Here is a 144,179-nt window from a genome sequence, read left to right as displayed (position 1 = left end):
ACGTATCATGATGGATATACCATATATCACACGTGTCATGATGGCTACACGACATACCACACGTATCATGATACCTATACCACATACCACTCGTATCATGATGGCTAAACGACATACCACACGTATCATGATGGCTATACCACATACCACACGTATCATGATACCTATACCACATACCACTCGTATCATGATGGCTAAACGACATACCACACGTATCATGATGGCTATACTATATATCACACGTATCATGATGGCTATACGACAAACCACACGTATCATGATGCCTATACCATATATCACACGTATCATGATGGCTACACGACATACCACACGTATCATGATAGATATACCATATATCACACGTATCATGATGGCTACACAACATACCACACGTATCATGATGGCTATACCACATACCACACGTATCATGATAGATATACCATATATCACACGTATCATGATGGCTACACAACATACCACACGTATCATGATGGCTATACCATATATCACACGTATCATGATGGATATACCATATCACACGTATCATGATGGCTATACAACATACCACATGTATCATGATAGATATACCATATATCACACGTATCATGATGGCTACACAACATACCACACGTATCATGATGGATATACCATATATCACACGTATCATGATGGCTATACGACAAACCACACGTATCATGATGCCTATACCATATATCACACGTATCATGATGGCTACACGACATACCACACGTATCATGATAGATATACCATATATCACACGTATCATGATGGCTACACAACATACCACACGTATCATGATGGCTATACCACATACCACACGTATCATGATAGATATACCATATATCACACGTATCATGATGGCTACACAACATACCACACGTATCATGATGGCTATACCATATATCACACGTATCATGATGGATATACCATATATCACACGTATCATGATGGCTACACGACATACCACACGTATCATGATGGCTATACTATATATCACACGTATCATGATGGCTATACGACAAACCACACGTATCATGATGCCTATACCATATATCACACGTATCATGGTGGCTACACGACATACCACACGTATCATGATAGATATACCATATATCACACGTATCATGATGGCTACACAACATACCACACGTATCATGATGGCTATACCACATACCACACGTATCATGATAGATATACCATATATCACACGTATCATGATGGCTACACAACATACCACACGTATCATGATGGATATACCATATATCACACGTATCATGATGGATATACCATATATCACACGTATCATGATGGATATACAACATACCACATGTATCATGATAGATATACCATATATCACACGTATCATGATGGCTACACAACATACCACACGTATCATGATGGATATACCATATATCACACGTATCATGATGGATATACCATATATCACACGTATCATGATGGCTACACGACATACCACACGTATCATGATAGATATACCATATATCACACGTATGATGATGGATATACCATATATCACACGTATCATGATGACTACACGACATACCACAGGTATCATGATGGATATACAACATACCACACGTATCATGATGGCTATACCACATACCACACGTATCATGATGGATATACCACATACCACACATATCATGATGGCTACACAACATACCACATGTATCATGATGGCTATACCACATACCACACGTATCATGATGGCTACACAACATACCACACGTATCATGATGGCTATACCACATACCACAGGTATCATGATGGATATACAACATACCACACGTATCATGATGGATATACCACATACCACACGTATCATGATGGCTATACCATATATCACACGTATCATGATGGCTACACAACATACCACACGTATCATGGTGGCTATACCACATACCACACGTATCATGATGGCTATACCACATACCACACGTATCATGATGGATATACCACATACCACACATATCATGATGGCTACACAACATACCACATGTATCATGATGGCTATACCACATACCACACGTATCATGATGGCTACACCACATACCACACGTATCATGATGGCTATACAACATACCACACGTATCATGATGGCTATACCACATACCACACGTATCATGATGGCTATACCACATACCACACGTATCATGATGGCTACACAACATACCACACGTATCATGATGGCTACACCACATACCACACGTATCATGATGGCTATACAACATACCACACGTATCATGATGGCTATACCACATACCACACGTATCATGATGGCTATACCACATACCACACGTATCATGATGGCTACACAACATACCACACGTATCATGATGGCTACACCACATACCACACGTATCATGATGGCTACACAACATACCACACGTATCATGATGGCTACACCACATACCACACGTATCATGATGGCTATACAACATACCACACGTATCATGATGGCTATACCACATACCACACGTATCATGATGGCTATACCACATACCACACGTATCATGATGGCTATACAACATACCACAGGTATCATGATGGCTACACCACATACCACACGTATCATGATGGCTACACAACATACCACACGTATCATGATGGCTACACCACATACCTCACGTATCATGATGACTACACGACATACCACAGGTATCATGATGGCTATACCACATACCACATGTATCATGATGGCTACACAACATACCACATGTATCATGATGACTACACAACGTACCAGGGGGCCCCGGACAAGGATATGTGGAAGTGTTTATATCATTAGCGCATATTTACTCATTTTCACTGTTTGTGTATATATATAGAATAAAGTGAAACGTTTCTGTATCGGGAATTATATTGGCTTTTGTTAATGTCACCATTATTAACACATTAAAGGAAAGTGTCTGATTATGGCTTGAATGTGATATACAATCATCCGAGAAAACTATCTTATTCTAAAAATGGCTCATAAGTAGACCAACGTGTGACAGTATCCATGACAACCAGACATACACGTTAAAAACCCAACGTATATATATATCACACGTGTGGTATATATATACCATACCACATATATATATATTTGCATGCTTCTGAAATAGTGAGGTATATCACATGTTCTATGTTTTATATCAATGTAGACAGTATAGTCATGTCTCGACATTATATTGCAAACTTTAAAGATCAGATATTTCTTTGTTTATCCAACTTGAAATGTTGATTATTTTCATTTATTATCATCACCACACAAACAAACATGCACATGCAATCATTTCCGTGTATGAATGGTGGGCGCGTGCGTGCGTGCGTGCGTGCGTGCGTGTGTTGTTTAACGACGCACTCAGCAATATTCCAGCTACATGGGGCGGCCTTTAAATAATCAAATTTGGACCAGGCAATGCAATGATTGATATCATGAGCACCGATCCACGCCACCGGGGTTCGAGGACACATCATCAACCTTGTCACCGAGCCTCAACACCGGTCCACTAAGTCGCCTCTTACGACCAGCATGTGTTACTGGGGACCTATTCTAATCTGTACCGTGAGTGAGTGAGTGAGTGAGTATGGTTTTTACGCCGCTAGTAACAATATTCCAGCAATATCACAGCGGGGTATCTAACATATCAAAAAATACATTTCAAACAGGTGTGCATACAAACTACTTCGTGATTCGGGGGACATTTCCACCTTTCTTGTGAGTGAGTAATGTTTCACGCCGCTTTACAAAATATTCCTGTAATATCACAGCGGAGGGACACACCATAGAGTGAGTAGTATGGTGTTACGCCGCTTTTAGCAATATTCCAGCAATATCACGGCGGGGGGACACCAGAACACACCATAGATTTCGGCATGACGCGCAAACGGGTGTATCTGCAATGATGTTGTAAACAGATGGCGCGTACAACGTCACCCTAACGGATAAATATTGTTCAGCATACAAATGTTTGGCTATGACTTGTGCATGTTTTGGAATGAATTAGGTTTTACGACGCTGCTTGAAACAGTATTTCAGTTAGCCTACTATCGCGACGCTCTCAACGAGGTTTTGTTTGTTGTTTTAAGCCGCACTCAGCAATATTCCAGCTAAATGACGGCGGTCTGTAAATAATCGAGTCTGGACCAGACAATCCAGTGGTTGATATCATGGGCATCGATCAAAGCAATTGGGCTCGATGACATGCATCAACCAAGTCAGCGAGCCTGACCACCCGATCCGGTCAGTCGCCTCTTACGCTCAACATGAGATGTCGGAGGTTACTCCGAAGAGCTGCTGGTCTTTGGTGAACCCCACACAGGTATATGGTACTAAAAAACCAGGGTAATTATCAGGGTAAATCCTGGATTTGAACCACAAACACATGATCCTAGCACGCCTAAAGGCCACAATTCTGTACAGCTTTGAAGTGCTTCCTTTTATTCTGAATGATTTCGGAATAAATGTTCACAGTGTATCGTTGCCTCAAAGATTTAAAAATATGAAAAAATGGAATGAATGATTACAATCAGTAAAAATGCTTCAATGTTAATGATGAAGCTCATCTTTTACGTTTAATTGCATCCCAAGTAATTGATCGGCGATTCGCAATTTTCCGATGTGTCACTTCACAAGATTTTATAACCACATGCCTCTTTCAAAGTTGAAACCAATTTTTAAAACAGTTGATGTTCAAATGAAAATGCCCCAACCTCACTGGACTTTCCAAATTTTCTAATGCCCGGATGATGTCGCAAAACCGCCCTGACACAGCGCCCCAAGGGGAGACAAGAAGAAGATTATAAACCGTTCAGGAAAACGACTCTGAAATTTACAGCATTTTTATACTGCTAGAAAGGTTAATCTCGCGTCCACCCCTAGGTTATATCCATTAAGAATGTAATTGCGTCTGTCGCAACTGTAATATAATCTTCTATCACTTAGCTTCAGCTTGGCTATTCAAGCTGGCCCCTTCTCAAGAGCATTCGCATACAAATCACACTGTTATTTGACGAAACACAATATTTTCCTGTTTTCTCTCATTCTAATAAAGGAACGGATCCTGGATAGAGAAATTTGAATTTCAAAACAGCAGACGCTTTAGCCAATTGAGGCGAGAATTTATTAATCAGCAGTGAAATACTGTAATCATCGGTCCGTGTCGCCCAATTCTTTGTCTGGGAATTTGAAAGTCTAAATGTCCGATTTGTGATCGATAGAATTCACCGGGATGCTCACGACTACAAACCAGTGATTAGATCCTGACTCTGAGAGCTGTGTGGCCCCAGGGGTCGCAATGGTGCCCAGCTATTGTCTCCCCTTGCAAGAATGAAACAAGCCACCGCCAGGGATTGTATGTGTAACGCTCCCGGCTAATTGTTCTCCCGTTTCTGTGAATAAATTATTGGCTTTTCCGGATATCGAACAATACCTATTCAGTCAATATCACGGCTCAATTCTAATTTTACAGTTCATACAATTGAATTTTGACCTGAGGTAATTGACGGAAGCAATTAATGGACTTGCAACGTATAATATAACTAAAGATACGTAATGATCCGGAAATATATTCAACTTTCTTTTTTTTTTAAAGAAAAAAAGTATCATGCTTTTACCTGATTAATCTCAAATATTTCTTTTCGTCAAATAAGGTCTTTCGATAGAATCGAACTTAAAAAACCAAACGTTCGTTGTCGAAGGAATTTGGTAATCGGCTGAAACAAAGAGTTACTTCCCTTTAACCGCCAATCTCCCTTTTTTTCTGTAAAATTCATTAGAACTACTGGTGTTAGGAATGCGGGAATTTTTTTAGTTTTCTCGAAGCTTCTTGGAGTTTTTTCACAGAGCCAATCCGATTAGAAACTTCAACTATCTCGTTTCGGGTAAAACCGATACTGTTGGGCGACAATGACAGCTTGGCCAGAATATAGTTCTGTTTTATATTTATCGAATTCGATTATTTGTTTAAAAGTGTTTAAGTTTGAACGAAATATTTCATAGGATCATTCGATAAAACACTTGTTTTCGGCAAAAAAGCTTTCTTAATGCCCCTTAAGCGAGTAAAAAGACATTCCCGTAGCTGAAGCATGTTGAACCTGACGTTTGAAAAAGCAATGAAAAAATCTGAAACTCAAACTGCCATTTGTGCGGTTATGCTAGCAGTTCACCTGAACTTTATTGCCTTAATTCAAACATTAAAACGTTGAAAAGATGAACGCAAACAAAAACAGTCCCCCATTCACAGATTGTCGGAATTCCAAAGTGCAACGCTTGGTCTTCAAAAACGCGACTCAATATTTTAACGATTTGGATCGTGGCACCCGTCTGTTAAATTGGATAAGACCGGAGTTGAGACAACATGGCCCTGCGACTCGGGCGCATTGATTCCGTATTGATCAAGAAAGCTTCAGCAGAGATGGGGCCGCGGTCCAACAAAGCGGTGATCACATCACTATTAATTACACGTTTCGAATTACTTGCCAACTATGATTCTTCCACGATCGATGGAAAGGCAATCTGATTTCACACCGACTCGGAACTGGTTTTGCTGGAGTCACATCTGCTGTACCGCAGCGCCCCCTTTCGGACAGATTCGTCCCTTTCTCGGGTCTTGTCGGGCGGAGTTATTCCCCCCTTGTCTCGTTTTCCCCTAGCGTTTAGTTAACGACCCCCTCTGAACGCGGTCGCTGACAAACGCCGCATGTTTTCTTAATTGGATGGAAGGGCTTTTCTTGTTCGTACTTTTCTAATCGATTACGCAAAGCTGCTTGACTGTCGGAGATTAACAACTGTTTGAATTTTACCGTCATGTTCATTACACAAAACGTGTTTTTGTTGGCTTCACCCTTTCGAGAATAAGAGCACTGGCGCGTAAGATATCATTATTTTTCAATATGTTATGGACTAGTTTGCAGTAAAATGACGTTAGAAGTTTTTGATTATTGATGTACACGTTGTTACAAATATTTATCTGTCATAGATATTGACATAGTTGATAAATTGCCAAGTAAGTGCATTGTATATATATATATATATATATATATATATATATATATATATATATATTGAGAGAGAGGGAGAGAGAGAGAGAGAACTGTGATTTGGTCAACAACAAATATGCTGTATATCAAGAATTAGCCCGAGATTATTCGTCTGAGGTCAGACAATAAATGTTAGAAGTTGTCAGACAATAATTGTTAGAATTTGTAACAAAACAATTGGTCTTATGAATGCATTATTAGTTAATTTAGCCCACTGGCATGTATAATGGCAAGATAGTACACTCCTACAGCCATGGCACTTCCTGGGCATCTTACTGTGGAGATGAACGCTTACTTTAATTTACCATCGTGGGGCCTTGAATCATGCTGGAACCGAATCGTAGTCATTCGAGTCTTTTCGGTACGTTGTCGTAACCTGAAAGTTGATGATCTTTCATTCATAAACTTCAGGGATTGCAAATGTTGCAGAATACAGATGCAAGGATTGTCACTAATACTAGGCATTGTGTCCACGCCCATCCTGTCCTGAAATCTGTTGACTAACTTCAAGTCAAGGAGGGGATACAGTTCAAAATCTTTCTTTTGCATACCGGTCAGTACACAAGATCTTCCTTCCATATATTCAAGCTTACGCTTGACAAATTCACCCTTACAGTACCTTCCTGCAAGTTGAAGACCCTTGGTACCAGATATTTTCAGCACTCTGCTGCGTTGTTATGGAACAATCCCCCCCCCCCACACACACACACACACACACCCACACCCCCACACCCAACCCATACACACACCTCAGATGCACCCCTTCATTAGCCGCCTTTATATCCCGACTAAAGACCCATCTATTTCAGCAATATTGACATCTATTGACTGTGTCTTTGTATGCGCTAAGAGCATGCCCACCAGGCGTGGAGTTACAGCACTTTACAAGTGGCCTCAATATTAATTGGGCCCTTGTAGACCCTTGTGCCTTTTGGTACCTCGTTAACCCCTCGCGATTACCTGTACTCCCTGGTAGTGTTTTGGTACTTTTAATTTCCCTGGGCCCTTTGGGTACAGTGAGAGCCCTTGTGGCATCTCGTAGTCTCCTCGACCCTTTGAGTACGGTGTGGTCCCTTGTACCCCTTCAAACTGCCGGGTTGATGGTGACAGAGTTGTGACCTTAAGTTTGCAGTGTTTCGGCAACAGTTTTCAGCCTTGTAACGTTTTCATAACGTTTGTAATATTTTGGTCAAATCTATTTTTAGGTGTATTTTGTTTGGACCGGCAGTTTAATATCTTTCAGTGCACCTGTGTTTTGGATGCGGTATTCCTTGATATTTTGGTACCTATGTTCTTTGTACGATTGTCATCCCTGGCACCTCCAGCAGAAAATGGGATCGGGTATTCGGAAAGACGAACTCACTCATGACCTGGTTGCCGTGTTGACGTGGCTCAATTCACCCCTGTCCGACAGTTTTAAATGATAATAAAAATGTGAAAATGTATTTAAGTTTCTCGTCTGAGAACACATAACGGAAAAAATACCAGAAAATGGATTTTAATCTGATCTTACAGTGTTTGGAAGATTGAATTAATTCTCTCCCATCCCTAGCAAGAGAGCGTTGCAGAGTGAGCACCATTCGAGCTACCACCTCAAGGTCATGCGTTTTCGTAGCCTCGTGGGCCAAATAAGGTAAATACAACAGGGTCTTAGCTTCCGGTGGCGGCATCATTTACCTCGGACTCACCGGAAGCTCTGTCTAAATGATCGACTGGTGTCCCTCAATATGAACTTGAAAACCCTTTCACCGTAACTAGCGGACTTAAAATTAACTCAGTAAGCAGGCAAATCCAACGACTTAGTCTATCAGCGTGTGGACCGACCCTCGGGATTGGCACATCAATACTGTTTTTAACGGAGCATTCAATGTTGATCAACAAAACACCTAAAAGAGTCAAGCCCAGGACAGACGGTTTTGGTCTCCAAGCTTCACGGAGCAATGTGATAGAGGAGTTCAGAGGAAATTGTTTACGCTTCTTGGGATGGCGGTCATTCGGTTCTAAGCATTTTTTTGTAATACTAGGTACGCTTTTAACATACTCCCGCAGGGTGTTTCACATTAGGACGGTTCATCGCATAATGATTTGCCAAAGCCATTATACAAACTGAAAATGTCATTAGAAGTTCTGACCCGTGAAAATAGATAGGTCTTCATCAACCCATGCTTGCCGTAAGGGGGGACTAACGGGATCGGGCGATCAGGCTCTCTGACTTGGTTGATGCATGTCATCGTATCCAAACTGCGTGGATCGACGCTCATGATGTCAATCACTAGATTGTCTGGTCCAGACTCGATTATTTACAGACCGGCGGCATATAGGTTGAATATTGCTGGGTGCGGCGTTAAACAACAAACAAACAAGCTCTGATTTCAGACACTCAGACTACACAGCGTGTACCGTACTGCGGCCACTGATCACAGTGTCACAGACATATTCATGGTTTGCGAAAGGATGGCTTCTGGTACACTCATCGCCCATTGTGTGTGCGTGGGCTGGGTTTAACGTCGGTTTGAAAATATTCCTGTTAAGTTCCGGTGTGTCAGTCTAGTGTTGGAGAAAACCCCGCCGTAGAGCAAATCGCTGACATCTATCACCACATGTATAGGTGTGGTTCTCTTCAGCAAGATGGTGGCCATAATAGCCTGGTTAAAGCGTCCGCTCGTCCAAAGGCCCGATTCGCTTCCCCGCATGGGTACAATGTGTAAAGCCCATTTCATTGCTAAAAGCGGGGTAAAACCATACTCACTCCCATTGATAAACCTTACACCATGGTCAGGGAAAATCAAGGATTAAAACAGCGATCAGCGGATCCTGCTCACCTGATACAGCTTAAGCACTTGTTGGACCTTTTGCATAACTGCATATAGGGCATTCATTTAAAGGGGTAAAATCATTATAACGGGGAATTCTGGCATTGGTATATATGAGATCCTCAGTATACCACGACTAAATTCATGCCAGTGTTCAGTGTGTACGTTCGTGATCCAGACACGAACAGCATTTAGTATTCACAAATGACGCAATATTAATGTTATCATTATTACCTGTGCTTACTAAGTTCACAACACCCCCCGCCAACATCCACGTAATAACCACGCAGTATAGAATGCTCATGGCTTCCCCTGATAATTGATCTTTCTCGGTGACATAAATAATGCACGTCCCTAGCATGTCGGTCTCACAACTGACAGCCGAAATGGAAATGAAATTGTGCTGTCTAGCCACTAGACAGTCATATTGCAATGCATGTATACATGATGATAGACTCGAAGGAAAACCCGGGGGACGTGTCGGTTTGGGCGATACTTATCTTGCATAATACCATGTGTTGTCGGGTCCCTTGATAATACTACACAACGGTGAAAGTGGACTGATCTAGGGTCCGTCTCCTGAAGTTGATTTAGAATAATTTGAAAAAGAATTTTCACACTGGTTATTATGTTTGTGACAGTGGGTTGCTATTGACCTGATTCCTGACTTACAACGACAACACTCAATAAACACTAAGCTACAGACCGGTTACGAACGTGACGAAATACAGTTAAAAATAGATGAATATGGCAATACATTTTGGGGATCAGTATGTAACCAGCGAAAAGCGACTTACTCTAACCAGTACGACTTACCGACCCTGTCTTTGGCCAGTATAGTTATGGAACCGATTGTGCATCTTTGGAATTTGCTATAAAGAAATATTAAAATAGTTTTACTGTACTGTTGAATACATAAAACGTATTGCATATAAAGCAGGGTTTCTGAATCTACGTGGGTTTAAAAAAACAAAAGAACGAAAACAATATTAATTTTAAATGTCAACACCGAAAACGTCCACCATCCAGGCCCTGAAAGTGATTAAATAAGTAAATTGCCCTGTCTTGAGTCCCTGGTATAAGCAATACTTGTCGTCAGAATCCACTAAGGGGCATCCGGCAGTCGGGCTGATTGTATATCACCGAGCTCCTATGACGTCGATTGTAGCTCATGCTTTCAATCACTGGTTTGACTTGTTTACAGGCCGCCGTGGTATATTTGGAATATTTCCGACTGTGACGTAAAATAACAGACTTAAAATAAAATAATCGTTTGGCAAAGCCAGTGACTGATATCATGTGCATCAATCCACGCAATTGGGATACGATGATATGCATCGACCAAGTCAGCGAGCCTGACCACCCGATCTCGTTAGTCTCCTCGTACGAGGGGCGGTCGGGTAGCCTAGTGGTTAAAGCGTTCGCTCGTCATGCCGAAATCCCGGGTTCGATTCCCGCCATGGGTACAATGTGTGAAGCCCATTTCTGGTGTCCCCCGCCGTGATATTGCTGTAATAGTGCTTAAAGCGGCGTAAAACCATACTCACTCACTCACTTTTCACTCCTCTTACGACAAGCATAGTTGTTTTATGGCAAGCATGGGTTGCAGAAGACCCGGATCTTCACGGGTTTGATGGTGATGTATTTGATACGACGTTCATTGTTGTTTCGGCGACTGTTTCCAGCCTGGTGACGTTTTGATAACGTGTGTAATTGTTTTGTCAACTCCAATCTTCAAGTGTATACTTTCTTTTGCCCGGCAGTTTACATGCTGTGTATAAATACATTAGTGAGGCGTTGTTACACCCTAAACATGATATCCTTGCCATGTCAGCTTTCAAAATTGGAAACAATTTTCGTGAATAGTCCACGAAGACCCGAGGTTGAATGTCCCAGGGCCTGCACCTATACATTACATATACCACTATCACTTCCAGTACTTACATAATTACAGGCTGTAACTTTAAAACATAAAAGGAAAAATACTTCGGTCTACCTTCCGGCTCTAAGCGAAATAACACCTTTACCCAGACACCAATAATGAAACACGACATCAAAAACATGCACAGGGTAATGGAGTAATCATATACATTGCATTGTGTTTGGCGATGATTGACATCCCACACACCTGATCGGCGCCGTGAGACCTCAAGTAATTATAACGCTATCTGGTCACGCCTGGGTGCTTCACTCCCTCCCCCGCGCGTTCTCGGCCCTCCCAGGAGACTAAATTCATCGGTTGCTGCTCTCCAGAGCTGTTTGGATTTCCCGCTAGGAAAAGCGGAATATCTTAATATGTCTGCTATAAGCGAAAATCGATGTAGAGATCTGATTTATGAAAATTACCTCTTGTTAGGTTGTGGATATGTCTAGGATGTCTTTGTGTCTAGTGCGAGGGGTCGTGGCTTGCGGAAGATCACTTGTCGTTAAGTGTCAATCGTGCACATTTTCTCCCAGACTATGTAAATAGACATGAAAACGGTTTCAGCGTGTCAAAATGGGCTTAGCAATTGCCGTTGGGTATAGCAATTACTTTCTCCAAAATGGCCGAGTTGTGGGAGACACGATTGGTCTTTTATTATGGCGGGTGAGGCGCGATCATTACGCCATTTTTCACAAAATTGACATGATCGCTTTGCACGGGCGATCAATGGCGACCTCATCCGTAGTCATGGTAACAACATCTTCCCGACACCACCGATGCTAATATTTGCGAAACTATCAAGAGGTCTAGTACTGGAGTCTTTCAATAGAGGTTAACTGAACCCTGGTCTGATTCGAATAGTTCACCGTTGTCTCGCAAAGTCTTTTACTATAGTCATCGATCGTCAGAGTTGGCCTGAGCTATCTCTCATCAGAAGAATAGACAGATCATCTGACTTGCCCCTCTGACTGCACGCACGTTCACAACGTGGCCGGTCGTCGCTGTGCTGCCAATCTTGCACTCTTCAAATCTATTATCTGTAACATCTGGGGCAGACTCGCACATCAAGAACACCACTCCACCTTCAAAATTGAATTCACACATTTAGAGATGTCTTTCATCATTCATCTGTGACAGGCTGTACCTAGAATGGACCGGCCAGGCCTGGAGTGCGGTCATCGGGGAGTCGGGTTAATAATCCCGTGGGTAGCGGCGACTGTAATTACGCGAAACACGCCATCGACAAATGACTCAGATCGCAGCCACCATTTGTCAAGTTATACTTCGTTTACAATAAGACTGTTTCATTATTTAACGCAACAGGCCGAGAGAGGATTTCCAATACAACACGTATTCATATCCCGATAGTGCGCTAATGCAGATAAGTTAAAGCCACACTGATTAAATTTGTAATTATTGCTTGTTTTTTTTAAACGAATAGTCTGCACTTAAAGTTTTACGTCACAACAGCAATTTTCAGTTTTTAAGCGACGAGAGCATTTTATATGTTATTAAAAAGCTGTCGATAAAGGGAAGTAAACTGCGGGAAATTACAGATTAAATATAACACGCAACCAGATCAATTCTAAAACATTTAACTGATCTTAACTGTGTGTTCTAATGAATTAACTCCGAGCTGTAGGACACCAGCGACCATCGCTATGCTTCTGATCTGGGGGATCATGCTACAGCAACGATAAGCAGGATACACACTGGGGATTTCACCATCGCTATTGAATCGCTAGTGGTTATAGGGAAATGTAGCCATACCTAAAAGTCTAGATTTACTCAGTTCTATTAAAACCAAGGTCGGTAATATTTATTGTGATAGGTCTCAGGTCCCCTGCTTCTGATGTGACCGAGTGTAAATTAGGTATCAAAACGGCATATGTGTACGTGGGAAATGAATGTACGTGTGTGCGTGCGTGCGTATGTGCATGTGTGTCTGTTTGTGTATGTGTGTGTGGTAGTAAATTAGAATAAGGAACATTAAATATCTAGTCTTTGAATGGATTTAGAAGTGATACACGCAACTGAGCGAGTTTATTGTTGTCAGCTAATTTATTATGAGGAAGGTAACGTTTCGGAGTATATACTTACTCTTTCATTAAGCTCGATGACTTGGTGATGCATGTCATCGTATCCCAATTACGTGGATCGAAGCTCATGATGTCAATCACTGGACTTTTTGGTCCAGTGAGTGGGTGAGTGAGTATGGTTTTACGCCGCTTTTAGCAATATTCCAGCAATATCACGGCGGGGGACACCAGAAATGGGCTTCACACATGTCGGGAATCGAACCCGGGTCTTCGGCGTGACGAGCGAACGCTTTAACCACTAGGCTACCCGACCGCCCGTTTGGTCCAGAATCGATCATTTACACTGAGACCGCCGCCATATATAGCTGGATTAACGCTGTTAGGCGTTGAACAACAAACAAACAAACAAACAAACAAACAAACATAAGGTTATCTTGGTTAGTGTTCGTTAATATTACGCTGATTTGCACAGAATATAACGTTTCGGTGTATATGCTTACTCCTTCATTCGTTGACTTGGTTGATGCATGTCATATCCCAATTGCGTGGGTTGATGCTTATGATATCAGTCATTGAATTGTCTGGTCCAGACTCGGTTATTTACAGACCGCCGTCATATAGCTGGAATATTGCTGAGTGTGGCGTTGAACAATAAACAAAACAAAACACACAATCCCATATACATGGTACTTTTGAAATGTTATATATTACTGTGTCTACGCATATACTTATGATTCATGGTGTATTAGCTAGAAACAATGATTAATCCCATGTGTACGGGTCTGTAATCAATACCCTTCTTGGATACATGGGCGTCGTTATAGTAATAACACAACCGGACTGATATAACCAAATGCAGGGGGCTCACCAGTCTTCTGTCCGTCTCGAGGACACCAAAGCAGACCTGCCTATACCAGTGGAGGGGCCAAGTGTCGAAAAGGGCCGAACTGTGCACTTTGAGTTAAAAGCATGAAACTTGTTACAATTAAGCTTTAACCATGGTGATTATGTTTGGTTATAAGGCCAAGCAAAATGGCCGCCAGTTTCAAGATGGCTGCCATTTCCAATATGGCCGCCATTTTATACCTGAAATTCAACCTGCTTCTTGGTAGTGTTCATGAAGAGTACTACTGAAGCTATCATTCTTATTATGATATTATTATTAGTATTATATGCATACGGGAGGGGAACCACTTCTCGCGGTGTATCATTCTAGCACCGACCCCGTGAAGAAACGCAACTGTGATTTTTTATGTATATTTTATATATCATACAACAGATGGTAATCGATTGTTCAAACTTGGCATATATCATTGTCATTGACCCAGATTCCATACGGCAAACTTGGGACAGTACATTTTCAAGTTGAAGGTCATCTGTTCTCAATATCTTGTACGGCCACCATTAGAGTCCAAAACTGACTGGCATCGTCGTCCCATGGAAGCAATCAGATCCCGAATTGTGGCCTGGGAAATGTTCACCCACTCTACATGCAGTGCTTGTGCCAACTGTCTGAGGTTCTGTGGTTGTTGCTAACGTGCTCGCAGTCGTTGATCTATCCCATAAAAGATCGATTGGTTAATAATCTGGAGACCTGGAAGGCCATGGCAGGACCTGGATGTTGTGATTCCGGAAAAATGCTGTTGTCAATCTTGTCGTGTGAGGTCAAGCGTTGCATTGTTGGAAACTGACGTTCGCTTGTTGCATAATGGGAAGGACGCCTGGCCGAAGAATCGCACTCGTGGAACGTTGTGCCGTTAACTTCCGCAGAACTTGCACCAAATCTGTTCTAACAGTGTTGAAGATGGCTTCCCACATCATCACACTACCACCACCAAATCTGTCCTCTTCCCGTATGCAGTTTAGTGCATAGCGTTCCCCGCGACGCCTGTAAACACGACGTCTCCCAGTCTCATTAAAATCAGATCTAACATGAATACCCCACTCAGACACAGTATACTGACTCCGAGCCGACCAGTCCTTGTTTTAGGCCCTTAATGCCGAGCGCCAGACAGGGTAACAACAAGTACCATCTTTTAACGTATTTTGGTATGACGCGGCCGGGGATCGAGCCCCGGACCTTCCCCTCTCCGGGCGGACGCTCTACCACTAGACCACGGAGGCGGTCCTGTGCGGGAGACGTCCAATCTCATTAAAATCAGATCTTAGTTCTCGCTACCGCTACCGCTTTCTCGTGCTTTACGGCACAAATTTCAAATTGTTGACTACGCTTCGAAACATATTTTGACAAATTTTCGATTACAAAATTGAAACCTGAACAAAATAACATTCTGGAATGGCTGGTGGATGGTCTAGATTGTATAGATTCAGTCGTTTAAGCCGTAACTATCGTTCAGAATACCCCATGCATAAGTTGTCGAGGTTGTATCCATGGTCTTGTGGTAGAGCGTCCGCCCGGAGAGCGTCATACCTAAAGACGTTAAAAGATGGTACTTGTTGTTACCCTGTCTGTCTCTCGGCATTAAGGGGCTAAAACAAGGACTGGTCGGCTCGGAGTCAGTATACTGTGTCTGAGTGGGGTATTCATGTTAAACTGCGGCGAGGTATCTCAGTGAGATGACACTATAAATTGGCATCTGTCCGTACTAGCACAAGCAGCCACGCACACACAGACACTCATGTGCATGCACGTCGCTATATAAGTGCAATAATCTTGGACGCGACGTTAAACCCAGTTCCCCCTCACCTCACCCATCCGCACAGCAAAGCATAAAACGTGACTGGTGACCAAACTTGTCTCCATCGCAGTTGTGGCCATACTCCGTTACCTTGACACCGTTGACATCGCTGGCGATTATGCAGGTCCGTCAAACTGACACCTCGAACTGATCGTATAGCGCGAATACCTTCAGCGAGGAAACGGTCCCTCACTGTCTGGGCTGATATCTTTCGCCTAGCCACAGTTGTGGAGGTGGCCGTGGTGGTTCTTTCACGTAAGTAGCCGCATGAATCTGTCCTGTGCTCTAGTAGTGACCCGTGATCAACCGGATCTTGGAAGATCACGTTTTGTTCCGTGTATCTAATTACGGTTCCACAGTCTTGTAATGATGCTTGGCTACGTGGAAAAACCTGCATGGCTACAGCTGAAGATGATTCTCCTGTTTGGAGTCGGCCGATAGCATTGTTGCGTTGGGCTTCCGTCAGTCGTGGCATGTTTTCGCTGTTCACTATTGTAAGATTGTGATGACATGCAAATGAAAACCCAACGTTTTAATAGCTCAGCAAGTGTTGTTGCACGTGCATGTCATGTTAATGTGTTTCGATTTTTCCACCTTTTACCAAATTTCTACAGTACTTTATTCTTTCCACACAAATCAATCCCAATCCATTCAGAAATGACCAATTCATTTTTTTGATTTAATAGATTGTATTAAATTCGTATGGATGTCGGCAACACGATATTTACGATTTTATTACCTTTGCGTTTCTTTCTTCGCAGAGTATATATGTCCCAGATGTCACAAGAACAAGGTGACGACACATATGTCCCTGATAAATCACCAGAACAAGATCTGTGCATGCAATCAAGGGATGGATTCTTAGGCGAGAATAATATAAGATTGGTAACATAACTCTCTTTGTCTCCCTCGATCAGTAAGCAAATACAAAATAATACATCGTAGTCTAGTGTCGAGTCTATTGTCCGCGTTAAAACTTGAGTAACACAGACATTACTTGGATCCTCTTTTGGTAATGGGAAGCGTAAAAGCTTTTATCCATTGATCTAATGTTGATTCACTACTTGGCATCCCTCTCAGGCAAATAAATCGCGAATCATTATCACTTAATTTGTAAATGGAGCCTAACCTATCAAGTCCCAGCAAATCATTCCGAGGTATATTGTAAACAGTTGTGTGTCGTGACCTGCTTTGTTTGGGTATTGACTCTTCCCACGTGCTGTTCGATAACACAAGATGAGCCGACCCGTGAGGCACGTGCATGCTATTTGACATACGACTAGTTTTGATTATTATGAGATAATTGCATAGCGCTCAGCCGTCGGCGGCAGATTTGAACCAATACCATACACTTAAGGACGCAATTTCTCCTCTCCGCTTTGCAGGCAAGCTTCCAAGAGCGTGTCAGACACCAAAGGGGAATCGACAATTAACTGGTCACGTGGCATCACCACGTTGCACGCGCTTGAGACAATATGAGATGTCAACTGTGACGTGAATAGCGCACGTGCAGTCACGTGTCAGTGATGGTAAGTCACGTGACCCTTACGTTCTCTCGCGTGATGCGTATTGTCTCATTTTGTGGCATAGACTAGAATTTATGCTTATTGAAAGACCGATCTGCGGAGGTCGTATGTCGGAACATGCTGTCGAGAATCTGGACAATAGCAAACAGTTAATTTAGCGTTGGTTCGTAGCCGTCCACGCTGTCGACCAGCACGCCACGTTGTTCGGGTGTGACGTCGTTGCCAGCTGTTCGGTGAGAGTGGCACTGCTGTGACCGATATATGCACGGAATGATGTTTATGACAGGTCGTGGATTCCGTGCGGGGACGTGACGTTGTCGCGAACTGGAGAGTGTACGGTGTTACCCCACTGACGGTTGCTGTGATAAGAGATGACGCGATAGCACTGTTCACTTGGGCGGTGTTAATCTCTCATCACTTGTCATTGTGCAGCACATGCTACATCCGTTACTGTTATCGTGTACGTACGTAGCTAATGAAACACCTGCTGGCAAATGAGTGAATATGGTTTTACGCCGCGTTTAGCAATATGTCATTTGACACAAATCAATCTCATTAAATCAGATCTTTTACTCAGATACTGAGACTCTCTCCGTGGACATCTAAGGACATCTCTATATCTGCGCCATCCAATCTGCGTCTAGGCTTCTAAATTCTTGCTACAAATGAGCGAAACATTCAGACTCGCATGTCCGATTTCGGCATTTTGAAAACGAAGTTAATCAGCTTCTTCCGAATGAAAACAATTAATTCGGCGCCATTATCTTGTAGTGGATATTATAATAACAGTGTCGTATCTGAGCGTCATACCGTCTACACCCGAAAGAGACTACCATCGAAAGAATATTTGTGTTCTGTGTGTTTTTGTTTGTGGCTGTTATCGACATTTCCGTATTGAAGTTACGAATCAATGAAACAATCGTTTTATAAAGCTGACATCTGATTGGCTAACGAACTTACGATTCCTGCATTTAGATTGGGCGGTCAAAGTTCGATCAGGGTTCAACACACGCGACCCCCTAATGAGGTTCGAAGGGATATATCTTATCCATTAAAAGATCTGATTTAAAAGAGCTTGCACCAAGAATAGAGATCGTTGTCTTATGCTTTTGCAACTGGAGTGGTGAGATAGTCCAGTAGTTAAAGCGTTGGCTCGTCACACCGAAAACCCTTGTTCGATTCCCAAGTTTGGTGCACCGTGTGAAAACCTTGTGTCTCCCTCCATGCGATGGCTAGAATATTGCTGATGACGGCGTTTAAAACCACATTCGCTTCTCCCACATGACGCGTGATGGTGTTACTGCAATAAGGCAGCATTTACACATTCATTTCCACCACCACAGCTGCTCCCGCACACAGTGCTTCTACTGTTGCTACGGCTACTTTATATTGGCACAAATTATGAAACGCTGCATGTCACCTGCGTCAAAATCGGGTTTCCACATATATTAAGGGTTCGCTGATGTGAAACTCATTCCCGGTGTCCCCGCCGTGATCTTGCTGCAATATTGCTGGCGGTGCCGTAATACAAGACTCCCAAATAACCTTGACACGCTGTAACAATAACACTCAACCAATTAAACAGTCCTGCCTATTCTGCTGCTGCTGCTGCTGCTACTACTACTACTTCTACTACTTCTACTACTACTACTACTACTACTACTACTACTACCACAACTCTTCCATCTTCAACTACCGCTCCCATCACCACTACCACTACTACTATTACCACTACGACTACAACGTATGTAGGGATTCAGGTTAGAATTGGTCCCCAGCAACCTTTGCCTCTCTTAAGGGACCTATTGTATCGGATGCTCACACTCACTCACTTGGTTAATTGCGTATCATCGTACCCCGACCGAGTGGGTCGTTGCTCACATTATCGATCACTGGATTGTCTGGTCCAGACTCGATTTTTACATGCCACCGTCATATAGGTGGATTATTGCTCAGTGCGGCATTAACCAACAAACAAACCAACAAACTACTACTACTACTGCTAGTATTCTTCCCAAGCAAAAAGGAAACGGCAGGAATAACGAAGGGGTTTATTTCAGTAGCGTTAAGTCATCTACTGGAACAATGCAATAATTATGTTGGTTGGTTGGTTGGTTTGTTGTTCAACGCCGCACTCAGCAATATTCCAGCTATATGACGGCGGTCTGTAAATAATCGAGTCTGGACCAGACAATCCCGTCATTAATTTCATGAGCATCGATCCACGCATTTGGGATCGATGACATGTATCAACCAAGTCAGCGAGCCTGACCACCCGATCCCGTTAGTCGCCTTTTACGGCAAGTATGGGTTGCTGAAGACCTATTCTACCCCGGAGTCTTCACGGGTCCAATAATTATGTAGCAGTTTAACCATCCCCAACATTACCTTACCCATTAATGTAGCAGCCCCATTTACGCTACACGTGGGTCCGGACGATGGTCAGTCACTGTGTCAATGAGCGCCATTAGCATAACATCACCAAGACATCCACGCCTGGTGATCTGATTGTTGGAAGTGTTTTCTGATGGTAATGAGGTCGTTGTGCAGACCGCGACTGTGTGACCGACACATCTCCAGCCAACATGCATGGCTCTGCATACCGCTGACTGCGTTGTCGCGCATACCCATCACATGTTGGTCCGTCTGTAATAACGTCGACCAACGACGTGGCTTGCGCCGCTGGAAACGTGCTTGTCGATAACGTTGGCGGAAAATTTATAATTATAACGTGCACATTTATTATGCGCCAAATCCATACCCTAAACTATACTCACAGCGCTACAAATTACCCTTGTCAACGATGTGCACTCGATTTTCATTCTCATCTCCCCGGGGAGTATACAACAAGTTGCCGGTAAGGCGCTTGGAGGTTAACAGCCATATTACCTTCTCATCCTACTCGGTGAACATGGGTATATTTCGTACAAAGTCATTAACCTAAGGAGAACTACATGTGCGGTAGTGTGGGGCAGGGCCAACGCCCTAGAAACGCGGTGATCCATCCATCAAATCTCAGCGACCAACGCTACTTAACTTAACCTGTTACATAACCTGTGACATCACAGGTCCACGTGCCAGCCCGTTTGGTTCGTCGATGAACACGAGCGCAATTATCACCTTACCTGTTAATAACAGGCTATGGATGGGTGGATTCCCCAAGTACCAGTTAGGCACAAATTTGCAGTTTGGCAACAATGACATCCGTCGCCACACTGAACATGCTAGCTAATAGAGATTAATGGCGAGTGAGTGAGTGAGTGAGTTGGGTTTAACGCCGCTTTTAACATTATTCCAGTTATATCACGGCGTGTCAGCTTAATGTGGGAGGAAAGCCCGAAGTGATGCAGGTCTTAGACGTTTACCACTTCGGTGAAACCCAGCACGGTGAGCACGGGTATGGTGCTGACAAACCTAGAAACATAATCGGAGTGAACCGGGATTCGAACCCACAATCATAGGTTGTTATGACACACGCTGTGGTTAGGACATGCAGTTACAATCAAATGGTCTCAAGTACCCAATGCTTGTCCTATGAGGATCGGTACGCTGATTGCGTCATCGAGTTTCTACGTTCATGCTGTCGACCATTGGCATGCCTGGTCCGTATTGGAATAATTACAGACCATGGTATTATTACTGGAAAACCGTTCACACACTCACTGTGTCCTCATATATGGCGCATATCATCTGCGCAACTGACGAAAGTGTTCCATGGGTGAGTGAGTGTGGTTTTACGCCGCTTTTAGCAATATCCCAGCAATATCACGGCGGGGAAACGAGAAATGGGCTTCAAATATTGAACCAATGAGGACTCGAACCCGGGTTTGGGCGTGACGAGTGAACGCTTTAACCACAAGGCTACCCAACCGCCCCCTCCATGATATTGAAGTGTATTCATGTTAATCAGTTTGGTTAAAAAACCGGTACGATGGATCTCTTTTTGTTTACCAGTAAAGCCAGTTTCGACATAAAGAAAGGGAGCTTACTCTTCGCTGTTTGATTTGGACTGCGCTTTCCCGTGTATAATGACGTAACATCAAATAAACCTCCTTCATTCATAAAAACAAAACAAAAAACCACATAAATTTGTCTAAAACACTGTCAAACAAGATCTTGATTAAATTATGCTCCTTGTATTGTTTTTTAATATACATGTATGTATTATGCTAATTCGGTCATTTTTCTCCATATTTAAAACTGAATAACAGAAGTAATTACAAGCGATTAACGTTAGAGTATTTCATAAACCTTTAACATTTTGACAGCTGTATAACTGGATGTCTTATAAAATAACTGGGAAGTGCGTGTAGATGTGGGTTCTGAGGCTGTAGCTAATGGTTGAGGAATATCAGTTCAGAGCAATTCAGGGGAGATTTGGTAGCCACGTGGATACGTCACGCCGAAGGCCTGGGTTCGATTCCCCCACATGTGTACCCCATTTCTAGTGCCCCCCGCCGTGATATTGCTGAATGCGGCCTAAAACCATACTTCTCACCCATAGCAAGTCAAACATGACAACGGAAGCACTGAATGTTTTGAGTTTCTTTATTTTGTTTTAATGTATTTGTTAACTAAAAAAACCAACACTCTCCATCATACCAGAATACATAAGGACAAACATTCACAATTCCAATTAAAATCGGTAAAAAAATTAAACGTGTCGGTTTCTGTAAATAACAAATTGTATCATCCATTTAACAACAGAAGATGATGACCGGCAACCTTTTGTTGGTGCAGCAATGCACCCTATAAACTAACAGCTATTTTCTTTTGTGGCTTCGCGATGGTGTTGACTTATAGACATGCCTCCAGGCAGCAGGCCTATTTGACTTCTGTTTACAGTTGACTTGAAGTCGAATAATAGTCGCGCTACTACCGCAATTCTCCCCAGACCAGTCTACAGTATAATAAAGGTTAGCCGAGATACATCGATCTTATACCACGGCAAGAGGGGAAATCGAATGGTGTAGACTACTAATTTGTAGATAGTTTGAAAAGGTTTGAGTTTACGCACTCTGAAGATCATTAATCGTTAAAAAACACACACCCATAAAACAAGCAGCACTTTGTCCCGAACACTAGATATCCTAATCCATTCTCATCACCTACAATTCAATGCACTCGAGTATCGATGTCGACACTTCTATCTACATTAAGCTTTACGTACCGGATCAAACGACCCCCCGTGGGCCAGACATGCGTCCAGCCTGATAGAATTTTGTTAACCCCCGGGGTGACGCTAACTAGATGAGGCTACACACGCCCCACCCCTTCCCCCGGGCTGCTCAAGACCAAATAAGTCTATAGTCACAACGGCAACGGTTACCCTCACCCAACGGCAACTGTGACGACGCGGACATCGGCGTTGCGAGGTGGTTCAATTGGCGTCTCCTGCCCCGTGACTAGTCCGCTAATCCCAACACGATGTCAAGAGTGCTCTGACATAAATGTCGAGTGCCGTAGACGTCACGTGACCACCACACTATTTCATCATTATCTTCTTAATTTCGCCCCTTCTTTCTTGAAGAGCAGTATTTGTGTGGATTCTAGAATGGTTCTCTTTGGGGCAAGAGCCTATTGAAGCCCTTCAGATCTCGGGCGCGGACACTTCTCGCGAGAAGTAGCCTTGGGGACTCGCTGGTTGATTGAAACGATGGCGCAAGAGCTCCGTTTATACGCTTTCGAACTCGTCGATTCAAATGACCCAAGACATCGGCGTTTTGCAGTAGGCCTTGGAGTGCTCTCTATCCGATAGGACAGTTGAAGTACTCTTTAAAAAGACAGCATGAGGACTTTCCCCTGCTCTTGTCTGGGCTTTAAAGGCATTTATACATCTGCATCTCTGGCCTGTCATGGCGGATGGAACTCTTCTAGTAAGGAGATCGATATACACCACGAGGGAGGCCCCGTTATATCCTCCCGAGTGTTGATGTTGTCATTTGATGGTTGTCAAGGATGGCGTGATTAAAGAAACCCTCATCAAAAGAAATCTTGCTTCCAATTTTCTGGTAACAAAGCCTGGAGGAGAAGCAAGTCATTTGTATTATTGCGCTGACACCGGAGTGCCTTAGGCTTGTGAGCGATCCTTTCACACGGGTAATAGGATCGCTCTGTTTTCTTTAACTATAATAACCAGGGATATCACTTGCTCTTATAAAATGTCATTAAATAGAAGACGCCAGTCTAAGTAACGTGTTTCTCTATTTTCTATCACATTCTTTTTTCAAGCATCCAAAACCAATTAGGACACGATATTTTCGTGGATTGGGTTTTCCGTCCTTTATATCAAATTAAACCTATTTGAGAGAAAAGGGTTAGAAAAATACCCTATTGCATTTACAGTTCGTTTCCACGATTATGTACGGTTAGCCTTCTGCACAGACAATAAACTAATAGTACCAGCATCTTTTCTGCTATTAACTGCAAATCTTGAACAGACGGTTCACCTCGCCCGCCTATGAGTTCAATTAGCCGCTGTGTTCCGATACAGACCGTGAACTCTGATTCTATTGGTTGGCTTCACAAAGTAACACTTTCAGCCATTCGTCTTCACTATGACAGAGAAGTCAGGGACACCGTATGCTAAACTGGTTCTGTATTGTCGTTCTGTCTACACCGACAACCTGTACGTGCTGATGAATGCGGCTAACTGATTGGTCAATCACATATAAACCACCAAAATGAACTACATGTATTTGGAAGCTAGTAAACGGAAGGAGTCTTAGACATAATGTAATGCAAAGTACACGATCTATTATACTTCGAGAGGTCTGACCTTCGTTGGCAATACCGTTAGTGCAGAGAGTCAACCGTTAGACGCGCATGTGCATGAAACTGGTGCATTGCCCTTTTCAGAACGTGTAACGCGATGAGCGTAACTGGTATCATGGGCACCAAATCTAAAAAGACAACTAAAGTACAACTATTACATGAATATTGTTTGTTTTACTTATTACCATAGAGCCATTATGAGTGAGTTAGTTGGATTTAGCGCAGCTTTTGTCATTGTTACTTGTACAATGTATATCACTGCATGTCAGCTTAATATTCCATTCATTATACGATGATATATCTAAGTCGAGGACTGCACGTGTGGTATTATAAGGGTAACGCTATTTTTCAGGGCTCTTTTATTTGCAGAAGCCCGAGGTCTTCTATTAACTGCCCGACGAAGGAGGTTTAATGATAATTCTATCCATTTTAGCTATAAAGTGTTATAGAGTCGACATGGTCAAATACCTATTTTGAATTATTCACGGATTTATTGAAGTGCATAAAGAGGTGAACTACTCAGTCAACGACATACCCGGGAAGATCCGGGTTAGAAAAGTGTATAGCCATCCATTTTAGCTATAATAACGGTAACGCTATTTTTCAGGGCATTGTCATTTGCAGAAGCCCTCGGTCTTTTCAACTGCCCTCCTTCGTCGGGCAGTTAATAGATGATAATGCCCTGAAAAATAGCGTTACCCTTATATTATAGCTAAAATGGATAGAATTATCATTAAACCGCCCGCATGTTATCAGAAATGAGCGGGTCACTGTAACTTGATAATGCCCTCATATTGCTTGACGACGGGCCATTATCACGCGTGTGGTTAGGTGACGTCATAGGATAGGGAAAGGTGTCGTCACGTTGAAAAGTGACGTCATCTGGTTTGTTCTATGACGTTTCCATATTTGTAAAAATAGGTCAGTGACACTCGTGTTGATTACAGTAAATGTTTCAAAACCGATATTGTTGTTTCTTTTTATTTGATAACAAAATTCCATCCATTTTAGCTATAATGATGGTAACGCTATTTTCAGGGCATTGTCATTTGCAGAAGCCCTCGGGCTTCTGCAAATGATAATGCCCTGAGAAATAGCGTTACCCTTATAATAGCGTCGACATGGTCAAATACCTATTTTGAATTATTCACGGATTTATTGAAGTGCATAAAGAGGTGAACTATCTCAGTCAACGACATACCCGGGAAGATCAGGGTTAGAATAGGTCGTAAGAGGCGACTAACGGGATCGGGTGGTCAGGTTCGCTGACTTGGTTTGATGCATATCATCGTATCCCAATTGCGTAGATCGATGCTCATGATGTCAATAACTGGATTGTCTGGTCAAAAAAATATACGAAGCCTAAACAACAAAACCAAGAATATCACATGTAATGTTGCGTGCATATATCGGTGAAAAAGTTAAGCATTAATCGGCGAAAAAGGTTAAGCATGGCTTACTATACTGAACATATAAACTAGTGGAAACGAACAAGGGAACGATGAAAAATATAGGGAAATAAGCTTTACTGTCCGTACATTTGAAATAGCGCGCATGCACATTCAACACATGTCAGAATCAAATGTTGAGATGTTTTTGTGTGCATTGTTTCCAACGCGTATTTGGTAGACAAGGATCGGAACCCATAACATCATTTTACTGTGTCAAAAACTAAGTGTTCCCTTATTAATTTCCGTCAGTATAAGTTCGGGATCATTAATATATGGGATATTTTTTATGAAACTGTGTACTTTGTCTTCACTACAAAAACTATATCCCCAAAAATATTTTTGATCGCTAACTTTTGTTGTTCAGTATATATATTTCCGTATCAAATAGCTTTTTTTGTAATCGTAACCTATATAATTTGCTGACGAATCAAAATTCTTTTTTGTTTATATTTTGACATATTCATATCGAAAAACCGACGAAACCGAAATATAATACCCAAAGCCATGTTTTGTAACTGTTCAATGTCATTACTTAGTTGACACTTTAGTAGATCAGGGACCCGTGAATATTCGGGTAGAGAATAGGTCTTTAGCAACCCATGCGTGTCGTAAGAGGTGTCGGGTTCGCCGACTTGGTTGATACATGTCATTGTATCCCAAATGCGTGGATCGATGCTCATGATGCCAATCACTGAACTGTCTGGTCCAGACTCGATTATTTACAGACCGCTGTCATATAACTGGAATATTGCAGTGTGCGGCGTTAAACAACAAACAAACAAACAAACAAACAAAGTTGATCAGTGGTTTCCTCTTCTTTGTACCAGATGCCGTAGCCCTGAGACCACCCGGAGAAACATACAGTGTCCCGGTACAGGTAGCGGTGGTATTGTAGACATTTATAAAAATATGATCAATTTCCAGAGCTGATATTACCAAAGGATACATCAATATTCGAGATCACGCAGACATGAAGAGGCGGCGTTTGAAATATAACTGTTTTGAAGGTGTATAGGTGAATGTCCATACGCATTCCTTGTATAATAGACCGCCTCCGTGGTCTAATGGTAGAACGTCCGCCCGGAGAGCGGAAGGTCCGGGGTTCGATCCCCAGCCGCGTCATACCAAAAGACGTTAAAAGATTGTACTTGTTATTACCCTGTCTGGCGCTCGGCATTAAGGGGCTAAAACAAGGACTGGTCGGCTCGGAGTCAGTATACTGTGTCTGAGTGGGGTATTCATGTTAAACTGCGGCATGGTATCTCAGTGAGCTAGCACTATAAATCGGCATCAGTCCGGACTAGTACAAGCAGCCACACACACACATACACGTGCATGCACGTCGCTATATAAGTGCAATAATCTTGGACGCGACGTTAAACCCCATTTCACCTCACAACCCCACCTTTTATAATAAACTAGGCGACTGTGTTTACGCAACAGTCATTTGGTAGCAGATGAGTCAGACAATCAACCGAACATACTTCCACCTTGTAACTTTCCCGCAGGTTGAATTTCTACACGTTTTCCCACAAGGTGGATCCTAAAGGCAACGTCGCTACAAAATGCACACAACTCAATACTGTGACGCAGCGTTAGAAATTGGCATTATTCCTGTGGTCCTTGCCAAACTGCCTAATAGGTAAGGTATCATAAGGACTCGTAGACATTTGCCTTTTTAAATGTTATCATTATAAGGACTAAAACTGTTAGTTTCAAAGCTTATGACGTCACAATGTGGGGGTGGACTACCAATATAGACCGTCTAACTTCAAGCAATAAATGAGATTATGGGTGACACAAATGCCATCAGTGAAGTCAATGTGTATGTATTTCAGGAGAAAGAAAGGTTGAATTTCACATGTTCACCGATATCGCAATGACATCATTTCGCATCCATATCACTCGTCTGTATGATGGATGTGTGTAGATTACATGTTGGAAATGTCATTCACTGTGAAATATACACTGGATTTCAGATGGAGGCCAGGCAATCTAACATTCATATTGATGGAAGGATTATGTTTCCATACAAATTATAGTCCATGTAAATGAACCTGCTGCTGGATTGTCTTACGTTATTTTAGCTTTGACTGTGGCCGACTGTCACATATTGGATAGTTTATGCGAGATGTATATATAACATGTTGTTAATATCATGGATGTACAAGGTGCATATGACAAGTGCATTAGACACGGTTGAGTATCGTAATTATATCCTGCTTTGTTGGAAATTCACATCAAAATGTTACACGTCGCATTTCACAATGTAGACAGTAGTCATTGTGATTAGAAATTATAAGTTTTTGAAACTTGTTGTGAGCGATTTTTATTCAGTAATTGTTGGTTTTGTCCAGTTTTTATATTAGTTACGTGGAGGTCGTCATTGTCCTGAAGTGTTATCGTATCTTGCCGAAACTGGCGATAGTTGTTGACTGGGCAACTGTGTCACGTGTCGATTTCCAAATTGAAACAATATGTAAATCCAGAAATCTGTACGTAAAAAAAATTAGTGTAAATCCAACAAACACCCAGAATGTGGTATTCAATCAACAAATTCAGTTTACAAACTACCGGCGGTACCATTTACAATGGCGGTACACAATAGAGTGGTAGTACAATATTCAATGGCAATATATAATGTGATGTCAGTAGTTAGTAACAAATACAAAAATATACAGAGGTGATAGCAAAACTCGGTAATAATAATATAATCACCCAGCTGCGACAGTGGTCTAGCTTCCGAGATGGGCCAGGCAGGTAATCATCGATGATGAGCGATCCTCACATGAAAGCTGGTTCCTAAGCGAGGGCATGTGTGACAGCTACGTAGACACGCTATTGTCCCCTTATATACAACCTACCCAGGCACTGGAAAGTTCATGACAATGCCCTCACAACATAAAACATTACAGAAATTGGGTAACACACTATCATCGTCCACGATATACCGGACTGGAAGTTTACACATCGCCTCTCAATAGAGTAACTTTCTGACAACTGATTCACTGTCCAAACACAGTGCAATGAGCATCTACCGAATCCAAACAGAAACAATGTAAAACAGTTACAATCATTGTTAAACAATTAAAAACACTGTCATTTAACACATGCCTACCTAAACGAGTAACGGCAAACGGCTGAGATCCCCTGGCAGCCATATATAAAAATACGTTTATACACTCTAAAACTAAACGTTCTACTTCTGAACACAAGACAGAACACACGGCACGTGAGTCTCTAACTAACCATTCCAACTATTAGGCACCGTGTGGTCGAACCTATCTCAAGCATGGGCAACATTCAAAGAACCTTAGCACCAAAAATGTTTAAACAACATTGTTTTGATAACCGTATATAAAAAAGGATATATTTAAGAACTCTTTGCTTAACTGTGAGAACACTTTTTGAGTTTCTTGCTTAACGCGACACGCAGGAGTCCATCTGTGTTACGATGGTCTGTACATAATCGAAACAGGACCAGTAAACCAGTGATATATATTATGAGCATGAACAACGATGCATGTAGCCGGGGTACGATGACACACAAATAACCGAGTCACCGAGTGCTGGGGATCTAATCTAACCAATCACACTTACACTGAACTTGTCACCATAAGAATTGTTCACTTCTCTGTAGGGGCGGCGGGGTAGCGTTCGCTCGTCACACCAAAGACCAGGGTTCGAGTCTCCACTTGGGTACAATGTGTTAAGCCCATTCCTGGTGTCCCCCGCCGTGATATTGCTGGAATTCAGCTAAAAGCGTAAAACCATACTCAATCAATGTGTCGTGTGTCTAAACTTTACCCAAGATCGTACCCCAAAAAATCAAAATCACTATATGTAAAGCATATATTAAGTTTCCTTTAACAAACAAATCAACATGTTATCATGGTAGGCAATACACATGTCATCAGATGTAAAAAGAAAGGGTGGGGGTGGGGAAGGGGGATGGGGAGGGGTCATCCCCAGAACACCTACTCGGGATCCGCCTCTGCATTGTCTAAAGCCGATCGAGTCAGAAGTGAAAATCGGCGATCTGGATAAATAACTGTAAAAATTGTTATCATAATCAAAATGACTTAAGATACCACAAACCAGTGTCTGACAAGGGCATAACTGTGACCTTTATACAAGTGTGAGCAGTTTACATGTCTTGGGGTCTTTTCCAAAATTTAAAACAGTTGGATTTGCTCCAACTATTTTATCTTGTTTCGCATTGTGTCTGTGTGGGACATCTGACTGCATTTCGTAACGTTATGACAGATAGACAAGAATAGCTTCCCTTTGACAAAGGTGAAGTACTCTAATGGGCGGACCCATTGCCCCGAAAGGCGATCACTGACATTGAAAAATATGTGAAAGCAGTTGTGATTATTTTGCCTACATGATAGTTATAGTTTCAGTTTCAACTAAACTGATTATCATAAGAATGTTTACTGACCAGTTTTCCAAAATGATAATAGTAAACACAAACCACATGTTGATGTAAATGTTGCATTACGAAAATATAATCATTTGGCAGGATATAAACTCTGATGAACACACTATTGACCAGCAAGTGTCGCCTTAACAGATCCCGCACAGCACTAGAGGTAAAATGGGCGATTTCACAGTATAAACCCAGGACAACATGTGAGGTAATATGATCATGACTGTCACAAAATGAATCCCAATGCGTCAGTAATGTGTATGACCCCAACGTGCAAACCCACAGACGTGCACACGACATTCGTCAGGCGTCCAATGACGTCATCTGGAATTGCCTTCCATTCCTCTCTCAGTGCTTGTACTATCTGATTTCTCACCTTTCATTGCAGGAATAGGACGGCGTAGGATGTTTTGGTCAAGATGATGCCAAAGATGTTCTATGGGCAATCTTATTAAAATCAGACCTCAGTTCTCGCTATCGCTAAACAAAGATCTGAGGACATCCCATTACGGGTCACGTCAGAACGACCTTTCTTCCGACCAATCAAAGCGTCGCTAACCAAATCGTGAAAGTGACAGTCGGAATGTGTTTTCTAATCATGCAACCTCGAAAACGTTAACACGGGGTATTCCGAACGACAGTTACGGCCCGTACGACTGATTCCGTCAAAATTATCGTCTATCTCTCGCTTACGTTGGGATAAACATTTGAACGGAGGAGGCGTTGCACAGTACGTGGGAAGCACTGCAATACAATCTCAACCATATATTAGACATTCTGGAATGTTCGTTTGTTCAGTTTTCAAAATCTTAATCGAGAACGGTGCCAACCTATTTTTTTAAGCGTAGTCTGAAATGGAAGTCGCCAGGTTGAAACGAGTGCCGTGAGGCTCGATAAAGCTACGTTTTAATTGGCTGATGTCGGCTTCTTGTTAGTCATATCAGTGGTCGGTCAGAGTTCGCGAAAGGTCGTTCTGACATGACCCGAAGTGGGATGTCCTCAGATCTTTTTTTAGCGGCAGCGAAAACTTAGATCTGATTTTAATGAGAATGTTCTATGGGGCAAAGGACTGGCCATGGCAAACATTGACGTCGTTGTACGTAGCCGGATACCGTTGTATTACACGAGATGTGCAAGATCCTGGGCTTATAAGAACGGTTAAAATACAGGGGAAGGGGGAGGGGAGGGTTTGAATACAACAAGGAGACGTACTTTCTCCCACGACCTTGTTCTCCCGCCGGCTCTGTACAGCTGGAACCTGCTCACATCAGAAAATACGAGTATCACACGTTACAAGTCGAACTTGGCATAGCCGACGTAAACGCCGAAGCCGATATTTTCTCTTCAACGTCATTCCTCTGAATGGTCGATAGGCCCTGAAACCATGTTCTCGAGGTCGGCGACGTCGGGTGTGACGACTGATGACACGTCCACGTCAATTGCTGCAGATGATGTTTCAGCGTTTCTCAGTAGCGGTTGTTCAGCAGTTAGCCTTGCCATGTTCTCGGGTAATTTACTGTTAATTGCCGTTGCACCGTTTTCATAACCTTATGCGCACGGATAGCTGTAGTCCTGCACCATGACCGTGGAATATATTTATTTTATGAAAAAATAATAATCTAGAAATGCATACAAAAGCAAGTCTAGCCAGCTCAAGCTAGCTCTATTCCTATGAAATCAGCATAGGGAGTCAAGAAGGATATTGTGTAATATAAGATTTCAGAGACTAAATGTTAGTCTAGGATACCTGTTTCACGTGCATTGCAAACTTGCTACACAACGTTATTTTACACCTGCAGCATTGCCCACACGTACCAACGATTTTTTTTATTTGTTCTATCGAACAATACTATCACCTATCTGACCTTCCATAAACTTGCACTGGTATACTTTATCCTGGTATACCTTCTTAAGATCGTCAGTGTATTTTGACTGTCTTAACTGTCCGACTGACTAATCATTGACCTTGTGACGTAATACATTAATGCACACCTTGCAGTAAAATTTGCAATGATTAGGTATCGTTTTGTAAGAGAAGAGAATACGTTTTTCGACCACGCGTATGTGTGTGTTGTGGTGGTAATTCCCCGATATTATTACCCACGTGGTGAAGATACAGGTGGTGAGATGCTAAATCCGTACATCACACGTCTGTCGTACAAGGTTGACCTCGTTTTATTCGTTCTGATTAGATAACCGTGACCTCTCTCACACCGGGACTACCTTTTTTATTCATAAAAAGATCGCGAGACGTCATTCACCTTTACAACTACAAGGCAGGATTGAAGGAATCTCACGAAAGCGAGAGACATTTACACACACTTTATTAAACCAAAGAGGATCGTCACATGCATAAATTCGCTTTGCATTCTATATTAGTTATGCATAGAGCTACTGCAGACATTATATAATGGAGCCATATTGATATGCAATGTCTACCGATGAATCAAGGGTCCTAATGAGCGTGACGCACCCGACCACTTTCGCGACTTTCAATTTGATTTAACGTAAAAGGTTAAGCGTGGTGAAATGAAGTCTGTTGAAACTATCTGGACAGATATTTAGACTTACGTTCGATGCTCCGGTTGTACCATCAGTGTCGTCATTTGAAGCGTATTTTATGAATGAACACACACGACTGCACGACCAGATCACTAAAAGTGAACATTTCCGATACAAATCATTCTGTAGATTCTGTTTTGATAATGTTGCCCAAAACATCCCAAATGTGAACAATAACATTCCCTATCTCTAGCCTAAAACGCTGTGAGTAGATCACGGTTGTCTTTTCTTATCCCGGTCGTGACCTTGCCCTTCGTTCGAAGCTGTCACTGACGTGCAAGCAGACTTGAGTTCGTTGATTTTCACGTCTTCAGTATAGGGTGGTAAGTTAACATGAATGTACACTCGCGTGATAACCTCAACATATCATCTCAAACTAGCTTCCACAGGGGATATCGCTTTTGTGATAAAATTGCATCACAATGGTTTGAAGACCATTGTGACGCCATCGTTACTATGACGGCACAATCAAATGACAGCACTAATCTCCACACCACTGAAGCTGGTGGGCTTTGCTTTTGACACTCCACACCCCGGTTACTACTGTTTACAAACTGAAGAAGATGGAAGAACGATTTTGGATAAAAACTAGAATCTCACCTTCGTGTCTTTAGGTATCCAATATATCAACGCTCGTCGATAAATGTGAGATTCTCAAAACATTTCACAATTTGATTTTTTGGTCAACACAAGCCCTAACGCTTATTTCTTTTGTCATGAACAAATGTCAAATCTCGTCAAAAAACGTCTCCATTCTAAATTTCGTCCCTTCAAGTGTGGAAAACACGGACAATGTACCATGCCCAAAACTCCCTTGTCGAGACAAAGAATATGATTTCATCAGCATCAAAAGATACCGTTGGTAACGCCAAAAATCTTTTCTAAATAAGAGATAGTAGTCATCAGTGTAGAAAATGATGTAAGATTGCGTACAAAAGCCTACCATTTGTATACATTTTAAATAAGGAGATAAATCATTCTGTGTTTTGAAATTTGGGGTAATCTAACTGTAGATTAGATACCACTTATTTTAATTTGAGACCGAGCGCTTACGTGCGAGGTTTCAAATGTATAATTAAGAGGTATTAAAACAGACATCGGGTTATTTGAAACTGACATTCACAATTTTGCACACAACTCTGCCATCCTGTATGACTAACCCGTTATATCAAACCTTCCTCACATTCCCTTCAAGGCTATGTTACAGTCAAGCCTTATTCAATCTGCTTCTGACAATATTCATTCCAAGCATACATATACATAAAGTGAACACATTGCTGCCAACTGTCACCCTGGGGAATCACATGATCAGACACCCTCCTACACAGTTCCTTGTGGCCAACCTTCTGGTACCACAAGGGTACTTGTGGTACTTATGGTACATGCCATCGATTCGTTACATCTTACACAATCCATTCAACAAATTACATGTTTCTCTTATGTTTCATGTTTGAAAAATCTACACAGTTAGAAAAACATGCGTCATAAAATGGTTAACGTTCAGTGAGAAAATATCCTAAATAGTAAATTATCTTGGTTGTACAGCTCCCTGGATTGTCTGGCCCAAACTCGATTATTTACAGCCAGCCGTCATAGAGCTGGAATATTGTTGAGTGCGTCGTTATACAACAAGCGTCCGCTCGGAGAGCGGAAGGTCCGGGGTTCGATCCCCGGCCGCGTCATACCAAAAGACGTTAAAAGATGGTACTTGTTGTTACCCTGTCTGGCGCTCGGCTTTAAGGGGTTAAAGCAAGGACTGGTCGGCTCGGAGTCAGTATACTGTGTCTGAGTGGGGTATTCATGTTAAACTGCGGCATGGTATCTCAGTGAGCTAGCACTATAAATTGGCATCAGTCCGGTCTAGTACAAGCAGCCCCACACACACACACGTGCATGCACGTCGCTATATAAGTGCAAAAATCTTGGACGCGACGTTAAACCCAATTTCACCTCACCTCACCGATATACAACAAACAAACCTGTTAAGTGTGACAAAACAATACGTTTGTAACACAAACTTTCACGTCAATGTGTCACACATCCCTACACCAAAGCTATACACAGAAGCGAGTTATGATTTAAGCAAAACATTCCAAAGAAGACTCCTTTGTGGCAGTATCCATTCAAACAAATTTAATCAGTCCAAATCTTATTTCTACAGAGGGCAACAAATACAGGGCATCAATAGTGTTTATTACGATAATAACACCGCCATGAATAATCGTTTCTTAAATTTTGTTTATAGCATACAGCACTGGTTGTCAATTTCAGACATATTCACCGAACATGGACTCAATTTCACTGAATATGCCACGCGCGTGTAACATCCTGTCCGGTTATTAAAGTACCACTGGCCCAGAATACAACGTCCCGGAAAGTCGATATATTGTCAATCAAAATACCTTTACAGCTATCAGGAAGCTAATGTTATATTCATGGAATGATTGCCAGCCCGAGTAACGAACGAATCTATACGCAGTTGATGTTTAAAGGTTAGCAGCGGCTTGGCATTGACACACTCAACATTATATCTCAACAACTGATGCAAATACGTGCGTGTTCTTATAGGAAAATATGTCGGACTATCGCTTAAGCGTAATGATTCAACATGTTACGTTGGCTTGAGAGCAACTGTGTCAGTTTTGGAGAGCGATCAATGTTTTTGTTAAACGTTCCGTCTTTTCAAACAGACGCCGAGATGCTACATTGATATTCTTGTTTGTGGCTGAGCCAGTATTTGTAAGAGTATGCAAACGCATAATTCTGTGAAATGAAAGAGTTTTGTTGCTTTTACGTCTGTGTATTTAATACTTAAGTATAAATACGTCGTGTTAACCTGGCATCGGAAATTAGGGGGTGATTTGTGGCAAAGTATATACTTTTGTACTGCGAAACCCCGTTTTTCCGGACAGTTTACCCCGTTTTTCCGGACAGTATACCCCGTTTATCCGGACAGTATACCCCGTTTATCCGGAGGGTATTCCTATATATTCGGACAGTATACCCCGTTTATCAGGACAGTATACCCTCTTTATCTGGTCAGTTTAGCCCGTTTATCCGGACAGTATACTAAGTTAGCATAGTACCTTTTCAAGTGAAATCGTCCTGACTGACACATGTCAGAATGAAATGAACATGGGTATGCCATTTGGTGTCATTTGTTCCATGTTAGGTTCATATTGTAGACGTTCCCATCGCGCTCGTTTCATTATTTAGCTGTCCCAAAATCGCGTTCAGAAGAACCAAGTTTACTAACAGATTCATCATTGTTATATGACAAAATCTGTCAATATTACAATTACCAAACTACTAGATCAGCTTTCACCAGCGGTCAAGAAGCAGCTCCTAGCAGAACGCCAACTTTCTGGTACTGCGATACGGTTGCCCTTGCATAAACACAACGTCGTATTGCTGAACGGCTGTGGCGGAAGACAAAACTATAGGCTGATAGGCAGATCTACAAATCAGCACGTAACGTTGTTACTCAACAGATAAGAACATCTAAAAGTGCCTAATGCCGACAGAGAATCAAGGACAGTGATGGTCGCCGAGGCGATCTTTACAGGTTTAGACTGACAATATTCTACCCAAATCACTGAGCACCCGACAAATCGCCACTGATTTAAGCAATTACTTTGTCAGCAAAATACAGAAATTCAGACATAGTCTTGATGAACAATCTCCATCTGACAGTCACACTGACATTGTTCAGTTGTCCATGTGGCGAGTCTCCGAAGGATCTGACCCCCGGACTTGCACGATGGTTTAATTGGCAACACCATGGAGAAATGTAAACCATTTTCAGAGTCAGAGTTACGGAAACTGGTCATGGAGTCCAAATCAACATCTTGTCGACTTGATCCTATCCCAACAAAGATAGGCATCGATCACCTTGGTACTCTACTTCCTGTCATAACAAAGATTATCAATCTAAGTCTTTCATCTAGGGTAGTTCCACGATGGTTCGAGGAGGCTATTGTGAAACCTCTTATAAAAAACATAGTCTTAATCCAAATCTACTGGAAAATTACGACCCGTATGAAATTTACCCTCCATCTCTAATGTGCTCGAAAAGGCAGCGAAAATTCGTCTCTATGAAGCCATGGATGCAAACAACAAAATGGTTAAATTCCAATCTGCATACAGCTCTGGCCACAGCACAGAGACTGCACTACTGAGAGTACTCCATGAACTCCTGGCATCAGCGGACTGGAACATAGGCTTCCTTGTCCTACTTGTACTGTCTGCTGCATTTGACACTGTAGACCAGACCCGTGAAGATCCGGGGTAGAACAGGTCTTCAGCAATCCAAGCTTGCCGTAAAAGGCGACTATGCTTGTCGTAAGAGGCGACTAACGGGATCGGCTGGTCCAAATTGCGTGGATCGATGCTCATGATGTCAATGACTGGATTGTCTGGTCCAGACTCGAGTATTTACAGGCCGCCGTCATATACTCGTAGTTGGAATATTGCTGGGTGCGGCGTAAAACAACAAACAAACAAACAAAACTATAGACCACACTAAACTTATGGATTGTTTACACCACCACATAGGACTAGAAGGAACTGCTCCAAATGGTTCTCTTCATACTTGAATGGACGCAGTCAATCAGTCACTATCAATCAAACAATATCAGAAGGAATAGTCCTCAAGTGTGGTGTTCCCCAAGGATCAGTTCTCGGGCCAATTCTTTTCACTTTATACATAAAAGGTATGAGTCAAATCATGTCCAAGTGTCTCACGAGTTACCACTGCTATGCCAATGACACACAACTATTAATGAATTTCAAGCCATCTGAAGCTGCCACGGAGCTTCCAAAGATCGAAGATTGCACGAGAGCCATCAAGTCGTTGATGGCTGAAAATAGGCTGAAATTAAACAACAAGACGGAGGCAATGCTGGTTGGAACATGTTCAGAGCTTAAACAGGTGGGAGTTAACGACATTCTAGTTGGGGACTCCCACATTGCCTCCTCTGAGTCAGTGGAACATCTTGTGGTTCATCTGGACTGCGGCCTTACAATGGAACAGCATATAAGTCACATCTCCAAGACGTGTTTCTTTCATCTCCGGAACACAGAAGAATTCGACATCTGCTCACAAACGATGCTGCACGTCTCATGGCCAGATGTTTAGTCCTGTCAAGGTTTGACTATTGTAATAGTCTGATGGGTAATATCACAGATAAACTGCTCAAGAGGCTTCAGAGCATACAAAATACAGCTGCACATATGGTTACGAGAACTTCAAAATGGACACCCATAACTCCTTCACTGATGTCGCTGCATTGGTTGCCTCTTAAAGCTGGAATAGATTTTAAACTACTGACATTAGCCTTTACATGCTTCACTGATTGAGCGCCACTGTATCTGAACTATCTGGAACTTTTGTTCAAAATACATGCTATCCAGATCTCTTTTTCCCTAGCCGCTCCCGTAACGTTCGGTTAATCATTTAGACGTTCCCATCACGTCCGGTTCATTATTTAGACGTTCCCATCGCGTTCGGTTCATTATTGAGACGTTCCCTTTGCATCCGGTTCATTTTGTGAACGTACCCATCACGTTCGGTTTATTATTTAGACGTTCCCATCACGCTCTATTTATTATTTAGACGTTCCCATCACGTTCGGTTTATTATTGAGACGTACCCATCACGCTCTGTTCGTTATTTAGACGTTCCCATCACGCTCTGTTCATTATTTAGACGTTCCCATCGCGTTCGGTTCATTATTAGGACGTTCCCATTGCGTCCGGTTCATTATTTAGACGTTCCCATCGCGTTCGGTTCATTATTAGGACGTTCCCATTGCGTCCGGTTCATTTTGTGAACGTACCCATCACGTTCGGTTTATTATTTAGACGTTCCCATCACGCTCTGTTTATTATTTAGACGTTCCCATCACGCTCTGTTTATTATTTAGACGTTCCCATCACGTTCGGTTTATTATTGAGACGTTCCCATCACGTTCGGTTCATTATTTAGACGTTCCCATCACGTTCGGTTCATTATTTAGACGTTCCCATCACGCTCTGTTCATTATTTAGACGTTCCCATCACGCTCTGTTCATTAATTAGACGTTCCCATCACGTCCGGTTCATTATTTAGACGTTCCCATCACGCTCTGTTCATTATTTAGACGTTCCCATCACGTCCGGTTCATTATTTAGACGTTCCCATCGCGTCCGGTTCATTATTTAGACGTTCCCATCACGCTCTGTTCATTATTTAGACGTTCCCATCACGCTCTGTTCATTATTTAGACGTTCCCATCACGCTCTGTTCATTATTTAGACGTTCCCATCACGTCCGGTTCATTATTTAGACGTTCCCATCGCGTCCGGTTCATTATTTAGACGTTCCCATCGCGTCCGGTTCATTATTTAGACGTTCCCATCACGCTCTGTTCATTATTTAGACGTTCCCATCGCGTCCGGTTCATTATTTAGACGTTCCCATCGCGTCCGGTTCATTATTTAGACGTTCCCATCGCATCCGGTTCATTATTTAGACGTTCCCATCGCGTCCGGTTCATTATGTAGCCGTTCACTACATTTTCGGTGTATTTTTTAGCCCTTTCCATCGCTCAGTTTATTATGGAATAGAATTAAAAGTTTAAAGCAGATTGCTTCTCGTATAAGAGAACAATAAAGAAGACATGAACTTTATTTTTGAAGTTGTTTAAAAAACTTCAAATGATACCATCGAATATATTGTAGATGCAATGATGAAAAAACATGATAATAAGTCACACGTGGCACTGTGAGGGAAAACGTAAAACGATTTTTTGAAACGTTCACAAGAATTTACACCAATCCCGGCCAGACAGTGATGTATGGTAACTTTGCGGGAAGGGGGAGATTTGCTAGACCCATTAAAGAGATTGCTTCGTGTTTAAATGCCCCAGGGAATGCGGCAAACATATCAAGTTTAAATCAATGCAGTGGAACTTTCATTTTATGCTAAATTTCTACACGTGTGTTGTTTTTTTTAAATTTCACCTAACTTTAATTCAGATGTACAGATACTCGGAGATTGTACGTTCAGCAGGCGGTAGACATGAAACTTCACATCTTTTATGGACGTAAAGTGGTGTTATTTTATGTCTCGACGGTCCATTACAGCTGACTGTGAGAATTGATGTTTATCCCGTAAAAATGTTTTCATTTCCATTTATACGCACATCCTGCTCCCAGGCTGATTCTATGGTTTTATTTTTTCTGCAAATGAATTACTGGAGTTTCATGAGCAAAACTAACAAGCCTGTCATCGTGAGATTTGATGGGACTATTAATGACCTATATCTGTCCCTCAAAGAGTGAACGCTGTTCGTGTATGGTCAGTTATTATTGACCAGCAAGATTAATTAAGAGCTAGCCAGATTTGACCATTAGCTTGATCAATTCCGGTGAAGGGACACAATTACAGCTAGCAAACGCTGTGATTAATTCAGCTAAAGCGTCGAGATGTGATGTCACATAGACATAAAGATTTAATCAATTTCCCAGCCAACTGCTGCCTACATACACATATCGAATCACAACTATCCACACTATATGGGTGCTCAACGCGACTCTCTATATGCACCGGGTCAGCTAGTTGAGAACAAAAAGCCACGATTTAAATTATCTTACGAGTTCCCTTTGGTCGGCTTATTGGACCAAGACAAATCTGAAATGACAGGCTATATGCATTTCGCGGAAAAGCTAATATTTGGAAAGCTGTTTTGAAAATTGAGCAAACAGCGACGAACAGGTCGCCGAAGCGATATGTTATATTATGTGTGTTTGAAATCGATATCCAATGTAAATGTTGCAATTAGAAGCTCGTGGTGGCGCGTGCTGTTTCGCCGACTGACTATTGAGACTTGGTCGATGGTAAACAAGAATTCTGAAATCAAATACGCGTGTCTGAGCTGTCGATTTCGGATCATAGAAATACCTCGATATTGTATTGTGCCTTCAAAAAGCAGACAGGACGCAAAATCATTGTTCGGAGGCTGATGGGAATCGACCTGGTTTTTATACTTCTTTGCGATCATGTCAGAAATTGATGGTTATCCATTTGGAAAAGACAGTTTTATTCACAAGACTTGTTGTAACAGACGCCCTTCGCTGATAAGGTATTGAGCTGATATAAAAGTAGGAATGATGCAACAAAGAACGAACAAAGAATCATTGACGGGTCTCGAGTGATATATGAGGTAACAATCTGAATTCGTGTTTTCTAAATGAACAAGTATTCAGAACAGACTGTGACGTCGGTCGGAAATCTATATATGGTGTTGTACAAAGTGGTATAATAAATGAAGTATTGTGAACTTCGGGCTTCTGTTTGTTCATTTAGGATAAGCTTTACATTCCACTTGAAGAGGCATCTGTAATATAAATGATATTTGATGTAAATGAATATTGTCAATAACACGAATTAGAATGATAAAGGCAGAGTTTGTGAGATTGATATAAAAAAAATCTCTGTGTGGAAAGGTTACGTTATTCCATCCTTTACCATCCTCGTGCGTCCGGGGCATAATAATTGTATACCTTTATGAACCTCGCAATACCAAATACAGCTATTATATTGGTTCTGTCAGTTATCCTGCATGACAATGCATGAGTGAGTGGGTGGGTGGAGTGAGTGAGTGGGAGGGTGGGGTAAGTGAGTGGTGGGTGAGTTTTTCAACGCCAATATTAGCGACAATTCAGCATTATGACCGCGGAGGATACTAAAAATGTGAAAATGGAATCGATGTTTTCAGATCTACAATCCCAAAGCAACCTGACTGTAGCGGAATCCCTTAGAGCCAATCAAGAGCCGTTCCCCTGCCGCCGTACAGTGTTTTGCTTATCACCAGCCCCATGAAAAGAATTATTTCACCTTAAACGAAATGGCCTTTTTTTTAAAAACATACAATACAAGTTGGTTCAAACTTTAAAGTATTTAGAAGTATATTTCGAAAGAGGTCACTGCAACGCGTCTTACCAATTATTACCTTAGCAATAATACGTTTAACAAGATATTTAAATGCAAATGATTGTTAAGAAATATCAATCCTTTCTTATGATCATATTACGCATGTTTGTATAAAAACAAGTAAATATAATCATTATTTTCTTAAGTCATGGACTTAATTACGTGCAAATTAGTTCGCTATTAGTGTTCCAATGTGCAATTGAAAATACAATTACTGTTTGGGTTTTTTTCAAAACGTTGTCTCGAATCTCCAATTCCATCCCAAGAGGGGATCAGGTCGCAAGTTCAACCGAGGAGCCGGTTATATTTGGCATATTCGTCAATGTGCCTTTAAGATAGCCAGTTCTTCTAGGTCACGGCGGAGGGTGTGTGTCACTAGAAGGGGCCTGCTTTCAAACCGATTTTGAGTTATCAGCAAATTTAATCCGATTTCCACTGCTGATCCGAGCACACTTTTCGTATAACCCGGTTTTTCGGTGAGAGGGCGGGGTCTCTAGCTGTCAAGTACATCTCAAAATCACGTGGAGTAGACACGGAACCAGCCAATCAGATTGTTGTTTTACAACAGCGAGCGTCGAGGAACAGAATGTAAACAGTAGAAACTGGCTCAAAGAAACGGGCTCTAGAAACTATTCAGAATTAATATTAGGTACGTTGCTTGTTTCAAATACGTAGTTTTTGGAAAAAGTATGGTCGTATTGCTCAAGATACTGAATACACAACGAGACCGTTCAAGTATTTTTTTCCAAAACCTAAACGAGACCTGGAAGGTAAACACCATTCTTAAAGCATTGTCAAAGTAAAAATCTAAACAAGTTCACCGTTGCAAACGGAATCAAATTATGACAAGTTGTCTAATACTTGCAAAAATATCCCCTAAAGCATATCGATTCAAGCGAGAACCGAACCAGTCACGTTACTTTGAGTGACAGTAATATATTCACACATTATGTTTGATTATTCACAACTTCCACAACAAGCCCCGCCCTTATCACACCACTGGCTGAATGTGTGGGAACTACACGCATATGTAATGAGCTCACGTGGGTCGTGGGGGAAGATGGCAGTGTTTGTTGATAGGGCCAATCATTCGTCCCCTTATATGGAGAGTTCTATTTGCTGACTGGCATTGTAACTTGGGGCTAATGCGCTGTGGCGGATTACCTTCATGTGTGTGGTATCTTAACAGCCTGTTCACACGGCATTTTCTATCGCAGTGCTCGATATTGCAGAGGTATTGTGCACCGTAAACAAGCATTCTGGCACTGAGACGACGAGGAGAGCTTTGGATGTACCACCGTTGATTTGTACAGGGTGGCCAGACTACCCGATTCGGCGATGTGTATAAGCAGCTGAGAGTGACCGATAATGTTGCAATGCGGGTGATGATATCATGACCTTTGGCCTGGTTTTGCTCGCTGTTTACGCAAGTGGAATATAGCTTGTCGTCTCGAGAGAGGTCTGAAAAACGCCACTTGGCGGTTCAAGCAAGGCAGACTTGGATAGTGGCTTTTTGATACGGAAATTACCCGGTCCAGATCGAGGGATATTCACAGCGGTCAGGCGCCCTCTCATCGCGGGCAGGATTTACCTCCAAGATGTACCCAAATAGGCACCCAGTAAGTGGTTTCTAGTACTTAACACTCACCGTTGCTTGTATCCGCACGCTGACTCTTTGAACCGAGAGTGTTATTGTTATAACCAAACACTCCAGCACATATATCATGTGATACAACCGATGTGTTTACATTATGAAATGCGGGAGCCTCATTGAAGTTTTTGCTGCAGACTGCGCTGTATGGGGACAGGGGTGGGGTAATTGCTTCTCTCCAATAGCAGGATGTGGGGTGGCCGTAGGCTTGTAGCGGAAGTAGTGGAATCAAATATGAGTCAAGTGGACCAAATACTAGTGCTGTGACATGGGTGGAGTTCCTGATACGTTTTTGACCTATCGCAGTAATTAATAAATAATGCGTTGCTGCATGCCAAAATAGGATTGAACACATTCATATCTGATACCATTGTTCTGCAACGGTATCAGTCACCAATAGTTATCAATATGATTGCCTTGTTCGATTGCCTGTTTAAAACAATACAATTACTAATAGCTGGTGTTTTTCGCGTTTATTCGGCCAGAGTAGTTCTCAAGTGGTGTCAGCGAATGATATACGTTCATGCGAGGCAGGTTACATTCATGAAAATATGCAACTGGCAAGCAACTTATTGATCGTTATTGAATAGCAGTATTAACCTTGATAGAGAACGACGGTGTTGTTGATGACTTGCTGCTGTTGATTGATGTAGTGTTAGTGCAAAGGTAGTTAGCGTTCCTCGTGCAGATGGGTTTAATTAAAATAAAATGTTTCAACGATTTTAATCGCTGTTGCTTGGAGCACGGTCATGTAAATCGTTTGTCTGTTTCGTGATTTTGAGCATGTACTCAATAATTACATTAAACATGGTGACTTGTTCACAAATAACTGACCAATGTACTGGACGGTCAAGCGTGACGTTCTCCTATTACGAACACATGTTTATAATGTTAAGTATGCAACTCAATAATTACATTTAATATGGTCACTTCACGAATTACTGACCAGTGTACTGGACGGTCAAGCATGGCTTTCTTCTGTTACGAACACACGTCTATGATGTTGAGTATGTAACTCAGTAATTACATCAAACAGACCCGTGAACATCCGGGGTAGAATAGGTCTTCAGCAACCCATGCTTGCCCTAAAAGGTCACAATGCTGGTCGTAAGAGGCGACTAACGGGATCGAGTGGTCAGATTCGCTGACTTGGCTTGATGCATATCATCGTATCCCAAGTGCGTGGATCGATGCTCATAATGTCAATCACTGGATTGTCTGGTCCAGACTCGATTATGTACAGACCGCCTTCATATGGCTGGACTATTGCTGAGTGCGGCGTTAAACAACAAACATCAAACATGGTAACTTCTTCGCGAATAACTGAAATGGCCTTTACTGGACGTGTGTACACGGCGTGGACCGTATCCGAGGAGGAGTGGTCAATAAGGTCAAGCAGACGGTTTGTGAAGTCTGATGGACATTGATTTATGAAGAGGAAGGCACATGTCTCAGGTGGGGTGTCATAGTTTGAAAGGTCAACAGCGAATTGTTGCCCATGACAACAACACTATATCACACCATCCGCGCAGAGAGAAACTGTTATACTCGTCACGACGTCCTAACACATACACACACGCACGTGTGCTTGTTGGTTGGAATATGAGTATCTGGTTGACTGGCAGTGATGTGTAGCACATGGGGAAGTATCCATGCGGGCGATATTGACCTTTCATTCAATGATGTTGCTCAGATGAGTTCATTCAGGAAGGTGCTAACGGTACTTGCATGCATACACGGGCTCGTTCACTGTAAAGTTAACAGTAAAAGGGTGAACACCATCCACGAATAACTATATAGGTCATATCGACTGTTCAAAGGGAATGATATTGCTTGGCGATGACCAGCGTCAGAGTACCAATCAGTGATGCATCATCGCTTTCATAATCATCATCACTTTCATAATCATCCTCATCGCCATCAAGAAATATACCCAAATGTCGTAAATATGACTCTTGTGGCCATGAATATCTTTTTCGTTTTCTCTTTAGACGTTATGTTGGTAATTTAAGTAAATCATTTGTGTAATCTCGATACGTTGGTTTTCAGTTGTAACATACGCCAGAGTCGCCTTTCTCTCGTGTTTGATTCCTTCTTTTTTATGGTCGGGTTCTGCGAGTATCCTGACTCGGATGTGGTAAACACTGCGTGTAATATAGTAAGCGCCTGTGTGTAGATTCGTCTTTCAGGGCTGAGGGTACTCCAGTGTATGTAACAATATGTCGTGTTGTTTACACGGAGATGAGGTGATGACGGCTGTAGCGTGGGGATGTCTTGTTAATGACATATGTCAATGTGCAAGTGGTGTTCTTCAGTGTTATTATATGACGCAAACAAACGTGACTAGTGTTGTTTTTGTGACATACATTCATGATTCTAGTGTTGTTTATGTGACACATTCATGATTCTTGTGTTATGTGACATATACATTTATGATTCTAGTGTTTATGTGACATAAATTCATGATTCCAGTGTTTATGTGACATAAATTCATGATTCTAGTGTTTATGTGACATTCATGATTCTAGTGTTGTTTATGTGACATATTCATGATTCTAGTCGCCGTCATATAGCTGGAATATTGCTGAGTGCGGCGTTAAACAACAAACCAACCGACCAACCATGATTCTAGTGTTTATGTGACATATACATTATGATTCTAGTGTTTATGTGACATAATTCATGATTCTAGTGTTTATGTGACACATTCATGATTCTAGTGTTTATGTGACATACATTCCTCATTCTAGTGTTTATGTGAAATACATTCCTCATTCTAGTGTTAATGTGACATACATTCATGATATTCTAGTGTTGTATATGTGACATATTCATTCGTGATTCTAGGCAATGTGACATGATCTCTTGAGTTGTTTTTATGACATAAACATTCATGTCTCTTTGTGTTGTTTATGTGACAAACATAGGTTGCTGGGAACCAATATTCTTACCTGGAATCCTCACGAGTACACACATGTGTAGTGTTGTGATATACAACACACGTGTCTGGGGTTGCCATATACAACACACGTGTCTATGGTTGCCGTATAAAACACAAGTGTCAATGGTTGCCATATTCAACACACGTGTTTATTTTTGCCGTATACAACACACGTGTCAATTGTTGCCATCTACGACACACGTGTCTATGGTTGCCGTATACATCACACGTGTCCGTGGTTGCCATATACAACACACGTGACAATGGTTACCGCATACAACACATGTGTCTATGGTTGCAATATACGACACGTGTCTATGGTTGCCGTATACAACACACGTGTCCATGGTTGCCGTATACAACACACGTGTCAGTGGTTGCAATATACGACACACGGGTCTATGGTTGCCACATACAACATGCACACGTGTCAGTGGTTGCAATATACAACACACGTGTCATTGATTGCCATATACCATACACGTATCATTGATTGCCATATACAACACACGTGTCAGTGGTTGCAATATACAACAAACGTGTCATTGATTGCGATATACAACACACGTGTCAATGGTTGCCATCTACAACACACGTGTCAGTGGTTGCAATATACAACACACGTATCATTGAATGCCATATACAACACACGTGTCATTGATTGCCATATACAACACACGTGTCATTGATTGCCATTTACAACACGTGTCAGTGGTTGCCATCTACAACACACCTACCTGGTGTTGTATGGTAACACACCCCTAAGTGGTTGTTCTGAAGGTGACTGGTGGCATGGCTGGAAAGAACACACGACCGTTGCCTGTCATACACGCCACACAAGTAATAACTACACGCCATGTATGTGCTATGCGTCATGTTTCTTCAGTGTAGGTGCACGCTTGTGATGACATCACGTGATTGATCCCTGTCCGTCTGTCTCGGGCGGTGTTATCTACAACATCAGCCATTACCGCCTCCGATTGGTTTCCGATATTGCTCTGATGAGGTAATCGATGACGAGAGGAGATGTCAGCGAGGAAAGTGTTATATTCGTGTTTTGCACCCATTCGCCAGTGTCATTGAACGCACAAGGGATTAAGGTTTAAGTCGGACGAGTCACTGTCTACTGCGTGTGGTCATTCTCTGAAGTGCTTACACAAACTTGCTTTACACGTGTGAAGCACCGACATTTCACTTGTCAAACACATGAACTTGAATTCTTTCGTTTTTAATCCATCGTGCACTTTTTCTTGGTGTGTTTGTACCTTTATTATGCAGAGAAAAACGTCTATAAAAATAAAATAAAAATTTAAAAAATATCATTGTTTAAGATCATTTTGAGTTCACTGGAGTGATAAAACGTTCCCTGTCGTACAGGACATAAGTGTCTTCACAGAATGTTTGCCCTATTATAACATTCCCAATGATTTTGATTATTCCTTCTCTGTATTGTACAATTATAAGTGTTTATCAATAAAATGTTAATTTCAAATTTGGAGTGTCTCCATGCGTTTTATTAATGCCTCATTTGTTGTCCGACAGACACGTAACATCCTCAATTACACTTAACAACAAGCGTTATCGACTCGAACCCTCATACAGCCATGTTGACGCAACCCCCGTCCCTCCCCCCACGTCAATCCGTGTTGACGCAACAACACCCCCCGACACCCATCAGCTCAAGCAGCCCGTCTAGACGAGTTGTTCAATCAGACCAGCCAGTCGTGCCATCTTGCCTTCACTCTCGTCAGCTACTACCGTTAAGCATGCATAAAGAGAAAGATGTACATTGATTGATTCCTTCTCACAATGATCGATTATCGATCTGGAGTTCAAGTTGGGATCTTGTGACATGCTAGAGATTTCTTATGCGTTAGTGTTGAATGTTTGCACACAACATGTCTATACTATATCTCGTGGGTGAAATCGATTACACTCGGTGTGTGTCTAACAAAAGCGGGTCGATGTCTATTGCATTAACATATGTCTTTAATGAGAGTGCGTGGAACTGTTTGTGTTAGCAGTCAATGCCTCGCGGCATAATGTCGGTTTCTTTATTTACATATTTACCTCGTGTTGTTGACTGTTGATTGATGCAGACGTGTTGACACTTGATTGTTGATTGCGCTTGTACAGTGTCGGTTTTTTTTGTTTGAAGTGGCAGTAATCCACTTGTTTTTGTTTATTTATTTATGAATTCATTTATGTCTGTCTGCCTCTGTCCGTTGTCCATCCGCCCGACCGTCCATCAATCCATTTATCTGTCTATCTTTTGGTCTATTTATTAACACCCTTTTCTATCCATCCATCTATTTTTCAATCTATCTATTCAACCATTCACCCACTTTCTACCACCCTCACTCTAAAAGAGGCGACTGTGCTTGTCGTAAGAGGCGACTAACGGGATCGGGTGGCCAGGCTCGCTGACTTGGATGATGCATGTCGTCGTATCTCAATTGCGTAGATCGATGCTCATGATGTCAACCACTGGATTGTCTGGTCCAGATTCGTTTATTTACGGACCACCGTCATATGGCTGGAATATTGCGGCGTAAAACCACAGACATTTAGTCTATTTAATATTTATCGAACCCCTTTTCTCTCATCCACCCATGCACTCCACTCGCAACAATTTGCCCACTGATTTAATTTTGTCTCCCAATATATATAGTCAGTCACTTATCGGCTTCACCTCCTCTTCCGATCCAGTCAATTTCGTGGACGGAGAAATACCAATATATCATATACCAATACATATATATGTGATTGACAACGGTTTGTGTTTGCAGCATGCAACGCATCGACTTTTATTTAAGACACTCCTAGAGCTCATCTTCTGAAAAATACGCAACAGCGAATCAATAAAAGACATCTTTCTCATTTCTCCTTCATCAGCAGGCAGCTGAATCCGTCATAACAGCAACATGGGTGTTTATCAGCGCTCGTATATCACCTTTCATCAATATCAGAGGTCTGTGACCTTTGATCATGACATTTGTTGATCATATATTAATTGGTACAAGAAAACACTGTTGACGTCCAATAATCGCTATAACATATAGGTATCGATAAATGCTGCCTAATTAATGGGGACGGATGTCAGGCTGTGATTGACACGACTACAGGGGGCCGTCTCAAAACACGAAGGTTCATTAATCGTAAAAGCTTTGAGAGCATAACCTGCGATGGGGGAGACTATAAAAAATCATATCTAGACTTCTTTTGTTGGTTAGACATTCATACAGTCTGAATTATTACTGGAGAGGAAAGGAGAGAAATATGTTGTGTTTTAACACTATATGTCCAATGTACACGATATAAGTCGTTTTGTCCTGATAAAAGCGGATACATTTTAAGGGGCGTCTCATGCAATCGTAACTAAATTTTTTTATAAAGTGATTATTGATACAACCCTCATGTGATAACTAGAATCAACGGAAGTTTCAAAGCTAGCTACAAGAGTTATTCAACTATATATATATATATATATATACACACACGCGTTAACCTTATTTTTGCAACTGTATGTAAACAATCCTTTAAAAAAATCTTGTTACTATTAAATCGGACCAATTATTATTTTAAAGACCCACGTGGGTCACGAGAATTGTAAACATTCCATATTGAAATGAATAACCCCGAAGATTCCGAGCCGCCATCTTGTCATTAACTAGAAGCACGTGGTAGTGATGGAGTGTGTAATTCGCGAAAAAATGGCCACTCAAATCGACTGTTTCTAGATTGATGGCGACACTTAATGCCAGTCAATGTTTTTTCGCTGTAAACACATTACAAATCCGGAGTTCTCGTTCAGATGTCACCGAGACGTATTGGGCCTAGGTTTCATACAAGATTACTGCAGCAATAATTGATAGATATGGTCGTTATCTTTCCAACATTAACGTTAAAGATTAATGGGATGAAATGATACGAAAATGGCTTTACTTTTTAGTGTGGAGTTAATCTTCTGAACATTACCGCTAGCTGTTTACAGTCGATCCGTCGTACCTACGTCTACGTGGGAACGGAAGAATCATTGGTCCCATATACCATGGTCCCATATACCATTTTTCGGGAATGTTTTTGGTTGAATATCGCATGCCGTCTTTGAAAGGGGTCGATATAACACGTAGCAGGCGATTGACTACACAAAGTGGACCAGCACACCCAGAAAAGAATATTGGGGATTCTTGCCCCAAAACGGAGACAACGCAAGATTTTCGTTTCTGAGCTATTAAACACGAATAATCAATTATATTGGATTAAAATAGAGGTTGAATTGGTCAGATGGTAGTCTTTAATATGTAAACAATTTACGTTTTTAAATAACAAAAATGAGAAAGATTAAACTTATTGACCAACACACCCAAATTCTGTCATAGAAAATCAATCTAAAATACCCTGGGAGCAGAAAAAACCCGCTGGGAAATGAGTTACGAGGTGATGGGGGAGGGTAGGATACGTGTATGAGGGATTGTTCACATAACTATGTATAATTCATTTAAATGTCGTACCAATACACACTTATCGGACCCTCTGTCAAGCAGCAGTGTTATCCCTTGGTGGCCTTCATTGTATTGTTTAGTGTCCCATAAAGATCCGGATAATTGGTCTTCAGCAACCGATGATTGTAGTAAGAGGCGACTAACAGGCTCGCTGACTTGGTTGATGCATGTCGTCGTATCCCAATTGCGTAGATCGATGCTCATGATGTCAATCACTGGATTGTCTGATCCAGACTTGATTATTTACAGACCACCGTCATAGAACTGGAATATTGCTGAGTGCGGCGTAAAACAACAAACATCAAATTGTGTTACCACATCCTGAGTTTCACCCTACATATGAAATCTATCCAGACGTGATCCACCCCACCATGCTAGTTATAATAATATACCTCTCTCACATCGGGGATTCCCGTCACGCCAACCTGACATGCCGTAATATAACAGAATTATCATTCAAAGCATCAACTATCCAGTATTACACTGAATTTCCATCTCATGAAATTCACACAGCTAATGCAAACAGGTGATGATCTTGTCCTTAATGTGGTTGTGTTTTTAGCAAAAGCCTACAAATTAAGAAACGCCAAGTACATGTACCTTTTTTCATGAATGAAATTGTTACATACATGTACTTTACACCCGCCTGCGTGATTTAGCATGCCATATTAACGTGTTATGGGCTTGTGGCCTGTTACTGAAATAAATTGTCTCTCGGTGTGTGACTTATCAAATTATGACAATACTTGTACCTATTCGTTATTACAACACATCTCTATCGTCCTTCTATTTTTTGTCAGCATTTCAAAGCAATTTGATTTCATATTTCGAAGTTATGACTATAAAAAATAAATATTGATATATTCTGAGGTCGTACTGGGTCGTGATTTTTATGAGGACCTCCTGCTATCAATCTGTATACATAATGTAAAGCCACTCTTAGTAAGTCGTATGAAAACGTCGATTACACACATTTATTAATGTACAGGTGGGATATGACAACCCACGCCTCGCTCAGATGGTTATCAATGCGCGAAGAATAAGTTACTTTATAAAACGACGAACCTCAATTAAAATGATTGCAAATACCAAAAGGTATAATTTAGCGTAGCATAGTTCAACGATGACTAAGAGCGCCGATCTATCGGGCCTTCCTGAGAATAAAGGCTCTCGACTATAGCTCTGCGATTTATGATCGCCTTCAATTCGGGGGGTTAGGCTGCAGCACCTGTTGCTCTGATGTGGGAGCGACGTTGATGGACGATGTGATAGTGCTATCTGTTGTAGGTAATATGCAACACGATGCCAGTGGTGTGGTCTGTGTTTTATCACTGCCGCATAGATCGCTTTCAGTCGACGACGGGATGAAGGCTGTGCATTGGACCTCCGCTGTTGGCGGAATGGCTCACCCGCCTTGTTCAGACTCCTCGTGCGTTCTGTTGTGTGGTTCAGTCCCTGTATGGTTTGTTCAGTCCATGTACGTTTTGCCGAGTGGGTCAGTCCATGTTCATTTTTTGAGTGGTTCAGTCAATGTGTGGTTTGTTCCGTGGTTGAGTCCATGTACGTTTTGTCAAATTGTTCATTCCCGTAGTCTGTTTTTGCTGAGAGGTTCAGTCCGGGTACGTTTTGGTAGGTTGTTCAGTCCATGTACGTTTTGTCAAATTGTTCATTCCCGTAGTCTGTTTTTGCTGAGAGGTTCAGTCCGGGTACGTTTTGGTAGGTTGTTCAGTCCATGTACGTTTTGTCAAATTGTTCATTCCCGTAGTCTGTTTTTGCTGAGAGGTTCAGTCCGGGTACGTTTTGGTAGGTTGTTCAGTCCATGTACGTTTTGTCAAATTGTTCATTCCCGTAGTCTGTTTTTGCTGAGAGGTTCAGTCCGGGTACGTTTTGGTAGGTTGTTCAGTCCATGTGCGTTTTGTCGAGTTGTTCAATCCGTCTACTTTCTGGTGTGCCCGCCGTTATAATGCTGCAATATTGCTAAAAACGTCGTAAAACCCAGCTCACTTAACCCGTCAACGTTTTGTTGAGTATTTCAATTCGTGTACATTTAGTGACTTGTTCAGTCCATGTCCGTTGGTTGAACGTTTCATTCTCGCCATCCGTTTTTGTTTAATTCTTTACTTTGTGAAAGTGGCGAAGTACCCAAGTGTGTTAAACTGCGTTGGTATATTTTACTTTTATCTGGCTTCTTCACCTCTTTACGTATTCTCTCCAACTACAAGCCCAGAACTTAGACCATGGCAGGGATGTATCAATCAAACACGCAACAATAGAAAGACAGTGACAGTAAAACATGAGTTTTACAAACTCCACGGGACTGTTTAAAGGTGTACACTGTTGAAGTGTGTTCGCTGTATACGTAGGTCGTAACTCGCGAAACCGTGTCCGCCATTTTTAGATCTTCCCACTATTCACATACACGAACATACCATTGACGGCATGCTGTACGAGGACAATGTATGCAAGAATGGCCGACAAATAGCAGCTATTTGACCACCAAGACGAGTATAAGAGGCATCTGTAGGCAGACTGATTCCTAGGTTAGCTGGATGAATACTGATGCAACGTTTACCTCATTTGACCCATGACAGTGGGAGTCTTTTCAGCTCATGCGATTACGATTTGAAATTCTCCATTGATGTTTGAAGTTTTATTCGTGTGTTCTTATATGTCGATTGTTAACACTCTAAATCCCTTTTCATCCTTCAAAGCTAACGAATTTAAAAATCTAAACAGAAATGGCTCTCTTCATAGCTATGCTAATTTGATTTTCGTCTCTTGATTTTCCCCTCGACTCAAAAGATAAATTTTATACGCAGTGTTTTAAGAACATTACTTTCCGAACAAGCAGTCTGTTCTCTGTTAACGACATCCAGCCAACAGTGCGGCCTTGGGTGTGTTTTTTATTACTGGCGATATTTTAAACTGAGAATTGAATTATGAATAATGAAATTAGAGAACATTATGACAGCGTTATATCAGTGGTAATTTTCCCTAAACTGATAAAAGCAGCGGTAACTTGATTCGACCGTTGCTATCTCCTCTTTCTAGCGGAATGACACGCTTGAACAAGTGAGTAAATCGGTTGTCTAATCACTCTACTATCGGCGTAGTGTTACACAGAGATGATCACCCGCGGATTAGCTGATAGCAGATGAAACACTTACGTCACACGGTGATAGTGGGTTGCGATGGTAATACGATATGTCTGTATAACGTTCTGGATGAGATCACATCAGATGAAAGTAGACGACCTATATATAAATCGTGTCTCCACAGAGGTTGTGAGAGAGGGAGGTTATTATTATCGTTGTTGATAATAGTAATAATAATATCACAATAGCTATAAAAATGTGATTATCATGATAATTACTTGAAGAAGAATAACAGTTTTTATTTATATTTTATTTAATATTTTCAATTACTAGAATAATAATGAATGCAAAAATGATAGTTCTTAATAATGGTGATGATAACGATTTTAATAAAAGTGATATTTAAAAAAAGTAACAATTATAATACCAATATCAATCATTTTGTTGAAATCTAATATTGTGTGATTGTAGTGCCATAGGACTATCTCCTAATTGTTATTGATATTGTTTTCTGTCTTGTTTACCAAGACAGGCGTGGAGTCTTCCCACTGATGACATTCTTACATTGTCAGCTGGCCATGACAGCTAGGTTAACCTCTTATGGTCATGTGGACAAGGTGATAAAACTCAGGCTTGTGGCTAGCACAAAACATGAGTGAATGAGTGAGTATGGTTTGACGCTGCTATCAGCAGTATTCCAGGAATTGTACCACACATTGTACCCATGTGAGGAATGGAACCTGTGTCTTCGGCGTGACAAGAAACGCTTTAACCACTAGGCTACACAACGCCTCTACAATAACATGAAGATTAGCTTACTATACTGTTGTCCCACCTGCTTGCAATCCAGGCACAGGCGACAGCATCCATGATGTAGTGGATAGAGCGTCTGCCTTGAGAGTGAAAGGTTGGGGGTTCGATCTCAGCCGTGTCAAACCAAAAGATGTTAAAAGATGGTACTTGTTGTTAACTTGCCTGGGACTCGGCATTAAGGGGATTAAACAAGGACTTGTCAGCTTGGAGTCAGTATGTGTTCATGTGAACTGCGGCATGGTATCTCAGTGCACTAATAAACAAATTTTAAACCAGACAAAGACAAGACACACACACACACACACACACACTCACACTCACACTCACACTAAGCTTCTAACAATCCACACACACACACACACACTCACACACACACACACACACACACACACTCACACACACTAAGCTTCTAACAATCCCCTAAGCTTCTAAGCTTACCCACATCATGTTCCACCAGACAAAGTCTCTCCAGTGCATGCAGCAGGTGACTGCAATGGCTTGACATGTGTGCAACACATTGATAGTATTGTCAAACATTTTACTTGTAATGTCAAATAACAACTTTACTGCATGTAGGAGAAACAGGCCATGGTTGACATGTGAAGATCATTGAAACCGCCGGGGTTTCTGGGTAGAATGTGTCCCCAGTAACTTAAGCTTTTCGTAATAGACGACGAGGATCAGTGGTAAGATTCGTATGTCAGCGTAGTGACCCGAACTAAATGATGAATTATCACTACTTTCGGGGAAGTAATACTTAATAATTGATGTTGCTTTAGATATGTAGATTGAGACTTATGCCCTACCCAGAGATAGGCCTCGATAGTCACAAAGTAGGAAGCACTCTTATTGAATAATTTATCTTCATTAAAACCATTTTCATCTAATTCATAACCTGGCAACTTCCCCTCACTTTAACTGCGTAATATTTGTAATTCATTCCTCCAAGGATGCAGATTGGGATAAAAGGAAATGATTTTTTTTCATCAAGATTTAAAAAAAATGTAAGATGGGAGATATTTTGTTTGTAATATTTTATTTTGTTTTAACAAACTGTTAAGGCATCTATGTACTTTAGCTGTTCATGTGTCAGAATCCCATGAAGGGTGTTCACTGTCTGTCTGGACTAAGTATGTTGTATTTCATCAAGCAGAGGAAGAAGGAAACACACACAGCAATGTTCTTCCTCTGTCGGTACAGGATGACAAGATGATGTGAAGTGGGAAGGGGTATGATGACACACCATCAACCGACCGAACCTGTGAAGATCCGGGGTAGAATAGGCCTTCAGCAACCCTTGCTTGCCGTAAAAGGCAACTGCTTGTTATAAGAGGCCACTAATGGGGTCGGGTAGTCAGGCTTGGTGACTTGGTTGATGCATGTCATTGATACCAATTGCGTGGGTCGATGCTCATGATGTCGATCACTGGATTGTCTGGTCCAGACTTGATTATTTTCAGACTGCCGTCATATAGCTGGAATATTGCTGAGTGCGGCGTTAAACAACAAACAAACAACGGCCAGCCTAGGGTTGTTGGGACCAATGCTACCCAGGAATCCCCAGGAGTTATCAATGTAGTCCTCTGGAAATTGGGACTTGGGGACATATTCTTCCCCAGGTCCTAAGGGGATGTTTGTAGGGGGTGACATGTCAAATCTTTTGAAATGAATGGAAATATATCCGTTAGTATGCAAGCCTCAAGCCACTTTTTCATAATTTAACACAATCTTCTACTTCTGTTTGAATTTCCGTACTGTTATTTCAATTTAAAGATGCAACATGTTGAGTTGTCATGCTAATTTCATGACAAAGTGCGAGGTTACAGCCTTACAGCAAATGCACATCTGATAGATCAAGAATACTGACTCTCAAATATACAGCTTTTATCTGGCTTCATCATCTTCCCGAGTCGAGGGAGTTAATTACCTTTAAAAGTCCAGTTCCCACCCTTGCCGAACTATGCTGGAATTACCAGCCTCGATCGTAGCAACCAGTGGCTATTACGAGTTATGTCCATTCTATGTCCTTCCTATTGACCAATCAGATTCCATCACTCATATCACTTGCATTTGCTTCAAACAAAATGGCAGTGCCCTGTCAAGACATTCTGATCGATAATCAAGATCTATATTGTAATAAACTGAGTCTTACCCCACGAAATGCATCAAATCAATTAAGCACCTTTAATGAAAAGATATGCAATATATCTGTCAACGCAGAGTTGGCGGTACACATGCTTTGCAAATCCTACAGTCTACCGAAATCTGCACGTTGAAATCCATGTTCAGGAACCGGATGTCTTCTTCGTTACGTGTTTTGATTAGACTTTGTATAGACTTGTTAGTCCAGCCAAAATGTATCTCTGTAATTTGAGCATAGTTTGGCAAGGGTGGAAACTTGACTTTTATAGTCAGTTAACGCCCTTGCCTTGGGAAGATGGGCTTCATTGACAAATAGTATTCGAAATCTCTGGGACACGGACGATATATATTGGGCCATGGTCTGTATAGTAGCCTTTAACAGCTGTTCGGTTGATTTGGTTTAATGAGCCCCCTGTGTGGATTCCACATGATCCATCGAATCCTGGCCTTCAATACAAACATATTGGCCTATACAATGTATAGTGTTCATAACGCTAGCTTGACACCCTACAAGCTTTAATCTCTTTGTGCCTATATTTCAGGGATAAGTACGACCTGCTCTATCTTACTGTGGCCCTTTGACTTCATTATAGAGCCTAAGGTTAACCAAGTTCAGGCTAATAACACATAATGCGTTTGTAAACTGTCAATAATGCTCTCCCTCATTCTTCTACAGGGTCCCCCTCAGCCAGGGCAACCTTTCAAGTTCACGGTGTCGGAGTCATGTGATCGGGTGAAGGAGGAATTCAGCTTTTTGCAAGCCCAGTATCACAGGTAAGAACAAGCATGGCCCCTGTCTGACAGCCCCATGATCATCACACACTCATCATGGCCGCCATTACAAAAAGTTAATCTTTGAGTGCTTCTGGGTCTTCAAAGAATTGTAATGAAAATTTGACATGTTTGATGAACAAGATTAATTTTCTTAAACTATTTGAGTTAGGTTATTAAATGTGATTTTTAATTTGTCCTTTTTTTCCTAAAAAATGAGGAGCTGTTTTCCATTTTGATTTTAATTTGTTTAAAAAAGTATTACATTCCTGATGAATGCTTTTGATTAAAAAGCTGATTAATTTTATCAGCCGTTTGGGGCCCTTAAAGCGGGACACAGTTTAGAATAGGTCCTCAACAACCCATGCTTGTCATAAAGGGCAACTAAAGTAAATGAATCAGGTGTTCATGCTATCAGCCTCTGGTTTGTCTGGGTCAGAATCGATTGTTCACACTCTATTTGTCAGACAGCTAAAAACAACAACTTTTATGGTTGAGGGCACATCAGGTGTGTGATATATCCGAATCGACTAGTCCTTTCATCAACAACTGTCTGACAACTGATACAATTTTTTATTTTTTTTATACAAATCAGTGTTTATACTTGATTTATTATTGCTTTATACTTTGGAACATATTGCACAGTTGATGGAGTTTTACATTATATACATGAAGTAATAATACTTCCACATCAAAGTCAATGTACTGTCAATCAAACAAACTGGTAATTTTGCTGACTAAGGCATTAAGCAACAAACACATAATTACTTTAGATGTGTGATTAACCTTCATGAAGAGCAAGTACTCAATGTTTGTAATCAGGCAAAAACTATTGCCTCATTTCCAAATATTGACTCCTATTGAAAGTCAGAATACACTGATCTGGTACATTAGCCAATGTGAATCTGCTACCGCCAACCGTTGGAACAAATGAATGAAGTAAAACTGCAGTGATGAACAAACTACCCCTTAAACACAGATTCCAGTATTCAACACGTTTCATGTCTTTGAAATGTACATAAATGCGAACATCAAATAAAGAACTCCAGAGAAAGATTCCACTCAGGGAAAAACCCGCCAGAGCCCACAGAGCAGAACATGTTTATTCTTTTGAAGCACTTGTCAGCTTCAGCATTGAACTCACATCTTCTAGCTAAAGGCCATTATTACGAGGTTTGCCCTGTCGAGTTACAACCGGTCAATTCACTGAAGCAGACTTTATAACAACCCCAGGGCTGTGAACGCCATGATGCTTGTCAGGGCCTAATTACTGTAATTCAGTACAGACAGGTTGCAAAGCTTGGCTGTGTTGTGTGGACCTTCAGGAACACTTACAGTCTCCACTGCTGAACTATCAGTCAGGAATAATTGTGGTCTGCCAAAGAAACGGTAAATCTTTATCCACATGCGACTCCGCGTCTACCTTACAGAGACGAGTCAATCAGTGTGGTAGTGCATTGTGATTGGTCATCCGACATGTTCGGTCATGCATGATCGGACCACCGATTCGGAATTGGACATTGGTGCGGAGGTCAAATGTCATGTCAGTTTCAGTGTTGTGTCTTACCATTGTCCGTTGGTGCAAATCATGCAATTGGGCTCATGACTAATAAATCAATGATCAGGTCACTAAGGGACTAAAAGATGCATCATGGGTAAAAGCAGAAGGCGTATTTTGTTGTGAGTTTCCCAAATAGGCATTCGGTTGGCAGAACTCAGTAATTTAACATAATCGATTACATTTGATTAGGAATAAAAAGGTTTATTATGGATGGATTTTGAATTAAATTGTTTGGGCCACTTTGGTTAATTTGTTATACTCTTAGTGAATTAGAGTCTCAGCTTCAGATGCAGTCAAATGACAGTTTTTGCTATTTTGGTAAATGTTTAAAATTAATTTACATGGCTGATTCATGCCAGTTAGATTTTGGGCTCATGAAAACTATAAGTGAAAACAGAGAAGCAACTTTTTCATCCTTTTTAATCTGGTTCTAGTTTCAAATTAGTGTATGAAGGAGTGATGAATGTATGGAAGTCTGATATCGGGCGCTAGTCATCAGTTACAACTGAACATATCCCTTACTGTTGCAAGCTTCTCAATGCCACATCATCAGATTTGGGGCATAATTTGAGATTGCTATCCAATTTCACTTAATGAGATCTTATTTTCATGAGGTGACCATTTTGAAAAATATCAACTTCTCACTATTGGATCTTTGATTTTCATTTTATTCTGTCGGTATTCAATTCTGTGGTGCCCAGTCATTGATGAACTGATATGCTTCATGTTCTGATGGATTACAAGTGAAATCCTTATCATGGAGTTTAAAAATCTTTCCAGGTTCTCTTGTCAGTTGTTTAACTTTGACATCTTTATGATAAGTGAATGGTGTCAGAAACGTTTTTAGTCCAAAGTTTATAAGGTTTCATTTTAATGACATTCCTTACTATGTTGTTACTAAGTATTACTACCTGTTATGTGCAATAAGATATTTCTTCTTTAATGTGAACCAAGTGGGACATAGGGCCGAACTTGCATGTATTTGCTTTTTATAGCATCGATAGGTCACACCGAAGGTCTAGGTTGGTATCCCACATATGTATCCAATGTGTGAATCCATTTCTGGGTGCCCTTTGAGATATTTCTGGAATACTGCAAAGAGCAGCTTAAAGGCGTCCTCACTCATTTAACTGCTATTTTTGTCTTGAGTCGACAATCAAACTGAAAGCCTGTTGCACATGTTAGAGAGTTTAATTTTCTGGCAAAATTAGTAAAGTTTAGTACATTTGGAGGATGATAGCTCATAAAGCTTTAAAAATAGCATGTTTTAAAATAAAGTATTTTTTTCCAGCTTTGAAACTCTGGGTCTCAAAGTAGGTCCCCATTTTGCTAGATTTGGTCTTCCTTACATCAAAGGTCAAGGTCAGCAGAGTTTAAATGTTTAAACATTAGGAATATTTATTTCAAGTTGTCTGATTATACAGGACACTGTCCATTACTGCCCATTCAGGTATATGTCTGTTTTCAATAGATAAAAGTAATTATTCATAACTTATTCATTGTCATCTATTATGGTTCACTCATACATAAGGTCATACATTTAAGTTTTTTAATGTTAAAGGTCAAGGTTAAGGTTAAGGTCAAGGTCAACAAGGTTAAATTACAATTTTTTTCAATTGTGTTGATTGCTTTCTTACAAACAGTTTTCAAATATTCAAAATGATATGTAAACTGTGGAGACTTTTACAATTCAAACCCTCTGTGTTGTGTTGAGTGTGAAATACCTCATAAACCACTGAAATTCTAATTTCAAAATTGATATTTAGAAGGCACCATATGGTGTTCTAGTTTCATTAGACGGTCCATTCTCTTGACATCAGAGATATATGGTTATTTCTACATGTGCATTAGGGCGTGCAGTACTTGATTGTGAACATTGTAATACTGTAATGGTCATACCATTTGGAATACGGACATTTAATGTCGACATTTAATGTCGACATTTACTATCTATCACAGCTGTGCCATGACAATAACATTGTGATTGAGGGGCACAGATAGCAGGGCTTTTGAATTTGAACAACTGGAAAATATATTCTTGCACAAATAAGAGATGGTTAACTGCAGAATAATTTCTGTTAACATTTACAATCCTTAGTGCATAGTCCAGACGGATGGCTCTTAACAAATATATTGGCTTTATTAGTTTCTTTTACTCTCAGTGATATTAGTTGACATTGTTGTATAGATGGGTACCCAGTGGGATGTTCATACAAATATGTGAACATGGGTTATTGACAGTGTACAGCAGTCAGTTACTATGAGATTCTCCTCAGGGAGCTGACAGAGGTATTGGCAGTGATGTGTAAACATTGGAAGTTGTGTCCTTTGGATAGTATTCTGTGAAGTATGTCAAAACTACACAGAGGAATTAATGAAATTAAGGTTGATAAAAACTAAGCAAATAGAAGCTATTTGAGAGTGTTGCAGGTGGATTTGTCAAAATGTGATGGATAAATATATCTAGCATTTGTAAGAGACCCTGGTTGGGATAGGTCCCCAGGACTCTGTTACTTGTCAGGGATAAACACGGCAACTAGTCCGTTAGTCCGGGACTAGAAACAGTCTAGACGGAATAGTTTTCTACAAATTTGGTTATTTGACACTAGCTCTGAATGACCTACAGACTAGTTGGATATGACCAATGGCTACCCCTGCTTGTCATAAGAGGCATAAAATGGATTTGGTGGTCAAGCTGTGTGACCTGGCTGTGTGACCTGGCTGTGTGACCTGGCTGTGTGACCTGGCTGTGTGACCTGGTTGTGTCACCTGGCTGTGTCACCTGGCTGTGTCACCTGGCTGTGTCACCTGGTTGTGTCACCTGGCTTGCTGTGTGACCTGGCTGTGTGACCTGGCTGTGTGACCTGGCTGGCTGTGTGACCTGGCTGTGTGACCTGGCTGTGTCACCTGGTTGTGTCACCTGGCTGTGTGACCTGGCTTACCTGGCTGTGTGACCTGGCTGTGTGACCTGGCTGTGTGACCTGGCTGTGTCACCTGGTTGTGTGACCTGGTTGTGTGACCTGGCTTACCTGGCTGTGTGACCTGGCTGTGTCACCTGGTTGTGTCACCTGGCTGTGTGACCTGGCTTACCTGGCTGTGTGACCTGGCTGTGTGACCTGGCTGTGTGACCTGGCTGTGTGACCTGGTTGTGTGACCTGGCTGTGTCACCTGGTTGTGTCATCTGGCTGTGTCACCTGGCTGTGTCACCGGACTGTGTCACCTGGCTGTGTCACCTGACTGTGTCACCTGGCTGTGTCACCTGGCTGTGTCACCTGACTGTGTCACCTGGCTGTGTCACCGGACTGTGTCACCTGGCTGTGTCACCTGGCTGTGTCACCTGACTGTGTCACCTGGCTGTGTCACCTGACTGTGTCACCGGACTGTGTCACCTGGCTGTCACCTGGTTGTGTCACCTGGCTGTGTCACCTGGTTGTGTGACCTGGTTGTGTCACCTGGCTGTGTCACCTGGTTGTGTCACCTGGCTGTGTCACCTGGCTGTGTCACCTGGTTGTGTCACCTGGCTGTGTGACCTGGCTTACCTGGCTGTGTCACCTGGCTGTGTCACCTGGCTGTGTGACCTGGCTGTGTCACCTGGTTGTGTCACCTGGCTGTGTCACCTGGCTTACCTGGCTGTGTCACCTGGCTGTGTCACCTGGCTGGTTGTGTCACCTGGCTGTGTGACCTGGTTGTGTGACCTGGCTGTGTGACCTGGCTGTGTGACCTGGCTGTGTCACCTGGTTGTGTCACCTGGCTGTGTCACCTGACTGTGTCACCTGGCTGTGTGACCTGGCTGTGTGACCTGGCTGTGTGACCTGGTTGTTTCACCTGGTTGTGTCACCTGGCTGTGTCACCTGACTGGTAGCGTGTTGTCAAACCTCAATGGTGTTCATCGTTGCCTATATTTTCAGTCACTGGTTTGACTGGGCCCGACTGGATTATATACAGGCCATATCCTGTATTGTGCAGTAGTTCATGTATTGTGCAGTAGTTGATTTATGGTGTGGAAGTTGAAGCATTGTGCAGGAGTTGATGTATTGTGCAGTAGTTGATATATTGTGCAGATGTTGACGTATTGTGTGTAAGTTGATGTATTGTGCAAGAGTTGATGTATTGTACAGAAATTGATGTATCGTGTTGAAGTTGAAGCATTGTGCAGGAGTTGAAGCATTGTGCAGGAGTTGATGCATTGTGCAGTAGTTGATGTGTTGTGCAGAAGTTGATGTATTGTGTGTAAGTTGATGTATTGTGCAGTAGTTGATGTATTGTGCAGAAATTGATGTATTGTGTGTAAGTTGATGTATTGAGCAGGAGTTGATGTATTGTGCAGAAATTGATGTATTGTGCAGTAGTTGATGTATTGTGCAGAAGTTGATGTATTGTGCAGAAATTGATGTATTGTGCAGTGGTTGATGTATTGTGCAGAGGTTGATGTATTGTGTGTAAGTTGATGTATTGTGCAGGAGTTGATGTATTGTGCAGAAGTTGATGTAGTTCTTCGTGTTTCAGCCTGAAGTTGGAGTGTGAGAAGCTGGCCCAGGAGAAGACAGAGATGCAGAGACATTATGTGATGGTAAGCATTCAATCTCACAAACTGTGCAGTTGTGTCCCTTTATTGTCCCAAGATCTGCACTTGTCCTAGGGTTAAGACACAATTGTTATTGGGGCCATCAAATATATCAGTATTTTGGGACAAGCAGAGTAATGACCTAAGACCATAATGCCAATAGCAGGACTTGGCCCGGACCTTATCACCATCAGGCCTTCACCTCACAGGTGGACACTGGGAGTCATCATGACTCACTACATATTGTTTGAGAGTCATGAACACAATTAAGAGTCATGCTAACGTTCAGCCTACAAGATTATTAACAAGAAATAACTTCAAACAGAATATGTCTTTATTTCATCCCTTCCCATTATGAATATGGAAATGCCTGTCAGTATCAAACATTCTGTTGATTGAAGCACATGTGCAAATAGAACAATTTCTGCGTCAGTCCTTTGATGTTGCTGTAGGAAATGGTACTGACTGGTATATATATGTTGTATTAAATATGACTCTACAAACATATAATTGGGCCTCTATTGGATGCAAACCACATCAAATACGCAGGTCATGTGAAACCCTGTGTCATGTGAAACCTTTGGTCATGTGAAACTGTCATGTGAAACCATGTGTCATGTAAAACCCTGTGTCATGTGAAACCCTGTGTTGTGTGAAACCATGTGCCATGTGAAACCCTGTCATGTGAAACCCTGTGTCATGTGAGATTCATGTGAAACCCTGGGTAATGTGAAACCCTGTGTTGTGTGAATCCCTGTATCATGTGAATCCCTGTGTCATGTGAAACACTGTGTCATGTGAAACCATGTCATGTGAAACCCTCTAGTGTGAAACCCTCTCTAACAGAGTTATTGAGCTTCACTGTATTAAAAATTGACAGCTAACCTCCCAATCAGCACATATCAGGGTTCCATTTTCACAAAGTGATCTTAGCACTAAGACTGTCGTAACTCCCATGCCATAGACTTATAAGTGTTGTAGCACTAAGATCATGGTTTGATATGGAACCCAGTTTCATGTCAGGAGCTAACATTGTTCCTGGGCTAGAGAAACCTACTGACATACATTCATACATGTTAGTCCAGGGCTGGTAGAAATTACTTATATTGCGAGAAGCTGTCAGATATTTTCCATATTGGTATTAAGTATATATTTGCTTACCTAGGATTTCAGAACAGGCGATTTGATGATAGAGAACACTGAGTAAGAGTGACAGCTTGTCAGATAAAGTCAGTTTTTACAAAGCTGTCCTCCATGGTACCAAAGACATGTGTGTGCTATTCAATGTCCTTGTTGGTATTTTTTGTCCCATGTTTTTTGTCTTGACGTAGTTAACTGAATATGTTGCCATTTTGGCATCATTATTTTAGATTTTCTTGGCAGTTTGGCTGTTTAACATTTTGTATGCACAGATGTCTTTGTGAGTGAGTGAGTATGGTTTTACGTTGTTTTTAGCAATATTCCAGCAATATCATGGCGGAGGACACCAGAAATGGGCTTCACACATTGTACCCATGTTGGTAATTGAACCCGGGTCTTCGGCTTGACGAGTGAACACTTTAACCACTAGGCTACCTGACCGCCCCTAGGTGTCTTTGAGATGAAACTTAAATAAGTTTCTATTTGTCAAAAAGAAAATAGTGCATTTTGGACTGTAATGTTTTGTAAAAAAGTTACAGTAGGATGTAGAAAGACCCGGGTTTGATTCCCAACATGGGCACAATGAGTGAAGCCCATTTCTGGTGTCCCCTGCAGTGATATTGCAGGTATATTGCTAAAAACGGCGTAAAACCATACTCACTCACTCATAATAGAGTGTATAAAAGAATGCTTTTGGATATCAAATTTCTATTCAAAATGTACAGCCATACGTTTCTTTGATCTGTTATAAATTACACAAAAAATCATTCATAATCATTCATGTCAATATGCAACCAATATTTATTTTCACTGATGGAATAACATCCTTGATATTTCAAATAATGAAAAACTGGTTCTTTGATATACTATTGCTAGATTACAGAAAACATTACCAACTGATTATGATCAATAATTGATTGGTTTGACAAGCTAGTTATGACCCATGATTGGTGATGAAATCCCAACGGATTCCCTGACCTAGTACTAATGTATTCCTAACCAAAAGGGGTTATCACATACTCCTGTCTTTTTGTCAGAGTTGAGAGTCATGAATTCTATAAAATTACTGTGGATATTTCAAAAAGCAGTAATTACAACAGAAGCACATGCTTTACTGAATACAATCACTTAGAGCTTGCGTCTTTTCCATTACTTTACGTCTCACTTACTTTACGTCTCACTTACATGATTGGCCCCCTCGACGTCCCCTTGGCACTTTGTACAACCCCCAATCAGGAATATCAATCCCCCCTCCCATCTCCATCCTCGTCCATGATTACAGTGTACGACACGTCTGTTCTTATAATCAGTGAGAATAGTATCTCAAGAGCTAAATGAATAATTTAGGAACTCTGCCTTGTTTTAGATGTAGCAACTTGCATATGAGCCGAGATAATTTCGTCCAAGAGGCCCCTTATCTTGCGTCTAGATAGATTTCCTCTTCCCTTCCTTCCTGGTTTTGCCTAATCTGTAGATGGCGAGCGCTCATACCCCGGCTGTCGATATCGGCAACGCAGAGGGCCCGAGTTTCTCCTTAATTTTCTGATTACAGCCAAGGCTAGTCTTGGATGCATTAAACAGAGCTGTCCATATTGATTTTTAGTTGTCGCTTTCATCTCTCTCCTTCCCTGCTCAACCCAATCATGTCAGCTCAATAATTATATCGGGCCGTGCATATTGGCTTCCAAAATGGAATTAATTTGTTCCTAACACGAAATGTCGCCTGCCTGGGGCGGTGGAGAGGGTTGCCCCAAGCTGGGTTCGAACCCAGATCATCGCTCATCCTCATCGGTTTTGATTGAAGGAATTACACCTGTTTGAAATGATGAAGGTGGATAATATAATAATAATAATAGTGTATATTGTGTGCTAGGTGATAGAAGATATTTAACTGGGCCTTGCTGATGTAAGCTTTTTAATTGTCCACTGCCTATCAGTGTCAGTACACATAAAACCAGGATTTTTTGTTTAATTTGAAGTCATAAAACACTACCAGATACATCCATATTTGATATTTTAGTAATGTGATATCAAGATATACCGTAAATATTAAGCATTATGTTTTACTATTCATGAGGAAATTCAATTTTTAATGAGCAGGTAATGGGTTTTTTACCTGGATACAGATCTCTCATTATTTGACCTTTGGATTAATTACATGTCTTTTGTTAATCTTACAAAGATGACAGTGGTGTTTTTCATGTTATTGATCAGTACCCCGTGTAGATCCGGATAATAGGTCTTCAGCAACCCATGGCTGTAGTAAGAGGCAACTTATGGGATCGGGTGGTCAGGCTTGCTACTTGGTTGATGCATTGATCGATGCTCATGATGTCAATCACAACATTGCCTGGTCCAGACTGCTGTCATATAGCTAGAATTTTGCTGAGTATGACTAAAGCATCAAACAGACAAAATGTTGTTTAGTAATCTGCATTATCAGAGTTTTACAAAATCTTTCTGGGCTGCTAAAAGTAAGTTGTTTAATGAAGTAACTACGAGGGGTGTATCAATATTATTTGTCATGAAACGATACGAATGAAAAAAAAACCAACGCAGTTGATATTTAGTGATGTAATTCATGAAACATTGGCTTGAGACCACTGTCCATTATGTTGAAATTACCTAAATCTTACATGTCAACCTTATATTCATTATATCGCTTTGTATCGATACATGACCTCATGATACAATACTTGTATATAGTACATGTATCATATCACAGAGTATTGAGAAGCACCATACAAACAATGAATTGTTACATCCTTTATTGCTAATGAAGACTTAGACATTTTGAAAATTTAGTTTTAGAATATGTCTCACATGTGATATGTGACAACCAGTGATTATTGTAGTATATATTATGTGCATGTATTACTAGTAATATTGCAGTTAGGTTATATGTTGACAATATGTATCATATGTAGACAAAGGTAATATTATAACAGTATATATCACCTGCAACAAAGGTAATATATTTGACAATATATATCATCTGCAACAAAGTAATATGGTGAAAATATCATCTACATCAAAGATAATATATTGACTATACCCGGTATATGTCACCTGCATCAAAGATAATAATTATATTGACTATAGCCGGTATATGTCACCTACATCAAAGATAATATGTTGACTATATCCCGGTATATGTCACCCGCAACAAGGATAATATGTTGACTATACCAAGTGGATGTCATCTGCATCAAAGGTAATATGTTGACTATACCCATTGTATGTCATCTGCATCAAAGGTAATATGTTGACTATACCCGGTATATGTCACCTGCAACAAAGGTAATATGTTGACAATATATGTCATCTGCATCAAAGGTAATATGTTGACAATATATGTCATCTGCGTCAAAGGTAATATGTTGACAATATATGTCATCTGCAGACAAATGGACATCATTATATACTGGATTAGTGTCCTTACTGTGCATATTCTATCACTGTATCTCAAACTCACTCAATTTCGTACATGACATAATGTTGGCTGTTTCAATGTGGTGGAAAGTGATGACGGTCATAGATGCTGACTGGCTTTGTGCGACCACCACCCACTGGCATGGTGCTGACAAGCCACGGATGTGACCATGGAGTCAATCTTGGATTCAACCCACAACCAGTGCATCCTGACAGTTACGGGACACAACTCTGCACAGTTATAGTTATAGCATCTTAGACCACTGAAGGAACAGTGCCCCTCACCACCAGTCAAACTGGTTTGATATTTTAGATTTTCATACTTTCAAGGCTAATGCTGTTCCTTTTCTTTTCAGTACTATGAGATGTCCTACGGACTCAATGTGGAAATGCACAAACAGGTATGTTCGTTTCATATGTGTTCATGTATTTAGCAATCTCATTAAAATAAGATCTTAGTTCTCGCTACTGATAAACAAAGATCTTTGTTTAGCGGTAGCGAGAACTAAGAGCTGATTTTAGTGAGATTGTGTATTTAGTATTGAGGAACCGACAAACAAATGCAGATCCAGTGGTCAAAATGTCTGACATCTTGACACGTTACTAATGCTATCAACCAGTTGTTTGTCTGGATCAGATTTTGTAAGAAACTCTTAACGGGATCGGGTGGTCAAGCTAGCTAACTTAACTGATGCATGTCATTGTATAACAACTGCTTAGATCAATGCTCATGATTTCAATCACTGGATTGGCTGGTCCAGACTTGATTATTTACAGACTGGTGCCATATAACGTGAATACTACTGAGTGCAAGCGTCAACAACAAACAAACTGGATCAGATTCAATTATTTGGTTAGAGGCTGTCACGATATGTCTGGAATATTACTGCCTGCAAAATAAGACATTCACTCACTCTTGATATTTACATAAGCATTATCTTGTTTCAAAATAAGGATTGATAAAAGAAAAGTAAACTTCAAAAGCAACTTGCATTGTCAACATTCATTTTACAATATTTACCTCTAAGACAGCATTTGTGTGTATTGTTTTTAAAAAGCATGAAAATTTAAATCCCACCCACACATTCAGCGGAAATGATGTTTGTTTATGGTGAATAACTAAACAATAAATCAAAACCAAAATTCTTCCTTGAATAGTTTTATTCTCACATGACCGTCAGTGTGCATTTTCTGATCCTTCATTACAATCAGTACTAGCTGCGAGATCCAGCTGCGAGTCCATGATAATATAAGGAACGGGAGAACGCCCCAAGATCAATGACAACAAAGCACATGTATGACCAGAAACACTTGTAAAACTTTGAACTGTTTCTTGTTGGTATTGCTAATATTTGCCATCAGCTTAATAGATCACCTTTATCAGGTGCTATGTAAATGAAAGCCTTGGGCCTCGCACTATGTGTAACAGGCAATTGATTTTATATGACTTCTTCACATTCAAGCACGACAAACACGAACCAAATGTACACGCAAAATTTGGTGAAAGCACGTTGCCCCCTGTTTGTACACAGAGGTAAACTTTGCAGACATACAACAAACAGAATAAAATGAAAACAGAAAATGTGAGGAAGAGGCAGTGAACATCCAAACTGGCGGCTTAGTTAATATTTGCTCAATTTTGTAAACAGTTTTTCACGTTGCCTATTAGTGATGCTACCATTAGGAGTCTCAGGAATGATTAATGTGGAGATGTAGTGTTATTGACATGCTGGAAGCGTATGGCGTGTTCGATGGCCAGGGGGCGATGGCACTTGATGCTGATGCCTCTTCAGTGGATGTGATCCGTGTGTGTGATCTGTAGATATCTTCAGTGGATGTGATCTGTGTATGATCAGTAGATATCTTCAGTGGATGTGATCTGTGTATGATCAGTAGATATCTTCAGTGGATGTGATCCGTGTGTATGATCTTTTGGTAACTTCAGTGGATGTGATCCGTGTGTATGATCTGTTGATATCTTCAGTGGATGTGATCCGTGTAAGATCTGTTGGTATCTTCAGTGGATATGATCCGTGTTTGATCTGTTGGTATCTTCAGTGGATGTGATCCGTGTAAGATCTGTTGGTATCTTCAGTGGATGTGATCTGTGTATGATCAGTAGATATCTCCAGTGGATGTGATCCGTGTGTATGATCTGTTGATATCTTCAGTGGATATGTTCGGTTGGTAACTTCTATGAATAAAAATTATCTCTGTGAATGATCTGAACACCCGGCTGTTCATTCTGAGGACACTGGCGGAGTAGCCATGCACATGATTTTCACCTGCACAGTGAGCACATTTAACATGAGTGAATGTGTGAGAGTGTGCCAACAGTATTCGGGTATATCAATGCATGGTTACCAGCATGTTGAGAGGGGAAAACCCGAACGAGGACAGGCCCTGACTGACCATCAGGGTATCAAGACAAAAGAAAAACAATTCTCAGTTGGCCTTGACAATCGTGTTGCTTCTTTCTTTCAGAAAAACCACATGGCAAAAACCAAATACTTCCAGAATATTTCCAAGCTCATCATATTTCTCTATGACAGTAATTTTGTTTCTTCAAAGAATCCTATCATTTTCCATGATCTGGTTTTGATTTGCCAGCCCTCATATGGACCCTGCCAATGTTAAATTTACCCAGATTACACAATCAATATGTGAGACTATTTGCTCAGCTTTATATAAGCATCATCAAACACACCTCGCAAATGTGGCTGCAGTTCCTGGTCTGGCTTACCCTGTGAATTACAACAGCTGAATATGAGCACATATTAAGTGTCTTGATATGGGTATAGCATGGCAGGCGGGCAGGCAGGCAACTGCAGCCCAGAGAGCAGAAAGTTGAAGTAAAGAGACACATCTATCTCATTTAAATAGCAGTATCAGTGTAGTGTTACAAAGGTCCATGTCTGGCGAACTGAAAGGAAGCGATATAATTGAAGTTTGAACGACAGATGTTTAATTTTTGTGCTTTAAACAAACATTTGGATTATGTTTGAAGTTGATTTTTCCTGGATATTTTTTGGCCTGGCGCCTGCTGGGGTCTGTCAACGGATGATTGATGCTGGTTGTTCTCTGGAAGTGGTGTTTTGTGTTTCTTAGACACTAGCTCATCATTGGTCATTTGAAGGTTATTGATTTTGGGTTTTTTGATACTTGTTTAACATGTTTAAATCATTTGATATCTTATACAAGCATCATATTTACAATTATAGTAAGGATGCAATATTACACTCTTCCAACAGCTTAAAAATATCAAAAATCATAACACCTAGTAAAATGATGCATAAAACATTGCAAATAATATATGATATTAATATCAGCATTTTTGTAGAAAAGTTGGGTTTAGATTCTGACTTCTTTCATTTCTCGTCAGAAGAAACAAAGTAATTAACACATCTGGATGCTGATCTTGTTTCTTCAGAGGTTTTACAGGTGCACACAAAAACATGCAACATATATGCAACAGGTGCATGTTTATCAGATTGAAACATCATCTTATATTTCTTGATAATCTGTAGGAATCTAAAAATGAATTTCCGCACACTTAATGCTTCTTCTTGTATGACCTGGTGTATCAGTCTGCGCTACTCCTTTGACAGGTGAGAAGTGGAATAAATGCTGTGAGTTTCTTTGCATGTCTAAGACAGCCCCCGTGGTCTAGTGGTAAAGCGTCCGCCCAGAGAGCGGAAAGTCCAGGGTTCGATCCCTGTTTGATGACAGTAGAAAGAGAGCGTATAGAAATATTCAAAAATTGTATTGCATTTACAATGTTTTCATGTAAGTTCTAAAAGAAATATTTGGGGATTGTATACTAAAACATATCTGCAAATAGAAAATGACATTTTGTTTATGTGTAAATATACGCAACAAAACCCTTTCTATATTTATAAGATAGAGTTGGTTGTACGATTCCGACTGTATTATGAGCATGTGTCTATGAATCACTTGTATTCCCCTATTGCTTGTCAGTCAGTGTCTAAATAGGTACCTTGCAGTTGTCATGGTTATGTAGCAGGGCGTGGTGTCATCTCACAGATGACATCCTTACCTTGTCAGCTTGCTGACGGGGTTAACCTCTTTGGTCATGTGGACAAGGCGTCCGATCTCGGATTAGAAGGTCCTTGGTTCGAATCCCATCACGGGACTCAGACATTCTATAGCCACTACATTGGCGCCCAACGTGGGGCATGTTCATATTAAATTTGAGCAAAATAAGCCTCAGTTCCCTACTATAAGTCCCGAGACGTGCCCTCTGTTGACGGGGTAGTATGTAGCAGGGCGTGGAGTCATTGGCAATTTTATGGCCGCTACAGTAATATTAAGAAACATATATTGCTGTTTAGCTCACCTGACTTTATGCTTGTTTAACCTTTCTGATCTAGTATAATAGATCAATTACTGAGCTTTGTGTTTTGTAAGGTCCTTCAAATCTTCTTCCATCTGCATCTAACAAGCATGTTGCATGATGTCTTTTTTGGCCATATGATCAAAACCATTAAAAGGTCTTTTACTTAATACAAACCTTGGATGTTGCCATCCAGATGTTTGCTGTCAAGAATGTCTATAATTAATTAAAGGGACATTTCCATGTAGCCATGATTAGTTGATACAGAAATATGTTAATCCAAACAATTTCTCTGGGGACATTACTGTCCTAATGAACAGGGTTTTGCCGTAGTGTCATGAATGAAAACAATGCTTGAAAATATTGTCTTGTACAAAGAACTATTTAGAACTCTGTGAAACGGGCTGCCTTAAGTTATTCTTCGAATTTGATTGCATCCTCCAGTGATTTTCCTGTTAACTGCTGCACACAGATTATTGACATCAGAGATTATTCCTCCATGGACTTCCACTTGGCACATGTCATGAAGGTCAAAGGTCAAGGTCATGCAAGCGAAAAAACTAAGTTTGTCGTTACACATTCTCAAAAAGGTATTGATTCATGTATCATGAAACTTGTAATGTACCTTCTCTAGGATGGGGTACTGCTTTGAAAAGGATTTGGTCAATATAAGATAACAAGGATAAGATCATGTTTTAGCCTTTTGTAAGACATACATCATTGTCAATATCTGAGTCTTGGTTACCTTTTTCAGGAATGAAACCTTATACAGTCAAGTCTCGTTAATCCGACAATTGGCTTCATCCGACACTAAGGGTGGGAACCAATTAAATCAGTGCTATTTAGACCCGTTAATGCGACAGTCTTGCACTCCGACACACCTAATTTGCAAGGAATTACCGAAATCACTCATTAATCAGTCTTGTTAATCCAACACACTGATCAGCGTACTCCATGGTCATCTGTCCGCGACTACACAGACCCGTGTTTTGATGCGAAACGAGTCGGCGAGTAGCTGTATATTTCCATGGATGCAGAGATAAATTTTCTTAACAATAAACAATTACTGCTTTAAATAAACAAAACAGAATTAATCACACGCCTAGATTACCTGAACCTCATAAAATCGGATAAAAGTTCTCACTACCGCTGAGGACATCCCACTACAGGTCACGTCAGAACGACCTTTCGCAAACTTTGACCAACCAATGAAATTACTAACAGGAAGTCAACATTAGCCACTAAGAAAGCAGCTTTCTTAAGCATTGCGGTACTAGTTTCAAATTGGTGACTTCGATTCCAGACTATGCTTATAAAAATATTTCGAATCAGTCATACATTAGAAACATGATTAGAAAACATATTCCGCTAACAATGTTACATAACAATAGGGGCGGTCGGGTAGCCTAGTGGTTAAAGCGTTCGCTCGTCACGCCGAAGACCCGGGTTCGATTCCCGACATGGGTACAATGTGTGAAGCCCATTTCTGGTGTCCCCCGCTGTGATATTGCTGGAATATTGCTAAAAGCGGCGTAAAACCATACTCACTCACTCACATAACAATATGAATACAATGTATTTGCATGTATCTTGTCAAATCCTACCACATCAAAGTCATCACAGGTCAAGGTCATCTGTGAGGTTATTGTGAAACATGGCTGTATCATTTATTGTTACTGTTGCACTTTTATTTGTGCTATCCTGAGACCTCGGTAATTGTTGGACCTGAAGAAGTTGTGTTAATTAAGGTCAAGGTCTGGGGGTAATGCGTTTGGACTGGAAATGCAGGGTTGTACATAAAGACTTGAGGAAATGGCAGTGATGGGACTGCTTCTGTTTTTGCAGGTAAATGTAAACACCTCTGGTTGCATCATGTGATGTTGAATAATGGTAAAACCTGAAAAGAACTTTTTCTTTCACAATAATCAATAACAAAGCAACAAAGGGTTATGGTTTAAATTTAACGTGATTTTTTTTATACAATTGTTTGAAGTTGTAGTAAAGCATTATCTGTAGGATTGAATACATTATAATCTCGGGATGGAGCCTGACATAAGGAGATAATGCTTTATACTTGTTAGGATGGTGGGGTAGCCTAGTGGTTGAAGCGTTCGCTCGTCACGCCAAAGGCCCAGGTTCGATTCCCCACATGGGTACAATGTGTTAAGCCAATTTCTGGTATCCCCTGTTGGATATTGCTGGAATATTGCTAAAAGCGGCGTAAAACCATACTCACTCATACTCATTAGATAAAGCAACTTTTAGAAAACTTGCTGCTGTTGTCGAAGATGATTATCGCTACTTGATGGGCTTGTCAATTCCCTCCGTCACCGTGAATACATACAGTGTATTAGAACCATGGTCTGGTTCCAAAAAGATGTAACCCGGCTCAGACCAATGAACACTCAGGTTACAAAGGGCAATATTTTTTGTGCAACATATGTCCTCGTCCGGTGGACACCTACTCCACATATTGCTTCAGTGTTAGGCAACGGTTGAGTTCACACAGTCTGTACTTGGAGTAGACCTCCTTTGACTTCTGTGAGGTATAATTGGCATAATTTAGTTAGTTGTTTCATTAGTAAACTCCAAATAAACACATGTCTCTACTACACGGCACAGATGTCGGTTTCATGTGTGATTGAGGAATGTAGTGTATACAAGCCTAGTGAAGTATTGTCAATGTCCAGAGGGAAAAGGAAGCAAAGAGTCTCATATTCCATAAAGGAACAAAACTAGGGTGGTTTGGGTGTCTGTCATTTGTGCAAATGCACGCATTGCATGGACACCTCAACAACGAAAATGTTGCTTTTGTGCTAGACTGAACTTGTTATTCACCAAAAAAGCTAGTTAAAAAATGAAAAGAATTTCTGTGTGGATAAGTTAGCACTGAATGAGCTTGTTGTATTAGCATCTTTTTTAAGAAAGGTGAAGAACAAGAGCCGGTTCCTTCATGTTCTGGGGCTTGAAAGAGTTTCCGTTTCTTTGAGGAAGAGCTTTAGATTAGGGTGATGCTTGAACTTGAAGTAAGTTGGTGTCTATGTCTCAATTGATGCAGCTGATTCAGTTTGTAAAGGAGGCTCAGCTCTTGTGATCCTTGAGTTCTTGTGTAAGAGGTTTGATGATGATGATGATGATTATGATTATGATGATGATGACAACGACATGGACAACAATGACAAGGAAGATGATAGGGAACCATACAGTTGGAGAATAAAGAAGAAACTCTTTAATGATGATGATGACGACGATGATGACATGGTTGATGATGATGATGATGACAACGACGATGACGTGGTTGATGATGATGATGATGACGACGACAACAACATGGACAACGATGACAAGGAAGATGATAGGGAACCATACAGTTGGAGAATAAAGAAGAAACTCTTTAATGATGATGATGATGACATGGTTGATGATGATGATGATGATGATGATGATGACGATGACGTGGTTGATGATGATGATGATGACGACGACGACATGGACAACAATGACAAGGAAGGGGATAGGGAACCATACAGTTGGAAAATAAAGAAGAAACTATTTAATAATGATAATATTGATTAAAGGTATCGGTCTTGTGAATGCAAATGCAACATTACCTATTAACTCACTGAACAGGGTAATACAGTTTGAGCTAACTCAAAGGAGCATTTTGGAGATAAGGAATATTTTGATTTATAATAATGATGATGATAATAAAAGCCAAACTTTTCATTTGTATCACAGACTTATTCAGAGGTGAATTTGGAGGATAAAGAATAAAATGAAGGATAATAATAACAACAATAATTATGGTAATGCGAACTGTTCTGTTACGTGGATCTCGTGTTGAATGTAAAGATGAAGAAAAATTCATCCTAGGGCAAATGACCTGTTGTTTATGGTCCTGACAAAACAAAAAGCATTATGAACAAAAACATTTATTCTGACATAGACTTCTTTTTCTTCGGTTTGTCCACGCTTCATACCAGCAATGCCATACCAGGCCAACAACTGTAAAAAGGGAAGTCTCTCTTCGGTCAGTGGAGAAATAAAAAAAATTATAAAAAAATAATTACTTTCTTAAAAGATCAGATCAGGTGGATTAATAATCCAAGTAATAGTAATTTATAATAATGATGATGGTGAGTATTATCTCTGCAGATCTGTTGTTAATTTTGTGAGACCAGACATAAGATGAATTTCCAAATTGAAGCATCTAACGCTCGTGGTAGTCATGATAAGAATACTTCCATCAGCAACCCATTTTTTGTAATAAGTAAAATCTTTGGGGATTTTATATAGTAATTGAGATTTTTTTTTATGCGTGGATGAGAGATTGGGCAGTGTAAGTGTGGCACTATTTTCCTAACGAAGATCTATCAGCTGTCAGTGGCTGCAGTCACATTAACTCTGTCACTATTTCCCCAAAGTCTTCACGGCATTTTCTATGTTACGTTTTTGCCGCCAGCATGAATGTTAGCTAACGCAGATGGAAATTGTCCACACCGTATCATCACAAAAGTCTCATTCTCTTTTTTCCCCAGGCGTGATATCTTCTTGATGACTGTCCTCGCAAGCTGGTAATCAGCTGCTGTGTAATAAACCTCCATTACTTTCTCCCAAGTGGTTGCTTGTAAATAGCATTTATGATGAAATCTTTGGGGAGTTACCTCCCTTGAGCCACACCATAACCAGAGTGTGTGGTGCTGGTTTTGGTGATATATGGATTTGCAGATTATAAAGACAACGTCTCATGAAAAAGAGAGATGATTCTATACATATTGGATTACGATCTCTGATATCGTTTTGTGAAAAAAGATTAAGTCTGGCAAACTTTGTTTTTCTGAACCAGTGTGTGCATAAAGTGGAATGCCTGCAGTCATGAATATGGCATTTGCGTGCCATTTTAGTGTGGAGAAATGGTAATACATGTTGATGAGTTTGTGAGAAAGAATTGATTTTCAAAGGGATTATTTTCAGCCTACACATGGCCTAATGTCAGACATGTCGTGGATGGAAGTAGGGATCCTTTCACTTCATGATTTTATAGAAAGATTTGATTATTGGAAATAGTTCTCGAGAAAATACTACTTAAATTAACACGCATATAAGGCAAGGATAAGGATCTGAAACACCTTCTGAGTGGGTGAGGATCATGTGTAAAACAATTTTTCTTTCCCTTTCATTCAATTTTATCGTTATGCTGAAGTGAACTCTTTCCAAGGAAAGCCTTTTTTTTAAAAGTGGCTTGTGGATTCTGATGACCCCTAAAAATGAAAAATGGGAACATGATAAATTCTGAAGAGCACCATTTTGTTTATTCAGATGAATTCTAACTAATGTGTTCACCATGAAACAAAATGTGCACACAATAAGACAAGTGCTTAAACTGCAAACTTTGTTTTACAATAAGATAAGCTTAACTAATACTGCACAAATTGCAACATATTTGTAAACAACAACATAATAATTTTATAAATTGTCTTGTTATTCCAAACATGAGCTATAAAACATGGTGATTAAGTTACCTCTGGTTTTTCACTTTGGAATAAGACGCTGGTGTTGAGTGCAAGTCAATCTTGTGTGCAGATGAACACAACTTATTTCAACAAAAAAGTAAGGATGACTTTTTTAAATTTCATGATGTGAAGGTGTGCTTCTTAATCTTGATCAAATGGCAACTGATATTGTGAGACTGTAATGAAGATTTTGTCAAACTTATCACAAGCGCTCATATATTTTTGTGGTTTAAAGGAAGTCCTTTCAAGGAGCCATTCATTCCAAAATTGTTTTTCATATGTGAATGTTTGAGTCCTTTAATAATTATACGTAGAGGATGATTTAGAAGCAAAAACATTCCAATCCTCAAATCAATGTAAATGTCAATGTATGTCCCATCAAGCGAGTCTGAGAGACATTCTTCTGTTATTCCCAGACAAGTAACGAAATTTTCCAGAGACCAATTAAGAGGCCCCAAATCCATATTAATTACCGAATCTAAGTTCAAACCATGTTTCCCATGATTCATTGCATTGAATCCAGCCAATGATCATTGGTCCATCCCTGTTCGACTTCAGTCGTTAATGGCTGTCACTTCCAACTGTATTAGTCTGAGAGTAATCAAGTGAAACTGGCTACAAGAAATAATTCAATCTTTTACCTCGGTGTTGTTAGGAACGTCCAATCAAAGATAGCACAAGTCACATGTCTAACCCATCGTTACGGGCCCAAGTAGAGTTTTATTTGATATTGTCTAGCGGTTTGCATGAAGAGGATACCCACAGGTTTTAACCGATCACAGATTAGCGCGCTTGGTTTGTGACATTTATGGGATGTCTACCGATAGACATGGGAGGCATTGGGGACGGCATAATAGCTTGCCCAAACAGCATTACTGTGATCACATTTCGTACCAAAGGGAGATAAATCCATATCTTCCGATGTGTTTCTTGAAAGTGATGTGATCATACTCAAGGTTGAAAAAAAAGCAAATTTTATGCCTTTGATGTTGACGAACCAAGAAAACAAATAATGGTAATGTATTTGATGTATAAAGCGCCAATGGAACGTAAGTTTCAAAGAGTGGTCTCATGTTAAAAACTTTGTTTTAACAGTAAGCTCCTGAATACTTTATGATGACAAAAAAGCACAAGACAAAGTACAGCAGAAAGGAAATATTTTGTTTTCTTGAAATTCCAAAAAATGGGAAAGGATTTGGTAGGCAATGGAGAGAGCTAATTGGGTGCTGGGAGTTGAAATTACATTCAACGTATATCAGGTGTTTGCAAAAAGGTAAGCTTATCCTGCACCACCGGTGCAAACACATGTAAAGGCAAGTCAATTGTTCAGCCAACTTGGGATTAGTAAACAGAGCATTTGAAGTTGGCATTAACTCCCATGGAGATAATACTGTGATGGGAAAGCACATGGCCAGCGGTTTGATCCTCGGCCACTTCGTATGAAAAGATGTGAAAAGATGGTACTTGATGCTTGGCATAAATGGGATAAAACAAGGACAAGTCGACTCAGAGTCAGTGTGCTGTGTCTGAGTCGGGTGCACTCACACCCGCAATGTTAATTCCTTTAACCTCACCTACACACACCTTCAACACTACGTTAATTCCTTTAACCTCACCTACACACACCTTCAACACTACGTTAATTCCTTACCCTCGCCTACACACGCCTTCATCACGAGGTTAATTCCTTTAACCTCACCTACACACACCTTCAACACTACGTTAATTCCTTTAACCTCACCTACACACACACACCTTCAACATGATGTTAATTCCTTTAACCTCACCTACACACACCTTCAACATGACATTAATTCCTTTAACCTCACCTACAAACACACCTTCAACACTACGTTAATTCCTTTAACCTCACCTACACACACCTTCAACGTCACATTGATTCCTTTAACCTCACCTACACACACCTTCAACATGACATAAATTCCTTTAACCTCACCTACACACACACCTTCAACATGACATTAATTCCTTTAACCTCACCTACACACAACTTCAACACTACGTTAATTCCTTTAACCTCACCTACACACACCTTCAACACTACGTTAATTCCTTTAACCTCACCTACACACACCTTCAGCACTACGTTAATTCTTTTAACCTCACCTACACACAACTTCAACACTACGTTAATTCCTTTAACCTCACCTACACACACCTTTCAACACTACGTTATTTCCTTTAACCTCACCTACACACACCTTCAACACTACGTTAATTCTTTTACCCTCGCCTACACACACCTTCATCACGATGTTAATTCCTTTAACCTCACCTACACACACCTTCAACACTACGTTAATTCCTTTACCCTCGCCTACACACAACTTCAACATGACATTAATTCCTTTACCCTCACCTACACACACACACCTTCAACATGACGTTAATTCCTTTAACCTCACCTGAACATGACATAAATTCCTTTAACCTCTGACCTACACACACACCTTCAACACTACGTTAATTCCTTCACCGGTACTTATTCCAATGATGCAGAATATTGGATAAAGCCCCACTCACTCGTTTACCACCAAGGACCAAACGAACCTACCCACACATTCTGGTTGTCACGGTGATTGTTTGTGAAGTTCAGAATAGATTGATCATTTATTGTCCCCAAACAGAATCCAAACTGAATTAATACATCATCAAATGGGATGTGCACACTTGATTACCGAACTCTGAAATAAACACTACACTGTACATTTTCCCCCACTTGATCAAATAATAGTTTTCTCTGGCACACTGTCAAATGTTACTTCGATGGTCACCTTACAGAGAAACAGCATGGTGCTTCGCAATGCTTGGCCCATATTGGGATGCTTAAGTGGGATTTTGACGTGGGATTTGGAAGAATAGCTTGCCTTCTACACCACATGATTGATTGGTTTGGAGAAGGGGGATTTCAGCAGAAAAGTAATTCTGTTAGAGATGGCACGCTTGGGGACCAGGTCTGACCGAAACGTCAGGAAAGGCTATTGCTCGGAATCACAATGCTATGGATTACGCACAGAATAAATGGTGTGAAAGAAGATCGTCTGGAGAGGGAGCAAATGTTTTCTATTTGAATATTGCAGAATAAATGATATCTGTCTCGACCACGCGATGTACTTGAGGAGATGCACAGAACGAGAAAATTAGATTACTCGCTGAGTACGTTCTATGATAGAGAGACAAAGTTATGGCCATCATCTGCCATAGAATTGCAAATCTCCCGAGTTCTAGATCAAATAGCCATACATGTAGATTGAAGATTTACCACAAATTGAACTAGGCAAATGTAAAAAAGGAAAAGGCAATTTAACGAAGAGATTAAATTATGCATTTTAGAATAAAAGCAAAGGCTGCATATATTGGCCAAATTCACAAATTCATTTCAACTACAAAACTGGGTTTTTAAGTTGGAGACTGCCTATATTTGTTTTAGAAAGTAAAAGATGAAAGGCATAATGTTCAGTACAATAAATACCTTGCAAAAATTGTGACTTTTTAAATTAATACTTTGGTGGAGTATTTTTGTGAATTCAAAAGGTTGAAAATGTGAAATTGTCTTAATAATTATAAAAGCAGATCAACGTTTCATTTATACTGGGAACAAGGTTTATCGACTATGCTTTCGAGTATTTGACTGATTACTGCAGTGGAAGTTTTGTCTATGTTTATTACAAGCAAACGTTTCAAATGATTCAGTGCATGAAAAATGCATGCTGAGACCTCATTTGCTTCAATCTGGAATGGAGGGGCGGTCGGGTAGCCTAGTGGTTAAAGCGTTTGCTCGTCACTCCGAAGACCCGGGTTCGATTCCCGACATGGGTACAATGTGTGAAGCCCATTTCTGGTGCCCCAGCCGTGATATCGCTGGAATATTGCTAAAAGCGGCGTAAAACCAAACTCACTCACTCATTCAATCTGGCATGGAACAATGTGGGATGATAGTTCTGCCATTGAATCTTTCCTAAGCAAGATCATAGCAGTGTGGAGAATTGGATGTAAGAACTCCGAGACTGTGTGGTATGTTGGAGTTCTTTAAGTGGATAGCAGTAGTTCATTATTCTTTAGATACTTTAAGGGCAGCTGTATAGCCTAGTGCTTGATATTGGCTCGTCACTCTCAAGAACTGTGTTCGATTTACCAATTGGGTTCAGTTTAAGTCCCGTTCTTGCAATATTGGTAAAAACAGCATAAATCCATACTGATACTGCTTGAGGTCCAATCACATTGCAGGATTCTGAAATGTTGCCATGGTAATTATTTTATGAGATATATTCATATTATCACTGAATAGTTTATAGGTATTATTTTCATTTCAAAAGGTAAAAATGCAAATCATTTAAGACAAAAAATCACTTAAATATTTAAGATTTTCTAAAATGTGATAATATTGTATTCAGTGAGGATGGGATATCAGTTACACAAGTTTTAATGTACACAAATAAAATGTCATAAAACATTCATAAGTACAAACCTGAGACAAGCAGTCTTGGGATTAGTCAGCTTGTAGTTTGTGCAGCCAGTCTGTCTCAGCCAATCAAACATGAATAGAGGAGCGAGGCACAGATGAGACACTGCCATCATGATGGGTGTTTAGAATACACCCACAAAAGGTCTGGATGGAGAAAAGATGCAAGAAGACATTTTCTGTGTTTATCATTACATAAACTTAATAATATACTCCAAACTTATAGGTTCTATACTTTTATTTGTAATTAGGAACCTTTCTAAAAAATAAAGTTTATTACATCTGTACTTCATGCAATAATGTGTGACGTAATATTCAAAGAGTCAACATGATCTTGTTGTACTCTTAAACATACACTGTTGGTGTGGGCAGGTTATTCACATACACTACAGTCAAAAAATGATACTTGATAGCCATATTGAAATATTACTTTTTAGTATGTAAATTTCAATTCATATGGCATTTCATTTTGTACTTTAAATTCTGTTTCTTAAATCTGATTTTTATGTCTTTATTGCAGTAAGAATATATATGTTTATTAATGAATAAAAAGAAGAATTTACATGAATGAAGAAAAATCAGTTGTCTTTTTCTCTCTAAAGGATTGTATAAAATATATGGTTCTTCTCTGTAGGATAATTACTGAATGCATATGGAAGATCAAAATTACTACCCACGTTACCTTCAAGAAGTAATTCAAGTTTTGACAGCCTCCTTCTAAAACCGAAACTGCGCTGTTGTTTTCCTGAGGATATGAAGCACTTTAAATTCACAATATAATAGACTTGTGTATATCTGAGCTGGCCAGTCAGCTGAATGGCTCAGACACACAAGTTTATGCATACTGGATTTTCTCTGCTTTAAAAAATGAAAAAGCAATAACTTGTTTTTGGGTCTGTTGTATTCCAAACACACTATTGTGTTTTTTCCTGTTTAATTTTCTCGTTTGATCTAATAAAGTCGTGACAGTCAGGAAAGAAGAAATATTCCTGGGAGTAAAGGGCCTATAAATATGGATGAAGGCAGTGATGGATTACAGTTATTATGAGTGGGGATTTTTTTGGTCTTTTTCCATCAATGTTTTTTTAATGAAATCTTAGATCTGTGAGTGAATTGTTAATACTTTTATTCAATATTTGCTTTCAGACTGAAATAGCGAAAAGACTAAATGCAATTTGTGCCCAAGTCATCCCGTTTTTATCACAAGAGGTAAGTTCACAGGTTATGTTATAATTTCTGTTTCCAACTAACCACCCAAGCTGAAAGAAGACCATGTCCATTTTGATTAGCTGGAATGTGTGATCATGCAAATGTTTTACTCACTGTATCCATGGCTATATGGGAATTCAAAATGATAATTATCATGACAATGTTTTGAAAATTGTATCCACATTACACAGTACTCTTATGCATATAACTTTCTGGGCTGTTTCAATTTCTAGCCTGTCAGCTTATGGCTGGTTACTCCATCACATTGTGAATTATTGACAGTACCTTGAATAAATATCTCTCTATTGATCTCACTCATGTTTTTTTTATGTATTTACAAGTAAGGCTAGAATAATTCCCCAAGGGTATTATGCATTACTGGTCTTGAAATTACATTTCTCTACTTTTGGGGAAAGTTAGTCTGGGTATGTTTGAAATATATTAATGTGAATCTTCTTAAGACAAATAGGAAAATAATAAAATGTTAAATCACATTTAAGGTTCAAATATGTTTGTTGACACTGTAAATGTTCTTTTTGCCTTGCTGTTTTTATTGTTCATGATTTAGCATGACCTTGTGTGTAAATATGGACCTGAACACTGGCCATATCAGGGTATGTAAGGAGTGGATGGATCCCTCAATGCCAGCTCCCTGATACATACCAGACACCTGTAATCATGGGTTCAAATCCCAGATTCACCCTGATTGTTTCTAGGTATGTAGACTGCCTCCGTGGTCCAGTGGTAGAGCATCCGCACGGAGAATGGAAGCCTCGGGGTTCGTTCCCCGGTTGCGTCATACCTAAAGACGTTAAAAGATGGTACTTGTTCTTACCCTGTCTGGTGCTCGGCATTAATGACAAAAACAAGTAGTGGTCATCTTGGAGTCAGTATACTGTGTCTGAGTGGGGTATTCATGTTCAACTGCAGCATGGTATCTCAGTGGGCTAGCACTATAAATCGTCATTAGTCCGGACTAGTACTAGCAGCCACACACACACATACATGCACATCGCTACAGAGGTGCAATAATCTTGGACGTGACGTTAAACCCCATTTCACCTCACCTTCTAGGTATGTGTGCACCATGTCTATTTTTGATGGTTTCATGGAAGTGCATCACTTCATCCCTTCCGCTCACATCAAGTTGACATGCAGTGATATAACTGAAATACTGTTCAAAGCAGTGTTATACCAAACTCAATCATTCACCCATTTTTTGCCCCAACACACTTTTTTCCCCAGAGTGTAAAACTCTTAACACATTTCAATGGGACCGGAGCATGCTTTTCTATAGTGTTAACTTTTATTTTCTTTCTCTAAGACAACAGTAGCAAAAGATCAGGGAGAAGAAGAAAATATACATGATATTGATCTTGTGAAAACCAAATTCATTTTAAATGCCCAAAATACTAGGTTCAGCAGATTGTCAGTTTTATTAAGTTAACAGTTTAAATTAAAGTGGTTAAGAATATACTGTTGCTTGACTGATAAGTCAAACATTATGATATATGCTACTCAAAAGAAGTTAAGGAAGCTAAAGATGTTTTCCTATGGCTATGGTGAATCTGTCATAGCTTTTGCAGTTAATGATTACCAGTACCCTTAATTATGTAGAAACAATGTTCCATTTTCACACAATCCACGAGCTGCAACATTTAGACCAAGACTAAAACATGAGCAACTGAAATGAACATATTGTGCAGAAAAAAACAGTCGTTAAATTATCTTAATAAAAATATAATAAAAAGGAGCCCATAGACTCTCTCCATTTTCCAATACTGCAGTAATCTAGACTTGCCAAACATTATAGACTTGCATGGGCTGTATTTGATATATGTGTACCCGGTATCAGGATCTGTAAGACAGACGACTTAGGCCCTCTAAACAAATGTTTAGCTTTAATATTTAATCATGATCTTCACGATTGTCACCAGTTCATAGTGATTCATGAACAAAACCTTATGATGTAGTCCGTAGTGGACAATATACTCTGCTTTTAGTGGAGATTTCTTATGATTTTGGAAACGTATTTTGTCGCTTTTATATATTACCTTCGGTTGTTATTCTTATTCAGATAGGCCTTGATCACTGGGTTCATCCAGATTGTCAGATTTAGTCAAGATTTGGTTTTAGTTTCACTGGAAGTGCTTGTATAAAGTTCATTGGTTGTGAAGCATTTGCATATCTTCAGAAGTAGGTGGATGCCACCAACACACTTCCATGTTCATAAGAAATGTATTAAAAGCAGATTCCAATTGTATGATTCTGACTGTTTTATGAGCAAATGTTTATGAATCGCTACCAAATAGCAATGATACCAGATGTTGGCGAAAAGGTTGAAGCATATCCTGTCCCACTGGTAGCTTCCATCACAAACACATGCAAAGGAAAGTCAATGTAACAATATGAGATAATTTCACACAAGACTTTCTTTTTCAGTGAAAAGGAAATTGCTATAATCATATAGTCATAATCTAAGCTAAAATATTTACTTCATAACCATATTATATATATTTAGTTGGCTGACTTGTATCTACCAGCTAAAAATGAATATTTTTGTCATATTTGTTGTGAAAATTTAATACACCTGTTAAATCAAATTATCAAATGCATATATTCTCTGGCACAATGAACGTCTAATAAAGAACTAAAGAAAAGAGTTTTTTCAAACATAACATTATTATTTGTAATTTTTTATATTTTTTTAGATATTTTTTTTTCTTTCCTTCTTTATGCATCTCAGCAGGTACAGCATATATATACATATCATGTCAGTAAAATTGTGGTACATGGTATTCAAGAAGTGTACATCTTTTCATACATATAAATTCTAGTCTATAAAGTCAACGTGACTGTATCAGTGTGTATTACACATTGGTTTTTAAACAAAGTGTGGAAGGAAGAGCATAACATGATTATGATACACAATCCCTTTGTCACTCAGCCTCATCTTGGCAGCTCTGATTTAATTGATGTCACAAATGATATCATTATCTATAATCATGATGTACATGTTCACTGATAAGTATACACAAGATAGTAAAGTGAAATGACATTAACTTATGTAGAGACATGGTGTACTGATAGGTTTTCTAGAACATCTATCCATCTAGGCTATACTTATCAAGATGGGAGGATGGTATCAAGATGGGTGAAGGATATGGAGGATGGCACAGACAGCTGAATACTCTCAACTGATAAACAGAACAGATCTTATTTCATGAAGCAGTAATGATGTAGTACTTGGAGATACTTTTAGCCTGCTGTCCCTTGTCATGATTGACTGGGGATCAGGTGGCCACAATGACAGCTTGGTGTGGATAGTGTGTCCCCGAGTGTGGTTGGTGATCACTCCATCAATCAGTCCCAGATGATTTCTGCAATTTGCAGAAAAATGTGACTTACTGCAGAAAAGTCATGAAATTTGCCTTTTTTATCAATCAATACACTATTTTTAATTATTTTCAAGCTTTTCAATCAAATTTTTCAATCAAATGATGCCCAAACATTCAACATTCAAGTCAAACTGGTAAATATTAATTCTACAATAAACGGACATTTTAAATAAATAATTCTCACTTTTAGACATTCTTGTGGTATTGTAAGTCCATGTACTTGTCATGTTAAACCAAACCTGTAATGTCTAAATGAAAGGGATTAAAAATTGTTTAAAAAAGCCTGAGTAAATGTATTAATTTTTTAGGGGGAAATGGTTATATTTTTAACACAGAATTAGGGTGACTTTAACACAGAATTCATTTGGGTCTAAGGTGCAGCAGAAATCTCTTTGTGGGTTCCAGTCCCAGATTCTCTGTTTGTCAGCACCATACCCATGCTTTTGGGTTTCATCAAAGTGGTAATTGTTTCAGACCAGTTTCACTTAAGGCTTTCATGCCACCCACCCACTCACTCACTCACTCACTCACTCACTCACTCACTCACTCACTCACTCACTCACTCACTCACTCACTCACTCACTCACTCACTCTGATTATACTTGATGTACAGTAGGAATCAAATCTCAACTAGTATGTCATAATAAAAAAATAAAAAATGTAAATAACATATAAATCATTGCATACATAACATGTGTTTGTTTGTTTGTTTGTTTGTTTGTTTGTTTGTTTGTTTGTTTGTGTCACTATACAAACTTTATCAGTTGGTAGCAGTACATTGTAGCCAAACACTATGGTTTATGTTGTGACATTGTTTGTGTGAAACTATTGTTGATGAATCAAAAGACATATGCTTAATATGCATCTAACAGCTTGTGTCTAATTGGCATTCCCCGAGTGCAGCATTCGTTGACAGTGGGTGATTATGGTAGATGCCATCTCACCAGCATCCTGCAATGTGCTTCATCAGACAGCCCTGTAAATATGGACGCATGTCAGATATCTATTCAAGCTCACCTGGACGATTAGTTCAGCCAGTTTTAAGCATGGCTGCCACGGCAACATGGTCACTTTGTCCACCCAGGGCGATTATTCGTGTATAAATTAAAAGCAAAAAAAGTGTCTGTGTTGTTTGAGAATTCTCAATGTGATGTTATTACTGTCGGGTGAGCTACAGAGCCTTGTGATAACTTCTTGGTTAATGCATCATATTGATTTTATTTTTTGTTAAAGAAAGATTTAAAAGAAATTTTGTCTGCAGAACATTAATTAATCAGGTAAACACAATGTGAAAATACATTTAAGCTGGAGATTCCCTAACAATAAACAGGTGTGCCAGATATATCAATGAGGAATTACACTTTGTGCGAGTTCATTGGAGTATGAAGTTTCATAGCCTGGGGACAAACTGTATAAATGTCAGTGTCAGGTCATGTGATGGCCTCTCATCACATTGACATTCACATTAAAAAATGATGAATTGATGACAAAAACTGTTGGCAAATTTTTGTTAATCACAACAATAGAATGCACACCTCCAACCATGACAGTAAAATCAGAAACCACTATTAACATCCAACTCCAGACACTTCCAACCATGAAAGTAAAATCAGAAACCACTTTTAACATCCGACTCTAGACACTTCCAACCATGACAGAAAAATCGGGTACCACTTTTAACATCTGACTCTAGACACTTCCAACCATGACAGAAAAATCGGGTACCACTATTAACATCCGACTCCAGACACTTCCAACCATGACAGTAAAATCAGAAACCACTTTTAACATCCGACTCTAGACACTTCCAACCATGACAGAAAAATCGGGTACCACTTTTAACATCCGACTCTAGACACTTCCAACCATGACAGAAAAATCGGGTACCACTATTAACATCCGACTCCAGACACTTCCAACCCTGACAGTAAAATCAGATACCCCTTTTAACATCCGACTCCAGACACTTCCAACCATGACAGAAAAATCGGGTACCACTTTTAACATCCGACTCTAGACACTTCCAACCATGACAGAAAATTTGGGTACCACTATTAACATCCGACTCCAGACACTTCCAACCATGACAGAAAAATCAGAAACTACTTTTAACATCCGACTTTAGACACTTCCAACCATGACAGAAAAATCAGAAACCACTTTTAACATCCCACTCTAGACACTTCCAACCATGACAGAAAAATCGGGTACCACTATTAACATCCGACTCCAGACACTTCCAACCATGATAGTAAAATCAGAAACCACTTTTAACATCCCACTCTAGACACTTCCAACCATGACAGAAAAATCAGAAACCACTTTTAACATCCAACTCCAGACACTTCCAACCATGACAGTAAAATCAGAAACCACTTTTAACATCCGACTCCAGACACTTCCAACCATGACAGTAAAATCAGAAACCACTATTAACATCCCACTCTAGACACTTCCAACCATGACAGTAAAATCAAAAACCACTTTTAACATCCAACTCCAGACACTTCCAACCATGACAGTAAAATCGGGTACCACTTTTAACATCCGACTCAAGACACTTCCAACCATGACAGTAAAATCAGAAACCACTTTTAACATCCGACTCTAGACACTTCCAACCATGACAGAAAAATCAGAAACCACTTTTAACGTCCAACTCCAGACACTTCCAACCATGACAGTAAAATCAGAAACCACTTTTAACATCTGACTCCAGACACTTCCAACCATGACAGTAAAATCAGAAACCACTATTAACATCCCACTCTAGACACTTCCAACCATGACAGTAAAATCGGGTACCACTTTTAACATCCGACTCTAGACACTTCCAACCATGACAGTAAAATCAGAAACCACTTTTAACATCCGTCTCTAGACACTTCCAACCATGACAGAAAAATCGCGTACCACTTTTAACATCCGACTCTAGACACTTCCAACCATGACAGAAAAATCGGGTACCACTATTAACATCTGACTCCAGACACTTCCAACCATGACAGAAAAATCAGAAATCATTATTTACATCTGACTCTAGACACTTTCAACGAAATCAAATCTTTCCACATTCATCAAGAGCATGTGTTTGTATACTGTTCTGAACATGTGACAACGATATATCATTTTAATAAAACAACAACGTATTTAATGACATTGGAATTGCGTATAAAGCATTAACATGTGCAACATATTGTGATGTGCAAAGCTTGGTGAGATGATTTATATCCTAATCCATCAACCTGACTGTGCTTGAAGCATGGTTACACCAGCTACACACAACCAGCTGTTAGTCGACAATATTAAACCAGAAAGAAAAATCAACTTTCCATTGCAACAATATTGCTGTAATCACTTAATGGTATTATTTAATGAAAGATAGCCCAAACAGCAGAAAAGAAGTTATAACAATGTTCTTGCGTAAAAATTATGAAAGATGGATTTTAAACTAGGAAGCCTTTTAATTGCCTTTTAGTTCCAGCACTCCTACTCGGAGACAGGTGTTGTCTGTAATCACTACAGCTTGGCTTGGATGAAAGCTCCTAACACTGTATTAAATCACTTCTCAAATATTACTGATGCACAGGTGGCCGATATTGTTGATAACCTTGCATATCACTGGCTAATATCTTTGGCAAAATGGAATAATTTCCCTGGGATCTCTCCAGGGATCTTAACATTATCAGTATTAAACTTATCGGGTTCTGATATGGTTTCATTGATGAAGAGATCACAGAGCTGGCTTGTCTCTGAACTTAAAAGCTTAAAACACTCAATGAGCCTTGTAACCTTTATACCTGTTTAAATGTTAATATAAAAATTGTACTTGAGATGTTTTTTCTGCAATGGAAATACAAACAAGCAGAAAGGAAAAGACACCTCAGAAAATAGTCATCAGGCGTTAATGGATGAGTGCATTCAACTGTATATACGTTTTTAAAACTGATTGTCAATGAGGTTTACATTGTGTTGTGTGTTATGTTAAATCTCATTGCTGGTGATTGATATATTTGTTATGTTTTTAATATTTTAATGTTAGTTTTTAATTGCTCCATGTAATGCTTTTTGTAGAGTAACACAGTTCCTGAAATAAAGTTGTGTATAACAATAGATAAACTAATTCTTCAAAGAAACAAAGTCTTAGAGGAGCCATTAAGTCTCTTAATTTCAAAGCATAAAGGTGGATGAGTCTGGGCAGCTAGTGCTGTGGAATGAATCGGGGTGACTGTTTTATGAAATCTATGCTATAAAATATACTATGATTTTTGTTGCCATAGATATAATATAGTTTGATTTTGATCGGGTATCCACAACATTTGGAGGGTATTTAAGTTTTTTTATCCACCTGTTTCTTGACGTTTGGGTATTTTAACTTGAAAATCTGTTTCTTAACAATCCCTGTAAATCATTTAGAACTATGGGAATAGTAGTAATTCCGTCTGTGTCTGCATGCGGCTCCCTCTCCGGGAAGCTGTTTTTGTTTCCAAAACCTAGCTTTCTATGAAGGTGTTATTTTATTATCACCATACAGAGACTGTTTAAGATACAACTTTGATTTGGCAATTATGCGCTTTTCAATTGGAATCAATCAGTATGTTTGTAGCATAAGCTTTTCCGAATGTATCTGTCGGTAAGGGAATTTCGCGATCGGTTGATACACAATCATTTTATCTCATATAGACATTAATTTTATTTCAATAGTGTATTTATATTTTTTCTGGCGAATTTGATATGCTAGGATTTGATTTGTCTGCATATTTCAGGTTATTTAATGCACATTTTACGCAAATGCGCAGCTTATCTCGAGCTCTGTAGTACTACATAATCAAGCATCATACATTCTCTAAATTCTAAATGTCTGTCAACTCATACATTTTTATAGACCAGACCTCTGCATATGTATCAAAACATTTCTTTCAAGAGGGATGGTTTAGGTAAAAAAAACTCACAACAGTTTTTATTTGTTTAATGTTGCCTCCTTTTTATATAGTGGCAAGAAAACATGTCAAGCAAAACATGAAGTTTACTTAGACCTTGTCCTTGTGGGCAAGTGTGTCAACTTTATGGAGTTTTCACCAAATAGTAACATCTGATTCTCAAATTCGTATGCTATAAAAATATATAAACATCCATGAAAACTGTAATACCAATGAGATCATTCGTGATCTGACAAATAAATCAATGTAAATATATTTCAAGTATCATTAATGATGCCACACTCAACCATGTCAGTGACTGATTCAGCATTCAATCATCTGAAAAGCTGATGGTTGGAGAGCATTATGCTGTCATCTCATGGATTCTAAACATGGTTGATAATGCTGTACTCAACAGCTAATATAACTAATATCTAAACTATTAATAGTGTTTACATTATTAATTCTTACTGCTGTAAAGGTGAGGTACCAGACATCTGTCATCTTCATTCTTATTGGTCAGTGTTCTTGTAAGCTGGTCTCTGATTGGTGGATGTTTGTTTTCAGCATCAGCAGCAGGTGGCAGCAGCAGTTGAGAGAGCCAAACAGGTGACAATGCAGGAACTTAACGCAATTATTGGGGTGGGTAACCTCGATTTTTGTGTTCACATCTTTAAGTCAGTTCAAACAGCAATTTGTTCTGCAATATTTGTATTATGTTTAAAACATGACTGCTCATATTTATGTTTAAAGATATAAACAGTGTGTTTCATTTGTTATGTTTAAAGATATAAATATTTGTAAACGTGTCATTTGTTGTGCATCCTAATTCCTAGTTTAAGAATGCATTTTGTAAGCAGCAACTAGATGGGTTGAGTGTTCAGACTCAGCGACATGGTTGGCTGCACATCCTCATACCCCAATGGATGTAGGATTTTGCTCATGATATCAATCACTGGTTTGTCTGGTCCAGACTAGATTATATACAGGTTGCCTTGAAATGGCGGAAATATGGCTAACTCCAGAATTAATCAACAAACAAAACATTTGAACAGTTTGTGAATAGTGGAGCTGCCGATAAAGCAGGACATGCTTATCCTGTTTGGTTTGGTTTGGTTTGTTGTTTTACGCCGCACTCAGCAATATTCCAGCTATGACGGCGGTCTGTAAATAATCCAGTCTGGGCCAGACAATCCAGTGATTGACAGCATGAACATCGATCCACGCAATTGGGATCGATGACATTACCCTGTTTGGGAACACCTTGTGTCATCACTGATTTTCAGTGATCCATTCATATAATTTGCATGACTATTTTGCCTTTTACGCCAAATGGAATCCGTTTCGGCAGATATGCATGAGTGATTATTCTCTGGCATTCATGTTTTATATCTATATGTGTTGTACTCAGATCTGAGGCTGATTGTCTAATTCATGGTAGAAGCAATATTCATGGCGTCATGTCGAGGTGACATCATTTATACATGACATTATTCCCTGTTATGTATTGTTCATGCAATGTCAATTACCTAACGTCACAATCAAATGACAGCTCTAATCTCTGCCAGTGAAGCTGGTTAGCTGTACCATTTAAACTGGTTATTACTGTTTACAAAAGTGGGAAAAATGATTTGGGATGATAAATAGATTCTTAACCTCTTTTCTTTTGATTCCAAATATATCAACAATCATCAATAATAATCCTAAACTCCTCGGCAAGCCTCGGTGTTTTAGACTTTTATTGACTTGTGTTGATATATTTGATATCAAAAGACAGTTCCGTGAGATTTTCCATTTATTTGCAATGAAGTGAGACTGTGGACGGCACTATCATTCCATACAAACAAAGCAGTGGTGAAACATTGGCTCACATGCTTGTCAATGAGTTCAAATTCACACCAACACAGCCAGGCTGCTTGAGAGCTGTTTTGTCCCACGGAGACTCCAGGCTACCTTGTGGAAAGTCCTTTTGGTCTGTGACGACTAAAGGTTTATGTCAGCGTTCGAAATACCTGCCTGCCCGACCGTCCGAGACGGGTTGATTTCAACTCGGGCTGAGAGATTTTCAAATCCCCCTGCCCGACAGTCGGGTTATATTTTATAGGTGAAAATATTCTAAATATTTCCCGATGATAAGCATTAATTCAGATGTAAAGATGAATGATAAAATGTAACCAAAAAGAAACCCCGTTAGCTTTTAGACAACCTAACATTTAGCGATGCGCTTATGCTACAAGCAATCAGTTTTCATATTTTTAATTAAATTATCCTGAGAAACATATGATTATAGTGGGCAGGCAGGTTTTGGTCAGGGCTGGCAAGTATTTCAGCTAGCCAGTCCTGTGGTCTGGCTGAAATTTTTGGGAGTTTCATACCCTGTTTATGTAAAATAAACTGTGCTAAGAGTGTTGTAGTGCTAATGTGCTTTAATGCAAGTGGCTGTTGTTACTTCAAGTTTCAGTTAGTTCTACAGTAATATGTATGTTTAAGAAGGGGACCGGGTGGTCAGGCTCACTGACTTGGTCGATGATTGTCATCGTATCTCAATTGCATCGATCGATGCTCATGATGGCAATCATTGAATTGTCTGTTATAGCTGGAATATTGCTGAGTGCAGCATTGAGCAACAAACAAAATAGTTCTATGTTAAATTTTATGACAAGCATGGGGTACCGCTTAATCATATGAATCCCTTTGTAGTAACTGTTCCCTCCTCATGATCAAAGTCACATTCCATAGTGATTTCAGGGCTAGAGGGGGCACGGGTGGCCCAGTCGTCTAAGGCGCAGCAATTCGCAGAGTTGTGTCCCTTGGGCACGCCAGAAGCCTATGATTGTGGGTTCGAATCCCGGTTCACCCGGATTTTGTTTCTAGGTTTGTCAGCACCATACATGACTCGTGGGTTTAACCGAAGTGGTAAACATCTGAGACCAGCATCACTTCAGGCTTTCCTCCCACATTAAGCTGACACGCCGTGATATAACTGGAATACCGTTAAAGGCACCAATAAACACAACTCAATCAACAAAACAATTCAGTGCTAGGACTGTCATGAGTCTGTGTTAACTACGAGTGTTACAATAGCCACAATGCTACGATCAGTTTGAGACAAGATGAGGTGTGCATGTCCTGTAACTCCACTTAAACATAACGACCCGTGAAGATTCCGGGGTAGAATACGTCTTCAGCGACCCATGCTTGTCGTAAAAGGCGACTATGCTTGTCGTAAAAGGTGACTAATGGGATCGGGTGGTCAGGCTCGCTGACTTGGTTGATGCATGTCATCGATCCCAATTGCGTGGATCGATGCTCATGATATTAATCACTGGATTGTCTGGTCCAGACTCGATTATTTACAGACCGCCATCATATAGCTGGAATATTGCTGAGTGGGGCGTTAAACAACAAACCAACCAACCAACCAACTTAAACATACCCCTGTGATAATAACATCCACAAAGCTTGACACCAAATATCATATATTTTCTAGAATTTATGTAGAAAATTATTGTTGAAAAAATTATCCAAATTGCTTTCCTTGTTCTAGTATTGTTATGTTATTTCCTTAGATAAGATATGTTATACAAAGCAAACCTAAGTTGAATGTTTGCTGACAATAATAACACAGAAACAGGCTGCAAAAGGGATCTGTCCGTACATATTATTAAGGTGATGCAACACAAAACCATCCTGGAACCAGTCTACGTAGGTTTCTTTGCAGCATTTTTGCTCTTGATATTTCTGTATTTAGTGTGTGATTCTGTGTAGGAGTGAGTACAGTTTTTATGCTGCTTTTAGCAATATTCCAGCAATATCATGGCGGGGGGGATACCAGAAAGGGGGATTCGCACGAAGAATCGGGGGAAACCTGGGTCTTCAGCGTGACAAGCGAACGCTTTCACCACTAAGCGCCCCTCCTGTATATACGGGACATCATAGCTGGTGATATGAAGCAATGAATGAGGCTAATTAGGTGTGTTTAACATCTAAATAAGCATAGCTTGTAGTCGTACAAAATCAGAAAATTTGCATGTGAGAAAAACATGAGCTGTAGAGACAATACGGAAATTTCATATGGACTGTTTGACTCACAATGCAAACACGCACAATATATCTATTTGTGTAAAATGTATTAAAATATTTGAAAAAAATTACTGCTAAATTGATTTGGCTAATATTCCTATTTCTATGCATAAAAGCAATATTTTCCTATTTCAGTGTTAACTGTACTGTTGATTTACTGAATAAACATGTACAAAACCAGCCTATTGGGGCCTCTTTTCAAACCAGTTTTTTTTATGAGAGACAGCTTTATGATAACAAAAGAATAAATCACACAGAGATAATAGTCAGCATAGAGATGGGAGCCACCAAAGCATGGTGTGAAACACACACACACATACGTTGTTTATGCTTGATCTACATACAACAGTTCCGCCACAGCTGGTGAAAAAACAACACAAAGAGTTCTATTTGATGCATTTTTTCATATAATTGATATACAGTTTTGAAAATCAATGTTTTTTTTATACCAGGACAAACAGTGATGTGTTAGGTTCCAGGACTTAACATGAAGTGCACCAACCACAAACTGTTTTGGTTTGTGCAGCCGAAATTAGAAAATTATTTTGAATGGAAGTAAACATTATTGTGAGGTCGACACAACATTTTGTGAAACGTTTTATTGTGATGATTTATGCATGATGTTAAGTGCTGTTGTTCTGTCAGGTGGATAAACACGTGTGGAATGGTATTGATGGATATTGTGTTTTATATTCCAGCAACAGATGCAGGCCCAGCACCTCCCCCACGCCCATGCCCCCCCCATCCCGATGCCGCCCCACCCCACTGGGCTGCAGCCCCCCATCCCCACAGTGTCAGGGTCGGGTCTGCTGGCACTGTCACAGAGCTCCAGCTTCGCTGCTCATGCCCACAGTGTTCTCAACGCTCACAAGGAAGAGAAACGCAGTGGTGAGTTGCACAGATGGTCATGAAGCTATGGTCATGACCGCCTCCGTGGTCTAGTGGTAGAGCGTCCGCCCGGAGACGGTCCAGGTCCAGGGTTCGGTCCCCGGCCGCATCATACCATAATCGTTAATAGATGGTACTTGTTGTTACCCTTCCTGGCACTCGGCATTAAGGGGCTAAAACAAGGACTGGTCAGCTTGGAGTCAGTATACTGTGTCTGAGTGGGGTATTCATGTTAAACTGTGGCATGGTATCTCAATGAGCTAGCAATATAAATCGGCATCAGTCCGGACTAGTACAATCAGCCACACACACACGTGCATGCACGTCGCTATATAAGTGCAATAATCTCAGATGCGATGTTAAACCCAATTTCACCTCACCTCACAAAGCTATTTATGAGCATTTCTCATAACCTTTTTTAAAACTAACTGGGTAGGGAGGGAGGAGTGTTTTAGTTTTTATTCATTTCATTAATAGGTTACAAAGATAAACTGGATTTCAATGTACGAAGTGACCTCTCTTAGTCTGTATTTGGTGCAAAAACTAAATTTGATTTGTATCTTAAAGTGCTTGAAAACATGTGGAAAGAGTAGGGACACGTGTTACGGATGATATGAACGAAAAACTGGTCATATTTTCAATAAATAATATACCGTATTCGACATAATAAGCACCCCGCTCTAATAAACGCCCACAGCGATATTTGCTTATATATTGGCTAGTGAACAATCCCAATTACACAAGACTTATTTATTCGCTTATAATATGCCCTCATGTGCTATATGCACCCTTAATTATGGGCAATTAAATTCTGGAAATATATATCTGTCGTACATGTATATAAACATTTCAGGCTGTCAGCATAAACCACGAAATTTATCTTTCAACTCTGTTTTTTCCACCAAAATACCATTCTAATAAGAGCCCCCTATTTCTTATTTTGATGGCGCCCTGGGCGCTTATTACGTCGAATATGGTATTTGCTTTAGCTACAATGGAATACGCTTCAGTAAAGTAAAATTTCAAGGGACCAAGAAAAAAACCTTCACTTATCTTTTGTTTTATTTATCCAAATATGCCGACGATTACGGAAGTAATGATAGTGTGAACGTGCTGGTATGATGGAATGATTAATTAACTGATTGAATAACAATCCATGTACATTGTACTGAAACGCATTGTTTATCTCCATGTCCCCACACGATCGGCTAATAGTGTTAAAGGTGGACTGACTTGACGATGGTCCTTCTTTTGCACCTGTGTGGATTCTGGGTAAGATGTAGGCCCCAGGTACCTGTGCTTGTCACAAGAGGCAACTAAATGGATTGGGTGGTCATCATTCCATCATGACGCTTTTTTCAAACTAGTGTGTGACCAAATTAACATTTGTGCAACCAAATAAACACAATTGTTTATTTGTGTTTTTTAAAAATGAAATTAAAAACAAAACAAACATTATGATGATGCAGGTGGTGCCTGAGAACCACGATTATTATTTTTTAGCCCAAACTAAATAAATATATTTCTGTATACTACTTTACGTAGGCGTGTATTTCCATGTTATAAGCAATTGTTTATGGTTAACCAACCAGTCATTGGCGTTTGTTGTTCTTTTCATATTTCCTGCCTTAGAAGAAGAAGAGAAACATGTAAGTATAAGCTTCTTAGCAGGCAAGAACCACATCTGAGTATATTTCATACATGCTGAGAGACCTGTGAAGATCCGGGGTAGAATAGGTCTTCAGCAACCCATGCTTGCCGTAAAAAGGTGACTATGCTTGTCGTTAAAGGTGACTAACGGGATCGGTTGGTCAGGCTCGCTGACTTGGTTTATACATGTCATCGGTCCCAATTGCGTGAATCGATGCTCATGGTATTAATCACTGGATTGTCTGGTCCAGACTTGATTATTTACAGACCGCTGTCATATAGCTGGAATATTGCTGAGTGCGGCATTAAACAACAAACCAACCAACAACCAACCAACCAACATGCTGAGACCTGTGAAGATCCGGATTAGAATTGGTCTTCAGCAACCCATGTTTGTCATAAGGGGCAACTATGCTTGTTGTAAGAGGCGACTAATGCAATCGGGGGATCAGACCGTTGACTTGGTTGATGCATGTCATCGTATCCCAGTTGCATGGCACGATGCTCATGATATCAATCAGACTCGATTCTTTAGAGACCGTGGCCATTAGCTGGAATATTGTTGAGTGCAGCGTTAAACAACTAACAAGCACATTTCTCATGGAGAGCCTTTTATAACAGATGTGGCCGTGAGCATGTTAGAAATTTAACTCCAAATCAATAGTGACACACATGAATGACCTTGCCTATAAACACACCGTTTCAAAGGGAAACGTAAAGAAGCTATTATCAAGTATGGGCACAAGTAAATGATTAATTAAGAACAGGATGGAGGATGCCATCTTAAATCAGAACTGGAGAAGATGAGCTCTACTAAACGGAATTCACCAGGAAGGGGATCTAATGCGCCTTGTATTTAGTGTTCTATAAGTGATTACTTTATATCCCGTCCTTTCAAAAAAAATATTTCCTGTAATAATTGAGTATCTTATGAGTGGGTTAGTGGTGGAATGAATTTGTATTGATTTTGTTGCACAATGACTTCACAAACCATGTCGACAATTTCATGTATGACATTACAGCCTGGATCAGAGAACACCGAAATAAACGTGTATAGAGCTGTGTTTATCCCCCTGCCCGTGTGTGCGATATCGTACAATGTACATTGTTTTTATTGCTTACATTTGCGAGCGACATTACGCACACTATTGATTCTGTATTTGTCACCCTGCTCAAATAACGTTAAACCATCTGCATGTACTAAAGTCAGAAATTAGTTTGCCCTCGGGGGAAAATTATTTTGTTGCAATGCAAATACAAGGGGCATTTTAAATAAAACTTGCCCAATTTCTCCCTTGTGTCTTTGTTGAGTTGATGTGTAGTGCATGCGAAGAGTGTGAAGTGTAAATACAAGCTGCCGCAGAGTGTTGGTTTTAGATATTAACTGTTTACACTGCCATAGCTTAGACAATATTTGATGTCTGTGGGTTGCGATTTGCCGACTGCGACATTGTTCGACAAAACCTGAATGCAAGGGACGCTCAGTAAACACAGGGCTCGCCTCTGTACACATGGGGATGTTTGTTCACAAGGGGACAAAAGATTACTCTCGTTTCACTGCGAAATGAGTTTACTTCTATAGATTGGAGTAACATGTTTGCATTGTATAAATATTCCATTTGGGTTTCAAATTCCCTGGATTTACCCATAGGATCTGTATAAACAGAAAGACAAGGGTATCCTTCTCAAAAAGCAAATGCCTTTATTTAAGGATAACCTTTTTGTAGATTATTTACTTAATGTCAGTGGTAAGTTTTATTTAAGAGCTTGACAACCTGTCAATGTAATTGGCAAATGAAATTCAGTAATATATTCTAAGAATCCAGGTTTAGGTGATAGAATGATATCATATGTTATTCATTAATAATATAAACATGAAAATGAAATAATTGTGTATGAATACATTACCACTTCGAAAGTAGTCCTGTTTGTTCAAATTACATCCATTAACACTCATAACTCTTATCAGTGCCGAACATCATGGCTATTAGTGTGCCTTCATTAATTGCACGTAATCTAACCCTGTGAGGAGCTTTGCTTTGCCGTGCGGCTTCTCGCAGGGAAGCGAGAATACCATAGCTTTGGAAGTCCATTCTTCATCTATCATTCCCTAATTGGCTGGCTTTTTGTCTCTTGTTCTTCCGCCCGCACCACACGTTTACCCGCAAAGATTAGAAATTCTCGGAGGTGTGCTTTGCCGATAAGCTTGTCCTTTCTTTCTCCGATTTCTTTGTCTGAGTAGAGATTGAAAATGAATCGGCAAGATTGATTCTCTTTAGATGGAGACTGAAGTCCAAGTAATGCCAACGCCAAGCTCAGGATCAATGAAATCCCAGTGTAAATAAAACCGCTATGATGCATTTATACAGGGGGGAGGAACACTAAGGAATTACAATATTTCAAGGCATCGTTGTTTGTACAATGAGCGACCATATTTACTTAAAGGTCCTACTGTTTGCGCAGACCGAGGGAGTGCTGTGGGGTAGTATTGCCAGCAGCTATTTTTCTTAACCCATCAATTAGATGGATCAGTGACTAGGGCAATATTTGTTTGCCTTTGATTGGAGGCTTTGTGATTAAATAGAGAAAAATGTACAGATGATCTAAATCCCGAGGATATTGAATTATCTGTGGGATGATATGTGATAGGAAATTGTGACAAGTGCTATTATCGTATGTGATAAATGCTACGGTCACTGTTTGGCACAGATGTGCTTGTTTGATAATGGAGGTCGTGACTTGTACCATGAACTTCATGGTAACATAAGTCACATGTATATAAAAAAAAATTGAATTTTTTCCTTTCTTTTATATATATATGTATATATATGTGTATATATATAAACAAGATTTTTTGATGTTGTGTTTCATTGAGTATAAGTAGTACAATAAAAATAATAATTAAAATATCTGAATACCATATAAATACTTATTTTTCATTTTCCTTCAGTTATTAAAGTTATATTCATGGCCCCAATAGAATAGAATTGGTAATTCAAATATTCATGAAATATCTTTAGACGACTACTTTGAGTGTTTCAATCATTCATTTCACAACTGACTGATTAATACATATCTATTATTGTGATAAGGAACTATGGAGCTCTATGCAAGTGACCAGTCAGTTTGGCCAGCCGTAGAATAAATACTTTCATTCATAATTATTCCATTATCAAATGATGTTTCAAAATGTCACAGTCAAATTTCCATATTTTTTATGTACATCAAAGCAAGCAGTATCTAATTACGAACAGACAATAGTATGTGTTGTATTTTTTAGACAACAGTTGATAAATGTCCATAGTTTGATGATACATCCTATTATGGTAACAAATAGTCGACAGAATTCTATGTGAAGTTCTCTTTCTGAAATCTGTGATGGCAACACTGGGATGAAATCTTAGTGTTAAGAAGATGCATCTGTGCGTGAGTAGTATTTCAGTTCTACCTTGTCCTAATTGGTCGACCGGTTGTGAGAACACCACTGACCACTCACGATCCACCGGTACCACTCCACCAGTAGACTCCACCGGTACCACTCCACCAGTAGACTCCACCGGTACCACGCCACCAGTAGACTCCACCGGTACCACTCCACCAGTAGACTCCACCTGTACCACTCCACCAGTAGACTCCACCGGTACCACTCCACCAGTAGACTCCACCAGTACCACGCCACCAGTAGACTGCACCGGTACCACGCCACCAGTAGACTCCACCGGTACCACTCCACCAGTAGACTCCACCGGTACCACGCCACCAGTAGACTCCACCGGTACCGGTACCACTCCACCAGTAGACTCCACCAGTACCGGTACCACTCCACCAGTAGACTCCACCGGTACCGCTCCACCAGTAGACTCCACCATTACTGCATCTGGAACACAAAGTGTATATAAGGAGCTCCCCTACCCACACACAACAGTCTGATGAGACCAAAGCTCAATACTAGGAACTAAGATTGCTCTTGGGTTTTAGCCCAAAAGCTTTATTTATTTGCGTAGAAAGAGCTCAGATGGTCCAATCATCTAAGGTGTCTCTCTGTATGTGCCGTGATCCAGTGGTGGTGGGTTCGAATCTCATCGTATCCATGTCAACACCATATCTGTTCTAGTGGGTTTCAGTGTAGTAAGAAATGGTACTTTGGGTTTTGCTCAAGTATTAAGCAGATATATTACAGCTGACCTTAGTATACTGTTCTGATGCACTCACTCACTCACTCAACCACTCACTCTCACATAAGGAACTTTACCCTTGTAGGATGATATGGCATATGATAATCAAGATCTTAAATGCAAGAAATATTTTACAAAACATTATAGCATAGCAAGCTCTCTTGTATTTCTGCTTGCAGTGGACCAAAGGAAATGAGTGTATGCAAGTTTTTTGACAAAAATCTTTTAAGATAACAAACCCTCTACAATTTCTACTACCCACTAACAAAAGGACTAGCTGCTGACCTCTGTATATGAGGTCACCATAAAAGGTGCCCAGTTCTCTGACCCTGCAACAGCTTGAGTATATATTACAGTGCAGAGTATCACATTTAGATGATATGGCACCACCAAGCTTCCATACATATTAATGGCAGGTTAGTCTTTCCATAACTCCTACTCAGGCACTCATATATTCCCTAGTTGCCATATTCACCGACTTGGTAGAGATTGGGAGACTAGCGAGGTAGCTATGTGTCAGTTGAATATCCTAGCACCTTCTCCGACCCCCAAGTGCAAACACATCTGGAGTGTTGACACTCCACTTCAGCCACTCTGGACTTCTGAGAATTTACAATGTCTTTCTTAATTTCTGTTACCATGCTATTACAAGGAGGAAATATATCCAATCAAACTCCTTCAGATTTAATATGGTCCAATGAAAACTCCCCCTTGCAATGATATACTGTCTAACATTACTGCGTTGCACTGTTCAATGTCATTGGAAAGTTCGAGTGGTTTGGTCCCCTGCTGAGGGGACTGTATCCGGTTGTTTAGTGATTGTGTAGTTCTAGGAGGTAGCTGTTGTTTTTAGATAGAGAAGAAAGGGATTGAGTTATCAGGATTAGGGTTTATCATTGGCCATTGAAGTGGAAAGGTGTCAATATGGGGTCGTTGAGTTGCATTAGTTTACTCCATAATAGGACATTTAAAATGGTTCACATATAGTTGACGTGTATGGTTCAGAGATGCACTTCATGCCTGTTTCAACCTAATTGTAGATTTTCAGCATGAGGGGTCACTTAGATCCACTTTCATCATCATCATCATCATCATCATCATCATTGTCGTCATGTTATGAAAGCTCACAGTAACAAAGGTCTTAGACACTTCCCACATTGTTGAAACCCACAAGCAGGAATTGGTACAGACAAACCTAGTCAATTTTAAATTCAAACCAATGATTATTGGTTTTTGGTAAGCCTTACAGATGTAACTCATACTGCCAATGTTTGGACTAAATCCTTTTTTCTGTAGACATTAATTTGTTTCCATTTTATAGCAGTGGTTATCAACCACTAAGTGACTTGTGAACAAGTAGTGCATGATTGTAAGAAATATTTTACTAGCAAAATGTCAGACTTTTCATATATTTTACCAAAGCAGTACTATGAACATTTTGCTTGGAACAAATAATTGTTTTGACAAATCAACTAAGTTGTCATTTTTAACAAGTCCTCTGAAGTCCACTTTTTAAGCACCCGTTATATCGAATATATAACAATAATAATGCAGATCTTTGTTGATAAAATGGATGTAATCACATGTATATTAATGAGGCAGCATATTGTTATGAATATCATAAATCTAGTATTCAATAAACGCACAGATTTAATAACTGTGACTTAGTTTATCATTGTTGGCACCTGTTGCAGTATATATTGATTATGTTACTTGTATACTTACATTGACATCACATGGGTGATGATGATGATGATGATGTTGATGATGATGATGTAGTGTTCTAAAAATAGGTACCGTGAAACCAGATATGTAAATACATTGTATGAGTGAATAGCATTTCACATCCCTTTAGCAACATTCCAGCCATGAGGGGGGCAATAAGAATGGGAGTCACACATTGTAGCAAAGTGGGTTTTTTTCACAATTGTAACACATTTTAAATATATAAACAGTTAATCCATAGATGCAATTTATGCATTTCACTTCTGTATTCCTGTACTGTGAGCACGGATGGCTCCATCCTCTAAGTCACATCTTTCCGAGGCAAGGGAGTTAACTGACTATAAAAGTCCAGTTTCCACCCTTGCCAAACTAGGCTAGAATTATGGACATATATTTTGGCTGGACCCATGAATCTATGCATGGTCAAATCAAAAACATGGAACAAAATCGACATTTGTTTCATAAATAACATGACGACTGCCATGTTGATGGCAGGATTTGCAGATCATGTGTACTGTCAAATGGGCAAAACAAAACTTTTCATGCTTTTCGTCAAGGTGCTCAACTGGTTTGATGTACTTCGCGAGTTAAGACCCATTTTATTACCAAAAAAAATCCTGATTATTGATCAGATTGTCTTGAGTGGGCGCCGCCATTTTGTTTGAATCAATTGCAAGTGATATGAGAGGTGGAATCTGATTGGTCGATAGGAGGGACATAGAAGGGACATAACCCCGTAATTGCCACTGGTGGCGCTAAAGTCAACCTATAAAATTGCAGCCTAGTTTAGCAAGGTGGAAGCTGGACTTTAACAGTCAATTAACTGCCTTGCCTCGGGAAGATGCTAAGGCGCTGTAGTTATATATTACTGTCATGTTAGGATAACACAGAGCTCCAGATGTTCTTTTGAAACATTGAGTATTCACTCCCATGGTATCATTCAAATTGGGTGTACCATTCATGATGTCCTCTGCCATAACAGGGCTGGAATATTGCTAAAGTGGCATTAAACTCTGGCATCACTCACTCGGTTGCTGTAGCGCATATTGAAGTTAGAGAGGATTAGGTGCCTACAGTGTGACCTGTCTGATTGTGTATCATGGATCTTTGCTCTTTGAAGTTGACGACCAGACATTATCATTTGTGGATGGGATAATTGTGCAATGACGTTGGACCATATTTACTGACTTATTTAGGAAGGGTCAGAGTCACAATTTTTAGGAAACAACAATAACATTAGTTCTAATTCCTATCGCAATACAAATACCTCACTGTAAAGTTCTTCAAAATTAAGGGAATTCCAACACAGGTATTGTCTAAAAATAGATTTTCAGAATAAATCATCAAAAGCATCTATCTCTTCAGGGGATAAAGTTGTTGGAAGTAATTGACAGCTGGGAACAGGCTACTATTAAGAAACTCTTTAAGAAATTGTGAAATATTTTTTTAATGTAATAGAAAAAAAAAATTCAGCCATAGAAAAAAGATATAATTCCCTATGCAACTCGCTTGTTGCACCTAAAGCCAGGAATTCCCAGAGCAGTTGCAGCATGTAGGTCAAGTATTGTTGTACTCGGCCTTGTCTTTTTTTATCAACCTGTTTTTAGCAGTGATGTAAAACACTTGACCTCCCTTTCCCATTGCTATGGAAGACGACTCATCACAAGTAAATACTGGGACCTGCCCATACCTTTGATGATTCCATTGTCCGGGATTTTATTAAGATTAATTTGTGTTTCACACGAGAAAGCCTTGAAAAGAACAATCTTTTTCAAGAATAAGCCATACTATCGTGGTACTTAATGGAATTATGTAACTGTTGTTAATTTGATAGCACTTTTTTTCAAGTGTTATGATCATATCTTAATATAAGATACATACCATGTGTGGATTTATTTTTTTTTAAATGATGCCTGTGTGCGTATGTAAAGTAGATTTGCCGTGTACAATCTGGAAAAAAAGATATATCCATTAGAAGATGAGACAGCTTCCTGTGGCTGAGTTTTAAAAAAACATTGAAATCAACATCGTCTAACTTCTTTGCTCTAGCAGTCCTTGCACGCGAAAGGGAAATTGAGCCTTTGGAATAAGGGGGAAAACATATTCAGTTTCTTTGCTTAATACAACATTTGGAAAAAAGAGTAGAATAATTTCTGTCAAAAGATTTGTTTAGAGGTACAGTGTAGTGTTATCACTGACGGCACACGTGGAGATGTGGAGATGTCGCTGGATGTTCATGCAGTCTCTGTAGACCTGGAATGGGGATATAACCGTTATTTTTTTCAGCAGAACATCGTCTTCAATACAACCAAGAATAGATCTAATTGAAATGTTACATAGCACAGGAAATTAAAAATCCTTCTTGTTTTTTACAGCGTTCATCCTCGTCTCCACATGATCGCAACCGGTTCCACAACCGTAGTCGTTCGCCTGAAGTTAACAATCGGGCAGCAAAAAGGAAAAGATCAGATAACAAAAATGGGGTATGATTGTCAATGTATGCTTCAAGGCCTTAGAACAAATTGAATTGTTTGTACAAGTGATATTTTAGAAGAAGGGCTAGCAGGCTGCCTTGTGTCAATTTCACATTAGACGAGCTTGGTAATTAATTCTACAGAAAAAATGAACGCAAGAAGCCTGAGGTTGTATAGGCTTTACTTACAGAGATGAAGTAGAAACGTTTCTCTGTTCAGCTTCCTAAGCTCGTTAATGTTTAACTGTCAGGAATAATTTTTATGTTTATGGATTTAATAGTGAGTTTTATTGAAATTGGTATCGGATAAGACTTTGTGAAATATTTTTCATTGGGTGAAAAACTAACATTTCATTTTTTTACATCTGCAGGAAAACGATGGAGAGGGTAGTGATGCAGAATTAGTCGTGGATGTCGGTGATGTAAGCTCAAGTTTCACCAGATCAATATGTGGATAAATCTCTTTAAATGTGATTGTTGTGTTTTGGGAAAGAACATAAAATGTGTCCAGAAAATATTAGTTCTCTGAAATTACAGATTTAATTTTTTCATGCATTTTATTTATGATTTCAATCATCTCAGTTTTGATATTTTTTGTGTGAACAAATTGTATGAATATGATTCAATGCCCATAAATTTATACACAATCTTATTAATTGTAAGTCGTGATAATATGTTATAATTGACATAAAGGTGGGGCAATATTTTTATCTATATTTTGATATTATACAGGATAACACGTCTCCCATGAATGGCGACTTGTCTCCAGGGGAGAAGGCTAGCAAAGACCTACTCAACAACAACAACAACAACAATAAGAAAGTTGATGACAGAAGCAGTCCTCGTAGCGACACGTCTTCTCACGGAAGTGGAACATCTACCAAACAAAAAGAGGTGATAACAATGTGTTGCATGGACAAAGAAAAGAAAACAAATGGTGGCCACAGTTCAGAAAGTCGTTCGACTCGTGAAGATCCGGGTCAGAATAGTTCTTCAGCAACCCATGCTTGCCGTAAAAGGCGACTAACGGGATCGGGGGTCAGGCTCGCTGACCTGGTTGATGCATGTTATCAATCCCAATTGCGTGGATCGATGCTCATGATGTCAATCACTGGATTGTCTGGTCCGGACTCGATTATTTAGAGACCACCGCCATATAGCTGGAATATTGCTGAGTGGGGCGTTAAACAACAAAGAAACAAAGAAACTGAAAGTCGTGTTAAGACTTGTGATTGTGGTAGCCATACTCACAGTTTTGTTGGATTGTGATGAAAAAAGTGCCATTACCTTTTTGTAATATTTTATTTTATTGCTGATTAGGAGTGACAAGCAAAGACAAAGGAGTGAGTGAGTGAGTACGATTTTACGCCGCTTTTAGCAATATTCCAGCAATATCACGGCGGGGGACACCAGAAATGGGCTTCACACATTGTGCCCATGTCGGGTCTTTGGCGTGACAAGCGAACGCTTTAACCACTAGGCTACCCGACCGCCCCAATGACAAAGGAGCCATTGTAGTGTTATTAGTAATGTATCGCTTTTACGAGGACTATTTATCTCCTACAGTGCAGACTTTATGTATGATATTCAGGATAATGTGAAAGTAATGATTTAGTCTGCCATTTCCAGTGTCCGTTGAGGTTTGTTGTGGAGCTTAAATGATATAGATACAGTCTAATGTCATATCAGGAAAGTGTTTCAACAAAGTTTGTTTGTTGTTTAATGTCGCACTCAGCAATAATCCAGCAATATGACCGTGGTCTGTAAATAATCAAGTCTGAACAAGACAATCTAGAGACTGACATCATGAGCATCGATCCATACAATTGGGATACACTGACATGCATCAACGAAGTCAGTGAGCCTAACCACCCGATCATGTTAGTCCCCTCTTACGACAAGTATGGTCGTCTTTTACGGCAAGCATGGGTTGCTGAAGACCTATTCTAACCTGGATCTTCACAGGTGGTGTCAACAAAGAGTGTTTAGGATAAGAATGATAAGTAAATAATGTACTACCAGTATGTCACCAGGGATTTATCTAGAGCTCCTCAGAAGCTGAGATTCAGCTCCAATTCTGCAACAAATGTCAGTAAACATTTCCAATTTGGAAATAAGAATTTCCAAACTCATAATAAGACTTTTCACTGATAACAGCTCCAGTAATGGGATATGTTTTTTTACTTGCATTATGTCATTGCATTGCAATGTAAAAATCTCTGTATTTCAGAAAACAAGAATTTAAAAATGAAAAATAATTGAAAATAGTGATTTCTTTTCTTCCAATTTGGCACTTTATATGAAAGCCTGGATAAAATCAATGATAACACAGGTCAAAATTGATTTTTCATAGCGTTTCATGTCATTTATGTCAAAACTATTCACACTCTACCAGGGACTCATTACGAAGTATTGATATGTGATTTGTCTTCGATGTATGGCCTGACCATGGTCAATTGCAGTGCATTGACAGTGGGATCAGTTGTGACGCAGTTGTTACCCCTCCTGTGAGGATTGTTTGTAGATTGTCCAACACACATCCATTGTATCGTCACAGAAGTTAACTGGAATAAGGATCAGATAATCCACGAGCAGAAAATAGCAAGTCTGGAGTTGTAGGACTTTGTCCGTCCTTGTTTAATTTCAGTCTGTTTGGGGGGCACAGGTGGCACAGTTGTCTAAGGCACCCCAATTCACTGTGAAGAGTTGTGTCCCTTGGGCACGCCAGAAACCCATGATTGTGGGTTCGAATCCCGTGTTCGCCCCGATCATGTTTCTAGGTTTGACAGCACCATACCCGTGCTCGTGGGTTTCTCTGAAGTGGTAAACGTCTGAGACCTGCATCATTTCGGGCTTTCCTCTCGCATTAAGCTGACACGCCTCGATATAACTGGAATACTGTTAAACTCACTCACTCACTCACTCAGTATGTTTGGTCCAACTGCCGTGTAGCCTAACATAGACTGCCATGGCATAAGCCTCCTTACATTCTTGGACAGGATGTGTTGCTTCTATATTATGTTTTTGTAACTGAATTTGTCTTCCAGAATGACAAGGCTGCTACACCCGTCTCAAAATCTGCCACCCCCACAAGTTCAGGAAGTGCTACCCCCGGACCATCAGGCCCTTCTGTTGCCGGGAAACCAGGTGCCAAAGTCCATCCTCTTGGTATGGGGAGTTGTGAGGCTAGCTAGCACCTCAGAACTAGATAGGATAGATGTAAAGTCTAGTGGCTAGTAATGTAGGGCTAGTCATGTCCATCAGAACTAGATAGGGTAGACATAAAGTCTGGTGGCTAGTAATGTAGGGCTAGTCGTGTCGTTCAGAACTAGATAGGTAGACATAAAGTCTGGTGGCTAGTAATGTAGGGCTAGTCATGTCCATCAGAACTAGATAGGGTAGATGTAAAGTCTAGTGGCTAGTAATGTAGGGCTAGTCATGTCCATCAGAACTAGATAGGGTAGATGTAAAGTCTAGTGGCTATTAATGTTGGGCTAGTCCTGTCGCTCAGAACTTGATAGGGTAGACGTAAAGTCTAGTGGCTAGTAATGTAGGGCTAGTCCTGTCGCTCAGAACTAGATAGGGTAGATGTAAGTAATGTAGGGCTAGTCGTTCACTCAAAACTAGATAGGTTAGACGTAAAGTCTAGTGGCTATTAATGTAGGGCTAGTCCTGTCATGTCTCTCAGAACGAGACAGGGTCGACTTAATCAGAGACCATGTACCGATGGAATAGTCTCTGACTTAATGTAAAGAGTAGTGGCTAGTAATGTTTGACTAGTCTGACTAGTCTTACTTAATCAAAGACCACATACAAATGGAATATACCCGGTAGTCTCTGACTTATTGTAAAGAGTAGTGGCTAATAGTCGTGGACGAGCTGTCTCAAAACAAGACAGGGTCGACTTAATGTGAAGAGTAGTGGCTAGGATTGTAGGACTAGTGTCTTAGAGCTAGACAGGGTAGATGGGTATGTGAAGTGTGGCTGTGCTAGACTGGAAACAGGTGTCGGTTATATGAAATGTGGCTGAATACAGTCGTGACTTGTGTGTGCCACTTATTACAAGAATTTGGTGATACCAAGATGTCTCAGCGTAAAGCTTTAGAAAGCCTGAAGTCACAAATGTTACATTTACCACTTTGGTGAAACCCAAGACATGAACAATAGTTGTTAGCTATTTTTCATGTGATTTGTTTTTCAATGTTTTAAGAATGATAATCTAGAGACAACTTTAACCATTAAGTGTCTTATATGGAAAAATTATAAAATTATAAAGTTATGAAATTATTTATAAAAGACTTAGCTCATTAAGAATCTCGTAACGTTTGATTGTTCTGTGTCTTCAGTTCTTGACGTGTTTCAAATTGACACATATTTTTCTCTCACAGAGAGGTACCCATTCCTGCCTCATGGAGAGCTGAGCCCAAACAATTTCAACGGTGTGCTCCATAACAGTATGTCTCCTGGACCCTTCTCCAGGCCATTGGTCAGTATATGCCCGCTGTTACACAATCTCTCATGTTTAAGCCCACCTCCAGAGGTTTCCATAAGACACTCGCCTACATTGACTAGACACTCTGTGAAATCAGTCACCATTGGGGCAACATTGTCTGCCTTTCAGTTAATCATACAGCTGTATATATACTTCATCTTCTTGAGGCAAGGGAGTTAACTATAGCAGTCCCGTTTTCACCTTTGCTGTAAAACAAGAGCTGACAGAACGATGCAAAATTAAGGCTCTATGTATAAGATAGGATTCCCATAGTGTGTGTTCTTACTGTTGCAGCTGAGACTGTTGGTTTAGTGATCTCTATTTCTTACTGTTGGTCTTCTGTGTACGGTGTGTTATACTGAAGAATTCTTTTTTGGTGCAGGTAGGACTTGAAAGCTCTCCGGCACACATGCGGGGAGCACTCGGCAGCATTCCAGGGGGAAAACCGTAAGTTGAAAAAAAACATCCGAGGAAATACTAACTAAACATTTCTAAAAAGATACTAAACTTGAAGTGTTTCTGAAAATTTTCCTATTTACCAAAATGGTTGGAAAGAGTTATCCCTCACTGTAACAACAATGTACCATGTGACCTCACTGTAACCATGATGCACCATGTGACCTCACTGTAACCACAATGTACCACGAGACCTCACTGTAACCATAATGTACCATGAGACCCTTACTGTAACCATGATGTACCATGTGACCTCACTGTGACCACAATGTACCATGTGACTTCACTATAACCATGATGTACCATGTGACCTCACTGTAACCACAATGTACCATGTGACCTCACTGTAACCATGATGTACCATGTGACCTCACTGTAACCACAATGTACCACGAGACCTCACTGTAACCATAATGTACCATGAGTCCCATACTGTAACCATAATGTTCCAGGAGACCTCACTGTAACCATGATGTACCACAAGACCCTTATTGTAACCATAATGTACCATGAGACCCTAACTGTAACCACAATGTACCATGAGACCTCACTGTAACCATAATCTACCATCAGACCTCACTGTAACCACAATGTACCATGACACCTTACTGTAACCATAATGTACCATGAGACCTCACTGTAACCACAATGTACCATGAAACCTCACTGTAACCATAATGTACCTTGAGACCTCACTGTAACCACAATGTACCTTGAGACCTCACTGTAACCACAATGTACCACCATACCCTTACTGTAACCATAATGTACCATGAGACCTTATTGTAACCACAATGTACCACAACACCCTTACTGTAACCACAATGTACCATGAGACCTCACTGTAACCATAATGTACCACAACACCCTTACTGTAACCATAATGTACCATGAGACCTCACTGTAACCACAATGTACCATGAGACCTCACTGTAACCATAATGTCCCATGAGACCTCACTGTAACCTCAATGTACCACGACACCCTTACTGTAACCATAATGTACCATGAGACCTCACTGTAACCATAATGTACCATGAGACCTCACTGTAACCATAATGAACCATGAGACCTCACTGTCAATGTACCATGAGACCTCACTGTCAATGTACCAGTATGCTAGTATGGATTCTTCTATGAGATATTTGGGACATATTCTTCTGTTGCTGTTCATTTGTTACCACACACAGTTTTTAAAACAAACGCCATGGAAGTTCTTTCTTAATATATCAGTTTACATGAAGTCAAATTAATCTGTCTGATTCCAGAGCATATTCCTTTCATGTAAGTGGAGACGGTCAGATGCAGCCGGTGCCCTTTCCTCCAGACGCTCTGATTGGTCCAGGCATTCCGCGTCATGCTCGGCAGATCAACACATTGAATCATGGGGAGGTTGTGTGTGCAGTTACCGTTAGCAACCCGACCAGACACGTGTATACAGGGGGCAAGGTAAGGAATGGTAACTGGTTGTAGAAAATTTGAATAGAAGTGACCTGCATGGTTGGTGCGTATCATGTTTTTGTATTCATATGTCATACTCCATTACCAATTTAATTCAGTTGAAATCTCTCTGTTTTACTGACATTTTTTTAAGTTTTGTGCAGTTCTGAGAAATATTCAAGTATTACCATGCTGTAAGGCACCAAGAATGTGCTTTTCATGTTGTAACCATGTTGAGAGTCAAACACAGGTTCTGACTGAACAAGCGAACACATTAGCCACTAGACTACCCACATGACACCTTAAGTTATAGAGTAAATCCTCCACATAATATTCTGGTCCTGTATCTTTAATTACCACCTTCCTGTTTATGTTTGATGTTTGAAAAGTGTTACATTAAGTGTTTGGATAATTTGGCTTTTATGTGTATATTCATCCCTGACACCATCAGGGCTACAGGCATCTTGCCCTAACCATGTGAAGACAACAGAGTGTGGATGGTTCCAACTCCCAACCTCTAAGCACCTGGCATATCAATTTTTCTTTTCAACTAATTTAAGAACTCTTGAGTCATATCAGTGCACACGTCTGGTAGAAGTAAATAAGACCTTGACCTTCTCACAGAATGCATGATCATGCATGCTCAAACTGGTAAGCTTGGGGCTAATTATTTTATTGATTGGTCACTCAGACAAAAATAAATTTCAGCATTGAAATCTTGGCATCTCTAGACCAGATAGACATTTCATGGCATCCAGTGTACTGGACTGCCCCATATGTAAAACTACTCAATAGGGCTCAGTGTATGAAAAGGGGGTGACACCCTCAATGTAGACAACACATCACAACACACTCCCTTTACCCCCCTCTATATCTGCCTATCTAGCCAGAAAAAGTTAAAGACTTTATCTCCGATGTCTGGTGCCCTTTACCAGAATAGGTCTGGACGCTGTTTTATCAGAGTCCTGTTTGAAACCTCTCAACATTTTACTCAAGTCCTGTTTGAAACCTGTAGACATTGTAGTCAGATCCTGATTGAATCCTCTAGACATTGTAGTCAGAGTCCTGTTTGAAACCTCTCAACATTTTACTCAAGTCCTGTAACACTGTAATCAGATCCTGTTTGAAACCCCTAGATATTGTAATTGGAGTTCTGTTTGAAATTTCTAGACATTGTAATCAGACTAATGTTAGAAATCCCCTCTCGTCGCATGTAATGTTTTGTCACGCCTCCATCAAGTTATCCCATATGTCAAACACCACAACAAAAACTTGAAAAGCAAGATATTACCATTAGATATGAGTGTTTGTTTACACTTTAGTGAACTCAGTTAACCCATATACAAATCTTAATTCCTTTTTTTATGGGCAGGATTGACTGAAGTTCACATTCAAAGAAATTTGCATGTAAATTTAGTTGATAATGTAAGAATTCAAGGTAACAGTTTTGAAAACTGACTATTGAATTTTAAACTTCATTTTTTCATGGAAAATATATTCTTCAAATATAAGTTGAAACTATCACAAATAGAGTGTCTAGAAATAAACAAACTAGTAATCAAACAATTTGTTTTCTTCAAACAATCTTTTCTCCTTCTGCAGACTGGCAGACTCATCCATAAAACAAAAGAAATGTAAAACAGGTGGCCTTGGGTTAATAACTTGCAAGTGAGACAGTCTTGTGGACATTACGCAAGCAGTTGCAGTTAGATGATGTCGGTAATGATAGTCAAGGATGCGATGTTTATGGATGTGTCAGGAATGTCTGACTGTTCTTTCAGGGCTGTGTGAAGGTCTGGGATATCAGTCAACCAGGGAACAAGTCTCCTGTCTCCCAGCTCGACTGTTTGGTGAGTTCTACAAACTTCTCTTTGATAAATAATGATACATGTCAAAGATTGAGCCATATCAAATGTTTGGTAGTTCTACAAAATACTCTTTGATAAGTAATGATACGTGTCTAAGATTGAACCTTATCAAATGTTGTGGAACTTCCATATTTTATCCATATGATGCCTTTTTTTCCAGCAAAGAGATAACTACATTAGATCTATCAAGTTATTGCAAGATGGCCGCACACTGATAGTGGGAGGCGAGGCCAGCACGTTATCAATATGGGATCTGGCAGCAGTGAGTAGAGTCATGCTTCTGAAACCTGGAACACATGTATGCGATTATTTCCTGTTGAAAACAGATGGAATTAAGGAAAGGTTTATATAATGGCATTATATTAGATATGTGTATAGACACAGGGGGAAGAAAGAATATTCCTGCAGCTTTCAGATATGCTTGTAATTATTCACATGGAAGTAGAGTATGTTTTCTTGTTGTATGATAAACAGATCTAGAAGGCAAATGTTTCATGTCAGGATATGTTTACAGCATGAGCGTGCATACATCTGATATTCCTCAAACAGGAGCAAGGGGGATATCATTGGGTGCAACATTTTTCATGGAACAGGAAGAATATGTAAACTTTGTTGTTGTACAAGCAATGAGGGTGAATATCACTTCCCTTTCTCAGATACATATGTAGCAAAAACTGTTATCCACCTCTTGGGTGTTCCATTAAGAGAACAATGCACTTGTTTCAATGTCATTCAAGACTTGACATGACAAAATATATTTTAGAATATTGATAGGTGTTATGAAATAGATTTTCATTTTTGGTGACTAATGTTTGTAGTCGACTCCGAGAATCAAGGCAGAATTGACATCAAGTGCCCCCGCATGTTATGCCCTTGCCATCAGTCCCGACAGCAAGGTCTGCTTCAGCTGTTGTAGTGATGGCAACATCGCGGTCTGGGATCTCCATAACCAGACACTGGTTAGGTGAGTCACAAACAAACACAGCCATAACCAGAAAGTGGTTAGGTTAGTCACAAACAAACACAGCCATAACCAGACACTGGTTAGGTGAGTCACAAACAAACACAGCCATAACCAGAAAGTGGTTAGGTTAGTCACAAACAAACACAGCCATAACCAGACACTGGTTAGGTAAGTCACAAACAAACACAGCCATAACCAGACACTGGTTAGGTAGGTCACAAACAAACACAGCCATAACCACACACTGGTTAGGTAGATCACACAGACAGTGGTTAGGTGAGTCACAAACAAACACAGCCATAACCAGACACTGGTTGGGTGAGTCACAAACAAACACAGCCATAACCAGAAAGTGGTTGGGTGAGTCACAAACAAACACAGCCATAACCAGAAAGTGGTTAGGTAAGTCACAAACAAACACAGCCATAACCACACACTGGTTAGGTAGGTCACAAACAAACACAGCCATAACCAGACACTGGTTGGGTGAGTCACAAACAAACACAGCCATACCCAGAAAGTGGTTGGGTGAGTCACAAACAAACACAGCCATAACCAGAAAGTGGTTAGGTAAGTCACAAACAAACACAGCCATAACCACACACTGGTTAGGTAGGTCACAAACAAACACAGCCATAACCACACACTGGTTAGGTAGGTCACAAACAAACACAGCCATAACCACACACTGGTTAGGTAGGTCACAAACAAACACAGCCATAACCACACACTGGTTAGGTAGGTCACAAACAAACACAGCCATAACCACACACTGGTTAGGTAGGTCACAAACAAACACAGCCATAACCACACACTGGTTAGGTGAGTCACAAACAAACACAACACACCTGCAGCTGGATGATAGTTAGTGGACCAGAAACAAACACATATAACCTGTAGCTAGTTAAGTGGGTCAGAACCAAACACACCTCCAGATTCTTGCTATGTGAGTCAGAAATGTTGATCTTCCTTTAGAATTATATATACAAAAACCTTGTTTACAATGAAAATGGTTGACAATAGTTTATGTGAACTTTGTAAATACGTGAATGACAGTTGTCATATTTAATGGGGATGTGAAGAAAAAAAAAAAAAATCGGTTGACCTTCAAACTTTCCTGAAGACATATATGACAGAAAGAATTAAATTTACAATATGCTTGATCTGGTTTGGATCTACTCATAAGAACCAATTAATAAATCAGATGATCATATCTGGGAAGAGATAGATATATATGTGTGGATTAAAGAAAGCAATCCACAAATAGACAACCATTTAAGAGATTTAAAGGATATCTTTTTCAGTGGAATAATACATAGCTTAACAAATCATAATGTAAACATTTTCAATGAAAATGATCATCTCTATTCATTGCACAATAGTACAATAGACCCAGAAACAAAATGAAAAATATTAATAAGTGTGTCGGAAACAAACACACCTTCAACCAAATTCTAATCAAGTAGGTCAGAATCAAACACATCCCTAAGGTGTGCTTTCATTAATTGAAGGTGGTGAATATATATGCATAAAATACGATCATAGTATCAACCATTAATTCATATTTTTATAGCATGTAATAATATATGTGAACAAAATTTCAGGCAATTCCAAGGACACACAGATGGCGCTAGTTGTATCGACATATCCACGGATGGAACGAAACTCTGGACAGGTGGTCTGGACAACACGGTCCGATCCTGGGACTTGAGGGAGGTCGGTACCACTTCTGTAATCCTGATACACATCTTATTATCCATCAACTGCCAAAAAGATATTATCATTCTGTGAAAGTCATTACAAACAATTAAGCAGTTGTTATCCATAAATGTTTCATGTTCTTCCAAACTCTAAATGTCTATCAAAGCAGTATCTTTCATAATGTGCCGTCTGTATGTGGATGAAAACTTGTGTCAAGTTCTGCAGCTATTTTTAAGTTGTGTGGATGTCGGTTGCTATTGTAAGTTTAGAGATGGACAGCAGTATCACACAACATTATTAATCAATACAATCATGTACAAGAGATCCCATGCTACAGATATGACTATTGACAATTTCATTTACAGGTTCAATTTCAGAATCTAATTTGGCAAGAATTAAGCATGTACATAAATTCATGGTTTACAGGCAGTCTAGAATAATCAGAAAACACGTTGTGGAACTATAAGTATCCAAATACATCAAATGATTGCCAAGTACACCTAGAAAAACTAATGGCAAGGTCACAGCTCAACATCAGAAACATAATCCACCTGCACACCTGTGACTGATGGTGGAAGATAGGTCAAGTAATTACATTTAGCTGGGTTAATGGTCTGACCCTGAGAGAAATCTGTGGAACACATTATGAATTTGTGGCCATATTAGTCGGATGATGTTAATGGATGTTAACATACCTAATCTATGTGTCCCCAGGGCCGGCAGTTACAGCAGCATGACTTCACGTCGCAGATCTTCTCCCTGGGGTACTGCCCTACAGGGGAGTGGCTTGCTGTTGGGTAGGTATTTGATGAATAAATAAAGGACCAGTTGTGAATTATTTTTTTTGTTGGTATATATTTCTTAAGGTGTTCAGAAATAATCAATATTGTTATAAAAGTCCATATATTGTTGGTTGCAGTCAGTATATATGAGTTTTTAATAAAATTCAAACTTAAAATACAGAAATCAACCTGACACCCATTGAGACCCTACCCCTTGAACACCACTAAGACCTATCCCTTGAACACCACTGAGACCTATTCATTGAACACCCCTGAGACCTATTCATTGAACACCCCTGAGACCTATTCATTGAACACCCCTGAGACCCTATCCTTTGACCACCACTGAGATCTATCCCTTGAACACAACCACTGAGATCTATCCATGAAACAGCCCTGGGACCCTATCCCTTGAACATCCCTGATTCCAATCCATTGAACACCACTGATGCCCTATCCCTTGAACACCACTGAGATCTATCCATGAAACAGCCCTGAGACCCTATTCCTTGAACATCCCTGATTTCAATCCATTGAACACCACTGATACCCTATCCCTTGAACACCACTGAGACCCTATCTACCCTCAACACCTCACTGAGACCCAATCCTTCCCTCAACACCCCACTGAGTCCCGATCCTTCTTTCAACAGCTCACTGAGACCCAATCCTTATTTCAACACCTCACTGAGACCCAATACTTCTTTCAACACCTCACTCAGACCCAATCCTTCTCCCAACACCTCACTCAGACCCAATCCTTCTCTCAGCACCTCACTGAGACCCAATCCTTCTTTCAACACCTCACTCAGACCCAATCCTTCTTTCAACACCTCACTCAGACCCAATCCATCTCTCAACACCTCACTCAGACCCAATCCTTCCTTCAACACCTCACTGAGACCTGATCCTTCTTTCAACACATCACTCAGACTCAATCCTTCTCTCAACACCTCACTGAGACCCAATCCTTCTTTCAACACCTCACTCAGACTCAATCCTTCTTTCAACACCTTACTCAGACCCAATTCTTCTTTCAACACCTCACTGAGACCCAATCCTTCTCTCAACACCTCACTGAGACCCGATCCCTCCTTAACACCTCACTGAGACCCAATCCTTCTTTCAACACCTCACTGAGACCCAATCATTCTCTCATCACCTCACTGAGACCCAATCCTTCTTTCAACACCTCACTGAGACCCGATCATTCTCTCATCACCTCACTCAGACCCAATCCTTCTCCCAACACCTCACCCAGACCCAATCATTCTCTCATCACCTCACTCAGACCCAATCCTTCTCCCAACACCTCACCCAGACCCAATCATTCTCTCATCACCTCACTCAGACCCAATCCTTCTTTCAACACCTCACTCAGACCCGATCATTCTCTCATCACCTCACTCAGACCCAATCCTTCTCCCAACACCTCACTCAGACCCAATCATTCTCTCATCACCTCACTCAGACCCAATCCTTCTTTCAACACCTCACTGAGACCCGATCATTCTCTCATCACCTCACTTAGACCCATTCCTTCTCCCAACACCTCACTCAGACCCGATCATTCTCTCATCACCTCTCTTAGACCCAATACTTCTCCCAACACCTCACTCAGACCCAATCATTCTCTCATCACCTCACTCAGACCCAATCCTTCTTTCAACACCTCACTGAAACCCAATCCCTCCTTAACACCTCACTTAGACCCAGTCCTTCTCTCATCACCTCACTGAAACATCAGCCTGACCCTATTCACCTGAAACTATAACCATGCCGCCTTCTCCTCTGACCCCGGAATATGACCCTAACTTCAGACCATACGTATCCCAACTCCTTCAACTATTCCACTGCCCGGATCAAAAACCATCACATTACTTAACCAGCACCCAATCAATTAATGTGAAAGTAGGACAGTCATGGCACTAAAGTCCTTCAAAGAAAGTGACCCAAGTCTCGCTGCAAAGGTCACTCCCTACACATTCTTCCCACAACACTTCCTAACCCTAACCCCAAACTAAACCCCTGAATCATAGCTCTCCCTGCACTTACTGTTCCTAACCCAAGCTGACATTTGTGTTGCAAAGACCTCTTATCTTCCTTAGTTTGTGATTTGTACTGAATTTCCTTATTGATTTTATTAAATCCCATTAACTTGCCAGCATGGAGAGCAGCAACGTGGAGGTGCTCCATCAGTCCAAGCCAGACAAGTACCAGCTTCATCTCCACGAGAGCTGTGTCCTCTCTCTCAAGTTTGCTTACTGTGGCAAGTGGTTCGTTAGCACGGGTAAAGACAATCTCCTCAACGCATGGAGAACGCCATATGGAGCAAGTATTTTCCAGGTATGTGTCAGAGTGCAGTAAGTATGCATATAATGGCAACTTAATATTACTTACTTTTATCAACAGAAATACCACACACATGTATGCCAGCACACGATCATGCTAACACTTACTATCATTACACTACAACAAGAACATTTCACATATACATCCATCATCACATCATCACATTCATCATCACATCATCACGACAAATCTTTAGTTTTTATGACAGTCAATACTTTGGATAATATTGGCACATATTGTTTTGTTTTTTTGAGTATTTAATGTATTGATCATTACTGTCCTGATGAGTATAGGGACACGAACTGTGGGTACTCATATCAACATTTAAGTGCTCCCTCATCGATATTATCACAATATGTAGGCCCTCTGTGGTCTGTATCTCAAAATAAACTGTTTTTACAGGGTTTCATTTCATTTGTTTAGGTCAGAGTTTCATTTCATTTGTTTAGGTCTGAGTTTCATTTCATGTGTTTAAGTCAGGGTTTCATTTCATATGTTAAAGACAGGGTTTCATTTCATGTGTTTAGGTCAGGGTCTCATTTCATGTGTTTAAGTTGGGGTTTCATTTCATATGTTGAAGACAGGGTTTCATTTCATGTGTTTATGTCGGGGTTTCATTTCATATGTTAGAGACAGGGTTTCATTTCATGTGTTTAGGTCAGGGTTTCATTTCATATGTTTAGGTCAGGGTCTCATTTCATGTGTTTAGGTCGGGGTTTTATTTAATATGTTAAAGACAGGGTTTCATTTCATGTGTTTAGGTCAGGGTTTCATTTCATGTGTTTAGGTCAGGGTCTCATTTCATGTGTTTAAGCCAGTCTTTCATTTGGTGTGTTTAAGTCGGGGTTTCATTTCATGTGTTTTAGTCAAGGTTTCATTTCATGTATTTAGGTCAGAGTTTCATTTCATGCTTTTTAATCAAGGTTCACATTATGTGTGTCAATCAATTCTTTTTATGGGTTTAGATCAGTGTTATATTTCATACGTGTAAGAAAGGTTTCATTTGGTATATATGAAGGAAGGATTATGTATTTTGTTATTATATAAAATATGTATTGCACTCTTGTTTCAGTCCAAGGAGTCTTCCTCTGTGTTGAGTTGTGACATATCAGCTGATGACAAGTACATCGTTACTGGCTCCGGTGACAAGAAAGCCACGCTATATGAAGTCATATTCTGATTGGATGAAGTTAAACCAACATGTGTGGACTCCATGGCAGTTTCCTACCTGGCTAAAACACCTACTTGTTGCAGCAACTGGCACAGCGTCAAGAAGCATCAGGACGAGGAGGAGGAGCAGCTTGTACGATGTTGTGATTGTGGATACAAGTGTTTTAAGTGCTACGTATACAGTGAACTGAAGAACATGCTGATGAGGTCTGGAACACGAAGACTTGATCAGATATTGACATGCTCCAAGACCGCATGTTTCAAACAGTGTTACGTGTGTGTGAGTTGTATATGTATATAAATGATTTATTTTGCACTGTCATCAAATATTTCTATTGGCGGCTTGATACAGATTCTTCGAAACATCCTTGCCATTCCATGGAAACCTACAAGACATGTACAAGCCAAACCATGGAAATATACATGGTGTGTACAAGAAAAGCAATGGAAACATATAAGGCATGTATAAGCCAAAACATGGGAATATACAACATATGTTCAAGGCATGGCCAAGCCATGGAAATATTCAAGGCATGTAGAAGCCAAGCCATGGAAATATTCAAGGCATGTACAAGCCAAACCATGGAAATATACAAGGCATGTATGAGTCTCTCATGAAATACAAGGCTAGTCATGAAATGATACAAGGCACGTACAAGGAAATATACAAGGGTACAAACAAGCTTTGACATTGAAATATTCAAGAGCATGTACTTGATATGCTGTCAAAAGGTACACGAGCATGCATGAGCCATGCACAAGGGATAGTCTATGTGGAATCCAACATTATGCCGAGTAGGCAGACAATGCTGCATGTCAAAATACAAGGACATGTTCACGTGTCATTTTAGTAGACTTCTGTGTGTCTCACTTACATAAATATTGTCATCTATTTCAGTCTATTGACATTGTGAAATGTACATCTCTGTATATAGTGACAAGTGATTGATTCAGCCTCACAGCATTTCAGTGTTTCATCATAGTATATAAATATATATATATATATGTGTGTGTGTGTGACTGTGTTTAACACAGGAATCTACAGTCATCCTGTTTTAAAAAAAATGTGTCATGTGTTCAATGGACGAAGTTTGTTTATTTTGATGTTCATGTTGGACATGTGATGACATTGACATGTTGTCTTGTGCTTAGTGGACTTTTCTCTACTGTACATGATTGTCTGTAATCAGCCTCTGTGGAGCCTCTTCAGTGTGGAAGGTGTCAGTAATCTACTGGGCATGACTTAGGAAATGGAGATTCTGGAGAACACCTCCTTCACTTGGAACAAAGGATATCGACATTATATATTTTTCAACAGTGTGAACCAGAAAACCATGTTCCCTTCAAATCTTTGAAGAATATACCAACATTCTCGCACCTCAAAGCTTTGGCTTTACCATGAAGGTTAGCACAAATGGACTTCTCAAATGGACCTGTAGATTGACATGTTTCAACCATATGGACTTAAAGATTGACATGTTTCAACCATATGGACTTCTCCATGGACGTAAAGATTGACATGTTTCAACCATATGGACTTCTCCATGGACGTAAAGATTGACATGTTTCAACCATATGGACTTCTCCATGGACTTAAAGATTGACATGTTTCAACCAAATGGACTTCTCAAATGGACCTATAGATTGACATGTTTCAACCATATGGACTTCTCCATGGATGTAAAGATTGACATGTTTCAACCATATGGACTTCTCCATGGACGTAAAGATTGACATGTTTCAACCATATGGACGTCTCCATGGACGTAAAGATTGACATGTTTCAACCATATGGACGTAAAGATTGACATGTTTCAACCATATGGACTTCTCCATGGACGTAAAGATTGACATGTTTCAACCATATGGACTTCTCAAATGGACCTGTAGATTGACATGTTTCAACCATATGGACTTCTCAAATGGACTTGTAGATTGACATGTTTCAACCATATGGACTTCTCCATGGACGTAAAGATTGACATGTTTCAACCATATGGACTTCTCCATGGACGTAAAGATTGACATGTTTAAAAAATGTTAGACCCTGCCATCCTCAGTTTCAGATGTAGATGTTGCCATGTTTCTTTGAAACATTCATGGTCTAAATGAAGAAGAAGCACCAGTTAAATATGGACATAGTCATGAAGCATGTAGACCCTCTTGACAAACCTGGGTCATTGAGAAGTGAACATTGCCCGAATATGGACAAATGGGAAGTGCTGAATTTGGATGAACAGGAAGTGCCACGGTTGGACTGGTACATATTGCCATTCTTCAAGAGTTTCATGGAACTTACCATTATGTATATAGTCTTCAGCTATATGTCATGCTAATCAGCTATCAGTTGCATTACAGTGATCTCATAGATTTGACCAATCTTATTCATGCTCAGGACATGCTTCATTTTGTTAACATATATGCTTGAGAACTGCCATCAATGTGAAAGTAAGCTAACCACAGAGAACCCGAGCAGGTCTTGTATGTCTTGATAGTGAAAGTGCCACATGGAATGACATAATGAAAGGTTTACATTCAGATTTGTATTTGAATCTGTACCTGAGCCTGAGAGGACAATTTGTTTGACATTGTATGAGGGGGAAGAGTAATATATGTTGAACCAGAAAGAGCATCAGCAGAACAGATATTGACAGTGTCACTGTTGAAAACATGGGTTTTAGGAATCTGGAATCTATTTCGGCAGATAATCGAGATGGATAAAGAAGGTTATTCTTCAGCACTGACATTTTATTTATATTGAGAAAGAAATGTAATGATGAAACGTAAGGTAAACCAACGCTGGATGTAACAACAAGTTCACTAATAAGTTTGGAGGTATGATATTTAAACATAAGTCATGCACGATTATTGTTCATGGCAGTAACATGTTTTGAAATAGCAAAAATAATCCCAGTTGAATTCCATAGAAAGAGATATTATTTACAAAAAGGGGGATCATATAGAAAATACTTTTATGTTTCAAATTCTTACATGTAATCAAGATAGTTCTGGATATTAAATTCTGTTATCTTATGACTGTTTCCATGGCAACACAAATGTAACAAATATGAGTTGTATCAATGGTAGTGTTTATGATCAATATCAGTCACATTTCAAAATATTAAGAAACGGAAAAAAAAATTGTTTAAATCTGTTTGAGATTGTGAATTGTTTATATTTATTTCAGTGGCCATTGGTACACAGACTTCTGTAGTGCCAGGAGATGTTGTGAAATGTTGAAATATTCATTTCTGTGGTTATCAGTGTGTTTGTTAAGCCAAATATACATTTAGTGTATTAAACTGTGTTATATGAATGAGAGTGGAAGCATTGTTCCGTGTTGTGATTGGGATGACTGAATGTTTCATACCTGTCATTTTCTCATCAAGTTTTAACAGATACTAACTACAGAATTTTTAATATCTGTATGTCAGATTGAATATATTTGATGTTACTTGAGTAGTACTTTAGTCTGAAATATTTACAATGTATATGAATTAGATCATTGCTATGGGCTTGTTTTTCATTTTTGAAGTTTCAAATTACCTAAAGTTTTAAAAGTGGGGTTGGTTGTCAATTAAAAGTGGAACTCATTTGCCAAAATATCACCTGTACATTGTTAACAAGTTGAATATGTAATGGGTTTTTGAATTGGACTTTTGAAGTTTTAAAAATTAAGTCATTTTCTGCAATATGAAATGACGATGTTTTAGGTGATGTGAACCACAAGAATGAAAAGAAAACAATGCGTTTGGATAAGATGGGAGACTACTGCCAATATCCTTAGTAAGGACATGTTACACATGTGTTATAGTATTTTATCAGTCTTAAAAGTAAACAAGTAGTTTTCTCTAGGTGTGGTAACTTCAATAGCTGTGGTAACTTCAATGTCATATAACTTCTCCTGTTCATTTACATCCAAATTTCTGAAGAATTATTTTAACGTGTTCAACAATAAATCGACCATCAATTTTTTCCAGTTCCCTTTTGAGTTGAATATGGTGTTATTGATCCAGTGAACTGTCTATCTTTATACTGTTTCCGATGTAGACATTAACATGTTTGATAGCTTGCTGGAACTAACTGCATTCATTGTAAGGGAGTCATTGCAATGAACACTATTCTGTTATTAACAACCTGGTGTCGTGAACTGACATTGATAGTCCCCTCGTGCATCACTGACTCTGGTGCAATCTACACCGCAGTGCTGGTAATGAACATCAGTAGATATGCAAGGTTCTATTAGGCTTACAGTGGCCATCATTGAGGCTTGCAGTGAACCAAGAAGTACTATTAATTGTCTTCTTACAACTCTCACATTTACTTTCCCTTCCGCAACTGGTCATGGTAGCTTGCTTTTCAAAAGAGACAAATCTAGCAGGAATTGTATGGTCCCAAATGACAACTACGCATGAATAGTCCCAAGATAAATTGTCTCAAGGACATATGAGCAGGGAGAGTCCCAAGCTGGGTTGTCATGAGGGACAGATAACTTTCAGCTCTGATCAAACTTATTGACTGTCAGCTTTGTGGTGAGAGTGTGTACACCCCATTGGCCACTTTTGTTCAGACCCATTTTGAACTTAATGGCACCAACCCACTAACCTCTATATTTCAGTTGTCATGCAATGACATTAACTGAATTACCATCACTCAGTTATGCAGCAGCATCTTCTATTCAAGTGATGCATCCACTTTGGAACACGTAATCGTGTGATATGACAAGAGAAATTAGTGGCTCCATACTTGACTACTTTCGCTAAACATTAAGTTACGACACTGTATCATATTGTTTCTGATAAAGTCTTTGAGCATACTGAAAATCGTACTGTTGAGGAACATGACCTTCGAGCATAATACTGGTGTTAGCATCGTCACAGTCTGTGAGGCAGACATGTTTTGTTGGCACATAAAGAAATAAAAAAAATATTTAAAAACTGAAAATTGTGTTGTTGCTGTTTGCTTAGAATTAACCCAACATGTTTCAAATTATTTTATTTTGAAAATAGTCATTCTTTTTTGTACAAAATAGCTGTCATAGTTGTCCCAACGTCCTAAATGAAATGAAGTTTATATACTTGGCATCAGAACTATAAGGTTATCAGAACATATAGGTCAAGATAAAATTGTCTGGTTGACATGGAAACATGATACATTATATTGTAGTGGTCCCAGCGATGCGGTCACGCCCACACATGCCAAACGTATACACACTGAAGGCAACCATGACCTATAAATTGAAAAAAAGCTTCATGCGAATATCAGTATTCCCCAACTTTTTCATTTACTGGACTAATTAATAGTAAATTATTTTAACTGTCGGGCCAAAAAAGTGTATGTACACTTGAAAATTGGAATTGACCAAAAATTGCCAACGTTATGAAAACGTTACAGGGCTGAAAACGGTTTGAAAACACTGCAAACTTAAGGTCCAAAACACATTTATGATACTCGTATCAAATACACCAGCGTCGAATAACCATAGCCATCATGAAACATGGGTGAATACTTTCTTTTGTCCGGTAGTATAGTTGAAGTTGTTACCTCGCCGCATATATTTTAGTAGGTTCCTGGTCAATGGACACATGACGTCTTTGCCTGGAAGGCCACCAACGCATTTTAATGCACTTCCGATTTGTTGAATAATTTCTATGAGTTCGATACAGCAATCAATCAAACGGAGACATGTTAGTTCCTCATCACCTTAAGGAAATTAGCTTTTGGGGGAAAAGGCACCACCAATCAATCCATCGAAGTTAAAAGTAAAAAAAATAGTTTTCTTACAACTTTACCGCAATATTATAACGTGAATCGTTTTACTGGCCATATACGCCATTAAAACTCCTGTTTCAACAGGAGCAAGAAAGCAAACAGACAAGTCATTTTCGTGTAAGCGTTATTGACACTGGACCCAACTGACGAGAAGTCATCCCCATCTCTCAATATCTAGCCAAGTTTCTAGTACTTTCCTTAACCTTTAACTCACTTCCAGTTTATGCCAACAAAGACAGCATCAGAATGCAACACGCTCCTTCTGAACCAAGTACTTCCATTTTGACCGCCGTGATAATTGCGTCGTATTTGAGGTTTAATATTGACACAGCACGAGAAGCGACCCCGGAGTGTTGTGAATGCAAAGCTCGGGCGTTTATTGCTAACAATGCTCTTTCTCTCTACACTGACAAACTTATCGTAAGTTATTGACATTTCCAATCAATATGAACGCGTTATTGGAGAAATGAAATACCCAACACGGAAATGTTAGGTGTGCGTACCGGAGCTCTTGTCACGCCCATGGTTGTATTACTTATGCGTGTCTTGACGTGACTTTATTGCAAGCGTTGCTGTCAAATCGCCACATTGCTAAACCTTGACTCATCAACATAGCAGTGGCAAGGCGACTACCTACACTAAGCTTTGTTAGAAGATCATTTAAAGATGGTGTTTACTTTGCATCGGTTTAATGTTATTACTTTACCCTGGGTCTATATAGGTACTTAACCCCAGTTTGCAGGGGACGCCCTTGTGCAGGTTATTAGTTCTATTATTGGGATATACTTAAGTGGTGTTTCATGGCGTGTGCTACGAGGCGGTTGAGTACTGAATGGTTACAGAAGATAGGATAACTTACTTACATAAAGCAATCAACAACACTCTTAAAATATACCCTTAAGCAGTGTTAAAACTCGGTTGTGAACGTGCGTTTTTCTTTGTTGCTTTTTAAAGAGCTTCTTTTTTGGTGTTTCAAGCATTGAAATCTTTTCCTTGTTTGTTATCTGGAACACTGATTACCAACAGGCCATAGGGAAGATATTAAATGTTTCCTTTGAAAAGTCATTATATCTAATAAATATATCAGAATATGAACAATAACATATAATAACGTTTTTTACTGCTATGGGGGCGAGGGGGAAGCCCAGTGATTAAAGCGTTGGTTCTTCACGCCGAAGACCCGGGTTCGATTCCCCACATGGGTACAATGTGTGAAGCCCATTTCCGGTGTCCTCCGGCGTGATATTGCTGGAATCTTGCTGAAAGCGGCGTAAACTCATGCTCACTCACCCTGCTTTACTGCTGCGAAATAGGTATACACAAGTTAAACCATCCCGAAAAATATACAAAAAATACGCCTCGGAACGTATTTTGTCCATGGTTGTACCACTTTCTTTATGACAAAATAATATTGTTATCAAAACAACCCGATCACGATTATTACCGGATGGCAAGTGGCTGGCTTCTCTGATTATCTTCACCCAAACCCGGTCTGGTTCCTAGGATCAAAGGGGGGCACGGTTGGCCCAGTCGTCTAAGGCGCCGCGATTCGCTTGCAGAGTTGTGTCCCTTGGGCACGCCAGAAATCTATGATTGTGGGTTCCAATTCCGGTTCGCCCTGATTATGTTTCTATCTTTGTCAGCACCATACCCGTGCTCGTGGGTTTCACCGAATTGGTAAACGTCTGAGACCTGCATCATTTCGGGCTTTCCTCCCACATTAAGCTAACACGCCGTGATATAACTGGAATACTGTTAAAAGCGGCGTAAAACCCCTCTCACTCACTCATACTCATAACATCATCCTGGGTAGTGTGACATTATTTTTGCTTCAGTTGTTTCGTGTGGAGAAGCAAAACATGTACCGTATTTTCTTGAGTATAGTGCGCACTTTTCCCCAAAAAAACACATTCGTTGTATATCTGGATTTATGTTTGTAACATATTTCATAATTTAATTTTATTCAAAATTCCTTTTGATATTGTTTAAATTATTTTCGGCGAAATCGTGTGTGGTGCTACTGAACTTCTCCGCCGACAGCAGTTTTACTTGCTTCTTGTAACTTCAGTGGACGGACTTCAGTGAAAAAGAGGGGACAAGTAAGTTACACTTAAAGAGGAACACACAACACGTGGCGACATAAGGGATCACTTTTTGTTATTGTGGTCATGGAGCCTGGATTTGTGTCACACAACATGTGAGGACTATAAGGGATCACTTTTTGGTTATTGCGGGTCATGGAGCCTGGATTTGTGTCACACAACGTGTGGCGACATAAGGGATCACTTTTTGGTTATTGTGGTCATGGAGCCTGGATTTGTGTCACACAACACGTGGCAACTATAAGGGATCACTTTTTGGTTATTGTGGTCATGGAGCCTGGATTTGTGTCACACAACACGTGGCGACATAAAGGATCACTTACTTGTTATTGTGGTCATGGAGCCTGGATTTGGGTCACACAACATGTGGGACTATAAGGGATCACGTTTTTGTTATTGTGCTCAGGGAGCCTGGATTTGTGTCACACAACATGTGGCGATATAAGGGATCACTTTTTGGTTATTTTGGTCATGGAGCCTGGATTTGTGTCACACAACACGTGGCGACATAAAGGATCACTTACTTGTTATTGTGGTCATGGAGCCTGAATTTGTGTCACACAACATGTGGCGACTATACGGGATCACTTTTTGTTATTGTGGTCATGGAGCCTGGATTTGTGTCACACAACATGTGGGACTATAAGGGATCACTTTTTGGTTATTGTGGTCATGGAGCCTGGATTTGTGTCACACAACATGTGGCGACATAAGGGATCACTTTTTGGTTATTTTGGTCATGGAGCCTGGATTTGTGTCACACAACACACGGCGACATAAAGGATCACTTACTTGTTATTGTGGTCATGGAGCCTGGATTTGGGTCACACAACATGTGGGACTATAAGGGATCACGTTTTTGTTATTGTGCTCAGGGAGCCTGGATTTGTGTCACACAAAATGTGGCGACTATAAGGGATCACTTACTTGTTTTTGTGGTCAGGGAGCCTGGATTTGTGTCACATTAAACTGCCATACATACACATGTACATGGAATAAATGCTTATTTATGAGATTAAGGATGAAGGTTGAGAAATGGCCTCATTTAGTAAAGTTACCGAACTATATTTGTATTTTTACTATTTTTACCAAATCTCACGAAAAAGCGAGAGCGGACTGTATGGAATCTGTTTGGTTGGATAATCAAGACATGTTATAATTCACTGGCGTTGAGGTTGTATATATGTTATTGTTTACAATAGTATAGTAAGGTGAGGTGAAAAGTGTCAGCAGTTTTGAGAAGGTTGCTGTGCTTAGATGCAAATGTGAAACTTCCGGAATATCGTCGACTGTGATAGACAGTTATAGAAACATGTAGAATATTCTATGTTGTGATGGCACTGTGTGGAAATTTCAGTGTATTTTCTTGTTGAACAATTGCATTGTTTTTGGACAGTGATTGGTTGTCGGAAATGTAGTACTGTTTAATGTCAGCAGTTTTGAGGAGGTTGCTGTGCTTAGATGTGAAACTTCGGAATATCGTGGACTGTGATAGACAGTTATAGAAACATGTAGAATATTCTATGTTGTGATGGCACTGTGTGGAAATTTCCAGTAGCTAGTTGGACTGTATATTAGGGGATATCTCTATCTCTCACACATTTGCCCACTGTCGCTTTTGGGTGAAAATATTATTATCACTGACTATTGCTATCACCACTGTATTTTTGTATTTGATACTGACCGCTAACATCATATTATATATTGCCATAGAATATTGTTCTACCAAGTTAATTTTGTAACACAATTGTTAATTGTATACCATTTGTTGGTTGTTTGTTGGTTTCACAATAAGCATTTTTACGTACAGATTTCTGGGTTAACATATTAGTTCAATTTGGGAATCATAACGTTACAGTGTGTTAGCTTGCACTTATCCGGACTAATGATGGTTTTATAGTGCTAGGGTCCTGAGATACCATGCCGCAGTTTAACATGGGCACCCTGGCCCTCGGACACACAGTATACCGAATCCTTGTTTTGTCACTTCATTAAATGTCTTGAATGGCTTTTCAACTGAGATTTTCAACTTTCAACTGTATTTCCGTTAAACACTATTTAATGAGTTAATGTTAAAAAAGCTCAAAGAGACAATTTACTAAATAAACTGCCGGCAAGAGGAAGTATACACCCACCCATGTTTGGTGGTGGCTAGAAATGAAACAAACAAGAAATAGTTATTTGATGGAGATGTATTTGACAGGGGTATCATGGTTGTGGTTTGGACCTTAAGTTTGCAGTGTTTCCGCCACTGTGTGCAGCCTAGTAACGTTTGGATAACGTTTGTAAGTTTTCGTATTTTTTTTTTTTGGCCGTCAGTTTGTCCCCCAAGTGTCTGGAATACGTTTTGAGACCCGTTGTACATATGAGCCCGACCCTTTCAGAAGCACGTACCTCTTTTCCATTTGAAACAACAAAATCGTGATTTTTTAAAATTCTAAATAACAAAAGATGGCATTAGAAAGTCGGTCAATCATGGAATTTCAGAATGAAAGGATAAAACCTATTTGTATCCCACATTTGGTTCAATCAACAAAGAAATCGGGCGGGTGGTAGTCTGACATGACTTTGGACACCCCTTTTCTCACATAACTACATAGTTTGGAACCTTTCATTAGTGTTCTAGATCGTTATAGTTCTGGACTAAATGCTAAAGTGGGCGTAAAACAATATTACATCGCTAAACCAGGTCGTGTAATCTTGACATGACGATGTTATTGAAATTAATTAACATATTGGAAATATATTGGAATGTCATCAGGGAAATATTGACATTTGAATTGAGGGCGTGAGACAGATCGGACAACACTTCAATGAACTGTCCAACATCTACTCCGCTACGGCAATATGTAAGGTGTATGTAAGATGAAAGGCCGTCCCTCTATCGCTGTGTACACTGACCCCCATCAGTAGTTCGGGACAATTTAAACACAATTATCCACACAAGTGACTTATCAGTTGCGGAATGCTAGGTAAAAGATTTGAGGAGACACGGGCGAGCTTGACCTTTGATGTAAAAAGGACGCAGTGTTTGTTGGGGCCTCCACAATGTCGCTTGTTATCGCAGGTAAACGATAAGAGGATTATCACAGATATTCGCCCTGCACTTGGTTACCTAACTGACAGCATCCATATCCCCCGGAGTTGTCTCCCTTGGATCATCAGTATCATCATCAGTATCATCATCAGTTTCATCATCATCATCATCATCATCATCATCATCATCATCATCAACAGCATCATCAACAGCAACACCCTACACGTCAGCAGCATCATCAGCATCAACAGCATCAACCTACACGTCATTATCATCATCATCATCATCATCAACAACAGCATCACCATACATGTCATCATCATCATCCTAAATGTTTTGTGGAATTAACAGGGAGACGCCAGTGGAGTAAAGGCACCATCATCATTCTCCTGCAGTTGTAGTTGAAGCAGCAGCAGCAGCAGCAGCAGCAGCAGCAGTATTAGATAAACCTGATGAGGACAACGATGTATTATTTTCACTGTGTCAAGTGAAGCCTTTTAGTGGCTTGACCAGACTGGTGGCTCGTGTCACCCATCAGTTGGTTTGCCGGACACGGTTACATTCAGACGGTCGTGATCTACCTGGAATATTGCCGAGAGCGGCGTAACGCAGCATGATATTGTTAAATATCAACTTTCAAATGAAAGTTTTTCATACACCTATGTATCAAAAGGGAGAAGTATTAAATCAACTATATCACCAAAAAACATCTAAATATAACTGTGAGGTGATGTGAAATGGGTTTAACGTTTCAAGATCATTCCACTTTTATACCGACGTTTGTGTATGGTTGCTTGTACTTGTCCATTTTTTTGTGCTAGCCCACTGAGATCCCATGCCGCAATTTAACATGAATACCTCACTCAGACACAGTATACCCCCTTTAATGCCGAGCGCCAGACTGGGTAACAACAAGTACCATCTTTTAACGTCTTTCGGTATGACACTGCCGGGAATCGAACCCCGGACCTTCCGCTCTCCGGACAGACGCTCTACCACAAGACCACGGAGAGGTCCATAAATACTTCTGCAGTACTGAATACTAGTACTGAGATGCACTGATACTGTATTTATGGCATGGCGTGATTGCTTGGCACACGCTACTGTAAAAGGTTTTTACATTTACAACCACTTCATACACTTGAAAGAATGCTAGTTTCAACACATTCAGCCATTGACTTACATGGTCGTGTGTCCGTACACCTCATCGTCTTATTACACCGTCATCCATGAGGTACGGCCGAAAATTTCGGCGTGGCTGAGATAGGTACAATGTATGAAACCTTTATTTGGTTTCCCTCGCCGTGATATAGTGGAATATTGGTTATAGGAATCCAATTCTAATCATACACTCGATATACATACACTTTTTCCTATCAGTAACACCTCCCCTTTACAGCTGGGGGCTGTGACGTAGCCTAGTGGTTAAGGCGTTCGCTCGTCACGCCGAAAGCAACATGGGGACAAGGTGTGAAGCCTATTTTTGGTGTGCCCCGTCGCGATGAGTATACCATACTCACTCACTTTACGGCTGATTTGTTTATCACCCCCTTTGTCATTCTATGGAGCAATTATTGACAAGGGCTGATAAACATATCGCACTTGACGTTTTCTATGACTAATGTGTTCCCGTTATAAGTATTAATCATTAAACTGTTAAAGACGCACACGTCGGGTTGGAATATAAGTTTGCTAATGTGTTTTTGTACATTTACGCAAAAGATTGTTTCATGACGTTATTTCACGACGCGCGATCACAATCACACTCCTTATTGACGTAACTCATGACATTTCTAACAGACCTTTGACCTCTTTGCACTGATATTTTAATGCAAACCAACAGGTTTATATTAAAGTGTAAACGTTTTCAAAACTAATACATAGAATATAAGTTTGCTAATGTGTTTGTATACATTTACACAAAAGATTGTTTCATGACGTTATTTCACGACGCGCGATCACAATCACACTCCTTATTGACGCAACATTTCTAACAGACATTGACCTCTTTGCGCTGATATTTTAATGCAAACTGACAATTTTGCATTAAGTTGTAAACGTTTTCAAGACTAATCCAGTATTTCCTTTTCGCAATGATACGCTTGGTCAATGGTATTCACGGATAAAGATGCTAATGTCAAGGCTGCAAGTTAATGTGACGTACAAAGTGTTGCCATCGTCACGGATGATGTAAACGCCTTCACATACAAGCTCTTACCAGGTTATCCCTTTTCCACATCTTAGAAGACAGTTTAGCACTTTACTCTGCAAATTCTAGAAATTGAAAAAAACAACGTGTCAAATTGTTTTTCTCGGGTATTTCGGGTTTGGAGTGCCTCTGTCTCAATTGACAGCCGTAGTTTAACAAAGGTAAAGATTCCGTCACATTGCATGACTTATCCGCCCATTCCACAAACACGATTTGGTCAGCTGTCTGAAAATCCTGCATTTTAGCGTCAAAACACCATTTCTGCTGGAAATATCCGGCAAAATAACTGCAGAGGTCGCCACCTCTTGATACGTAAAACACTTCCCGTTTTTCTCTCTTATCCAAATACCTGTCAGTCAATAGAAATGTCTCTCAAATCTTTGAACACAGATCAGTAAGTTCTCGTTCAGGCGAGAAGAGACGAGTTTAGACCAGTTAAACAGAAGAGCCGAATCGAGTAAATAGTCTTTGTGTTGTCAGCAAAGACATTGGTAAATACAAATCTTTGAGTAAAGTTGTTTTCCCCAAGGACTAACTAGACGGCCAAACAGACATTTCGCCTTTTTAAATATTAGCAAGCGATGGAGACTCTGTTAGCTGTTTTCTTTGTATGGGGAACTCTCGTGGCATTCTGTCAGGTTTTTCCGTGAAAATATGGGGATGATGAACCTATCAATCCCACAAGCCTTAGCGCATTGTCAGTTGGGCGCCATCTTGGTAGAGTTTAAATGATTGGTAGTAAGCTCATTTATATCGAATTTGAACTGTTTCTCCCATTTTTGCGATGTTGATTTTCTCATTGTTAGGTGGTTTTTTGGAAGAGTGGAGAAACATACGTTTTTCCGTTAGCAAACATGGGTTTTGTGTCTATTTTGGGAAGGGAATACTTTATATGGCAACCCACCTACGTGAAACGTATGGCATGTTTACATAATGAGTGAAGCCAGATGAACGCTTTATGTATTATAAGTGTATTATACACTGGAACTCGGTAGTGTTAACGTGTTGTATCTGAAAGTCGAAGCGACCAAACAATGCATTAATCAGCGGAGACACCCGATTGTTCATTGGTCTGTTGTTAAAGACAATACAAATGGGTTGGACGCAACATCGGACGCCTTCGATCAGGTGTGGTCTAAATGTCATCTGGGAAGCCGCAGTTCGCTGTACCAGAATCCAATGGGTGTGGGTTCGAATCCCAGATTCTCTCTAATTATGTCCCTTGGGTGGAACCCATTACTCCCCCGTAGCGGTCATTCAAGTGGTCAACTTCTGAGACCTGCATTACTTCGGGGTATCCTCCCACATCAACCTGACACACATGGATCAAACTGAAACTACTCGTGGTCTGGACTTTCTAGTGATGAAATAAACGTGTCTTATCAAAATAGATATACACTGCCAGACAAAAGAAAGTATACACATGAAAATTGGACCAAAATAAACTTTATCAAAACGTTACTTGGCTGAAGGCTGTACATCGGCTCTACATTACCTTATTCTATAGGTAGGTAGGAGGTAAGGTTGTACGTACGTATAAGTAGGTGAGGGTGCTCTCTGCTAAAGTCTCTCTCTTTATTTGCTGGTGCAGTTCAAGTCACCGTTTTAGAGAGCCCATTGTATTCAGAACTGATTCAGATGGTCACGGAGAACACCGAAGCTGCCATTTAGGATTTAAAAAAATACATTTCACAGTTTCCGTTGAAAGGTGTACCTATTCCCGCCACACAACCCAGGGCCCTCCGTGATGCGACATACATACACCGACTAACATAACATGTCACCTTGTCATAACATGCTTCCTTACTCGTAAAACCTGTCAACCCACAGGTGACTACTCCGCACACAACACCTCATACTCATTCGCACTCAGCAATATTCAAGCTACATGACGGCAGTCTGTAAATAATCGAGTCTGGACAAGACAATCCAGTGATGAATATCATGAGCATCGATCTACGCAATTGGGATAGATGATATGCATCAACCAAGTCAGCGAGCCTGACCACCCGATCCCATTAGTCGCTTCTTACGACAAACATGGGTTGCTGAAGACCAATTCTAACCCGGATCATCACGTTTGAAAACAATATGAACTGTTACTTTATTAACTGCTGTAACCATATGAATTTTAACTTTAGTTATTACGACAAGCATAGACGCCTTTTACGGCAGGCATCGGATGCTGAAGACCTCTTCTTAAAGAGAATAAAGCGTTCGCTCATCACGCCGAAGACCAGGGTTCGATTCCCCAGATTGTGTGAGGCCCATTTCTGGTGTCCCCCGCCGTGATATTGCTGGAATATTGCTAAAAGCGGCGTAAAACCATACTCACTCACTCACTCTTGTCCTGGGATTACTCCCGTTTAACCTCCGCGCGCTTAAGTTATAACAAAACTTTCTTTCTACGTACATTCATAGAGACTCAGGTTGAGGACGACTCTGTTTTATTTTAATGTGTGACCTTGCGAAACGCCAAATGAAGACTGTAAATTTACATATTGACAGTGTTACTACTCAATATTTTTTCTAGGAAGGCTGCAACTCAAGTAAATTTAATTATTCATTAGATGACTGCCGTTGTACGTTGGCGAAGGTATCAAATGTTTGATATTAGCAATACTACCACGCGCCTTCATTCACGTGTTACCAAACGTTGAAAGAGACCTGATAAGCACCTTCAGAAGACAAGGGACAAACGAAACGAAAGCAGCAATCCAAAACTATACAGTTATTAATCACTCTATAAGTTACAGTCTTCCTCTAGACTTACAAAGTGTCTCCTTTGGTGGAATAAACTGAACTGTATGGGGCATGATAGTTGGATTCCCCTACGGATAGTATTTATATTGCATACTCAAACTGCAAAACAGGTAAATCAAGTTTACCCGGACCCCCTTGATCCGGAAACCCCGCCTTCCGGACGATGGCCTTGAGACATGTACATACCAATCTGTACGTTTTGAGACGTTTTCGTGTACGTACCAACCTGTACGTTTTGAGACGTCTTCGTGTACGTACCAATCTGTACGTTTTGAGACGTCTTCGTGTACGTACCAATCTGTACGTTTTGAGGCGTCTTCGTGTACGTACCAATCTGTACGTTTTGAGGCGTCTTCGTGTACGTACCAATCTGTTCGTTCAGAGGCGTCTTCGTGTACGTACCAATCCGTACGTTTTGAGACGTTTTCGTGTCCGTACCAATCTGTACGTTTTGAGGCGTCTTCGTGTACGTACCAATCTGTACGTTTTGAGGCGTCTTCGTGTACGTACCAATCCGTACGTTTTGAGACGTCTTCGTGTCCGTACCAATCTGTACGTTTTGAGGCGTCTTCGTGTCCGTACCAATTATTACGGTTTCATTGGACGCGGTACTGTCTGGATCAACGGGTTTGACCGCATAAGGGAAAGTAAGTTGATGTAAATGAAATGTATTATAACACTTGTATCATGTCCTTTAAGAATGTAACAGAATTGTTCACCGATTTTCGTGCATTGCGAAACATACCACAAGGTTTATTCGTTGATATCTCAGTATGCTGTCAAAATTTGCTTTGTCAGTGTCTCGTCAGAACTTACCACCTGTGATGACCAAATGTCGGATGTATGGTAGCCAATTGTACCCATACATTCCAACATGTCAAATTTCAAATTTTCTACAGATGATAGTTTTTACCGAAACCAAATAAGTGTGTTCGCTTATTTGCATATCACCTTAATGTAATGACCTGACGCTGACCCCCTTCATGTCTAGGCCTACACGTTGAACACAACAAAATACGATAGTCTACAATTATCAGTTTCAGTACTTTCTCTGACTGTTTTACGCACCCCAATGGTGTAACAGTTTTAACGCACAAAAGTTTTAACAATTTTAACGCCCTAATGAATGTGGTAATTTTGACGCATAACAATTTTAACGTGACAGTGTATTGAAAAACAGTTACAGTTTTTATTGTTACATCATAGGTACATTACATTAATATAGTTCAAGTATAATAGTTTCAGTACATACAATTACAGTTCATGAAATTACGGTACATAAACTTGCAGTATATTTAGTTACATTATATAGAGTTCATATAGTTTCAGTACGTATAATTATAGCACAGAGTTACAGTACATAATCAAAGTTACAGTTCATATCGTTACAATACATAATCAAAGTTACAGTTCATATCGTTACAGTACATAATTAAAGTTACAGTTCATATAGTTACAGTACATAATCAAAGTTACAGTTCATATCGTTACAGTACATAATTAAAGTTACAGTTCATATCGTAAAAGTACAGAATTAAAGTTACAGTTCATATCGTTACAGTACATACTCAAAGTTACAGTTCATATCGTAACAGTACATAATCAAAGTTACAGTTCATATCGTAACAGTACATAATTAAAGTTACAGTTCATATCGTTACAGTACATAATCAAAGTTACAGTTCATATCGTAACAGTACATAATTAAAGTTACAGTTCATATCGTTACAGTACATAATCAAAGTTACAGTTCATATCGTTACAGCACATAATTAAAGTTACAGTTCATATCGTAACAGTACATAATTAAAGTTACAGTTCATATCGTAACAGTACATAATTAAAGTTACAGTTCATATCGTAACAGTACATAATCAAAGTTACAGTTCATATCGTAACAGTACATAATTAAAGTTACAGTTCATATCGTTACAGTACATAATCAAAGTTACAGTTCATATCATTACAGTACATAATCAAAGTTACAGTTCATATCGTTACAGTACATAATTAAAGTTAAAGTTCATATAACTTCAGTACATAACTAAAGTTAAAATTCATATGGTTACAGCAGTTAAAGTTACAGTTCATATTTGGTCTTCAGCAACTCATGCTTGTCGTAAGAGGCGACTAATGGGATCGGCTGGTCAGGCTCGCTGACTTGGTTGATGCATGTCATCGTATCCCAGTTGCGTAGGTCGATGTTCATGGCGTCAGTCACTTGATTGTCTGGTCCAGACCCGATTATTTCTAGACCGCCGACACATAGCTGGAATATTGCTGAGTGCGGCGTTAAACAACAACTATAATCACAGAGTTACAGTAAAAATAGAATTAACAGTACATGATTAAAGTGTCCCAATTCCATCAGTTCCAACAAGTACAAGCGGGCTCTCTTACATTGCGTGTATAAAATCCAAATGACCGCGACACTGAATACCGTTACCGTTACCGTTACCGTTATGGTTTGTGTACAGGTGACTATAGCCCGTTAAGTCCACGGGGAAGTCAACAGCAAGACAATAGAGAATTCATCTGTCCTCAAATCCACGGTATAATGTTTACTAATGTTTACCAAAGCTAATTTCATAGAACCCTGCACATACACGTCAAAGTCTGAACATTCATTGAGCTGAGCTCATCAAGAAAGACAGCTGATTCTCAACATTTTGTGAAAAGCCAATTGAATGACGTTTTTGTTTGGAAACAGGTCTTGGCGTTTGTATCCAACTGACAAAGAATGAGCTGCCTAAACATTTGATGGGATTTCCAAAGATTTAAGTTCATCCTCGCAGCCTTGGTAGTCTCCCCCGATAGCTTCTGTTATCATATGATGCTTGTTTAGATTCTAGTTTTAGAGATTGTGTCAACAAAACTATTGGCCCGCTAAGTCATTGCTTTCCGAGTTTTAACGTTCGGTCGTATGTCCCGGCCGCTTGTAGCGTCTGATTTACCTCTAAGTATTGCGTCAATATTTAACGCTAAGTTCGAATCAACACAACATGTTTGTCAGCAAACCTTTTTCTTAAGCTAGCGCCGTCTTGCGTGTTTGCTAAGAGGCGTGAAGGGAAGACGTCTAAACACCAGGACTGGCGTTTTTAGACGTCGAGCATTAGACCTGCCTTCATAATTACGCGCGCTTCGGTCGCGCGATTTGCGAGATGGCAGTCACTCTTTAGTTTCAAAGGTGTCGATGGCAAGGTTGAACGCGGGCAAATTCACGCCGACGCCGTTGGCTGTGGTCATCACCAAAAGGTTGCTGGCAAGGCAACAAAACACATACCTTTTTGCTTCTTATACAATGCTATGGTTGGAAATATTTCTTCCCGTTTGAAGACATTTGAAATATTTATGCATTGTTTGTTTCAGTTGGTAGAAATTATTAAGCGTAATGCTATCTTCGTTGTGGTAGTTGTACTTGTCATGTTAAGCTCACGGGTATGTTTCAGACACCCCTTGAACTTTTATATGTAGAAGCACACACCCGTACCGCGACTTTGTTACAAGTTTACACTTCAACACGGGCACCTTGACGAAGACCAAATAATGACAGAAGTTTGGGTAGGAAAGCGTTCGCTCGTCACGCAAAGCCTGGCTCGATTCCCGACATGGGTACAATGTGTGAAGATCATTCTTGACGTCCCTGTTCATGGAATATTGCAACAACAAAATCAGTCTCTCAAACAAATACATGGTATCCTTGTACAATGTTCAGACGACAAGAGTACGGAGTTGTTTTCCTTAGGACCAGTTGATCATGTTTTCAAATTCTAAATTCGCCTTTTCGTTTGTCATCAACAATCCCACACTCGCCGGTTTCACTAAGGTAGTAACCATGTAGGAACGGCATCCTTAGGGTATTCTCCAGCACTGAGCCGATAACTCGAATACTATTCAATACCCCGTTAACTATAAAACGTCAACGCCAGGAAGAACCAGTCTCGATTATATGCCGAAACAGATTCCATTTGGGCACAGAAGGCAAATTATGGGGTAAATCATATGAATGGATCACTCAAAATCAGTGCAGACACCATCTTCCCGAGGCAAGTGAGTCAACTGACTTTAAAAGACCAGTTTCCACCCTTGCCGACTATGCTGGAATTCCTGGGCTCGACCGTAACGCCACCAGTGGATGTTACGAGTTATGTCCCTTAAATGCCTCTCCTATGGACAAATCAGATTCCACCTCACCTATTTTGCTTCAAACAAAACGGCGGCGCCCAGTCAAGACGATCTGATCGATAATCAAGATCTATATATTGTGATAAAACGGGTCTTACATCGCGAAGTGCATCAAATCACGCGAGCACCTTGATTTAAAACATGAAAAGATTTAGAAAATATCCGTTGACAACGAGTAAGCGGTGCACATGCTTTGCAAATCCTGCAATAGACCGAAATCTGCATGACAATTTACGAACCGGATTTCGATTTCGTTGCGCGATTTTGATTGGACAATGCATAGACTCGTTAGTCCAGCCAAAATGTAATTCCATAATACCAGCCTAGTTCGGTAAGGGTAGAAACTGGACTTTTGTACACTTGCCTCGGGAAGATGTGCAGACACCAGGTGTTCGCGAAAGAAGTAAGCATATCCTGGCCTACCGGTAGCACCCGGCACTCATACAATGTGCATAAAATGTAAGCGTATATTTGTTGCCTGACGCCGTACAAACACAACCCTCACAAACACTTAAAATATCGCGACATCTACACCAACGACATCGATTTAAAACGACACAATGGAACATTACAGACTGGCACTGGATTAAAAACAGTTTGTCTGTTTGTTAATACCATACTTAAAATGGCGACGAGAGAGAAAACGGGTTTGGAAAGATGTTGTTAATAAGTCTACTTTGTAAAGGTTATTATTTCGGCTTAATAACGACGTTTGAATCTACACTAACGTGTCGCTACGATTGTAATAAATACAACTTTATTCTATTGTCATCAGCTTCATATTAACTTCTAAATGTCTCTCAAATATATTATCTTACTAACCTTATGAAGAAAAGGTGAAATCATGTTCACGCAACTAACCTGGGTGATTACTCGGTATTTTTCACAGAGTTAAACAACCTACGGAGTTATTAATATTGTTAATTATATGACTGGCATATACTCTTGGTAGGCTTATATCCTCAAGCGAGACTTTCGCCCTACGTCTCCATTACCCTCTCACCACAGCAGTCCATATGCAAGGTATGTGTCATTATGATACTAGGAATACCACTGAACTTCATCACGAGTGGAAGAATTTATTTTCATCGTATTAGATCTTGTAGTTTGATATGGTTTTGTTCGCTGTGGTAGCTTA

The 144,179-nt window shown here is 40.0% G+C and overlaps 1 protein-coding gene across 4 annotated transcripts; it reads left to right on the top strand.

Annotated features, from left to right (window-relative positions):
* Nucleotides 1-43,393: 43,393 nt before the first annotated feature.
* LOC124146824 (transducin-like enhancer protein 1) lies at nucleotides 43,394-127,917 on the top strand. 4 transcript variants are annotated; one of them, XM_046517300.2, is made up of 22 exons: nucleotides 43,394-43,882; nucleotides 58,087-58,184; nucleotides 64,249-64,312; nucleotides 69,235-69,279; nucleotides 84,375-84,437; nucleotides 93,322-93,363; nucleotides 97,536-97,725; nucleotides 99,358-99,374; nucleotides 107,651-107,758; nucleotides 108,120-108,170; nucleotides 108,481-108,642; nucleotides 110,796-110,916; nucleotides 112,137-112,234; nucleotides 112,623-112,687; nucleotides 113,965-114,145; nucleotides 115,918-115,986; nucleotides 116,165-116,266; nucleotides 116,823-116,968; nucleotides 118,573-118,684; nucleotides 119,384-119,466; nucleotides 121,617-121,797; nucleotides 122,876-127,917. In XM_046517300.2, exons 1-22 carry the CDS (start codon nucleotides 43,862-43,864, stop codon nucleotides 122,981-122,983), a joined length of 2,127 nt encoding a protein of 708 aa, XP_046373256.1. In that variant the 5' UTR covers nucleotides 43,394-43,861; the 3' UTR covers nucleotides 122,984-127,917. The 4 variants fall into 4 exon arrangements, with proteins under 4 accessions (XP_046373256.1, XP_046373254.1, XP_046373253.1 ...); XM_046517298.2 differs by having other exon boundaries at nucleotides 93,322-93,396; nucleotides 99,361-99,374; XM_046517297.2 differs by having other exon boundaries at nucleotides 93,322-93,396.
* The last annotated feature ends 16,262 nt before the right edge of the window (nucleotides 127,918-144,179 follow it).

This window comes from Haliotis rufescens, unplaced genomic scaffold (assembly GCF_023055435.1).
Source record: "Haliotis rufescens isolate VD_foot unplaced genomic scaffold, xgHalRufe1.0.p SCAF_1, whole genome shotgun sequence".
In the NCBI taxonomy this organism is placed as follows: domain Eukaryota; kingdom Metazoa; phylum Mollusca; class Gastropoda; order Lepetellida; family Haliotidae; genus Haliotis; species Haliotis rufescens.
Note: the sequence above shows the minus strand (reverse complement) of the source record. Positions and strands in the feature narration are given on the sequence as shown.

Bases quoted from the DNA above. Each gene is read 5' to 3' on its own strand.
- LOC124146824 (XM_046517297.2), top strand. From the start codon at position 43,862: ATGTACCCAAATAGGCACCCA. The intron at 43,883-58,086 runs GTAAGTGGTTTC...ATTCTTCTACAG, and splicing joins TGTACCCAAATAGGCACCCA to GGTCCCCCTCAGCCAGGGCA. The intron at 58,185-64,248 runs GTAAGAACAAGC...TTCGTGTTTCAG, and splicing joins TTGCAAGCCCAGTATCACAG to CCTGAAGTTGGAGTGTGAGA.